Genomic DNA, 144,179 nt, shown 5'->3' with positions numbered 1-144,179 from the left:
CAATTTTGGATCCAATTTGCCAAATTGCCCTGGATCCCATGGGCTCTTACCTTCTTAACCAATCTCCCATGTGGGACCTTATCAAAAGCCTTACTAAAGTCCATGTAGACTACATCAACTGCTTTACCCTCATCTACACATCTCGTCACCACCTCGAAAAATTAAATCAAGTTAGTTAGACACGATCTCCCTCTGACAAAGCCATGCTGACTGTCCCTGATTAATCCCTGCCTCTCCAAGTGGAGATTAATCCTGTCCCTCAGAATTTTTCCAATATTTTCCCTACCACTGATGTTAGACTCACCGACCTGTAATTACTTGGTTTATCCCTGCTCCCCTTCTGAATAATGGTACCACATTCGCTGTCCTCCAACCCTCTGGTACCTCTCCTGTGGCTGGAGAGGATTTGAAAATTTGTGTCAGAGCCCGTGCTATCTCCTCCCTTGCCTCACACAACAGCCTGGGATACATTTCATCTGGGCCTGGGGATTTATCCACTCTTAAGCCCACTAAAACAGCTAATACGTCCTCCCTTTCAATGCTAATATGTTCAAGTATATCACAATTCCCTCCCTGATCTCTACACCTACATGGTCCTTCTCACCCTCGCCTCGCCGTTAGAAGCTTGTAGGTTCAAGTTCCCCTCCAGAGACTTGAGCACAAAATGTAAGCTAACACTCTAATGCAGTAATGAGGGAGTGCTGCACTGTTGGAGGTGCTGCCTTTCAGATGAGATGTTAAAACGGAGAAGGTCCCATGGCACTATGTCAAAGAGGAGTTCTACCTGGTGTCCTGGTTAATATTTAATCGTCAAACAACATCACTACAGCAGATCATCTGGTCACAATCTCATTGTTGATTGTGTGCAAATTAGCTGCTCCATTTCCCTGCAGTACAACAGTGACGACACTTCAATTGTACTTCATTGGCTGTAAAGTGCTTTGAGAGGTCTTGAGGTTATGAAAGGTGCGATAGAAATAACAGTCTTTCTTATATACTAATCCATGAAGTGTGTAGACTCCAGGATTTTGCCCAGATCATTCTAAAACAGGTCTCGACTCCACCCACAGAGCCGCATTTGCACCTCAGAGGTTAACCTAATTCATCACTGCCAAGTGACATCACGTTTGGCCTGGTTTCGCGAGAAAGTTCACGTTCCTGCTTTGAGATAGAAGACTTTTCCACAGTCCGGGAGAAAAAGGAATCTAATTTAAGATCCTAAATGGACTAGGTGATCATGACAAACTATTTCACCTTGTGCAGAACAGAAACAACAAAGGAGTTTGCCCTGTGTTTGAAGGAGAGAAACTTAAACCTAATCAGAAAAACAGTATTTCAGTGAATTCAAGCAACTGGCTCCCTAATGTGAGATAGATACATTTATTTCAGAAAATAACAGTTTGGATACAGTATATGAGGAAATTGAGATATGACATGTAGTAAGTGTAGAGTGGCTTGAGAGGAATAGGTTACCTTGGTCCTATGGTTCCCAACGGTCTCCACCACTGCCATTTTCTTTGCTTAGTGCCTGGATCTATTGTTGACTAATTGATAGAGATTGATTCGTCAACAGCTCCAGTATCATTGTATCATGTAACTACAAGGAAGGTAGCATGATATTTGTAAAGCAGTTGAGTTTTTACAGCTTTCATTGTCATTGTTTCAGTACTGGCTTGTGTTTAAAGCAAATTCCAAGCATAAGGAAGGACAGAATCATAAAAATATCCAAAACACTCTTTTACAGAGTTTCATGGACAAACGCAGGTTAATTATGGAAAGCCAGCTTGAATTTCTTAAGGGAAAATCATGTTTAACTAACTTGCTGGAGTTTTTTTAGGAGGTAACAGAGAGGGTTGATGAAGGCAATGCTGTTGATGTGGTGTACATGGACTTTCAAAAGGCGTTTAATACAGTGCCACACAACAAACTTGTGAGCAAACTTATAGCTCACGGAATAAAAGGGATGGGAGCAACATGGATACGGAATTGGCTGAGTGACATGAAACAGAGAGTAATGGTTAATGGATGTTTCTCGGACTGGATGAGGGTTTGTAGTGGAGTTCCCCAGGGGTCAGTGTTGGGACCCTTGCATTTCCTGATATATTAATGACCTAGACCTTGGTGTACGGGGCACAATTTCAAAGTTTGCAGATGATACGAAACTTGGAAGCATTGTGAACTGTGAGGAGGATAGTGTAGAACTCCAAAAGGACATAGACAAGTCGGTGGAATGGGCAGACGGGTGGCAGATGAAATTCAATGCAGAGAAATGTGAAGTGACTCATTTGGTAGGAAGAACATGGAGAGATAATATAGAATAAAGGGTACAATTCTAAAGGGGGCGCAGGCGCAGAGGGACCTGGGCCTGGGTGTATATGTGCATAAGTCATTGAAGGTGGCAGGACAGGTTGAGAGAGTGGTCAATAAAGCATACAGTATCCTGGGCTTTACTAATAGGGACGTAGAGTACAAGCGCAAGGAAGTTATGTTGAACTTGTATAAGACACTAGTTCGGCCTCAGCTGAAGTATTGTGTCCAGTTCTGAGTGCCACACTTTAGGAAAGATGTGAGGACATTGGAGAGAGTGCAGAAAAGATTCACGAGAATGGTTCCAGGGATGAGGAATTTCAGTTATGAAGATAGATTGGAGAAGTTAGGACTATTTTCCTTGGAGAAGAGAAGGCTCAGAGGTAATTTGATAGAGGTATTCAAAATCATGAGAGGTCTGGACAGAGTAGATAGAGAGAAACTGTTCCCACTCATGAAAGGATTGAGAACGAGAGGGCACAGATTTAAAGTATTTGGTAAGAGAAGCAAAAGTGACATGAGGGAAAAACTTTTTCACGTAGCGAGTGGTTAAGGTCTGGAATGCGCTGCCTGAGAACATGGTGGAGGCAGGTTCAATTGAAGCATTCCAAAGGGAATTAGACAGATATATAAAAAGGAAGAATGTGCAGAGTTATGGGGAGAAGGCAGGAGAATGGAACTGAGTGAATTGCTTTTTTTGGAGAGCTGGTGCAGACAGGATGGGCCGAATGGCCTCCTTCTGCACTGTAATAATTCTGTGATTCTGTGAAACTCCCTGTGCTCTGCTCTGCCCTGGAAATCTGCACCAATCCCCAACTTCAGAACAACATCCCATTTGACACTTATGTGGCATTCTCATTTCCAACACTTCAGCTAAACTTCTGTTGGTGTGGAGTCAGAAGGTGGGCATCATGGAAGGAAGCAGGAAAGAATGGAGGATGAAACTGAGATCGCCAGATCCATCATCAGGAAAGGTTGTTAGAAACAAGTAAAAATTATGTAGCTTTAATCCCTCCACCTCTTCAAATAGAGAGTGAAATTTATAGTGATAGAGTTTACGGTCGCTATGCAAAATTGTCCCATTTGAAATAAAACACTTGGTCAGCTATGCATCATGTTTTGTGGAAATATTCCAAGCTACGCTTTAAACTAATTTGGCACACACGTTCTACTAAACCTTATATACACACGAATATGTTTGTGTTAATGAGCTTAAGCCAAAATAAATTAGTCCATTTTAAACTTGCCTCACATTTTAAAAAGTAATTGTTTTGTGGTGGCCATTTAGGCATCACTGTCCATTGACACAGACTAATGTTAGAGATACAGCACTGAAACAGGCCCTCCGGCCCACCGAGTCTGTGCCGACCATCAACCACCCATTTTATACTAATCCTACACTAATCCCATATTCCTACCACATCCCCACCTATCCCTATATTTCCCTACCAACTACCTATACTAGGGGCAATTTATAATGGCCAATTTGCCTACCAACCTGCAAGTCTTTCGGCTTGTGGGAGGAAACCGGAGCACCCAGAGAAAACCCACGCAGACACAGGGAGAACTTGCAAACTCCACACAGGCAGTACCCAGAATTGAACCCGGGTCGCTGGAGCTGTGAGGCTGCGGTGCTAACCACTGCGCCACTGTGCTACAAACACTGAGTCACACCCCAGCTCTCTCCTGAATTCCCAGTTTCACGGCATAGAGAGGTACAGAAAGAGCAGATAAGATGTCCCCACCAAGCTGCTGCTGAGTGGCTCTCATCATTCAGCTAAAGGCATCAGTGGTTCAGGTCCAGTCTGTCTACTCTGCCCTCTTAGTTGCTGAGGTACAACAGAAGGAAGTGGGAAATCAAAATGGGATAAAGTGGGATGCTCTTCAGTGCAGCAATAAGGTACCATCAACATCGTGATGACATGTGTTAAATACTAATTTCTAATGGCAGAGAATGGCAGTGCCCACACACTGTAATATTTCTTGTTCCTTTGATATGTGAAGTATTGTAAGACACATAGGACTACAAGTAATATCCAAAGAAAACATGGGTTTTTATTATAAATTAACTAGAAGATATATATACAAACAGTTACTGCACGAGCCACATCTAAACACATCTCACTCTGTCCAGCTACCCCCACAAATCCCTGGTCATGTGTGGCGTGACATCACTTCCTCCAGTGACCTTCACTTACATTTTCTTAAGGTGGTCCTCTTAAGGTCGGCCCACAACATCTCCTCAGATTGTGTAATAGCATTGCATTGATACAAATTAACTATGTGAAATGTCTGCTCCCTGTTCACACACGTGTACTCTTCACCCATGTCCTCTTGATAATCTGTCTCTCTACTGACCTGTTCGGGCTTTTGTTGTGTGTTGGCATACCTTTTGCTGCGTTTGCCATCCTGTCTTGCAAACGTTCTCTCTGCATGTGATCTGCCACCATTCCTGTGTGCAGTATCTGAGCTCGGCCTTCTGCACTGCCTTGCCCAATGTCCTCACATACCACAAGCTTTGCACTGGTGCTGGTATGCCAGACAACTGCAAATTGGGTGAGTCAGGCCACATTCGCCACAAGGCTTAGCTGACTTCGGAGACTTGGATACCATCCCAATTGTCGTAGCCGCCCCCAACGCTTGTAGCTGATGGCTTCAAATTTCCTTCTATCATTAAGTAGTGCACCTATGGTGTGCCCTTTCTTCTTTTCCAGCAGCTCTTTTTGAAAGGTGGCTATCGGGGCAGATGCGATTACTGGCTCAATAACCCATTCCAATAATTCGATATCTGCGCAGTCGCATTCTTGGCACCTTGCAGCAAACTGGTCAATGCAGTCATCTTGCCTTTGCCGTTAGGTCATAAGCTCAAGCCTCTGCACTCAGAAATTTCCCTTCACCTTTAGTTGCTCCTCCAGGAATGTCCATAGCTTACTAAGGTCCTTCTGATCCTCAGCTGAGAATCCTGATGTGTTGATCCATTGCAGGCCTTCGTTGCCCAGTGCAATCTTGATTTTGATAGCTTGTTTCTCAGGTTTGCTCATTTCTTAATCCAAAAACACAGTTCCATTTGCTGTTGAAACAGTTTAAATTCATATATCTGATGCCTTCCAATCCATTACCGGATATCTGAAAGCCATTGTCTTAATGATCCTGCTTTTTTTATATCGATATAAATATAGGACTTTTTACAGGTTTACAGGCATCCTTCTTTTTTTTCTTGTTTAGACAGATTTGTTTTCCGCAGGCCTGCCCCTTTAAGAGCTTGTCCTTTTTTAAAAATGTGAGCTTTTTTTTGAACTAAGTAGTTTTTCTCTCTGCAGGCAGCTGCACCTTGCAGTGCCAGCAGCTGCCACAACCAGGCTTTCTCACTGTGCTGTGGACTTCCAGTGGCGTTGTTGAGTTCTTCCCTCTCTTAGGCCCGCCCATGAGGCAAAGAACCCCCCCAGGAAAACTAAAACAGAATGGCTTCAGCTACGGCTTTTCAAGTTTGTTGACCCACTGCCGCACCAGTTGAAGGCTCCGGTCCCCTGGCAAATTGTCGACTGCACTCATAGAGTTTCAACACCTTCCAGGGTCCTGTCTGTGGTCCTAGCTCACTGCACTGTGTGGGGTCTCCTGCCAGCTACTCTTCAGGATCTTCAGCCACTCCAGATAATTAACCTGCTGTTCTTTGTTCTCTCTTGGTGTGTTCTTCAGAAAAAAATTGCACGTTGCCACAATATAATATTTGGTGGTCTTCAGAAAAATACATCCCACCGCTGCCACCGTATAATATTACTTGTTACTTTGATATGTGAACTATTGCAAGACTCACAGGACTATAAGTAATATCCAAAGAAAACATGGGTTTATTATAACTTAACTAGAACAGATAGATACAAGTAGTTACTGCATGAGCCACATCTAAACACATCTCGCTCTGTCGGGCTGCACCCACAACTCCTGGAGCATGTGTCACATGACATCACTTCCTCTGGTGACCTTCACTTACAGTTTCTTAAAGTGGTCCTCTTAAGGCCGTCCCACAACACCCACCACTACTGAGATCTCAGGTATAATGCTGCAATAAAGAGTTTTCAAAATCATGAAGGGTGATAATAGATTCACCTTATTTACTCTGTTTCCAGTGGCAGAAGAGGCGTTACCAAAGGAGACAGATTTGAGGTGATTGGCAAAAGAGCCAGAGGAGACATGAGGAAAGTTTTGTTCTTTTAAAGAGTGACTTGTTACGATCTGGAAAGTGTTACTTGAAAGAGTGATGGAAGCAGATTCAATAGTGACTTTCAAAAGGGAATTGGATAAATACTTGGAAAGGAAAAGCATTGCAGGGCGATAGGGAAGGAGCAGGCGTGCCGGATTCACTGGATAGCTCTACCAAAGAGCCAGCATGGACACATTGACCGAATGGCCTCCTTCCGTGCTGTAAGATTCTATGATTATATGAACACTTGAAACTCATCGGGCCTTTGAGAAGTTAGAAATTTGACCAAAAATGTTGCCATGCCAACCCTCGGTATGCACTGGGAGCACATAGCGCAAGATGGTGCAGTCTCAAGCCTGTGACTTGCTTTCTGTCAAAAGGTAGTTCTCAATTGTAATATATTCTGTGGGCTCATCAGACAAGACAAACTCTTGTAGGGTCCTCACTGACCAGTGCCCTCACGCTGGTAAGTGTGTACTTGGGTGTGTGTATACGTGTGTATGTGTTCATGTGTATATGGGTGGCTGTGTGAGTGTGTGGGTGTGTTTATGTATGTGATGTGTGTGTGTGTATGGTGCGTGTGTGTCAGTATGCATATATGTGTGTCTGTGCTGTATGTGTCTATGTGTCTGACTGTAGTGTTTGTGTGTCCATCTGTGGTGTAGCCGTGTGTGTTGTGTGTGTGACTGTCTGGTGTGTGTGCGTGTGTGTTTGTGATGTTTGTCTGTCTGTCTGGTGTGTGAATCTCTCTGTCATAGAGTCAGACAGTCATAACATTGTACAGCACAGAAACAGGCCCTTCGGCCCACCGTGTCCGCACCAGCCATCAAGCCTATCTATTCTAATATGATTTTCCAGCACTTGGCCCATAGCCTTGGATGCTATGGCATTTCAACTGCTCATCTAAATACTTCTTAAATGTTGTGAGGGCTCCTGCCTCTACCACCCCTTCAGGCAGTGCGTTCCAGATTCCAACCACCTTCTCGGTGAAAGATTTTTTCCTCAAATCCCCTCTAAACCTCCTGCCCCTTTCCTTAAATATATGCCCCCTGGTTATTGACACCTCTGCTAAGGGGAAAAGTTTTTTCCTATCTACCCTATCAATGCCCCTCATAATTTTGTATACCTTAATCAGGTATGCCCTCAGCCTTCTCTGCTCTAAGGAAAACAACCCTAGCTTATTCAGTCTCTCTTCATAGCTGAAATGCTCCAGCCCAGGCAACATTCTGGTGAATCTCCTCTGCACCCTCTCCAGTGCAATCACATCATTCCTATAGTGTGTGATTGTGTGTGTGTCTGTGATGTACATATTTGTGTTTCTTTTTTATACATTAATGGGATGTGGGCATCGCTGACAAGGCCAGCATTTATTGCCCATCCCTAATTGTCCTTGAGAAGGCGATGGTGAGCTGCCTTCTTTAAACCCCTGCAATCCTTGTGAGGTAGGTACACCCACAGTGCTGTTAGGAAGGGAGTTCCAGGATTTTGACCCAGCGACAATGAAGGAACGGTGATATAGTTCCAAGTCAGGATGATGTGTGACTTGGAAGGGAACTTGCAGGTGGTGATGTTCTCATGCATCTGCTGCCCTTGTCCTTCTAGGTGGTTGAGGTCACAGGTTTGGAAGGTGCTGTCGAAGGAGCCGTAGTGAGTTGCTGCAGTGCATCTTGTAGATGGTACACATTGCTGCCACTGTGTGTCAGTGGTGAAGGGAGTGAATGTTGAAGATGGTGGATGGGGTGCCAATCAAGCGGGCTGCTTTGTCCTGGATGATGTCGAGCTTCTTGAGTGTTGTTGGTGCTGCACCCATCCAGGCAAGTGGAGAGTATTACTTCACACTCCTGACTTGGAGACAGGAGGTGAGTTACTCGCTGCAGAATTTTCAGCCTCTGATCTGCTCTTGCAGCCATATCATTTTGTGTCTGGTCCAGTTCAGTTTCTGGTGAATGGTATCCCCTAGGATGTTGATAGTGGAGGATTCAGCGATGGTAATGCTGTTGAATGTCAAGGGGAGATGGTTAGATTCTCTCCTGTTTGAGATGGTCATTGTCTGGCACTTTTGTGGCGCGAATGTTACTTGCCATTTACCAGCCCAAACCTGGATGTTGTCCAGGTCTTGTTGCATATGGACACGGGCTGCTTCTGTATCGGAGGAGTCGCAAATGATGCTGAACATTGTGCAATCATCAGCAAACAATACCACTTCTGACCTTATGATGGAGAGAAGGTCATTGATGAAGCTGCTGAAGGTGGTTGGGCCTTGGACATTACCCTGAGGAACACCTGCAGTAAGGTCCTGGGACTGAGATGACTGACCTCCAACAACCATAATCATCTTTCTTTGTGCTAGGTATGACACCAACCAGCGGAGAGTTTTCCCCCTGGTTCCCATTGACTTCATTTTTGTTAGGGCTCCTTGATGCCATATTTGATCAAATACTGCCTTGATGTCAAGGGCAGTCACTCTCATCTCACCTCTGGAGTTCAGTTCTTTTGTCCATGTTTGGACCACGGCTGTAATGAGGTCAGGAGCTGACTGGCCCTGGCCCTGAGCGTCAGTGAGCAGGTTGAGCAAATGCCACTTTATAGCACTGTCGACAACCCCTTCCGTCACTTTACTGATGATTGAGAGTCGACTGATCAGCGGTAATTGGCCGGTTTGGACTTGTCCTGCTTTTTGTGGACAAGACTTACCTGGGCAATTTTTCCACATTGCAGGGTAGATGCCGATGTTTTAGCTGTACTGTACCAGCTTGGCTAGGGGCGTGGCTAGTTCTGCAGCACAAGTCTTCAGTACATAAGAACATAAGAATATAAGAACTAGGAGCAGGAGTAGGCAATTCAGCCCCTCAACCCTGCTCCGCCATTCAATACGATCATGGCTGATCTCATCTCGGCCTCAACTCCACTTTCCTGCCCATTCTCCATAACCCTTCAACCCATTTCTAATTAAAAATCTGTCTATCTCCTCCTTAAATTTACCCAATGTCCTGACATTCACCGCACTCTGGGGTAGTGAATTCCACAGATTCATGACCCTTTGAGAGAAGTAATTTCTCCTGATCTCTGTTTTAAATATGCTACCCCTTATCCTAAAACTATGACCTCTCATTCTAGATTGCCCCACCAAGAGGAAATATCCTCTCAATGTCTACTTTGTCAATCCCCTTAATCATCTTGTATACCTCAATTAGATCTCCTCTCATTCTTCTAAACTCCAGAGAGTAAAGGCCTAAACTGCTCAATCTCTCATCATAAGACAAGCCCCTCATCTCTGGAATCAATCTAGTGAACCTCCTCTGAACTGCCTCCAATGCAACTACATCCTTTCTCAAGTAAGGGGGCCAAAACTGTCCGCAATACTCCAGGTGCAGTCTCACTAATGCCTTGTACAGTTGCAGCAACACTTCCCTACTTTTATACTCTATTCCTTTAGCAATAAATGTCAAAATTCCATTTGCCTTCCTTATCACCTGCTGTATCTGCAAACTAGTTTTCTGCGATTCATGCACGAGGACACCCAGATCCCTCTGCACCGAAGCACTCTGAAGTTTCTCTCCATTTGGATAATAATTTGCCTTTCTAGTCTTCTGACCAAAATGGATAACCTCACACTTATCCACGTTAAAATCCATCTGCCAAATTTTGGCCCATTTATCTAATCTATTCATATCCATTTGTAAATTTCTTATTTCTTTATTGGAACTTACTATCCCACCTATTTTAGGGTCATCTGCAAATTTGGCTATAGTACCTTCTATCCCTGCATCCAAGTCATTTATATAGATTGTAAATAGTTGGGGCCCGAGGACCGAACCCTGTGGCACACCACTAGTTACATCTTGCCAACCAGAAAAAGACCCATCTATCCCGACTCTCTGTTTTCTGTTGGTTAGCCAATCCTCTATCCAAGAGAATAAATTGCCCCTAACCTAATAAATGGGTGGTTGATGTTCGGCACAGACTCGGTGGGCCGAAGGGCCTGTTTCAGTGCTGTATCTCTAATCTAACCCCATGTGATCTTACCTTGTGTATTAACCTTTTGTGTGGCACCTTATCAAATGTCTTCTGGAAGTCCAGATAAACTACATCTACAGGATCCCCATTATCCATTATCAGTATTATTGCCAGAATGTTGTCAGGGCCTGTAGCCTTCAGCTGTTTCTTGATATCACATGGAGTGAATCAGATTGCCTGAAGACTGTTATCTGTGATGCTGAGAACCTCAGGAGGAGGCCGAGATGGATCATCCATTTGGCACTTCTGACTGAAGATGGATGTAAATGCTTCAAAGTTGTCCTTTGCTCTGATGTGTTAAGTTCCCCCATCATTGAAGATGGGGATATTTGTGGACCCTCCTTCTCCTGTCATTTGTTTAATTGTCCACCGCCATTCACGACTGGATGTGGCAGGACTTCAGAGCTTAGATCTGATCTGTTGGTTGTGGGATTGCTTAGCCCTCTCTATTGCATGCTGCCTCTGCTGTCTGGCATGCTAGTAGTCCTGTGTTGTAGCCTCATCGGGCTTTTATTTTTACCTAATTTTTAGGTATGCCCTCCTGACTGAACCAGGGTTGGTCCCCAGCTTGATGGTAATGGTAGAGTGGGGGATATGCCGGGCCATGAGGTTACAGATTGTGGTTGAGCACAATTCTGCTGCTGATGGCCCACAGCACCTCACGGATGCCCAGTTTTGAGTTGCTAGATCTGTTTGAAATTGATCCCATTTAGCACAGTGGTAGTGCCACACATCATGATAATGGGTATCCTCAATGTCACGATGGGACTTCGGCTCTGCGAGGACTGTGCAGTGGTCACTCCTACCATACTGTCATGGACAGATGCACCTGTGACAGGTAGATTGCTCAGGATGAGGTCAAGTGGGTTTTTCTCCTCATCACCTGCTGCAGGCCCAGTCATGCAGCTCTGTCCTTTAGGGGTCAGCCGGTAGGGGTGCTACTGAGCCACTCTTAGTGATGGGCATTGAAGTCTCCCATCCAGAGTACATTTTGAGCCCATGTGCTTCCTAGCATGGAGGAGAACAGATTCATCAGCTGAGTGGGGGGGGGGGGGGGGCATGGTAGGTGGTAATCAGCAGGAGGTTTCCTAGTCCATGTTTGGCCTGATGCCATGAGACTTCATGGGGTCTGAAGTCAATGTTGAGGAGTCCCAGGATAACTCCTTCCTGATTGTATACCACTGTGCCACCATCTCTGGTGGGTCTGTCCTGCCAGTAGGACAGGACATACCCAAGGATGGTGGTGGTGGTGTCTGGGATATTGTCTGTAACATGTGTTTCTGTAAATATGACTATGTCAGTCTGCTGCTTGACTAGTCTGTGGGACAGCTCTCCTAATTTTGGCAGAAGTCCCCAGATGTAAGTAAGGAGGACTTTGTAGGGTCAACAGGGCTGGGTTTGCTGTTGTCATTTCCAGTGCCTAGGTCAATGCCACATGGTCTATCTGGTTTTATTCCTTTTCTTTGATATAAACTGAGTGGCTTATTAGGCCATTTCAGAGGACATTTAAGAGTCAACCACATTGCTGTGGATCTGGAGTCATATGTAGGCCAGACCAGGTAAGGCCTTCCCTAAAGGGCATTAGTGAACCAGATGTTTTTTTTTTAAACAACAATGTTTTCACAGTCATTACCAGAATAGCTTTTAATTCCAGATTTATTAATTGAATTTAGATTTTATTATCTGCCATGGTGGGATTTAAACCCATGAGTATTAGTCTGGGGCCCTGCTTTACTATTTACCATTACGTCACCACTTCCACATGTCTGTGTGCTTCTTTGCTATGTATGTCTGTCTTAGATTTTATTTTTGTGCATGTGCATGCATCTGTCTGTTTGGTGTGTGCCTGTCTGTTGTGTGTGTGTGTATCTGTTGTGTGTGTCTGTCTGTTGTGTGTGTGTGTGTGTGTGTCTGTCTGTTTGGTGTGTGTGTGTCTGTTTGCGTGAGTGTGTCTGTTGTGTATGTCTGTCTGTGTATTTGGTGTGTGCCTGTTTGTCTGTGTCTGCTGTGTGTGTCTGTCTGTCTGTTTGGTGTGTGTTTATTTGTGTGTCTGTCTGTCTGTTTGGTGCATGTCTGTCTGATATCTGTCTGGGTATGTGTTTCTCTGTTTGGTGTGTTTGTCTGTGTATGTGCCTGTCTGTCTGTTTGGTGTGTGTGTGTCTCTTTGGTGTTTGTCTGTCTGTTTGTGTGTGTGTCTGTCTGTTTGATATCTGTCTGTCTGTTTGATGTCTGTCTGTTTGGTGTGTGTCTGTCTGTTTGATGTCTGTCTGTCTGTTTGATGTGCGTGTCTCTTTGGTGTTTGTGTGTCTGTTTTTGTGTGTGCCTGTGTGTGTCTGTCTGGTTTGTGTTTGGCTGTTTGATGTGTTTATGTGTCAGTTTGTTCGGTCTGTGTGTGTGAGTGCAGAGGACAGGCTGGTAAGGACGAGGTCGATCATGCTAGAGGTGCCACCGATGGTCGAGCAGCCTGCCAGCACTCACTCGCTCAGGCTCACGGAAATGACCAGGCACTTGGTTGTGGCACAGCCGGGCAGCCGGTGCCGGTGAAACAGTAGCCGAGTAAGGGTAAGGACAGCAAGGAGAAGAGTGGAAACCCCCCAAAAAACAAGCGTCCCTCGGGCTATTTCTTACTGCGGTTCCAGAAACTGATTTCTGAATTTTATATATTTATTGAAACAAATTGTGTTGAGCAGCACATGGATCTGTGAAGCTAGAAAGGTGCTAATAATTCACAGATGTGAAATTTTGTTTTATTGCAGTGAGGTTGAATAATTCATATAAACACTTGCATCACCAAGGTCTCTGTGTTGACAAGGCTGATAACAGCGATGTCAGAAATCATGAAATGGGACAATCTGTGTGTCTGTCCTGTAACAGAGCACTGAGATAAACCAGACTTTCAAATAAACACAATTATTATGCTCTGGTGACGGAAACAGTGGCAAGGAAAGACATATTGGTTTTTATCTTAAATGGAGTTAAACATCCTTTCTGTTCCCTACTGTTATCAGAGCTTCTTAATACTCTGAGCTCCTCACTCTATTTGCGACTGAGACCTTCAGGCCTGTCACACACACACACACACACTGTGAATGCAGCAAACTTAACAGACCAACAACCCTCCATGACACAGATAAGCTGAAGGAATGAGGTCCCACTTTCTCTAAATCTTGGGATATTCTGACAGTGAAGTAATTAAAATGAATCAATGCACTGACGCTCGTAAAGGCCGAGCATCTTAGCTGGGGTAAAGAAATAATTTGAAGACTCATTCCTCGGGTTGCCAAACTCTGGTTGGGTGTATTCGTGGAGGTTTCATCGCAGGAACTGTCGCCGCCCACTGCCCCACGCCATTGGTTGCCCAACATGTCCGTCAACACGATGCTCCACTTTCCCGTGCCAATTGAGAAGCAGACACTGCATGACCCAATTGGATGGCTCTTAACTTCAGTACTTGATCCTCCATTGCCAATGTTTTTGTTTCTAACTAATAAGCTGAAGTGTACAAAGAATTTTTTTCAAAACACCTCACATTTTTAATTGCACTGGAGATTAATCTTCAAATGTTGGAGACTTCAGGACAATCCTGGAGGGTTGGCAACCCTTCTGAATCCACAGTTTGGTGCTCCTCGAGAAGGATGTTCAATTATACAAATGGGATGGACTCAGCTTACTATTCTCCACTGTAAAACAGTCATTAGCTTCACTAAAATTAACCTTACACTGAAGCCTGACCATTCATGCCCTGTGTCAAACTGTGGTCAATGCTGAAAACATCACTTTTTTTTCTTCTTGCAACTTTTTAAGATCAAATTTGCTGAACTGTGACAAAACAGCAAGAAACCAGACAGCATTGTCAGAAATAAACAAAGACCTTAGGGCTAAGGAAGGCATCTATCTAAAGTAATGAAAGCCTAGGCCTAGAGAGACCTTAGAGAAGTGTGATAACACTGAAAATAATGGTGTAAAATGTTTTAGTCTACTTATTCTGGTTCAGACATGAGAATTACAGGAAGAATGAAATACACTCAACAGACTGAGTCAGATCTCAAACTTTATTAAGTTACTCCAGATATCATGCAATACAATGCTCTACCCTACTATAGACTACTTAACACTTGTAATTATGTATTCCCGAAGTACGAAGTACGCAAAATACATCCAATTGGGTCATGCAGTGTCTGCTTCTCAATTGGCACGGGAAAGTGGAGCGTCGCGATGATGGACATGTTGGGCAACCAATGGCATGGGGCAGTGGGCAGCGACAGTTCCTGTGATGAAACCTCCACGAATACACCCAACCAGAGTTTGGCAACCCGAGGAATGAGTCTTCCAATTATTTCTTTACCCCAGCTACGATGCTCGGCCTTTACGAGAATATCCAAGATTTAGAGAAAGTGGGACCTCATTCCTTCAGCTCATCTGTGTCATGGAGGGTTCTTGGTCTGTTAAGTTTGCTGCATTCACAGTGTGTGTGTGTGACAGGCCTGAAGGTTACAGTCGCAAATAGAGTGAGGAGCTCAGCGTATTAAGAAGCTCTGATAACAGTAGGGAACACAAAGGATGTTTAACTCCATTTAAGATAAAAAAACAATATGTCTTTCCTTGCCACTGTTTCCATCACCAGAGCATCATAATTGTGTTTATTTGAAGTCTGGTTCATCTCAGTCCTCTGTTACAGGACAGACATGCAGATTGTCCCATTGTAAACATTCTTATCTGGAAGTTGGCCAGCTCAATCGATGAGTCTTACAACCAATCCACGACCGCCCCCACCCCCAACTCTTGCAGCTCTCCTAATTTTAACTTCTGCAATGTTACTGGTAACTTTGGAAGAATTTGGAAAATTACGGGAAGGCGGCCCAAACAGGATGGACAGCACCGAGGCAGACTTTCTCAAACAAAGGGGTCAGCATGTGGTTGGACATTTTGGCCTCAGACAAATATTAATTGGACAATGAGCCACTGTCAATATGATGTCTTGTCCCTCCATTAAAATTAATGGATAAAATAAACTGTTAGAGAAACTTCAATGTTGCAACTGGAGAGGAAGGGCTGACTTGGTCAGTTACTAGGAGACTACAGTCAATGTGAAGTGACTGATCTCGGGTGATTTTGTGTACTTCATATTTCGGGAATACATAATTACAAGTGTTAAGTAGTCCATAGTAGGGCAGAGCATTGTATTGCATGATATCTGGAGTAACTTAATAAAGTTTAACATCTGACTCAGTCTGTTGAGTGTATTCCATTATTCCTGTAATTCTCACGTTTGAACCAGAATAATAGACTAAAACATTTTACACCACCCCATTTATTGTCACACCGGTAGTGAGCGGAGCAAAGTACATTGGATTTTCTTTGTAGAGCAGGGATTTTGACAGAAGAAAAACTCTTGATAATATCTATTTATTCACAAGATAATAGGGCTTGCGTGCCCACATGCTTTTGAAATGTTAGGTAACACCATTATAAATCACTGGCTAAGCCTCAACTGGAGGACAGCTCCCCATTCTGGGCACCGCATTTTAGGAAGGATGTCAACTCCTTGGAGAGGGCACAGAGGGGATTTACTAGAGCAGATTTGATGATGGTGTTCAAAATTATGAGGTGTTTTGATGGAGTAAATAAAGAGCAACTGTTTCCAGTGGCAGCAGGGTTAGTAATCAGAGGACACAGATTTCAGGTGATTCGCAAAAGAACGAGGGGGGAGATGCAAAGTACATTTTAGTGCAGTGAGCTGTTATGATCTAGAACGCACCAGAATGAAAGGGTGGTGGCAACAGATTCAAAAGGGAATTGGATAAATTCTTGTCAAGGAAACATTTGCAGGGCTATGGGGAAAGAAAAAAGGAGGAGAATAGTTCTGTCAAAGAGCTGACACAGACATGAAGGGCAGAACGGCTTCCTCCTGTGCAGTACGATTCAATGATTCTACAAACCAAACTATCAAACAAATCAAACTGTCACCCACACCAAACCATTACAAACCAAACCATCAGACACACCAAACCAGGGGCAGGAACCTCATGAAGAAGTTCAAACATGGGGTTGCGGAAAGACTACTTTCAACTGGAGAGGAAAAAGAGGTTGGAGATGAGCTGGTACGTGGCAAGGAGAGATGGGGCAAGAGTCATTTTTTTCAGCAGACAGGCAATGTTAGCACATTTAAAAGCGAGGGGACATTGCCTGGTCAGAGGGAATTACAATATCAGGTAGCACGGGGACGAGGAATGGAAGCTGGGAGGTCGGCAGTTTAGTGGGAAAAGTGTTGGGAGAAAAGGAGGAGGGTCTCATGGATAAGGTGAGCTCAGAGAGGATATGAGGTGAATTAAGAAAGGAAATAGAGAAAGATACGAGCATTGAATTGTCACACTTTTTTTTTATTCTTTCATGGGATTTAGGCATCACTGGCAAAGCCAGCATTTGTTGCCCATCCTAAATTGCCCTTGACAACTGAATGGCTTGCTAGGCCATTTCAGAGCACATTTAAGAGTCAACCACATTGCTGTGGGTCTGGAGTCACATGTAGGTCAGACCAGGTAAGGATGACAGATTTCCTTCCCGAAAGAAAGTTTGTGAACCAGATGGGTTTTTAATGACAATCGACAATGGTTTCATGGTCACCACTAGAATAGTTTTTAATTCCAGACTTTTTTTAATTAATTGAACTCAAATTCCACCAGCTGCCCTGATGGGATGTGAACCCATGTCCCCAGAGGATTAGCTTTGGGCTCTGGGTTACTAGTCTAGTGACATTGCCACTGCCTCCCCATCAAACCATCACACTCAACAAACCATCACACTCAACAAACCATCACACTGTAAATTATCACGCTCAACAAACCATCACACTCAACAAACCATCACACTGTAAATTATCACACTCAACAAACCATCACACTCAACAAACCATCACACTCAACAAACCATCACACTCAACAAACCATCACACTGTAAATTATCACACTCAACAAACCATCACACTCAACAAACCATCACACTCAACAAACCATCACACTGTAAATTATCACACTCAACAAACCATCACACTCAACAAACCATCACACTGTAAAATATCACACTCAACAAACCATCACGCTCAACAAACCATCACACACTAAACCATCACACAGTAAATTATCACGCTCAACAAACCATCACACTCAACAAACCATCACACTAAACAAACTATCACACTCAACAAACCATCACACTCAACAAACTATCACACTCAACAAACCATCACACACAACAAACCATCACACTCAACAAACTATCACACTCAACAAACCATCACACTCAACAAACCATCACACTCAACAAACTATCACACTCAACAAACCATCACACTCAACAAACCATCACACTCAACAAACCATCACACTCAACAAACCATCACACTCAACAAACCATCACACAGTAAATTATCACACTCAACAAACCATCACACTCAACAAACCATCACACTCAACAAACCATCACACTCAACAAACTATCACACTCAACAAACCATCACACTCAACAAACTATCACACTCAACAAACCATCACACTGTAAATTATCACACTCAACAAACCATGACACTCAACAAACCATCACACTCAACAAACTATCACGCTCAACAAACCATCACACTCAACAAACCATCACACTGTAAATTATCACACTCAACAAACTATCACACTCAACAAACCATCACACACTAAACCATCACACAGTAAATTATCACGCTCAACAAACCATCACACACTAAACCATCACACAGTAAATTATCATGCTCAACAAACCATCACACTCAACAAACCATCACACTCAACAAACCATCACACTCAACAAACTATCACACTCAACAAACCATCACACTCAACAAACCATCACACTCAACAAACTATCACACTCAACAAACCATCACACTCAACAAACCATCACACTCAACAAACCATCACACAGTAAATTATCACACTCAACGAACCATCACACTCAACAAACCATCACACTCAACAAACCATCACACTCAACAAACTATCACACTCAACAAACCATCACACTCAACAAACCATCACACTCAACAAACTATCACACTCAACAAACCATCACACTCAACAAACCATCACACTCAACAAACTATCACACTCAACAAACCATCACACTCAACAAACCATCACACTCAACAAACTATCACTCAACAAACCATCACACTCAACAAACCATCACACTCAACAAACCATCACACTCAACAAACCATCACACTCAACAAACTATCACTCAACAAACTATCACACTCAACAAACCATCACACACTAAACCATCACAGAGTAAACTATCACGCTGAACAAACCATCACACACTAAACCATCACACAGTAAATTATCACACTCAACAAACTATCACACTCAACAAACCATCACACACTAAACCATCACACAGTAAATTATCACGTTCAACAAACCATCACACACTAAACCATCACACAGTAAATTATCACACTCAACAAACCATCACACTCAACAAACTATCACACTCAACAAACTATCACACTCAACAAACCATCACACTCAACAAACCATCACACTCAACAAACTATCACACAGTAAATTATCACGCTCAACAAACCATCACACACTAAACCATCACACAGTAAATTATCACACTCAACAAACCATCACACTCAACAAACTATCACACTCAACAAACTATCACACTCAACAAACCATCACACACAACAAACCATCACACTCAACAAACCATCACACAGTAAATTATCACGCTCAACAAACCATCACACACTAAACCATCACACAGTAAATTATCACGCTCAACAAACCATCACACTCAACAAACCATCACACTCAACAAACTATCACACTCAACAAACCATCACACTCAACAAACCATCACACTCAACAAACTATCACACTCAACAAACCATCACACTCAACAAACCATCACACTCAACAAACCATCACACAGTAAATTATCACACTCAACAAACCATCACACTCAACAAATCATCACACTAAACAAACTATCACACTCAACAAACCATCACACTCAACAAACCATCACACTCAACAAACTATCACACTCAACAAACCATCACGCTCAACAAACCATCACACTCAACAAACCATCACACTCAACAAACCATCACACTCAACAAACCATCACACTCAACAAACTATCACACTCAACAAACCATCACACTGTAAATTATCACACTCAACAAACCATCACACTCAACAAACTATCACACTCAACAAACCATCACACTGTAAATTATCACACTCAACAAACCATCACACTCAACAAACTATCACGCTCAACAAACCATCACACTCAACAAACTATCACACTCAACAAACCATCACACAGTAAATTATCACACTCAACAAACCATCACACTCAACAAACTATCACACTCAACAAACCATCACACTGTAAATTATCACACTCAACAAACCATGACACTCAACAAACCATCACACTCAACAAACTATCACGCTCAACAAACCATCACACTCAACAAACCATCACACTCAACAAACTATCACACTCAACAAACCATCACACACTAAACCATCACACAGTAAATTATCAGGCTCAACAAACCATCACACACTAAACCATCACACAGTAAATTATCACGCTCAACAAACCATCACACTCAACAAACCATCACACTCAACAAACCATCACACTCAACAAACTATCACACTCAACAAACCATCACACTCAACAAACCATCACACTCAACAAACCATCAAACTCAACAAACTATCACACTCAACAAACCATCACACTCAACAAACCATCACACTCAACAAACTATCACACTCAACAAACCATCACACTCAACAAACCATCACACTCAACAAACTATCACACTCAACAAACCATCACACTCAACAAACCATCACACTCAACAAACCATCACACAGTAAATTATCACACTCAACAAACCATCACACTCAACAAACCATCACACTCAACAAACCATCACACTCAACAAACTATCACACTCAACAAACCATCACACTCAACAAACCATCACACTCAACAAACCATCACACTCAACAAACCATCACACAGTAAATTATCACACTCAACAAACCATCACACTCAACAAACCATCACACTCAACAAACCATCACACTCAACAAACTATCACACTCAACAAACCATCACACTCAACAAACCATCACACTCAACAAACTATCACTCAACAAACCATCACACTCAACAAACCATCACACTCAACAAACTATCACACTCAACAAACCATCACACTCAACAAACCATCACACTCAACAAACCATCACACTCAACAAACCATCACACAGTAAATTATCACACTCAACAAACCATCACACTCAACAAACCATCACACTCAACAAACTATCACTCAACAAACCATCACACTCAACAAACCATCACACTCAACAAACTATCACACTCAACAAACCATCACACTCAACAAACCATCACACTCAACAAACCATCACACTCAACAAACTATCACACAGTAAATTATCACACTCAACAAACTATCACACTCAACAAACCATCACACTCAACAAACCATCACACTCAACAAACCATCACACTCAACAAACCATCACACTCAACAAACCATCACACAGTAAATTATCACACTCAACAAACCATCACACAGTAAATTATCACACTCAACAAACCATCACACTCAACAAACCATCACACTCAACAAACTATCACACTCAACAAACTATCACACTCAACAAACCATCACACTCAACAAACCATCACACTCAACAAACTATCACACTCAACAAACCATCACACTCAACAAACCATCACACTCAACAAACCATCACACAGTAAATTATCACACTCAACAAACCATCACACTCAACAAACCATCACACTCAACAAACCATCACACAGTAAATTATCACACTCAACAAACCATCACACTCAACAAACCATCACACTCAACAAACCATCACACTCAACAAACCATCACACTCAACAAACCATCACACAGTAAATTATCACACTCAACAAACCATCACACTCAACAAACCATCACACTCAACAAACCATCACACAGTAAATTATCACACTCAACAAACCATCACACTCAACAAACCATCACACTCAACAAACCATCACACAGTAAATTATCACACTCAACAAACCATCACACTCAACAAACCATCACACTCAACAAACCATCACACTCAACAAACTATCACACTCAACAAACCATCACACTCAACAAACCATCACACTCAACAAACTATCACACTCAACAAACCATCACACTCAACAAACCATCACACTCAACAAACTATCACACTCAACAAACCATCACACTCAACAAACCATCACACTCAACAAACCATCACACTCAACAAGCTATCACACTCAACATACCATCACACTCAACAAACCATCACACTCAACAAACTATCACTCAACAAACTATCACACTCAACAAACCATCACACACTAAACCATCACACAGTAAATTATCACGCTCAACAAACCATCACACACTAAACCATTACACAGTAAATTATCACGCTTAACAAACCATCACACACTAAACCATCACACAGTAAATTATCACGCTCAACAAACCATCACACACTAAACCATCACACAGTAAATTATCACGCTTAACAAACCATCACACTCAACAAACCATCACACTCAACAAACTATCACTCAACAAACTATCACACTCAACAAACCATCACACACTAAACCATCACACAGTAAATTATCACGCTTAACAAACCATCACACTCAACAAACCATCACACTCAACAAACCATCACACTCAACAAACTATCACACTCAACAAACTATCACTCAACAAACTATTACACTCAACAAACCATCACACACTGAACCATCACACAGTAAATTATCACGTTCAACAAACCATCACACACTAAACCATCACACAGTAAATTATCACGCTTAACAAACCATCACACTCAACAAACCATCACACTCAACAAACTATCACTCAACAAACTATCACACTCAACAAACCATCACACACTAAACCATCACACAGTAAATTATCACGCTTAACAAACCATCACACTCAACAAACCATCACACTCAACAAACCATCACACTCAACAAACTATCACACTCAACAAACTATCACACTCAACAAACCATCACACTCAACAAACCATCACACAGTAAATTATCACACTCAACAAACCATCACACTCAACAAGCTATCACACTCAACATACCATCACACTCAACAAACCATCACACTCAACAAACTATCACTCAACAAACTATCACACTCAACAAACCATCACACACTAAACCATCACACAGTAAATTATCACGCGCAACAAAATGTCACACACTAAACCATTGCACAGTAAATTATCACGCTTAACAAACCATCACACACTAAACCATCACACACTAAACCATCACACAGTAAATTATCACGCTTAACAAACCATCACACTCAACAAACTATCACTCAACAAACTATCACACTCAACAAACCATCACACACTAAACCATCACACAGTAAATTATCACGCTTAACAAACCATCACACTCAACAAACCATCACACTCAACAAACTATCACACTCAACAAACTATCACACTCAACAAACTATCACACTCAACAAACCATCACACTCAACAAACCATCACACAGTAAATTATCACACTCAACAAACCATCACACTCAACAAACCATAACACTCAACAAACTATCACACTCAACAAACCATCACACTCAACAAACCATCACACTCAACAAACTATCACACTCAATAAACCATCACACTCAACAAACTATCACACTCAACAAACCATCACACTCAACAAACCATCACACTCAACAAACCATCACACTCAACAAACTATCACACTCAACAAACTATCACACTCAACAAACCATCACACACTCAACAAACCATCACACATCAAACCATCACACTCAACAAACCATCACACACTAAACCATCACACAGTAAATTATCACACTCAACAAACTATCACACTCAACAAACCATCACACTCAACAAACCATCACACTCAACAAACCATCACACTCAACAAACTATCACACTCAACAAACCATCACACTCAACAAACTATCACACTCAACAAACCATCACACTCATGAAACCATCACAGATCAAACCATCACACTCAACAAACCATCACACTCATGAAACCATCGCACTCAACAAACCATCACTCAACAAACCATCACACTGTAAATTATCACACTCAACAAACCATCACACTCAACAAACCATCACACTCAATAAACCATCACACTCAACAAACCATCACACTCAACAAACTATCACTCAACAAACCATCACACTGTAAATTGTCACACTCAACAAACTATCACACTCAACAAACCATCACACTCAACAAACTATCACACTCAACAAACCATCACACTCAACAAACTATCACACTCAACAAACCATCACACTCATGAAACCATCACAGATCAAACCATCACACTCAACAAACCATCACACTCATGAAACCATCGCACTGTAAATTATCACACTCAACAAACCATCACACTCAACAAACCATCACACTCAATAAACCATCACACTCAACAAACCATCACTCAACAAACCATCACACTGTAAATTATCACACTCAACAAACCATCACACTCAACAAACCATCACACTCATGAAACCATCACACATCAAACTATCACACTCAACAAACCATCACACTCATGAAACCATCACACATCAAACTATCACACTCAACAAACCATCACACTCATGAAACCATCACACATCAAACTATCACACTCAACAAACCATCACACTCATGAAACCATCACTCAACAAACCATCACACTGTAAATTATCACACTCAACAAACTATCACAATCAACAAACCATCACACTCAACAAACCATCACACTCAACCAACCATCACACACTAAACCATCACACTCAACAAACTATCACACTCATGAAACCATCACACACTAAACCATCACACTCAACAAACTATCACAATCAACAAACCATCACACTCAACAAACCATCACACTCATGAAATCATCACACACTAAACCATCACACTCAACAAACTATCACACTCATGAAACCATCACACATCAAACCATCACACTCAACAAACTATCACACTCATGAAACCATCACACACTAAATCATCACACTCAACAAACTATCACAATCAACAAACCATCACACTCAACAAACCATCACACACTAAACCATCACACAGTAAATTATCACACTCAACAAACCATCACACACTAAACCATCACACAGTAAATTATCACACTCAACAAACTATCACACTCAACAAACCATCACACTCAACAAACCATCACTCAACAAACCATCACACACTAAACCATCACACAGTAAATTATCACACTCAACAAACCATCACACTCAACAAACCATCACACTCAACAAACCATCACACTCATGAAACCATCACACTCAACAAACCATCACACTCATGAAACCATCACACATCAAACCATCACACTCAACAAACCATCACACTCATGAAACCATCACACTCATGAAACCATCACACATCAAACCATCACACTCATGAAACCATCACACTCAACAAACTATCACACTCAACAAACCATCACACTCATGAAACCATCACAGATCAAACCATCACACTCATGAAACCATCACACTCAACAAACCATCACACTCATGAAACCATCACAGATCACACCATCACACTCAACAAACCATCACACTCAACAAACTATCACACTCAACAAACCATCACACTCATGAAACCATCACAGATCAAACCATCACACTCATGAAACCATCACACTCAACAAACCATCACACTCATGAAACCATCACAGATCAAACCATCACACTCAACAAACCATCACACTCAACAAACCATCACACTCAACAAACCATCACACTCAACAAACCATCACACTCATGAAACCATCACAGATCAAACCATCACACTCAACAAACCATCACACTCATGAAACCATCACACATCAAACCATCACACTCAACAAACTATCACACTCATGAAACCATCACACTCAACAAACTATCACACTCATGAAACCATCACACTCAACAAACCATCACGCTCATGAAACCATCACACTCAACAAACTATCACACTCAACAAACCATCACACTCATGAAACCATCACACATCAAACCATCACACTCAACAAACTATCACACTCAACAAACTATCACACTCAACAAACCATCACACTCATGAAACCATCACACATCAAACCATCACACTCAACAAACTAGCACACTCAACAAACTAACACACTCAACAAAGTATCACACTCAACAAACCATCACACTCATGAAACCATCACACATCAAACCATCACACTCAACAAACCATCACACTCATGAAACCATCACACTCAACAAACCATCACACTCATGAAACCATCACACATCAAACCATCACACTCAACAAACCATCACACTCATGAAACCATCACACTCAACAAACTATCACACTCAACAAACCATCACACTCATGAAACCATCACACTCATGAAACCATCACACATCAAACCATCACACTCAACAAACTATCACACTCAACAAACCATCACACTCATGAAACCATCACACTCATGAAACCATCACACATCAAACCATCACACTCAACAAACCATCACACTCAACAAACCATCACACTCATGAAACCATCACAGTCAACAAACTATCACACTCAACAAACCATCACACTCATGAAAACATCACACTCAACAAACTATCACACTCAACAAACCATCACACACTAAACCATCACACAGTAAATTATCACACTCAACAAACCATCACACTCAACAAACCATCACACTCAACAAACCATCACACTCAACAAACCATCACACTCATGAAACCATCACACTCAACAGACTATCACACTCAACAAACCATCACACACTAAACCATCACACAGTAAATTAAAAACACTCAACAAACCATCACACTCAACAAACCATCACACTCAACAAACCATCACACACTAAACCATCACACAGTAAATTATCACACTCAACAAACTATCACACTCAACAAACCATCACACTCAACAAACCATCACTCAACAAACCATCACACTCAACAAACCATCACACTCAACAAACTATCACACTCAACAAACCATCACACTCATGAAACCATCACACTCATGAAACCATCACACATCAAACCATCACACTCAACAAACCATCACACTTAACAAACCATCACACTCAACAAACCATCACACTCATGAAACCATCACACTCATGAAACCATCACACTCAACAAACTACACACTCAACAAACCATCACACTCAACAAACCATCACACTCAACAAAACATCACACTCATGAAACCATCACACTCATGAAACCATCACACATCAAACCATCACACTCAACAAACCATCACACTCATGAAACCATCACACTCAACAAACTATCACACTCAACAAACCATCACACTCATGAAACCATCACACTCATGAAACCATCACACATCAAACCATCACACTCAACAAACCATCACACTCATGAACCCATCACACTCAACAAACTATCACACTCAACAAACCATCACACTCATGAAACCATCACACTCATGAAACCATCACACATCAAACCATCACACTCAACAAACCATCACACTCATGAAACCATCACACTCAACAAACCATCACACTCATGAAACCATCACACTCAACAAACTATCACACTCAACAAACCATCACACTCAACAAACCATCACACAGTAAATTATCACACTCAACAAACCATCACACTCAACAAACCATCACACTCAATAAACCATCACACTCAACAAACCATCACACTCAACAAACCATCACACTCAACAAACCATCACACTCAATAAACCATCACACTCAACAAACCATCACACTCAACAAACCATCACACTCAACAAACCATCACACTCAACAAACCATCACACTCAACAAACCATCACACTCAACAAACCATCACTCTCAATAAACCATCACACTCAACAAACCATCACACTCAACAAACCATCACACTCAACAAACCATCACACTCAACAAACCATCACACTCAACAAACCATCACACTCAACAAACCATCACACTCAATAAACCATCACACTCAACAAACCATCACACTCAACAAACCATCACACTCAACAAACCATCACACTCAATAAACCATCACACTCAACAAACCATCACACTCAACAAACCATCACTCAACAAACCATCACACAGTAAATTATCACACTCAACAAACCATCACACTCAACAAACCATCACACTCAACAAACCATCACTCAACAAACCATCACACTGTAAATTATCACACTCAACAAACTATCACACTCAACAAACCATCACACTCATGAAACCATCACACTGTAAATTATCACACTCAACAAACCATCACACTGTAAATTATCACACTCAACACACCATCACACTCAACAAACCATCACACTTAACAAACCATCACACACTAAACCATCACACAGTAAATTATCACACTCAACAAACCATCACACTCAACAAACCATCACACTCAACAAACCATCACACTCAACAAACCATCACTCAACAAACCATCACACAGTAAATTATCACACTCACCAAACCATCACACTCAACAAACCATCACACTCAACCAACCATCACACTCATGAAACCATCACACACTAAACCATCACACAGTAAATTATCACACTCACCAAACCATCACACTCAACAAACCATCACACTCAACAAACCATCACACTCAACAAACTATCACACTCAACAAACTGTCACACTCATGAAACCATCACACATCAAACTGTCACACTCAACAAACCATCACACTCATGAAACCATCACACATCAAACCATCACACTCAACAAACCATCACACTCAACAAACCATCACACTCATGAAACCATCACACACTAAACCATCACACAGTAAATTATCACACTCAACAAACCATCACACTCAACAAACCATCACACTCAACAAACCATCACACACTAAACCATCACACAGTAAATTATCACACTCAACAAACCATCACACTCAACAAACCATCACACTCATGAAACCATCACACATCAAATCATCACACTCAACAAACCATCACACTGTAAATTATCACACTCAACAAACCATCACACTCAACAAACTATCACACTCAACAAACCATCACACTCAACAAACCATCACACAGTAAATTATCACACTCAACAAACCATCACACAGTAAATTATCACACTCAACAAACCATCACTCTCAACAAAGCATCACACTCAATAAACCATCACACTCAACAAACCATCACTCAACAAACCATCACACAGTAAATTATCACACTCAACAAACCATCACACTCAACAAACCATCACACTCAACAAACCATCACACTCAATAAACCATCACACTCAACAAACCATCACACTCAACAAACCATCACTCAACAAACCATCACACAGTAAATTATCACACTCAACAAACCATCACACTCAACAAACCATCACACTCAACAAACCATCACACACTAAACCATCACACAGTAAATTATCACACTCACCAAACCATCACACTCAACAAACCATCACACTCAACAAACCATCACACTCAACAAACCATCACACTCAACAAACCATCACACTCAACAAACCATCACACACTAAACCATCACACAGTAAATTATCACACTCAACAAACCATCACACTCAACAAACCATCACACTCAACAAACCATCACACTGTAAATTATCACACTCACCAAACCATCACACTCAACAAACCATCACACTCAACAAACCATCACACTCAACAAACCATCACACTCAACAAACCATCACACTGTAAATTATCACACTCAACAAACCATCACACTCAACAAACCATCACACTCATGAAACCATTACACATCAAACCATCACACTCAACAAACCATCACACTCAACAAACTATCACACATCAAACCATCACACTCAACAAACCATCACACTCAACAAACCAGCACACATCAAACCATCACACTCAACAAACCATCACACTCAACAAACCATCACACTCAACAAACCATCACACTCAACAAACCATCACACATCAAACCATCACACTCAACAAACCATCACACTCAACAAACCATCACACTCAACAAACCATCACACACTAAACCATCACACAGTAAATTATCACACTCAACAAACCATCACACTCAACAAACCATCACACTCAACAAACCATCACACTCAACAAACCATCACACACTAAACCATCACACAGTAAATTATCACACTCAACAAACCATCACACTCAACAAACCATCACACTCAACAAACCATCACACTTAACAAACCATCACACTCATGAAACCATCACACATCAAACCATCACACTCAACAAACCATCACACAGTAAATTATCACCCTCAACAAACCATCACACAGTAAATTATCACACTCAACAAACCATCACACAGTAAATTATCACACTCAACAAACCATCACACTCAACAAACCATCACACTCAACAAACCATCACACTCATGAAACCATCACACATCAAACCATCACACTCAACAAACTATCACACTGTAAATTATCACACTCAACAAACCATCACACACTAAACCATCACACAGTAAATTATCACACTCAACAAACTAACGCACTCAACAAACCATCACACACTAAACCATCACACAGTAAATTATCACACTCAACAAACCATCACACTCAACAAACCATCACACAGTAAATTATCACACTCAACAAACCATCACACTCAACAAACCATCACACTGTAAATTATCACACTCAACAAACCATCACACACTAAACCATCACACAGTAAATTATCACACTCAACAAACTAACACACTCAACAAACCATCACACACTAAACCATCACACAGTAAATTATCACACTCAACAAACCATCACACTCAACAAACCATCACACTCAACAAACCATCACACTCAACAAACCATCACACAGTAAATTATCACACTCAACAAACCATCACACAGTAAATTATCACACTCAACAAACCATCACACTCAACAAACCATCACACTCAACAAACCATCACACTCATGAAACCATCACACATCAAACCATCACACTCAACAAACCATCACACAGTAAATTATCACACTCAACAAACTAACACACTCAACAAACCATCACACACTAAACCATCACACAGTAAATTATCACACTCAACAAACCATCACACTCAACAAACCATCACACTCAACAAACCATCACACAGTAAATTATCACACTCAACAAACCATCACACAGTAAATTATCACACTCAACAAACCATCACACTCAACAAACCATCACACTCAACAAACCATCACACTCATGAAACCATCACACATCAAACCATCACACTCAACAAACCATCACACAGTAAATTATCACACTCAACAAACTAACACACTCAACAAACCATCACACTCAACAAACCATCACACTCAACAAACCATCACACTCAACAAACCATCACACTGTAAATTATCACACTCAACAAACCATCACACACTAAACCATCACACAGTAAATTATCACACTCAACAAACTAACACACTCAACAAACCATCACACTCAACAAACCATCACACTCATGAAACCATCACACATCAAACCATCACACTCAACAAACCATCACACTGTAAATTATCACACTCAACAAACCTTCACACACTAAACCATCACACAGTAAATTATCACACTCAACAAACTAACACACTCAACAAACCATCACACACTAAACCATCACACAGTAAATTATCACACTCAACAAACTAACACACTCAACAAACCATCACACATCAAACCATCACACTCAACAAACCATCACACTGTAAATTATCACACACATCAAACCATCACACACTAAACCATCACACAGTAAATTATCACACTCAACAAACCATCACACTCAACAAACCATCACACTCAACAAACCATCACACTCAACAAACCATCACACTCAACAAACCATCACACTCAACAAACCATCACAATCAACAAACCATCATACTCATGAAACCATCACACTCATGAAACCATCACACTAATGAAACCATCACACATCAAACCATCACACTCATCAAATCATCACAGGCACCAAACCATAACAAACACCAAATTGTCACTAAGACTAAACCATCACCCACGCCAAAGGAAGTGTCACTTAAGCTGAGCCATCACACACTTAACCAATGCATGACGGCTCTCATCCCTCACCTATGGGAACACAGAGAAACAGGAAAGATTGAAAACATGTAGAAAGCTGAGTGCTGATTTGTAAGTAAGCAACATTCTGAGTTCTCAGTTCGGTTAGTACATTGCATTATGTCCCCCCTTCTATCAGGAGGTTGTAATTCAGGTGTGCTGTCTCCCTCAGACACCATAAGGTGACTGTACATCATAGCTATCTCCAGTATTCTGCCTGCAATTTGAAAGTGTCATGCTAGGCCCCCACCTGCCAAGAATGAGGCACATTAATTTTGTCATGAACATTAATTTTTTAACTGTTATTGGAGTGAGGAAATGACTTGTTAAACAGATCAGCCGTGGCTGGAAATGACATTTGCATATTAACAGACAGTGCTTGGAAGGACAAAGGACCATTCCCTGACACATTCAACCCACAATGGACCTTGATCACCAGGTATTGTGTGTAAGAGGAGCATTCCAGTGATTGCTAATCCAGGACTGGGTATACCAGCTGGTCACATGACTAACTGGCTGTTCCAGGATTTTGAACTAGCCACAGAGAGTTTGAACTCAGAAAGACTGTTTGCTCCTGGACTGAGAAGACCTCTCCTGTCTGCTCCCATCTCTTTCTCACAAGCCTCTGAATCCACTGAAGACACATGAACGCAAAGAGAGAAAAGTCTCCTACAGTGAACAAGGTTTAAGAAGAATACTGGGCCCCAATGAAAAGCAAGATCTACCTACAATCAAAGACTCTACAGTGAGCTCGAAGAACCGTAACAAAAACTCTTCAGATATTGCCTCAAATTTTTCCACTTTATTGTCCTTCTGCTCTTTTCTGTCTCTATTCGCACGTGTGTATCACGTATGCATGCTAGCGTGAGCACATCGTGTATCCATAGGCATCAACAGAATTAGAGTTTAAGTATAAGTTCAATAAATTTCAACCTTCTTTTCTTTAAAAGTAAGAAAACCTGTTTGTGCTGGTTTTTTTGCCTTATAATTGGAAAGCGGTGAACAAGGATTCACCAAGGGGGAGCTAAAAACATGGTGTGTTTAAAATTAAGCCCTGTTACAGTAAGACCAGGTGAAGGCTGAGAGAGACCCCTAGACCCCTTTCTCACTAAGTCATAACAAAAGGTTGTCCTGATTCATCATCTCATTTAGTAAGTACACAGCCTTGCTATTGCTGGCCCAAGTTTGACGCTATCACTGAACTATGAAATGCTGGGCGTGTCATGAGTGTCCTTAAAAGAAAGAACTTGGATTTCTATAGAGCCTTTCACATCCTCAGGACATCCCAGTTCGCTTTACAGCTGATGAAGAACCTTTGAAGTGTTGTCATGTAATTTAGGAAACACAGCAGCTGATTTGAGCACAGCAAGATCCAACAAGCAGGAATGTAATGTCCGATCAGAGAATATGTTTTGTTTTGGAAGTGCTGGTTGAAATTGGCCCCTTTTCTTCCTTGACCAGGTGCCATGGGATATCTTTATGTTCACCTGAGCTAGCTGATCAGTATTGGCTTGTTGCACCATGGATATTTGACAAAATTATTGACTCAACCACTGACCTGGGGGCAATTGATCTGCCTATAAAGTATGTAGCCAATCTAATGCCATCAAAACACAGTCCTATTTAAAACACATTTCTCCCTGTAGATAAAGTAGCCAAGCACACAAACATCAATGGAGAGCAGTCCAACTGTATTAGCTAGCTAGCAAACAAAATAGTATGCAACGCCAATGCGAATGACTTTTGTTGACGGAATACAGCTAGCTACACCATGTCACAGGGTGTTAGATGGATCTTATCGGATGACCTCTGTGGATTCACACTGTGTCAGGTGTGCAAATTCATTCAATAAATCAGGAAACTCAAGGAGAGGATTGCTATTGTGGTTATTGAGGTGAGGCAGTAGAAAAATCAGCAATAGGAAGATGGACCATTTCTCACACTGCTGTTGTCACAAGACAAATTTAATCTATGGTCAATGTTTGCGCAACTTCTCCACCTGCTTGTAATATGTGTCTGAAGACAGCGCAGGCAACAAAAGGGCATTGATCTCCAAATCAGGAGAATTTTATAGGATGGAGCAGATAGTACTTCAGAAGTCATGTAAAACATAAAAACAGAGTAGGACAGGAAGGGACAGAGTGATTAATGGTAGGTAACGAAAACTAGTTTATTCTTCTTGCCACAGCCTCAGCACAACCCTATTGTGACCATCTCCAAAAAGAGAAACAAAAAACGTGGATTCTGTCCATCAAGAGTCACAGTGGATATGATCTTCACAGCAAGACAACTCCAAGGAAAATGTAGGGAGCAGCAGAAACATTTATACATGGCCTTCTCTGACCTCACAAAGGCCTTCAACTCTACCAATCGGGAGGGATTATAGAACATCCTCCTCAATTTTTGTCTGCCTGGAGAAACACGTCACCATCCTCTGCCTGCTGCACGATGACAGGCCAGCTGTAATCCTTCCAATGGATCTGCCACTGACCCAATCGAGTGCAAACTGGGGTCAAGCAAGACTGTGTCATCACACCAACGCTCTTTTCCATCTTCCTCACCACAACACTCCACCTCATCTCCATGAAGCTGCCTGCGGGAGTAGATCTGCACTACAGGATGAATGGGAAACTAGTTAATCTATGTCGCCTCCAGTCCAGAACCAAGGCCACTCCAACCTCTGTCATCGAGCTGCAGCATGCTGACGACTCTTGCGTAGGCGCACAGTCAGAGGCCGAGCTTCAAACCCTCGTCAATGCATTCACGGAGGCATATGAAAGAATGGGCCGTAGGCTAAATATCCTGTAGACAAAGGTCATCTACCAGCCTGTTCCCACAGCGCAACACTGCCCGCTGACTATCAAGATCCACGGCGAACCACTGGACAATGTGGATCACTTCTCATACTTTGGGAGTCTCCTCTCAACAAGTGCAGACATCGACGATGAAACTCAGCATCACCTCCAGTGTGCCAGTGCAGCTTTTGGTCGTCTGAGGAAAAAAGTGCTTTGTGACAAAGACCTCAAACCTGGCACCAAGCTCATGGTCTACAGGGCCACAGTGTTACCTGCCCTCCTGTATGCATCCGAAACATGGACACTGTACAGCAGACATCTCAAAGCCCTGAAGAGAGATCACCAGCGGTGCCTCTGCAAGATCCTGCAAATTCAGTGGCAGGACAGGTGCTCCAATATCAGTTTCCTCTCTCTCCAGTATCGAAACACTGGTCATGGCTAGTCAGTATGTTGGGTGGGCCACATCATTCGCAATCCTGACACAAGACCCCCAAAACAAGCTTTCTGCCTCGAGTTCCTTCATAAGATCATAAGATCATAAGAACTAGGAGTAGGAATAGGCCATCCGGCCCCTCGGGTCTGCTCCGCCATTCAATAAGATCATGGCTGATCTTTTCGTGGACTCAGATCCACTTACCCGTGCTCTCACCGTATCCCTTAATTCCCTTATTGTTCAAAAAGATATCTACCTTAGCTTTAAAAACGTTTACTGAAGAAGCGTCAACTACTTCACTGGGCAAGGAATTCCATAGATTAACAACCCTCTGGGTGAAGAAGTTCCTTCTTAATTCAGTCCTAAATCTGCTCCCTCTAATCTTGAGGCTATGCCCTCTTGTCCTAGCTTCACCTGCCAGTGGAAACATCCTCTCTACTTGTATCTTATCTATTCCCTTCATAATTTTATATGTTTCTATAAGGTCCCCCCTCATTCTTCTGAATTCCAATGAATATAATCCCAATCTATTCAGTCTCTCCTCATAAGACAACCCCCTCAACTCCGGAATCAACCTAGTGAACCTCCTCTGCACCCTCTCCAGTGCCAGTACATCCTTTCTCAAGTAAGGAGACCAAAACTGCACACAGTACTCCAGGTACGGCCTCACCAGTACCTTATACAGCTGCAACATAACCTCTCTGCTTTTAAACTCAATCCCTTTAGCAATGAAGGACAAAATTCCATTTGCATTCCTAATTACTTGCTGTACCTGCAGACCAACCTTCTGCGATTCATGCACAAGGACACCCAGGTCCCTCTGCATAGCAGCATGCTGCAACTTTTTACCATTCAAATAATAATCCTTTTTACTGTTACTCCTACCGAAATGAATGACTTCACATTTATTAACATTGTATTCATGGTAAGAGGCTACCAGGAGGGCAGAGGAAACGCTACAAGGATGTCCTTAAAGCCTCACTGAAAAAATTTGACATCTCCACTGATTCGTGAGAATCTCTTGCCCAAGACGGCCCAAAATGGAGAAGCAGCATCAGCAAAGGTACCAGCCAGTTTGAGCAACGGCAACATATCCAGGCAGTGATGAAGTGTAAACAGCAGAAGGAGCATTCAGTAATTTGAGCATCCCATTCACTCGCCTCACCAAACACCACGTGCCCACCTGTGGTAGAGCGTCTGGATCCGGAATTGGACTATTCAGTCACCTAAGGACCCACAACTCTGGAGTGAAAGAAAGCCATCCTCATTCACAAGGGACTGCCTAAGAAGATTCTTCTTGACATGTTGTTAAACTAGGTTCTGATTCTAAAATACGCTCATGGACAAAATGTCATTTGCTCACCAAAGCTAATGACAAAATTAGGTAAACACAATTACAAATAAAGAGCACCCTTCAGTTCCTCCAATAAAGCGAGTCTCTTAAACTCACTTATGTCTGTATGTCTATCACTGTCAATTCTGATTCAGCTCTGACAAGATAATTATTAACAAAAAGCTTTTCTGCATAAAGTTGAGCTGTTGATACTGGATGTATTAAAACAAAATCTTTAGTCATTATCTGTAAGATTGTACTCCAGACTAACCAATTTATGCCCAAGCCAAATCTCTTACCTGTTAGCAAAGGTGCACTTAGAATGTAATATAGACAACCTTCACATGACATTGGTCACTTAGGTTATCTGCCCTCAAGCTGGATAATATATTATGTACATTGCAATTACTGATCTTGACATACTTGTAAAACTTGTCCTTTAATCCAAATCACAACAAAACCAAAATCAGTTAATATCTGTTTCTATCTGTGGTCATTGAAACATAATAAATTTTTACTATGCCTTCCCCCACATTTTTTAAAACTACAAATGCAGCATGGATTTTGTTAAAGAATTGTAGATAGTTCATCATAGATTAAGGTTCATGAAAGCTATCCATTACATTGTATTTACTAACTATTGTATATGGGTCAGCAGCATTCTGTTTTTGCCAGTATGACTTGCCCCAATACTCCGTACTCTTGTATTCATGAGAAAATTATAGTAGTAACTTCTGGAGATTGCTTGTATTTTCTTGCCTGTTTTCCCCTTTATACAAATTCTGGAACAATGTGATTTCAAATGGATAGCGGTGGAATTGAGACATTTATATAGAAGTAAAAGTCCAATAACTTTCAACATATTACTGAGTTTGTGTCCCAAGTGAAAGAATGCATGCCAGAGCATAGAAATCGAGGCATTCTGCAAGTGACCTTTGCCATTTTAAAATGAGTTTACATTACACAAACCTTTAAACAAGTGTTTTAAAATAACCTAGCTGCTAGGTTATTTTAAGACACAAGATTAAAGGGCTGGAGCAGTGGTGTCCAACCATTTCACATGGGGGCCCACATTATAATTTTTGTCTTACATAGGGGGCTGATGAGACAATTTTGGAAAGATCTTACCATTAATCAAAACAACATCAAATATGCATTTTTGTGGTTAAGTTTTAAATAAGAAGACTAATTTATTGACTTACTTTCTGATCACTATGTTGAACACTGATTTAGTGAGATATCTGGCATTTTTTGCTTCCACAAATAGTTAATGTCTGCCCCACACTTGTGTAGCGAGTATTTCAGATAGATGTCTATCTGTCAGGAGTGATCTTGAGTGCTCTCTCTCCCTCCTCTCTGTCTGTCTGTCTCCCTCTGTCTCTCCCCCTCCCTCTCTGTGTTCCAACCTCTATGTTCCCCCCTATGTGTTCCCCACTCTGTGTTGTCCCCTCCTGTGTTGTTCTGCCCCCGTGTTACCCCTCTCTGTGTTGCTTCCCCCCTCGTGTCATTACCCCCCATGTCGCCCCTCCTCTCTGTGCTGCTACCCCCTGTGTCATTCTCCCCCACCGCATTGTCACGTGCTTTCCGTCACCCTCTCTCTCTCTCTCTCTCTCTCCCTCTGTCCCCCTTCTCTCTCTCTGTCCCCCACCTCTCTCTCTCTCTCTCCTCTTTTCTCTCCCCCACTATCTCTCTCCCCCACTCTCTCTCTTCCTCACTCCCTCTTTCACTCTCTCTCTCCCCCTCTCGCTTTCTCTCTGTGTTGCTGAAAGTAGGAACAGTGCTTACGAACTTCGGACAGATTTGTGGTTTTCCAGTGGACTCTTAAAAAAGATCGGAACGCGCCAGAAAACCATGAATTTGTCTGAAGTTCAGAAGCGCTCTTCTGATTCAGCGCCTGTCAGCTGTGAAACTGACACTGTGATTATATTTTAAAGCCAGTCTTAAGAAGCCAATGGGAAATTTCTGATCCCTGAAATTACCAGTCAGAGACCCCAAAATTGTTTACCACGGACACTGGTGTCTGTGTACCGACATGTTGCCGACCCCTGTACATATGAACATACGAATTAGGAGCAGGAGTAGGCCACTCGGCCCATCAAGCCTGTTCCGCCATTCAATAAGTTCATGGTTGAACCGATTACTCCACATTCCCACATACCCCCGGTAACGTTTCACCCCCTTGCTTATCAAAAATCTATTTACCTCCGCCTTAAGAATATTCAAAGGCGTTGCTTCCACCACCTTTTGAGGAAGAGAGTTCCAAAGATTCACGACCCACTGAGAGAGAAAAAATTCTCCTCATTTCTGTCTTAAATGGATGACCTCTTATTTTTAAACCGTAACCCCTAGTTCGAGAATCTTCCACAAGGGGAAATATCCTTTCCACATCCACCCTGTCAAAACTCCTCAGGATCACATATGTTTCAAATCAAGTCTTCTTTAACTCTTCTAAACTGCAGCGGATACAAGCCTAACCTGTTGAACCTTTCCTCATAAGACAACCCGCCCATTCCAGCTGTTAGTCTAGTAAATCTTCTTTGAACTGCAGTTCAGTTTGGAGCTGATACAACCACAGTTTAATCCTTCAATTACACGAGAATGTCTCTGACAGTGCAGCACTCCCTCAGTACTGCACCAAAGTGTCAGCCTAGGTTAGTTCTTTGAGTGGTGTGAGAATGCACAACCTTCTCACTGAGTCCCTCAGAGCTGTCCAAAGGCAAGCTATATATCCTAACACAGTTTTAGGATGGACTCAATGTAGCATGTCCAAACAAAACTCGGGCTATGCATCCAAGGGCACTATGACATATGACAGGTGACCACCAGTCAGCTTCTTCCGTCAAATACTGTTAAGTGTAGGTGTCAGTAGTGGCTCAGAAGGTGGCACTCTCACGCTGAGTCAGAATGTTGTGGGTTTAAGACCCACTCCAGAGACTTGAGCCGAGAATCTAGATAGACCGTCCCTGTGCGGAACTGAGGGAGTGCTGCACTGTCGGAGGTGCCGTCTTTACGAGATGTTAAATTAATGCACCACTGCCCTTTCAGGCAGATACCATGCCCCTATTTCGAAGCAAAACAGGAGAGTTCTCCCCGGTGTCCTGATTGATATTCATCCTCAACCAACATGATAAAACAAATCGTCTGGTCATTATCACATGGCTGTGCATGGGAGCTTGTTGTGCACAAATTGGGTGTAACATTTCTTGCATTACAACAATGACTACACTTCAAAGATACATCATTTGGTTGTAAAACGCTTTGTGAGACCATGAAAAGAATGTACAAATGGAAATCCTAACTTTCTCAGCAGCATGCTTTCCTTCTGGTTGGTGAAAAACTCAACAACCATCCCATGTTCTTAAAGAACATCAGAAGCCTATTGAAAAGCATCAAGATGTTGATTTGTAAGACTTCCCGTCTGCACAGTAGAGATGTGAGGTGTGCAAAAGGTGGACACGGACAAGCATTCCCTCTTCTCTCTGACTTGATACTTAACCTACCTGAGCGACGTGGCCAGAAGGCCATGTCCAAGCATGGACTACTGGTCAATCTATGGTTTTGTAGGCTGTGTAGATGGAAGCATGAAATTACAAAGAGATATTGATAGATTAGGTGAATGGGAAAAACTGTGAATGGCTTTCAATGTTGGCAAATGTGAGGTCATCCACTTTGGACTGAAAAAGGATAGAACAGGGTACTTTCTAAATGGTCAAAAGCTAGAATCGCTGGAGGGCCAAAGCGGCTTCGGTGTCTAGGTACATAGATCATTAAAATGTCATTAACAGGGTACAGAAAATAATCAAAAGGTTTGATGGAATGGTGGTATTTTTATTCAGAGAACCCAATTACAAGAGGCGGAAGGTCATGCTTCAGCTATACAAAGTCCTGGTTAGACCACACCTGGAGTACTGTGAGCAGTTCTGGGCACCACACCTTAGGAAGGATATATTAGCCCCGGAGGACTACAACGTAGATTTACAGATTGATACCTGGACTCCAAGGGTTAAATTATGAGGAGAGATTACACAAACTAAGGCTCTATTTGCTGGAATTCAGAAGGTTAATGGGTGATTTAAGCAAAGATTTTAAGATATCAAGGGGAACAGACAGACTTGATAGAGAGAACCTATTTCCGCTGGTTGGGGAAGTCTAAGACTAGGGGGCAGAGTCTAAACATTAGAGCCAGACCTTTCAGGAGTGAAATTAGGAAACACTTCTTAACACAAAGAATGGTAGAAGTTTGGAACTCTCTTCCACAAACAGCAATTGATGCTGGGTCAATTGTTAATTTTGAATCTGAGATTGAAAGGCTTTTGTGAATGAAAGGAATGAAGAAACATGGGACAAAGGCGGTTATATGGAGTTAGGTCACAGATCAGTCATGATCTCATTGAATAGTGGACCAGGCTTGAGGAGCTGAAGGGTCTGCTCCTGTTTCTTTATGTGCCTGAAGGTGGACCCCCCTAACCTTGTCCTGATTGTAAGTAATGAAACCATCTTCAGTCACATTCCCATTTCCCTGCAAAAGAAATCTCCACCGCCGTTGCTATGGTGCCTACTAACGAATTCTAATCTATTCATTAATATTCCCTCATCCACTAAACAGTCCACTACCCACAGGATAGTGCTTCAGTTCACAGAAAGGATAGATCTGAGTTTATTTGTTGAATGGGTTTAATTAACTGTGTCCGCACAAAAGTGAAATCAGGAAGTTTATCCGATTCGCATCTCGGAATTGCCGATGGCTCCTAATACTTTTCTTGAATCAGCCAAAATTAAAATGCACTGTTGCAAGGCAAGGTCTGCAGCTCGCCCCCGAGGGGATATATAAGCATCTTAGCCGCAGTTAATTGCAGACTTAAACTGGTGACTGCAGTGAGTCACATGGGAAGCACAATTTAGTGCTGTGTTCTCAATGTGTATTGTCCTAAAAATTCATCCCCACATTGCTTGTACATCATAGAATGATACAACACTGAAGAAGGCCATTTAGCATCTTTGAAAGAGTCACACTCCCCTGATCTTTCCCATGAGCTTGCTAATTTTTCCTTTTCAAGTTTATATCCAGTTCCCTTTTGAGAATTACTGTTGAATCTGCTTCCACCATCTTCACAGGCAGCGCATTCCACATCATAAACGCGTGCTGCGCAAAAAAGAATTCACCTCATCTCCCCCTCTGGTTCTTTTTGCCAATTATCTTAAATCCATGTCCCCTAGCTACCGATCCACCCACCAGTGGAAACAGTTTCTCCTTTTACTTTATCAAAACCTTTCATAATTTTGAACACCTCTATTAAATCTCCCCTTAACCGCGTCTGCTCTAAGGAGAAGAGCCCCAGTTTCTCTAGCATATAGATCAGTGTTGTGTTGCACAGCCCATGAGTTGATGATACCATTACAGTTGCCATGATGTTTTCCTAACATTAGTAGCTGTATAAAATGCTAGTTAGGCCACAGCTGGAGTACTGTGTACAGTTCTGGGCGCCACACTACAGGAAGGATGCGATTGGACTGGAGAGGGTGCAGAGGAGATTCACCAGGATGTTGCCTGGGCTGGAGCATTTCATATGAAGAGAGACTGGAAAGGCTAGGATTGTTTTCCTTAGAGCAGAGAAGACTGCGGGGGGTCCTGATTGAGGGATACAAAATTATGAGGGGCATTGATAGGTTAAATAGGAAGCAACTTTTTCCCTTAGCGGAGGGATCAATAACCAGGGGGCATAGATTTAAGGCAAGGGGCATGAGGTTTAGAGGGGATTTGAGGAAAATAAATTTCACCTAGCGGGTGGTTGGAATCTGGAACGCACTGCCTGAAGTGATGGTACAGGCAGGAACCCTCACAACATTTAAGAAGTATTTAGATGAGCACTTGAAACGTCATAGCATACAAGGCTACGGGCCAAGTGCTGGAAAATGGGATTAGAATAGTTAGGTGCTTGATGGCCGGCGCAGACACGATGGGCCGAAGGGCCTGTTTCTGTGCTGTATAACTCTATGACTCTATGACTCTAACAGTCTATATATTGAGCTTGGTCAAGTGGCAGTTTATTTGCCTTGGAGTAGGGTTGCCAACTCTCGTTGGAGGTATTGCCAGAAGTTTCATCCCATAACCTCCCACATCCAAATGCCCTGTCTGGTCAAATGGTCTCTTATTGCCATCTCCAATACCTATGCAACTAATAAATGAAAGTGTTCAAACAAAACAGGCAACACATGCGATTTTCAAATTACCTCCATGATTTATATCCCAGATGTTGCTTGCAGCAGTGACCAGGAGATTGAACGTTCATTCCTGGAGAATCCAGGACAATCCTGGGGGGTTGGCAACCCTACCTTGGAATCAGGTCAGGGGTTCAAGCCCCACGATTGACTTAAGCACCTAGTCTAGGACGTTAATTCAATGTGGAATTGAGATAATGCGACACATTTAGAGACATCGAAAGAAAGAAAGATTTGCATTTGTATAGTACCGTTCACGACCTCAGGACATCCCAAAGCATTCACAGCTAATGAAGCTGTTTTGAAGTGTAATCACCATTGGAAAAACATGGGGTCAAAATTTGCTGATAACTTGTGCTGTAGTCATGACGTGTCTACAATGTGCCAGTGCAGAAATTCCATGAAATTATGGAGCAAGTGAGTTATGCCATGAGGTGTGCTAGGCCATAATTTCCTGGGACTTCTGCTGCAGCTACACAGAAGTTCACCAAAAGAGTGCAATGGCTAATTATCATAGCCTCACCCTTCATTAAAATCAACGGCACGACTGAGTTTTCTGAGTAAACGACACTGTGATTGACGCAGACTCTGAGACCTTTGCAGAACTGACCAGGTGTGCTCAGTATATTTGGTGCGATCACAGGAATTGTAGTTTACTGTTTAAATGAAAAAAATAATTGTGTTCTCCTTATTAAATGCCCTGATCCTAACTCGCACTGTCTCATTCATTCATCACCCCTTGTGCTCGCTGACCTACGTTGGCTCCCGGTTGAGCAACTCCTCAATTTTAAAATTCTCCTCTTTGTTTTCAAATCACTTCATGATCTCACCCTGCCCTATCTCTGTAACTTCCTCCAGCCCGACAACCCTCTGTACATATCTGCGCTCTTCCAATTCTGGTTTCTTACGTAACCCCTATTTTAATCGCTCCACCATTGGCAGCTGTGCCTTCAGCTGCTGAGAACCTAGACTCTCAATTCCCTCCCTAAACCTCCCTCTCTCGCCCCTCCTTTAAGCCAGGCCTTAAAACCTACCGCTTCGACCAAGCCTTTGGTCAACTGCCCTTATAGCAACAGAGGAGCATAGGAACAGAAGTGTCCCCTTGAGCCTGTTTCGCCATTCAATGAGACCATGACTGATCTGCAATGTAACTCCATATACTATATACCTACGTTTGCTCCATCTCTCTTAATCCCTCTGCTTAACAGAAATATATCAATCTCAGATTTAAAATGAACAACTGACCCAACACCAACTGCCATTTGCAAAAGGTAATTCCAAACCTCTAGCACCCTTTGTGTGTAGTAGTGCCAGCTCTCCAAACCTCTCTGTCTCTCAACCTCTATATCCACCTTTAAGATACTCTTAAGAACGTACATCTTTGACCAAGCTTTTAGTCATCTGCCCTGATATCTGCTTATGCGGCTTGGTGTCAAACTTAGTTTGATAACAGTCCCGTGAAGCGCCTTGGGATATTTAACAATGTTACAGGTGCTATATTATTATATTTTATATTTATATTTTTCCTGTTTTGTCATTCCTCCTTGGTACAGTTCTGTTAGAGTCTTGGGCCATTGGTGCAATGTGTAAAACAGCAGCAATGATGTAGACCTGGGGACTGGGAGCAGTTTGCTGGTTCCTAATCTTCGACTTTCTCTATATGCAATTTGGGTTCATTAAATCCAATAGCTTGTGAATGTGGTCGTTAGTGAATACAATGTATCCATTTACACCTTATTACAATCCAAATAGTAAATCAAAAATAGCAACATGGATTAAAGACTGCTTTGAGCAACTAAAGATGTGTAAAGTGATGCAATTTAGAAGGAAGAATGGGGATAGGTAATATAAACTCAATAGTCCAATTTTAAAGTGGATGCAGAAACAGAGAGACTGGGGAGAGTGTATGTACACAAATATTTACAGGTGCCAGGATATTTTGAGAAGACTGTTAAAAAACACTTATGGGATCTTTGGTTTTATTAATAGAAGCATGGAGTACAAAAGCAAGGAAGTTGTGCCTAACCTTTATAAATCACTGCTTGATAGGGTGAGGGAAACTGATTCAATAGTGGTTTTCAGAAGGTGGTGGCATAGTGGTATTGTCACTGTACAAACAACCCAGAGACCCAGGGTATTGCTCTGGGGGCATGGGTTCGAATCCCACCACAGCAGAAGGTGGAATTTGAATTTAATTAATAAATCTGGAATTAAAAGCTAGTCTAATGATGGCCATGAAACAATTGTCGATTGTTATAGTTCACTAATGTCCTTTAGGGAGGGAATTCCGCTGTTCTTACCTGGTTTGGCCGACATGTTACTCCAGACCCACAACAATGTGGTTGACTCTTACATGCCCTCTGAAATGGCCTGGCAAGCCACTCAGTTGTATCTAACCACTACGAAGTCAATAAAAAGGAATGAAACCGGACGGACCAACTGGCATCGACCTAGGCACCGGAAACAACAATGGCAAACCCAGCCCTGTTGACCCTGCAAAGTCCTCCTTACTAACATCTGGGGGCTTGTGCCAAAGTTGGGAGAGCTGTCTCACAGACTAGTTAAGCAACAGCCTGACATAGTCATACTCACGGAATCATACCTAACAGACAATGTCCTAGACACTGCCGTCACTATCCCCGGGTATGTCCTGTCCCACCGGCAGGACAGACCCAGCAGAGGTGGTGGCACAGCCCAGCACACCAGTGTGAAAGATAAGGCAGAAGCATTTTCAACAATCTTCAGCCAGAAGTGCCAAGTTGATGATCCATCTCAGCCTCCTCCTGAAGTCCCGAGCATCACAGATGCCAGACCTCAGCCAGTTCGATTCACTCCGCGTGATGTCAAGTAACGACTGAAGGCACTGGATACTGCAAAGGCTATGGGCCCTGATAATATTCTGGCAATAGTACTGAAGACCTGTGCTCCAGAACTTGCCGTGCTCCTAGCCAAACTGTTCCAGTACAGCTTCTACCTGGCAATATGGAAAATTGCCCAGGTATGTCCTGTGCACAAAAAGCAGGACAAGTCCAACCAGGCCAATTTTCGCCCCATCTGTCTAGTGTCGATCATCAGTAAAGTGATGGAAGGTGTCATCAACAGTGCCATCAAGCAGCACTTGCTTAGCAATAACCTGCTCAGTGACGCTCAGTTTGGGTTCTGCCAGGGCCACTCAGTTCCTGACCTCATTACAGCCTTGGTTCAAACATGGACAAAAGAGCTGAACTCAAGGGATGAAGTGAGAGTGACTGCCCTTGACATCAAGGCAGCATTTGACCGAAAATGGCATCAAGGAGCCCTAGCAAAACTGGAATCAGAGGAAAAACTCTCTGCTGGTTGGCGTCATACCTAACGCAAAGGAAGGTGGTTGTTGGAGGTCAATCATCTCAGCTCCAGGACATCACTGCAAGAGCTCCTCAGGGTAGTGTCCTAGGTCCAACCATATTCAGCTGCTTCATCAATGACCTTCCTTCAATCATAAGGTCAGAAATGGGGGTGTTCGCTGATGATTGCACAATGTTCAGCACCATTCGCGACTCCTCAGATACTGAAGCAGTCTGTGTAGAAATGCAGCAAGACCTGGACAATATCCAGGCTTGGGCTGATAAGTGGCAAGTAACATTCGCGCCACACAAGTGCCAGGCAATGACCACTTCCAACAAGAGAGAATCTAACCAGCTTCCCTTGACATTCAATGGCATTACCATCGCTGAATCCCCCACTATCAACATCCTAGGGGCTACCATTGACCAGCAACTGAACTGGAGTAGCCATATAAATACTTGGCTACAAGAGCAGGTCAGAGGCTAGGAATCCTGTGGCGAGTAACTCATCTCCTGACTCCCCAAAGCCTGTCCACCATCTACAAGGCACAAGTCAGGAGTGTGATGGAATACTCTCCTGGGTGCAGCTGCAACAACACTCAAGAAGCTCAACACCATCCAGGACTAAGCAGCCCGCTTAATTGGCACCCCATCCACAAACATTCACTCCCTCCACCACTGATGCACAGTGGCAGCAATGTGTACCATCTACAAGACGCACTGCAGCAACACACCAAGGCTCCTTCGACAGTATCTTCCAAACCCGCGACCTCTACCAACTAGAAGGACAAGAGCAGCAGATGCATGGGAACACCACCACCTGCAAGTTCCCATCCAAGCCACACACCATCCTGACTTGGAACTATATCGCCGTTCCCTTCACTGTCGCTGGGTCAAAATCCTGGAACTCCCTTCCTAACAGCACTGTGGGTGTACCTACCCCACATGGACTGCAGCGGTTCAAGAAGGCAGCTCACCAGCACCTTCTCAAATGGCAATTGGGGATGGGCAATAAATGCTGGCCTCGCCAGTGATGCCCACATCCCATGAATGAATAGAAAAAAGTACTGAGGAAAAAAAACATTGCATTGGGGAAAGAGTGGGGGAGTGGGACTAACTGGATTGCCCTTCAAAAGAGCTGGCACAGACTTGATGGTCTGAATGGCCTCCTTCTGTGCTATACTATTCTAAGGTTCGATGATTCCATGATTATGTTCAAGTTTTAAACATTGATATTAAACAGGCCTGAGTCCCATCACTCCACAATGGGGTTTTACTTTGGTGTTTGGCCGTGCTGTTTCCAATCCATTGTTGCACTCACGCTGGCCTATTTGAATTATTTTTCCTGCAAGTAAATTCGCGACTGGAGGATCAGGGAGATGAAGGGTCTAACTCAAGGACCTTATTGCTAGTATCGCCATGGCAATGAATTGTCAGCCATGGCATCCATCGGATGAAATGTTAAACTGAGGGCCGACCTGCCAGTTCAGGTGGATGCAGTCGCTCCCGGGACTCTGCAAGAAAGAAAGGCCAAGAGTTCTCCTGGTTCCCTGGCTAACATTCTTCCCTTCAACCAAAGCTCTAAACCAAACCTGGTACTTGTATTAAATTGCTGTTTGTGATGTGTTACTGTGTGCTAACTGAGGCACTGGTACCTCTCAATCAGAGGTCGTACGGGTTCAAGCCACCCTCCCTAGGCTTGAGCATATCACTGAAGCTAATTATCTGGTCCTTAATTTCATTACTCGTTTTGGGAGGTTGCTGTGCACGAATGGGTTGCTGCGTTCACCTACTTCACAACAGTGACTGCTCTTCAAAAAGTACTTCATTGGCTGTGAAGTGCTTTGGGATGTGCTGAGGTTGTTGAAAGCACTGTAGAATTTCAAGCTTGTGATAACAACGCCCTTTTGCAAAGTTCTCCTCTGAATTCCAATTCCCTGAAACGTGCAGAGGAGCAATCGGGGCAGCGCGTGGTTCTGTGTCAGGTGCAACACTATTTTACATCACCGTCCCAGCTCCTCCCCTCCCCCATCACATCCTGGGCCTCGGCCTGGTCCACGGAACCATATTCAGTGGCTCAGTTCTCTTTGTACCATTGAATAATTCAAGAGGATTGGCACGACTTCAGCCTCCCGTGTTGACAAGGCTGATAACAATAATGCTGGAGCTTAGAAAGCAGGGACAATCTCGGTATCTCTCCTGTAAAGAGTCCGGAGATAAACTACCCTTTTAAAAAACAATTACTAGGCTGCGATTTAGAAAGTCTATCACGAAGAGACTTTCCGGTTTTATCTGAAATTAAGTTATTCAGCACTTCTAACAAAAATATCCTTTATCTTTTTTTTGTTCATATTTTCAACTCCTTGATTCAATGGAATGCTTCATAGGTTTGAACACATTGCAAAAGCCCCAAGCTTGACTGAATTTTTTTTTATTTTTGACACCGCCAGCATTTAATTTTTTCCACAGAGCCGTTGCATTCAAACAGCTGTTGCCTAGAGAGAGAATTGTAAAGAGATTTAAGGTGCTGGTGAATGTGTGCACCCACCACCACCCCCCCCCCCCCCACCCCCCCCAACCTCCAGAACGTCCATTCCATGCCATCAGTCTAGAGAAGGTCCCAATGAAATGCAGTGAGGTTGGAGAGCTTGATGTGGCATTAGGTAGTGTGTGCAAACTTTCACAATGCTCAACTGTGGTTCTGTTAAACTGTTAAACTGAGGCTCTGTCTGCCTGCTCAGGTGGAAGTAAAAGGGATGATTGTCACTGAATACTTAAGACACTAAAGATAAAGAGGTGACCAAGATGGGGACTTAAGTTACAATGCTGGTGCAGAGCACAATGCCATCTTGGTGAAGTGGTTAAAGCCAGCATGAGGAACAGCTGCCCAGAGGTTTTTTTACAACAGCTGATTGCCACTTAAAATGCCTGCTAGCACTCATTAAAGAAGCTGCATGGCTTTGTGATGTCTAGCCCTTCAACGAATGCCCTCTCCGAACAGCAACCCGTTACTTGAGAGTAAACATGACATTGATAGCGATTTCAAGTGTTGTTTAAAGGGATACTCAACATTTCATGCCCATTGGTCCTGAAGCTGTGACAAGGACCTCTGAGACACATCGGGAGACTTTCTAGGACACTTTGTCCAGACTTCACTGACACTCGAGCAACATTTATTCAGGGAATTCTCTGAGGATTTTATCTAAAAAGAGTAAGAGCTGTGCTACGACAACTTATAAGAGTTACCGGGAGAAAGGGAGTATTTGATCATGGGCATCTTGCTAGGGGGTCCCCCTTGGTCTGGATGAGGAATGAGAAAAGGATATGAGGCCAGGCTGCTGCAGGCGAGAGGCACAGGAGGGCAAGGTGGCATCCCTTCCCCCCTGTGGGTACAGGACATCCAACTTCCTCTGGACCTCCTCCACCAGGACCTCCAGTACCACATCCGAGAACCTGTATGGCCTCTCCCTTGGTCCCTGAACTATCCTGAAACCTGCCACTGTGTGCCAGCCAGCACACTCCACACCCTTCAGTGGAAGTGGGTGTGAGGCGCCCACACATACTGCTCCATGTAAGTTGCATTGAATCAGCACTTGAGTCTAAACCTGCAGGTTTCTGATTTAGCATCTCCAGGCAAGTTCAAATTATGGTCATCAGCAATTAGGACCAAAATTTCGAGCAATGTAGTCGTAATAGCACTGCACAAATTTGCTGCCTGTTTTTGTCACTGAGATGGAAAACTGTATCCACATCATTGTGGCTGGATGGATTCCTGGAGCTTTGATCACATGAGCTGTATCTGTTCCGCCCCCATGCTCCACCATTGGCCATCTGACACAACCATCATCATGGTGCCAATTGGTCAGGGAACATTGTGTGACCGGATTGGATGATTCTTGACTGTCAGTCAAACAGCCTTTTTCTCCCACTACAGAGACTTTTATGTTAATAAGCAAAAATGCTTCAAGGAAATGAAAAAACACTTTAATGCCGCAAAGATGTCCTTCCCAGGTGGTTTTGCAACAGTTTCCAGCAGGTTAATCTTGCAGACCCCAGGATAATCCTGGAGGGTTGGAACCTCTACATCTCATGGGAGCACCATTAGCTTCCAGTTCTTCTCCAAGTCACATATTATTCTGACTCATACATATATCAATGATACTGGGTCAAAATGTAGGAATTTGCTACCTAACATCGTCTTAGAAGCCCCATTGCAAGATGGAAATCCACCAAGCCTTTTTCAGGGCAATCAGGGATGGACAATGAATGTTACTTTGCCAGCTCTCACGTGTCCTGAGAATTTATTGTTTTAAGTTAAAAAGAGCACATTTTTAATTATCACTCAGCAGAGTATTGAGAAATACTTTCTGCTGTTCCGTGAGTTTATTTAGATCCCGGGGTGTGCGTTAATAAAAAGACTGTGCACCTCCAATGAGGGCACTATCCTTTGCTATAGTAACAGGTAGTAGATTGGAAAATGCTTGTCAGTGAAGTCACTTCCTGTTCTGGTCTTTCCTTGGGGTCAGTGCCTGAGAGACCAGCAGAATGAGATGGAAGAAAAGGAGCAGCAGAGCGAACATTAAGGGGTTGGGCATTTTTGGACAGAAATGAGAAGAAATTTCTTCACTCAGAAACTTTGGAATTTTCTACCCCAGAGAGCTGTGGATGCTCAGTCGTTGAATATTCAAGACTGAGATTGATAGAATATGGGAACTCAGGGAATTAAAGGATATGGTGATAGTGCAGGGAAGTGGGGTTGATGTACAAGATCAGCCATGATTGTATTAAATGGCGGAGCAGGCTCAAGGACCAATATGGCCTACTCCTGGGGAAAGACCAGCAGAGTGAGATGGGAGAGAAACCAGCAGAATGAGTTAGAGTCATACAGCACCGAAACAAGCCCTTCGGCCCACCGAGTCCACGCCGACCATCAACCACCCTTTTATACTAATCCTACATTAATCCCATTTTCCTTCTCACATCCCGACCTTCCCTCAATTCTCCTACCACCTACCTACACTAGGGGCAATTTTTTTTACAATGGCCAATTTACCTATCAACCCACAAGTCTTTGGCATGGGGGAGGAAACTGGAGCACCCGGAGGAAACCCACGCAGACACAGGAAGAACTTGCAAACTCCACACAAGCAGTACCCAGAACTGAACCCGGGTCACTGGAGCTGTGAGGCTGTGGTGCTGGCCACTGCGCCACTGGGAGAGAGAGAGAAACTGGAAAGATTGGATAGACCAGAGATGGAAGAGGAGCAAAGAGAATGTGATAGAAGAGAGAAAGACCAGCACAGAATGACAGAAAACATAAAGGACAGAGTAGGAACAGAGGTCATGTCATGTTTTCTATAATATTTAAGCTCATTGGGGTCTCATTGGAGCTGAGCAACACTTTGGGTCACTATCGGTAGAGTTTTGGCAGATTGAGTTCTGCACAGTGACACTTAAACAGAAAATTGTAACAGATGTGGTATTTGGAATGTGCCTGTGTAGTGCATCTGTACCATCCAACAGACTTTTCATTATGCGCAGTGATTTTCAGATTGATTTCTAACCTCTGGAGTAGAATGATGGAGCAACACAGTTTTCCAACATTTAAATAGAGACGTGCAGCTTCGTGAAGTCCTATTTTAAATTGAATCGTTTACACATATCAGGCAATGAGATAGGTTCTTCACAGTTGGAATATTCCTAGCTTGCGGTGTCCCTCATCTCTCATGAATGTTGGAAGCCCCATTGACGGCTGTAAGGCATCAAGACACTATCTATAGTATAGAGGATCATAACAGTGAATAGAGTGGGCAAAACTGTTTATGAGACTAGTGTGCATGAATATATGCGGATTTGTACGGAGAGGGCATGAGTGTGAATGTGCAAGTGCATGTATGCATGTGTGAATTTATATTGTGCGTGTGCATCTGTGTGCAAGCATGAACGGATATGTGGATGAGTGATGAGTGTGATTTCACCGATGAAGGAATTTAGGGATAGACTAATGCAGGTGCAAACCACGTATTTCCCATGCATATGTAGTAAACACTGGACAAGGAGCAAGGAAAGTCAGTGAGGTGAGCACAGCAGAGGAAGAGTTGTTGGAGGATGAATGAATTGCCTGAAGTCACAAGGCGTCCAGTAAACCCGGGGCTGTACGATCAGTGTTTAGCTGCACAAGTAGCCTTAAACAAATGAAAAGGAAGAACCAAAGGCGAATCAGCTTCTCTACAAATCTCAGCTAGAACAGAGGATTGCGATTCACCATCCCAAAATCCTTATCAACCCTCCACCCACACCCCTAAAATAATAAGGTAACGCACACCCGCTGAGCTCCTCAACATTTTTCCTGGCCTCAGGCAGTTGGCTGCTTGTGGAGACACTGCTATCTCTGGCCAGAGTGGAGATGAATGGATAATTCCCTCATCAGTCACGCCTGGAGACTTCACTGTGCAAGCGACCGAGTTTGATGTTATATGTCTAATTTCTATTTTGTAGCTGACCTCCACTCACTGCATTCTGCTGGAGAAATAATCCTGCACTTATTGGGAGAAGTTGCTGCTGTTTCAGCCATAAGTTCTGTTTTGCTGTAGTTTGTAAAGGTTCTTTTTAAATAGGTTCTGTAAATAGCCACTGTTTGCTATAAAATAGACTGTTTGCTATGAGTCCTGCCATAAGCTCTGCCCTGCCTTCAATTCATTGGTTAACACAGCTGTGTCAGCAGATGCTCCACAGGAAGTCAAACTATTCCTTGCACAAACCTATACCTGTCACATGGTGGCATTGCATATGACAGGTTGGATTTAATGGGCTCCCCTGGAGATGGGCTAGGAGGCAGGGGGAGGGGGGCCATAGTATTGCGACGAGAGGCGGCGAGAGAGGGTCCTTCATTTTCCCAGCACAATGTGATAAAGTCAAGGGCAGGGAAAGCTGATGATGTCCTTCTCGCCCGGAGGCCAAATGAGGCCTTCAAGTGGCAGGGGTTGGGGGGTGGCTCTCCCCCACACAGGGAGGTTGCTCACTCATCGGGGCCTGCTGGACTGGCTCTGGCGACCCCGACCCACTTATCTGAACTCCAGGTCTCCAGCATTGGGCCAGCAGCTCTTCGAGGCTGGATCCCGGTCTTTAAAGGAATGGGATCCCGGCACCGGGCACTTAAGTGCCTGAGCATCTTTGAATTATGCCAGGGGGCCTCTGAAAGGCTGAGGCAGGGTTCCTCTCACCTTTTTGGCCCAGCCTGGATATTGTCCAGTTCTTGCTGCATATGGACATGGGCCGCTTCAGTATCTGAGGAGTCGCGAATGGTGATGAACATTGTGCAATCATCTGCAAACATCCCCACTTCTGACCTTATGATGGAGAGAAGGTCATTGATGAAGCAGCTGAAGATAGTTAGTCCCAGGACACTACCCTGAGGAACTCTTGCAGTGATGTCCTGGGACTAAGATGATTGACCTTCAACAACCACAACCATCTTTCTTTGTGCTCAGTATGACTCCAACCAGTGGAGGGCTTTCCCCTGATTCCCATTGACTCCAGTTTTGTTAGGGCTCCTTGATGCCATACTCGATCAAATGCTGCCTTGATGTCAAGGGCAGTCACTCTCATCTCACTTCTGTCGTTCAGCCTTTTTTTTCCATTTTTGGACCAAGGCTGTAATGAGGTCAGAAGCTGACTGGCCCTGGGGGAACCCAAACTGAGCATCACTGAGCAGGTTAATGCTGAGCATGTGCCACTTGATAGCACTGTTGACAACCCCTTGCATCACTTTGCTGATGATAGGAAGTAGACTGAGAGGGTGGTAATTGGCTGGGTTGAATTTGTCCTGCTTTTTGTGCACGGGACATACACAGACAATTTTTCCACATTGCAGGGTGGATGGCACTATTGTAGCTATACTGGAACCGCTTGGCTAGGACTGCAGCTAGTTCTGGAGCACCAGTCTTGGGTACTATAGCCGGAATATTGTCAGGCCCATAGCCCTTGCGTATCCAGTGCCTTCAGCTGTTTCATGATATTACATGGAGTTAGTCGGATTGGCTGAAAACTAGTATATGTGATGCTGGGGACCTCAGGAGGAGGCCGAGATGGATCATCCATTTGGCACTTCTGGCTGAAGATGGATGCGAATGTTTCAGCTTTCTTTCGCACTGATGTGCTGGGCTCCCCAATCGTTGAGGATGGGGATACTTGTGGAGCCTCCTCCTGCTGTCAGTTGTTTAATTGTCCACCACCATTCACGACTGGTCGTGGCAGGACTGCAGAGCTTAGATCAGATCCGTTGGTTATGGGATCCTTTAGCTCTGTCTATCACATGCTGCTTCAGCTGTTTGGCATGCAAGTAGTCCTGGTTGTAGCTTCACCAAGCTGACACCTCATTTTGAGCTATGCCTGGTGCTGCTCCTGGCATGCCCTCCTGCACTCTTCATTGAACCAGGGTTGTTCCTCTAACTTGATGGTAGAGTGGGGGATATGCTGGGCCATGAGGTTACAGATTGTGGTTAAAAGCAATTCTGCTGCTGCTGATGGCCCACAGCACCTCATGGATGCCCAGTTTGAGTTGCTAGATCTGTTCGAAATCTATCCCATTTAGCATGGTGATAGTGCCACACAACACGATGGAGGGTATTCTCAATGTGAAGATGGGACTTCTTCTCCACAAGGACTGTGCGGTGGTCACTCCTACCAATACTGTCATGGACAGATGCATCTACAACAGGTAGATTGGTGAGGACGAGTTCAAGTAGGTTTTTCCCTCTTGTTGGTTTCCTCACCACCTGCCGCAGACCCAGTCTAGCAGCTATTTTCTTTAGAACTTGGCCTGCTCAGTAAGTAGTGGTGCTACCGAGCCACTCTTGGTGATGGGCGTTGAAGTCCCCCACCCAGAGTACATTTTGTGCCCTTGTTATCCTCAGTGCTTCTACCAATTGGTGATTACCATGGCGAAGCATTGATTCATCAGCCAAGCGGGGGAAGGCAGTAGGTTTCCTTGCCCATGTTTGATGCCATGAGACTTCATGGGGTCCAGCGTCAATGTTGAGAACTCCCAGGGAAACTCCCTCCCGACTGTATACCATTGTACTGCCACCTCTGCTGGGTCTGTCCTGTAGTGGGACAGGACATACCCCAGGGATGGCGATGTCTGGGACATTTTCTGCAAGGTATGATTCTGTGAGTATGACTATGTCAGGCTGTTGCTTGACAAGTCTGTGGAACAGCTCTCCCCCAGATGTTAATAACGAGGTCTTTGCGGGGTCAATAGGGCTGGGTTTGCCATTGTCAGTTCCGATGTCTAGGTTGATGCCAGGTGTTCCATCTGGTTTCATTCCTTTTCAGCAGTTTGATACAACTGAGTGGCTTGTTAGACTATTTCAAGAGGGCATTTTTTTAAGAGTCAACAACATTGGTGTGGGTCTGGAGTCACATGTAGGCCTGACCAGATAAGGATTCCTTCCCTAAAGGGCATTAGTAAACCAGATGGAGTTTTACAACAATTGATCATAGTCACTACTAGACGAGCTTTTAATTCCAGATTTATTAATTGAATTCAAACTCTACCATCTATCATGGTGGAATTCAAACCCATGTTCCCCAGAGCATAAGGCTGGGGCTCTAGGTTACTAGTCCAGTGACATTACCACTACGCCACCACCTCTCCTAAAGGCTAGGTGCCTGGGATTCCTTTGATGCGGGTCTGGTCTCTAAAGGGTTTTCCAATTTGCCATCCTCAGCTGTGGGTGCTGCCTTCAAGGCAAGGCCTCTACTTGTTCACTGAGAGTTTTATTAAAGGCAGTCTGGTGCATTACTCTTGGTTGGCTATTAAAACTCACTTACGTTAATATGATTCCTGCAATAAAAAGCCTGTTGTTGACTTTATTTCCGTATCAACTGGAATAAAACAGACCCCTGTGGAGTAAATATTGAATTACAGGATTCTAAAGTCGATGAATTACATTACCCTGATACTTCCACGAGGTGATTTTATTACATTTAATTATGCTATAATTGTGACACTTCCTCCTCAGCACTATATTATGAATCATATTTTTCTTAGCAAAATGATTGGTCGCTTACCCTGTTCAGTTGATCTTTTGAAGTTAAGTGTGGGGTAAACACCTCCTTTGAGCCATATTTAGCAATAGGCCGCAGGTTCGATCTTCAGCCTGTTTTGAGTTACTCAATCTCAGCCATGGCAATAACTGGGGCGCCAGAGTTCCTCTCAACAGTGGTGGGATATAGAAGTGGGGTGTGGAGGGCAAAATAATATTCAACATTGGCATTCCTCATCTTGATGCCTTTTAACAATTCAGCAAATAATCAAAACAAAACCCTCTTTTCCATAGAAGGCAGTTTGCAGAAAAGTACCACTTCCTGCACGGATTGCTGACAGATCTGGGCCGCGAGATTGAATCTGAATCAGTTTGGACGCAGTCCCTAAGTCCTTCCCAGGGCTACTTGGTGCAACATTTCCCCTCCTGCTCGGATACACGCTCAGGGGCTACTTCCAACTTCAGGGGCAGAACAGTGACAATTCAAAAATTGGGCATGTATCTGGGATGAGCAAATGGATGGCAAGGAATGAATGGGGACAGCCAAAGGTCAGGTGAGAAACTGAAATTTGCATTAGGATAGAAGTGAGTTTAGGATTAGCCTTATAACTAACTGGGTTAGAAACAGAGTAAAGGTCCCTCTACACTGTCTCTTGAACACATTAGAGTCATGTACAGCAGTTAAATACAAAACAAATCTTCCTCTATTTGGGGAAACACTGCCTCTGCTCCAGGCTCCAAAGAAAACCTGTGCTATCAGGACAATCCCCTGTTCTGGCCTCACAGTTACGAGGAATTTGATGGCTGCTCCTTTCTCTCAGAGCTCAAGACCAAGACATTGAGTGTGCCGTTTATAATGTGTACAGGTATTTTCCTTGGGTTGTTGCGGGGGTAGAGAGTACAGTATAAGCCCTTTCCACGTGTGGACAATATCCATGGTAATATAGCTGAACTATCAGAGTTAAGACAAAACAGACCTCACTGTAATATGTTCCGGCACCTTGCCCAAGTGTCATTCTTCACCTGTGGGCCTAGACCATGAGTGCTGGCAGACTATTTAACCATGGAAGGCATCATATCCAAGCCGAATCCTGTCCTCCCTCATCCTAACTTTTTTTTTCTGCCCTCACCCCAACTCCCATTACCCTAGGAATCATGAAGCTAACTGCAGCACACCTCATCTGACTGAGATTGGCACAGCCCAGCTATCAAATGGAAGATTGTTTTGGTCTATGTGGCTCATTGTCACCTCGGTGGAGTAACTTCCCCAATCAGACACAGAAGCAGCCTAGGGACAACTCATTGAAGCAAAAGTTAACTCTAGAAAATAGATCAGCCACTCAGAGATGAACAATTTCACCACCTGAGCAGAATGTAACAACTGGAACAAATTAAAATAGTTCCACGTTTAGCCAGAGAGGCCTCTTTGTTGCCAACCTTTCTTGGCCTTACTGCTAATTTTTAATTTCTATGGATAAAATGATCCCTTTAGGAAGGCATGGTGTGAGTGTCAAATGAGATTCTCTTTTCATTTTTTCATTCTTGCAAGACCAGCATTTATTGACCATCTTGAATTATCCTAATGGCCATTTCAGAGAGCTCTTAACAGTCAACCACATTGGCGTATGATTGGAGTCATGCATAGGTCATAGCAGGAAGGACGACAGGTTTCCTTCCCCAAAGGACACTTGTGTACTAGTTTCATTCAGAGATGGAAACCGCAGAGTGCGGGCTCAACACGTAGGGACTGGACAGACATAGATCGTTGCACAGGAATCAGATGGACAGATATGAAGTCACAGATCATGATGTGTGCATCAGGTATTGACGCCACCTCCATATATTAGATATTGCAAGAAGTCAACTCAGAAGATCTCAGAAGATCTCGGGAAGTAAGTTGTTTCAAGGGGCTAATTTCAATGGCCATTTCCAATGGAAGACAACAACATGAAAAACTTGCACTTAGCACCTTTAATGCACCTTTATAAAAACATTACAAAGCATTTCACAGGAGCGTTACCAACCAGCCACACAAGGAGATGCTAGGATGGGTTGACGAAAAGCTTGGTCAAAGAGGTAGGTTTCAAGGCACGTCTTAAAGGCGGAGAAAGAGATAGGAGGAGAGGGAGGAAATTCTTTCCTGGGAGGGCCTAGGCAGCTGAAGGAATGGCCTCCAATGGTGGAGCGATGAGAATTGGGGATGCAGAGAGATCTCAGAGGGTTTAGGGGCTGGAGGAGGTTACAGAGATAGGGAAGTGCTGAATGAAAAGTCTGTGCATAACCTGTATCTGACCATCGATAGTTGACGTCCTGGTACTCTATTTGACAAAGATGTCAAAACTATGGTTTGAAAGTAGCTGGACCTGTGCATCAACTGTGCATCAAGCACCTGGCATGAAGAGTTGCCAATACGAAGAGGTGTGAGGTTAGGGCTTTTATCATTACAGCTCACAAGATTAAGAGGACCTGCTCGAGGACATCAAGGCTGTCGTGACGTCGGAACAGGTAGAGGCCATTCAGCCCCTCGAGCCTGTTCCACCATTCAAGGAGATCATGGCTGGTCTGTGATCTAACTCCATATATCCACCTTTGCCCCATACCCCTTAATACCTTTGGCGTACAAAGGGATATAAAAAAGTGTGTAGTGACATATTTTTCCATTGGGTTGGGAGACCATAATGAGCACAGGTTTAAGATAACCATGCAATAAAGTTAAAGGGAATGTTAGAAAATATCTTTACACAGAGGAATTCTCTACCACCATCTGTTGTTGAAGCAAAATCCGTAGATTCTTTTAAAAGGAATATAATTGATTAAAAAGAGACATAAAGGTTATGAAGAAAGCACAGAAGGGAATTAAAGTAGAAAGAAAGAATGACTTGCATTTACAAAAAAGAAAAAAATAGATTTATATAGTGTTTTTCATGATATTCCAAAGCCCTTTACACCTGATGAAGCACTTCTGAAGTGCAGCCACTTTAATACAGGAAACACACAGCCAATTTATGCATAGCAAGCTCCCACAAACAACAATGTGATAACGACCAGATAATCAGTTTTGAGGATAACTCCCCTCCTCTTCTTTAAAACAGTGCCAGGCTCTTTTGCATCCACCTGAGAGGACAGATACTTAAACTTGTCCAAAGGACAGCACCTCTGACAGTTAAGCACTCCCTCAGTACTGCACTGGAATATCAACCTCGTTTTTTTTTGTACTCAAGTCCTGGAGTGGAATTTGAATCCATAATCAACTGAGCCACAGTTAACTGCCATATGTAATATCTTTCACAACCTCAGGGCAACCCAAAGCGTTTTACAGCCAATGAAGTGCTCTTGAAGTGTGTTCACTGTATAAGGTAGCAAACATAGCACAAGAGGTTTCCACAATCAGCAATGTGTTAATGATTAAATCATCTGTTTTATTGGTGAAAACCAATTGATAAATATTGACCAAGAGACCAGGGAAACCTTCCTTGTTTTTCTTTGAAATAGTGCCTTGGGATTTTTAAGTTCAGTTGAGAGGGCAGACCTTGCATTAACATCGCCCCAAAAATCCCACATTTCCAACAGTGCAGCACTCCCTGCATCCTGGATTGGGAGTTCCCTCCAACAAGACAGAATCTAACCATCTCCCTTTGACAATTCCACTGTCAACATCCTGGGGGTTACCATTCACCAGAAACTGAACCGGTGTAGCCATATAAATACCCTGGCTACAAGAGCAAGTCAGAGGCTAGGAAACCTGTGGTGGGTAATTCATCTTCTGACTCCCCAAAGCCTGTCCACCACCTACAAGGCACAAGTCAGGAGTGTGATGCAATACTCTCCACTTTCCTGGATGGGTGCAGCTCCAACAACACTCAAGAAGCTCAACACCATCCAGGATAAAGCAGTCTGCTTGATAGGCACCCCATCCATCACCTTCAACATTCACACCCTCCACTCCCTCGACACACAGTGGCAGCAGTGTGTGCCATCTACAAGATGCACTGCAGCAACTCACTACGGCTCCTTAGGCAGCACCTCCAAGCACATGACCTCTACCACCTAGAAGAGCAAGGGCAGCAGATGCATGGGAATACCACCACCTGCAAGTTCCCCTTCAAGCCACACACCATCCTGACTTGGAACTATATCGCCGTTCCTTCATTGTCGCTGGGTCAAAATCCTGGAACTCCCTTCCTAACAGCACTGTGGGTGTACCTACCTCACATGGACTGCAGCGGTTCAAGAAGGCAGCTCACCACCACCTTCTCAAGGGCAATTAGGGATGGGCAATAAATGCTGGCTTAGCCAGCGACACCCACATCCAAGGAACAAATAAAAAAAATCAGCCAAGATTATGTGCTTTAAGTCAATAGAGTTGGACTTGAACCCACCACCTTCAAACTAAGAGATGAAAACAATAACCACTGAGCCACAGCTGACATAAAATGCCAGTCACTGCACTCCAGAACAAATAGTTCACTCAATGAAGCACTCAGACATTTCAGCAGTATGATATGGCACTGTATAAATGCAAGTACCTCTTCATCTGTAACAATACCCATTCACATAGCTTAGCCCATTCGGTCCATTGGTTCAGGGTCTTTTGATGGCAGCTTTATAATACTGCAAGTGGTGTCTCCCTCAAGTTCATTGATGAAAATTGCAGAGAGCAGCAAACCCAGCCACTCAGATGGAACATCCTGGTTGCTGCTCCGACCCCTGCCCTGACAAATCCTTCCATTCACTACCAACTTCTTCTGCTAGTCCTGCTAGGCAAGGTTTCCATGACTATACAAAATTATGAGGGGCATTGATAGGTTAGATAGGAAGAAATTTTTTCCCTTAGCGGAGGGGTCAATAACCAGGGGGCATAGGTTTAAGGTAAGGGGTAGGAGGCTTAGAGGGGATTTGAAGAAAAAAAGTTTCACTCAGAGGGTGGTTGGAATCTGGAAGACACTGCCTGCAGAGGTGGTAGAGGCAGGAACCCTCAAAACATTTAAGAAGTATTTAGATGAGCACTTGAAACGTCATAGCATACTCGGCTGGAAAATGGGACTAGAATAGTTAATTGCTTGATGGCTGGCACAGGCACGATGGGCCGAAGGGCCTGTTTCTGTGCTGCATAACTCTATGACTTCCCTGTTTCTGCTTGTGTGAAACATCGAGGGGGTATTCTTCTGTGTTTGAGAGATTGCAAGTGGGAGAATGGGATTGCAGTGTCCTAGACTGATTCCCATGCCTGTTCGGGTCCTGACTGGAAGTATGGAACGTGGGAATCACCCCATTACTAAATAACATATGAAAACCCAAGCAAATAATATGAACTGGATATCCCCGGGTTTATTAAAACATCATAGTAGATTAGTGGGTATAGATGAATGCTTCTAAATCCATGACGACTACTAGTAGGGGGTCCCTGTGTTCATCAGATAAAGACCTGGTACATATAATGCTCCTGAGTTTCCAGTAATGCAAGTTCAGACTGACTGATCGAGAGCTTCTGGAATTCATGACTTGCTGCCTTTCTACCTGACAGGATAATGGCCTGGCATGTCCTCTCATCCGCCATTGTAACTTCACAGGAATTCCCACTCGAAAGCAGCCCAGCTCCAAAATCCTCAACCTCCGCTGAAGCCTCCCGTGGGGGATTGACATCTGCTCCTGCCATCCTTCCATCAGGAGTTCAGATCGGTCCTTGTGAGTTCAAGCCCAGCGTTACAAGTTAATAAATCCGGTAATTCGTCAGCTGACTGCAAAAATTCCTACTAGAGTTGCCGGGTTACCAGGAAAACTGAACTGTTTAACTAATGTCCTTCATGGAAGGGGAAATGCCACCCATTGCCCAGTCTGACCTACAAGTGACTTCAGTCCGATACTGGGTGCATGACTCCTAATGTCTTCTGAAATCATTCAAGTAAGCTTATAAAACCATTCACTGGAAGAAAGGCTATCACTTTATCAGGGCAACCAGGGATGGGCAATAAGAAGAGTTGTATTTACATAGCACCCTTCACAGCCTCTGGACATTCCAAAGTGCTTCACAGCCACTTAAGTGCTTTTTGGAGTGTAGCTGTTGTAATGTAGGAAACATGGCAGCCAATGAGGGCACAGCAAGCTCCCATGAAGAGCTAATGACCAGATAATCTTCTTCAGTGGTGTTGGTTGAGGGATAAATATTGCCCAGGACACTGGGGAGAACGCCTCTTCTTCAAAATAGTGCCATGTGATCTTTCCTTGCTGTAACGTCTCATTCGAAAGATGGGACCTCTGCTAGTGCAGCAGCACTGCACTGGGATTTTGTACTGGTCTCCGAGGGGAGGGAACGTAAACCTTCTGACCGAGAGGCGAGAATGCTACTATTGACCCAGGCTTCACAATGAACATGACCTTGCCAATATCACCCATACCCCAAGAACAATTAAGAAACCCAGGATAAACACCAGTGTCGAATGTAGTGTTCCAAGGTTCTCAACATGGAGTACATAGTGAGGCCCAGAGGATTCCTGGACATCTGGATCTTCGAAGCAGACTATTCCAGTTTGCCTTGGTAAGCAACCAAACATTGTGCTTGGCATTCTTTTCAAAGTACTAATGATAAGCTGCTTGGATGAGGACCAAGTAAGTGGGTTCAACTGAGACTCGAGTCCTTGCAGGTGTTGAGTGATCCCAATCCATGTCAGTACTAAGTAGGCATCAGCACTTCTACCGCAGAATCATTCACACTGTCAGAGAGAGTCCAGCCAGTGTCAGGATCTTTTGATTGCTGGTCACATCTTAATGTCGCAACGAAAATCATCGAACAGAAATAAGGACTCAATCCTGCCAATGATGTATAAACAATCAGGTGAACCACCAGCAGATGGTATATGGTAAACTGCTGCCAAAATCATTTTCTTGTTCTTGATGAGCCGCTCTGTCTCAAATACTTGGAAGGTGCGGCTTCTAAAACTTGGCCATGAACAATTTTCTTCTCTGTTTGGAATGTTGGACAGTCCCATTTCCATTCACATCCAGGTCCTGCCTGGGGAGCTAATTACAAGATAGCTATCTTGTTCAATGCCTGTCCCAAGAAGAGCTGTTGACAGTTAGCTGGCTTACCAAGCTGTCAGAGACTGTGGAGTAGAGTGAGAGGGGAAATATTAGCCAATAAATCAGGTGTGATCCAATGTTAATTTAATGTGATTGTGCGACAGGTGACTGAGACTTTCAGCAGTGACTGTGAGTAAAGGCTGGACACGTGTGCTTGGAAGGAATGATAGACCTAGATTATCCTACTGGATTAATACCAACAGTAAAACTACACTGAATGGGAAAACCAGGTCGCAGTATCATTGAATATTCCAGCATTTGGCCTTTCCAATCTGCACTGGTGCTTTACAGCAGCTGCCCCTCATGCTCTGCTGTGGCTCAGTGGGAGCCCTCTTTCACTTGAAGTGGGTTCAAATTCCACTCCAGTGCCTTGAACACAAACTCTAGGCTTGCATTCCGGTGCAGTACTGAGGGAGTGCCGCAAATCCCAGGCCACCATATTAAGGAACAGTAGTGGAGTTCTCCCCAGTGATGTAGTCAAGATTTATCCCTCAATCAACATAGCTCAAACAGATCATCACATTGAGATGGGCAGCAGTATAAAAGAGCAGGTCTGAGAGAGAGAGCACAGTGAGAACGGAGGCAGTATAAAGGAGCAGGTTTGAGAGAGAGCACAGTGAGACCAGCGGCAGTAGAAAGGAGTGGGTCTGAGAAAGAGAGCTCAGTGAGAACGGAGGCAGTATAAAGGAGTGGGTTTGAGAGAGAGCACAGTGAGACTGGCAGCAGTATAAAGCAGCAGGTCTGAGAGAGAGCACAGTGAGAACGGAGGCAGTATAAAGGAGTGGGTTTGAGAGAGAGCACAGTGAGACTGTCGGCAGTATAAAGGAGCAGGTCTGAGAGAGGGCACAGTGAGACTGACGGCAGTATAAAGGAGCAGGACTGAGAGAGAGCACAGTGAGACTGGCGGCAGTATAAAGGAGCGGGTCTGAGAGAGAGAGCACAGTGAGATGGCAGCAGTATAAAGGAGCAGGACTGAGAGCACAGTGAGACAATAGGCAGTTTAAAGGAGCGGATCTGAGAGAGAGCACAGTGAGACTGGCAGCAGTATAAAGGAGCGGGTCTGAGAGAGAGCACAGTGAGACTGGCGACAGTATAAAGGAGCGGGTCTGAGAGAGAGCACAGTGAGACTGGCAGCAGTATAAAGGAGCGAGTCTGAGCGAGAGAGCACAATGAGACTGGCAGCAGTATAAAGGAGCAGGACTGAGATAGAGCACAGTGAAACTGGCGGCAGTATAAAGGAGCGGGTCTGAGAGAGAGCACAGTGAGACAATAGGCAGTAAAAAGGAGCGGGTCTGAGAGAGAGCACAGTGAGACTGGCAGCAGTATAAAGGAGCAGGACTGAGAGAGAGCACAGTGAGACTGGCAGCAGTATAAAGGAGCGAGTCTGAGAGAGAGAGCACAGTGAGACTGGCAGCAGTATAAAGGAGCAGGACTGAGATAGAGCACAGTGAAACTGGCGGCAGTATAAAGGAGCGGGTCTGAGAGAGAGCACAGTGAGACTGGCAGCAGTATAAAGGAGCAGGACTGAGAGAGAGCACAGTGAGACTGGCGGCAGTATAAAGGAGCGGGTCTGAGAGAGAGCACAGTGAGACAATAGGTAGTAAAAAGGAGTGGGTCTGAGAGAGAGCACAGTGAGACTGGCAGCAGTATAAAGGAGCGGGTCTGAGACAGAGCACAGTGAGACAATAGGTAGTAAAAAGGAGTGGGTCTGAGAGAGAGCACAGTGAGACTGGTGGCAGTATAAAGGAGCAGGACTGAGAGAGAGCACAGTGAGACTGGCGGCAGTATAAAGGAGTGGGTCTGAGAGAGAGCACAGTGAGACTGGCAGCAGTATAAAGGAGCAGGACTGAGAGAGAGCACAGTGAGACTGGCGGCAGTATAAAGGAGCGGGTCTGAGACAGAGCACAGTGAGACTGGCAGCAGTATAAAGGAGCAGGACTGAGAGAGAGCACAGTGAGACAATAGGTAGTAAAAAGGAGTGGGTCTGAGAGAGAGCACAGTGAGACAATAGGTAGTAAAAAGGAGTGGGTCTGAGAGAGAGCACAGTGAGACAATAGGTAGTAAAAAGGAGTGGGTCTGAGAGAGAGCACAGTGAGACTGGTGGCAGTATAAAGGAGGTGGGTCTGAGAGGGTGATGCTGACCGTCTGCATTCTAAAGTAAGTCAAATGTGATGTCACAGGGAAGAAGTTAAGTGATTAGTTGGTGAGTATTTCTCTCTTTTCTCTCTCTAAATTAGGGTATTCTTTCAAATTAGTAGCTGGGGAATTAAAAATATTCAATCAGGATTAATATGACCTTAAATGCTGTCATAAGAGTTTCAGCACAGAGCGGTCTAATTAAAATTGATAGTTTAAACAGGGTACTGAATAGATTCTTGCAAAAGTGAATTGAGGGTTTGTTTTCGATCATGGATGGGCAGTTGGGAGATCGTTGCTTGCAATTCCGGTGCCACGTGGGATCTTCAGGAAACTTCACGTGCTTTGACCGGCCACACGTGTAGGAAATATCTGCAGCTGCTGTAGCTCGAGCTCAGGATTTCCGAGGAGTAGCTGGAGTCATTGAGGAGCATCAGGGAGCAGGAGAGTTTCCTGGATCATACATTCCTGGAAGTTGTCACCCTACAGGCAGTCGGAGTTCAGGATAGTAGGTGGGTGGCCACACAGAAGAGTTGGAAGAGGCCGGGAGTGCAGGGGTCTTTGGGTCTCTGCTGCTCTCAAGCCGGTACTCAACTTTGGAGACTTCTAAGAGTGACAACACCTTGAAGGAGTGCAGTCTAGACCTTGGCACAAATGGGCAAGGGACTGTACAGGAGGAAACAGCAAAGTACACAAATGATGTTGCTATAGGTGATTCCATAGGCAGGGGACAGATAGGCATTTTTGTAACCGTTATCATGAGTCCCACATGGTGTGTTTCCTCCCTGGTGCCAGGGTAAAGGACATCTCCGACTTGGTGCAAGATTTTCTGCAGGGGGAAGGGAGTGAGCCAGAAGTTGTGCTACATATTGATAGCAATGACATGGCATGGGCTAATCATCTCTCGTATTCCCAATGCTACGTGCTAGCAAGAGTAGCAATCGGAAGATAGTGAGAATCAATGTGTGGCTTGAAGCATGAGGCAGGAGGGAGGGCTTCCGATCCTTGGGGCATTGGGACCAGTTCTGGGGTGGGAGGCACCTATTCAAAAGGGATGGGTCGCACCTCAACAGGACTGGGACCAATATCCTCACAGGGAGATTCACTAGTGTGGCTGGGGAGGGTTTAAACTAAATTGGAAGGAGGATGAGCACCAGCATATAGAAGTAGAAAAGAGGAATAAGGTGCAGAATATGAGAGTGCTGGACAGTACTCGAGAGGGAAGTAGTTCTGTATTAGATGGGAGTGAACTGAGAAGAACTACGAGGAGTGCAAAGACAGGATTACAATGCATGTGTGTAAGTGCACAAAGTGTGGTGAATAAGGTTGGTGAGCTACAAGCACAAATAGCAGAATGAGAATATGATGTAGTAGTACTAATGGAAACATGGCTTAAAATGACAAAGACTGGGCACTTAATAGACAAGGATATAAATTGTTCAGAAAAGATAGGGAAGGAATAAAGGGAGGTAGGGTGCCAGTACGGATTAAGGAAGACATTGTAGTGTTGGAAAGGTAGGATGTCATTGAGGGGGCAAGGACAGAATCCATTTGGTTCAAGTTGAGAAGTAAAAAGGGTATGATCTTGCTACTAGGGGTATTCAATAGACCTCCAAATCATGAGAAATAGAAGAGCAAATCTGCAGGGAAATCACAGAATTGTGCAAGAACTATACAGTGGTGATATTGGGGCACTTTAATTACCCTAATATTGATTGTATAATGTTAGAGGAAAGGGAAAGGAGGGGGAGAAATTTCTGAAATGTGTTCAGTAGAACTTCCTTGATCAAAATGTTCTCAACCCAACTAGAAAGGAGGCATTGCTGGATCTGGTGCTGGGAAATGAGCTGGGCCAAGGGTACCAAGTGTCTGTGGACGAGCACTTGGGTAAGAGTGACCATCATATCTTAAGGTTCAGACTAGTAATGCTGAAAAGCAAGGAACAAAATAAGATTGGAAGAGGGTTAATTTCAATGTCATGAACAAAGAACAAAGCACAGTACAGCACAGGAACAGACCATTCGGCCCTCCAAGCCTGCGCCGATCTTGATGCCTGCCGAAACTAACACCCTCTGCACTTCCGGGGCCCATATCCCTCTATTCCCTTCCTATTCATATATTTGTCAAGATGTCTCTTAAACGTTGCTATCGTATCTGCTTCCACCACCTCCCCTGGCAGCGAGTTCCAGGCACTCACCACCCTCTGTGGAAAAAAACTTGCCTCGCACATCCCCTCTAAACTTTGCCCCTCGCACCTTAAACCTATGTCCCCTAGTAACTGACTATTCCACCCCGGGAAAAAGCTTCTGACTATCCACTCTGTCCATGCCGCTCATAACTTTGTAAACCTCTATCACGTCGCCCCTCCACCTCCGTCGTTCCAGTGAAAACAATCCGAGTTTTTCCAACCTCTCCTCATAGCTAATGCCCTCCAGACCAGGCAACATCCTGGTAAGGAATCTAGCCAGGGTAAAATGGAACCAAAGACTGACAGGAAAAGCTGTATTGGAACAATGGGAATTTTTGGGAAGAAATGCTTTAAGGTGCAGGCTAGTTACATTCCAACCAGGGCAATAAGGGAAGGGAAACAAAAGCAAGGCTCCTTGGATGATGAGGGCGATAGAGATTATGATGAAACAGAAAAGAAGGTGGATGATGTATGTCAGGTGAATTCTTCAAGTGAGAACCAGGCTATATGCAATAAGGTGAGAGGGGAGGTAAAGAGGAAATTAAGACTGGCAAAGAGAGAACATAAGTATAGAATGGTAGTCAACATAAAAGAGAACCCAAAAACCTTCTCCTGGCAGGTAAATAGTAAGCGGAGGAAGTGGTGTGGGGCTTATTTGGGACAAGGAGGGTAATATATGCTTCGAGGTGTAGGGCAAGGCTAATATACTTAATGAGTACTTTGTATCATTGTTCACTAAGAAAGAGGAATCTGCCAAAATATCGGTAGAAGCGGAGAGACTAGAGGCAATGGACAGAATAAAAATTGAGAGTGAGGAGGTACTGGAAGGGCTGTCTATGCTTACAGTAGATAAGATTTGATAGAGGTGTGCAAGATTATGACAGGATAGATAAGATAGATAAAGAAAAACTGTTCCCATTAACTAATGGTACAAGGACTCGGGGACACAGATTGAAGGTTTTGGGCAAGAGATGCAGGGGGAATGTGAGGAAGAACTTTTTTACACAGCAGGTGGTGACGACTTGGAGCTTGCTGCCCACAAGGGTGGTGGAAGCAGAGACAATCAATGATTTCAAAAGGAAATTAGATGGATATTTGAGGGAAATAGATTTGCAGGGCTATGGGGATCAAGCGGGGGACTGGGACTGACTGGATTGCTCCGTGGAGAGCCGGCATGGACTCGATGGGCCGAATGGCCTCCTTCTGTGCCATAAATGACACACTTGAGTCTATGACTGTCTCCAACACCCCCTCAAAATCACTTCTCCTTTGTCCTTCTACCCACCAGTGACACTGTTGACCCTTGCCTATGCTTTCAATATAGTGCACTCCTCGGCACTGCCAATTCATGGTACCTGACACAGGATACAGCAGCGGGAGGGGCATCACTTCAAGCCTGATTCTGATGTTGACTGGCTGCCTGGCTTGTTTCCAAATCAGAAGAGTGATGGATTTAAGTCTCCCTCCAGGGACTTGAGTACAAAACTGCAGCTGACACTCCAGTGCAGTACTGAAAAGAGTACTGCATTGTTGGAAGCTTTATTGGTTGGAGGAGATGTTCAAAACTGAGTCCCCATTTGCCCTCTCCGGTGAATGTAAAAGATCCCATGGCACTAACTTGAAGAAGATCAGGGGAGTTCTGCCTGGTGTCCTGGCCAATATTATATATTCCTCAATCAACATCACTGAGAAAACAGACAGTTTGGACAATATCACATGACTGTCTGCGGGATCTTGCTGTGCCCAAATTGTCTGCTGCATTTCCTATATTGCAACAGTGATTACACTTCAAAAGTACTTCATTAACTTACAAAGTGTTTTGGGATGTGTTGTGAAAGGCTCTATATAAATGCAAATTTTTGCTTTTCCCTCAGCAATCTCTGGTCAGAAGGATTCCCTCCCTGGCTCATGCAACTGGGAGCTGAACTGCAGTATCGCTATGCTGCCAAACTCAACACAGATCAGGAACCAGCTCTGACACCTTCAAGTCTCCTATGACTTAGTTACGTGTCAGTTGATCCACTGGGGGATCTTGCCCCTCCGTAACCTGGCATAAGATAAGCGCAAATGTGTTGCATGCCAAATTCAAACCCAACATAAGGGCAGTGCCAATCGAACACAAGCAGAATCTGCCAACTCATTGCGAATTCATTACAAGAATAAATTCAGTTAAAATCATTGGACACCCAATATAAAATGGGAGAAAAAATCCATTGCAAGCCAGACATAACCGGCCCGATTTTAACTTATCCTCCCTTGGCGGAAAGCAGGCCGGCGGGGCAGTTAAAATGAGGCCAATCACTTACCTCCTCTGATCCCGCTGGCACCGCATCCTGTCCTGATTTTAGCCTGCTCTTTTGAGCCAGTGAGTGGGACCCCCCCCCCCCCACCACAGGAAGTTATTGGGACCCTTCTTTAAATATGCAGATTGGGTCCCCGATGATGTAATCTGAGTGGGGGAGGCGAGTGGCACTGACCCCTTCCCCATCAGGCTCGACCTGTCGGGAGGGGGGAGTCGATGGGCCAGGCAGGTTGTAGTCTGTTGTGGTCCAATTGATAGAGTTTGAGCTGAGATGATCCAACTCCACCAGGATGTTACAAAGGAGAGCGAGGTGGACCTAGGTTTTTTTTGGTTTAGAAGTTCCTGTGACCACTGCAATCTACTTTTTTTTTATTTCCAAAATATACTTTATTCATAAAAATCTGTACAAAAATACACGACAAAGCAGTTCCAAACAGCACCAAGTCAAAAATTACAAACAGTGCATAGGAGGTCAGTTTCCTTCAATACAATCATGAGTTTCCCCACAACCCTTCCATTTCATTTCTCATGCCATATACATTTTACAGCAAACGAAAATTTTCCCGATACAGTTCGAGAGGTTTCCCATGGATCCAGCCCCTCCGTTCAGCTTGATGGGGGGACCTTACACAGTGGTCTTTCCCCATTGAGCCTTTGCTGCGGCTGCCCCAAGCTTTAGTGCGTCCCTCAGCACGTAGTCCTGGACCTTGGAATGTGCCAGTCTGCAATATTCGTGCGTGGACAACTCTTTGCGCTGGAAGACCAGCAAGTTTCGGGCAGACCAAAGGGCGTCTTTCACCGAATTGATAGTCCTCCAGCAGCAGTTGATGTTTGTCTCGGTGTGCGTCCCTGGGAACAGCCCGTAGAGCACAGACTCCTGTGTTACAGAGCTGCTTGGGATGAACCTTGACAAAAACCACTGCATCTCTTTCCACCACTGCAATATACTTTTTTTTTTAATTTCCAAAATATACTTTATTCATAAAAATCTGTAAAAATTACATTGCCAAACAGTTTCCAAACAGCACCAAAAAATACAAACATTGCAAGGGAGATCAGTTTCCTTCAATACTGTCATGAGTTTCTTCCCAACCCTTCCGTTTCACAATTGTCATGTCAATTACAGTTTTACATTTACAGCAATTGAGAATATTAACGATACAGTTCGAGGGGTTTCCCATTGATCCAGCCCCTCAGTCCAGCTTGGTGGGGGAACCTTACACTGTGGTCTTTCCCCATTGAGCCTTTGCTGCGGCTGCCCCAAGCTTTAGTGCGTCCCTCAGCACGTAGTCCTGGACCTTGGAATGTGCCAGTCTGCAACATTCGGTGGTGGACAACTCTTTGCGCTGGAAGACCAGCAAGTTTCGGGCAGACCAAAGGGCGTCTTTCACCAAATTGATAGTCCTCCAGCAGCAGTTGATGTTTGTCTCGGTGAGCGTCCCTGGGAACAGCCCGTAGAGCACAGACTCCTGTGTTACAGAGCTGCTTGGGATGAACCTTGACAAAAACCACTGCATCTCTTTCCACACCTGCTTTGCAAAGGCACATTCCAGGAGGAGGTGGGCGACCGTCTCTTCCCCACCACAGCCAACGCGGGGGCATTGTGCGGAGGGGGCGAGACTTCGGGTGTGCATGAAGGATCTGACGGGGAGGGCCCTTCTCACCACCAGCCAAGCTACATCTTGGTGCTTGTTTGAAAGTTCTGGTGATGAGGCATTCCGCCAAATGACTTTGACGGTCTGCTCGGGGAACCATCCGACAGGATCCACCGTTTCCTTTTCCCGTAGGGCCTTGAGGACATTCCGTGCAGACCACTGCCTGATGGACCGGTAGTCAAAGGTGTTTTTCCGCAGAAACTGCTCCACGAAGGATAGGTGGTACGGCACGTCCCAACTGCATGGAGCGTTCCGCGGCAATGTGACCAGGCCCATCCTTCGCAACACCGGGGACAGATAGAACCTCAGCACGTAGTGACACTTGGAGTTTGCGTACTGGGGATCTACACATAGCTTGATGCAGCCGCACACGAAGGTGGTCATCAGGATGAGGGCCACGTTGGGTACATTTTTCCCGCCCATGTCCAGAGATTTGAACATCGTGTCCCTCCGGACCCGGTCTATTTTAGATCCCCAGACGAAGCGGAAAATGGCTCGGGTGACTGCCACGGCGCAGGAGTGGGGTATGGGCCAGACCTGCGCCACGTAGAGCAACAACGTGAGCGCCTCGCACCTGATGACCAGGTTCTTACCCACAATGGAGAGAGATCGCTGCCCCCACATGCCCAACTTTTGTCGTACCTTGGCTACTCGCTCCTCCCATGTTTTGGTGCACGCCCCGGCACTTCCGAACAATATCCCCAGCACCTTCAGGTAATCTGACCTGACGGTGAAGGGGACAAAGGATCGGTCAGCCCAGTTGCCAAAGAACATGGCCTCGCTCTTGCCGTGGTTAACTTTGGCTCCCGAGGCCAGTTCGAACTGGTCGCAGATGCTCATCAGTCTGCGCACGGACAGCGGATCCGAGCAGAAGACGGCGACGTCATCCATGTACAGGGAGGTTTTGACCTGAGTGCCTCCGCTGCCTGGGATTGTCACCCCTCTTATGCTCGCATCCTTCCTAATAGACTCAGCAAAGGGTTCAATACAGCAAACAAACAAGACCGGGGAAAGAGGACAGCCCTGTCTGACTCCAGATTTGATCGGGAAACTTTCAGATTCCCACCCGTTGATTGAGACTGCGCTACTGATGTTTGTGTAGAGCAGTTGGATCCAATTGCAGATTCCCTCCCCAAACCCCATTTTGGAAAGCACGTCCATCATGTAGGTGTGCGATATCCTGTCAAAAGCCTTCTCCTGGTCCAGGCTGATGAGGCAGGTGTCCACCCTCCTGTCCCGTACATAGGCGATCGTATCCCTGAGTAGCGCGAGGCTATCAGAGATCTTCCTGCCGGGTACAGTACAGGTCTGATCGGGGTGAATCACCAGCTCCAGAGCAGACTTGACTCGACTGGCTATGACTTTGGACAGAATCTTGTAATCAACATTAAGCAGTGAGATGGGCCGCCAATTTCTGATTTCTACCCTCTCCCCCTTCTGCTTGTAAATGAGGGTGATGATGTCTTTTCTCATGGATTCTGACATGCTACCGGCCAGGAGCATACATCCACCACTGCAATATACAACTCACTTGTACAGCACCATTCAAAGCAGCTCACTTTCCTCTCAACTTGCACTACAGCTGCTGTACGCTCCTCTCATCCTCACTGTGAGACCGGCAGCTTTCTTTGACTCTAATATGATTTCTCACCTTCGAATTGTTTCCCATTTGTGGTGTTCTTTAATTTGCTGACATTAATTTGCAGCTTGCTGGATGATTACAACCATTCTGCCTCGCCGTCTCGCATTATTATTCCTTTTCCTCCAAGATGGAATTATGGTGGAAGTGTAATATTCCCAATTATTAGACCTGCTTTCTCAAATTACAATCACAGCATGTTGCCGGGGGCTGAGAGAATGGGAGGGATGAAATGAGCTACTTCGAGGCCTGACAGCAGACTTTAGCTTCATAAATATGTAGCTGCCGCCTCTCCTGATAGCACTGGGTTTGAAATGGAAATTTTATCAAGTGCATCTAACAGTTTTCCTTTGTAGACGATTTGTTCTCTCTGCGTCTTTTTATTCAGCCACAGATCATTTACCGTGTTTGCCCTGGGATGCATATTCTGCCAAAATTAACAGCGTCAGCTGTGGTTCAGTGGGTAGCACATGTGCCTCTGAGTCACTAAGCACTGTGGGCTCAAGTCCTACTCCTGAGACGTAAGCATAAAGTCAGTGCAACGCTGAGGGAGTGCTGCAATGTCAGCGGTGCTGTCTTTCAGATAAGATGTTCAATTGGTGTCCAGTCTGCCCCATCTAATGGATATAAACAATCACTGACTGAAAACAAGCAGGGGAGTTCTCCCAGTGTCCTGGTTATCTTTATCCCTCAATCCATATCACTAAAACAGATTATCTGATCATTAATCAAACCGCGGTTTGTGGGAGCTTGCTGTGCACAAATTGGCTGCCATGTTTTCTACATTACAACAGTGACTGCACTTCATTGGCTGTAAAGCGCTTGGGGACACCATGAAATCCAATTAAATGGCCAATTGACAGCCATTTTACGATCCTGCTGGCATTTTAGCGCTGTCAGGATGGCGCACCCGCCCCCCCACCGACCCCCCCGCCGACACATGGGGAGACCGGCAGGTATATCGAGACGGCCTCCCAGCAGCTTCTGGGGGCAGGGTGGGGCCTTCCTTTCTGGCTGTCCATGGCCCACGGAAGGGCCGATGTGGCCGCTGAGGGGTCACCCCTCCGATCACTGGGACCTGCCTGTGTGACGCAGAAAAGAAAGTTGCTACTTACCTCCGAGGGCACCTCAAGATGGAGGCTGCCTCTCTTTCCCCTTGCAGCCTCAGCAGCAACCACCTCTATCGGTGGTGCAGCCAAGGCTGCAGAGCTGGCAGCCCTCTGATCAGGCCAGTAGCTTGGAGAGGCAGGACGCCATCCTTAATTGGATGGTGGTCCCAGTGGCGGCCTCTTAATTGGCCACCGCTGGTAAAATAGTCTCCACGGTCCCATTGCCTGCGGGCACAGCCTCGGGACCTGTGTTTGATCTAGACCAGGAAGTATAAATTAGAATATTTAATTCAATGTAAAATTATGTACAAAAAATGAAATAAAGAGAGGGAAAGAAAGATGTGATGATTAAGAGATAGAGAGAAAGATAAAACACACCGAAAGAAAAAGTAAAAAAAAATTGTTTTTGTTTAAATAATTAAATAATTAAATTCTGAAGGAATGCAACTCCATGCTCATAACATTAAATTTTCAGTGCCAGGGAGGTTGTTTGGCAGTAATTAAGACATATTATGGCGTTAAAATCTTTACTTACACTTGAATGCACCAGCCCTAAATCTTTCTGGTGTGTTTAATGGGTAATTAGTAAGTAACTAATGGTTAACTGCAGCAACGTCACGCCTTTAACATGGAATGCAATGCCAAATCTGATCAGTGAGGTACCGATATAGCAAAGCTTCTGGAGGAGCAGGCAAACAGTAACTTCCTGATTTCCTTGTTTAATTGCATATGTCCTTACTCCAAAAGTTTCTATCTGATTTACCCCATAATAATGGTGAGTGCAAATAGTCTCACCATTAGTCTTAAATATAATCCAGGCCGATATACTGACCTTGGAAGGGGTGAATCGCAGAATGTTTTTATCTCCTCTCTCCTCACCGTCCAAGGCCCCAAACCTTCCTTCCAGGTGAAACAGCAATTTACGTGTACTTCTTTCAGTTTAGGATACTTTATTCGCTGCTCACAATGTGGTCTGCTGTATATTGGCGAGACCAAATGCAGATTGGGTGACCGCTTTGCAGAGCACCTCCGTTCAGTGTGCAAGCATGACCCCGAGCTTCCGGTGGCTTGCCATTTTAATCCTCCACCTTACTCTCACGCTGACATCTCTGTCCTCGGCCTACTGCAGTCTTCCAATGAAGCTCATCGCAAGCTCGAGGAACAGTATCTCATCTTTGAATTAGGCATTTTACAGCCTTCTGCATTGAGTTCAACAATTTCAGATTGTAACCCCTGCCCCCATTTTGTTTCCTTTCTTTTGCATGTTGTGGTTTTTTATTCTGTTTTTCTCTTGTTTTTGCTTTTGGACAGCAGCAGTTCATCATTGTGCCACTCGCACCTCCTCCGGACACGTCTTTTGTTTCTTTACCTGTCCCATTACCACTCCCATTGGATCTGCCCCACCAAACCCTCTCGTCACCGATTCTCTCCCGTCTTCCGCCTGATCACAGACCTTCCCTTTTGTTCTTTTTCCCACCCTCCCCTATGAGACCTAATTAAAACCTATGACCTTTCTAACTTTTCCCAGTTCTGATGAAAGGTCATTGACCTGAAACTGTAACTGTTTGTCTCTCCACCAGTGCTGCCCGGCCTGTTAACTGCTTCCAGCATTTTCAGTTTTCATTTCCGGTTTCCAAGCATCCACATATTTTGCTTTTGGATTAAATTATGAGGCCAGGTTGCACAGACGAGGCTTTTAGTCCCTTAAGTATAAAAGATCAAAGCGTGGCATAATTGAGGTGTTCAAAATGATTGAGGAATTGATAGTTTCTCTCCATCTACCCTATTTCCTCTGGTAGGGGGAGTCCAGAACAAGGGAACATAACTTCAAAGTTTGAGCTAGGCTGTTCACGACCGATGTCAAGAAGCAGTTCTCCACATAAAGTAGAAATTGGAACTCTCTCCCCCAAATATCTGTTGAGGCTGGGGGTCAATTGAAAATTTCAAAACTCCACCCCTGCCACCCATTGAACTTCCACTCTATGGAACCCCCTGCCTCTGACCCTGCCTCAGGAGGGGCCCATAAAATCCAGCCCGACGTTTGCAACAGAAAAATTAATCACCAAATTCAGAAGATGTCGAGGAGATGCTGGTTCACCTGATTGAGGATTGGAGAGTGGCATGACTATCTTCACCCTCTCCACGGGCTATCCTTGCCCACTGATGGATACTTAAGCCTTATATAATGCAGTTTATACATGAGTTGCATGAGTGTCATTATCTCTGCTTCCTACACTGTGCACAATCCATGGAATAATCTACTATTACCTTTTAACTTTTGACAATTTTGTGCCAAGTAAAGTGAGTGATGAATTGGATATGAAGTAAAGCAACACTGTCTCATCAAACACTCCCAGAGTAGGTACAGCACGGGTTAGTTACAGAGTAAAGCTCCCTCCACTGTCCCCATCAAACACTCCCAGGGCAGGTACAGCCAACGGGTTGGCTGTTGCCTAATTGGAGGTGCTGAGTGCATCAACGAGGCGCAGCTGACTGTTGCTGTGCACAGAGGCTGGAGGCTGTGTGACTGCTGCAACAGGGAGAGACTGAGACTGACATTAAGGATTTCCATCTGTCTTTTCGTAAGAAGAAAGCAGGAGGCGAGAAGAACTGACAGCACTTGTGAGTTTGGGTTTTGTAGCCCTTTCATTGATTGTTGTGGGGAGGGGGAAAGGAAGGGATCGGAAGACTTTGGGTGGGGTTGTTTGTTTGAACAGGGAGCTCCTGTGTTTTAACAGTATTGAATATGAGCTCCTTCCCCACCCCAACGAGCTAGCCTGGGATAGCTGGAGCTGCCCAGGTGAAGAGACTTTCTCTTAACTGTATAAAGCACATCGGAAGCAGAGTGTGCCTGGGCAGCTACAGCTGTCCCAGGTGAAGACATCGCACCACCTCCCACCACCAACTGGAAGACCAGCAAAAGGATTGCCTAATTTAACACTGATTCCTCCTGACCCTCCTCTCATTCTGCCTCTCTCCCTAGCCATACCCTCCAGTCTGTGCTTTTTTGCGATAATTTGTTATTTGTTATTCCTTTCTCTCGATTTCAATTTTTTTTTCCCTCAACGGTGGGCGTGACTCTTCTACCCCATGGCTTCACTGTCTTGTTCGGTGGCGGGGCCTTCCTATGATGCAGCAGATGCTCCTGTAGTCCCATCACCATTTAGAATATTGACAACAAAGCATGGGGTGAAGAGGTACACCCACCCTACCATGACAATTGAGACTTGCGTTAAGGCAATGGCCGAGGTTGTCGGCCCCTCGGCCATTGTGGCAGTCTCAAAGATGTATGGGAAGGCTGTGTTCTTCCTGAAGACTGAGCGGGCGGTGTCCCTGGCCCTAAGTACGGGGCTCACAGTGGGTGGGACATTCCCGCCAGCGGACCCTCTGGGGGCCACTGCGCTGCACATAATGTTGTCAAACGTCCCACCCTTCATTCCTGATGAGCTCCTACTCCCCCACCTGCACCATCTGGGGGAGGTGAGGTCAGGGATCACCCCAGTCCCGCTCAGTCTTCGGGAGCACAGCCTCCGACATGCTATTTATGCAGCTGGCACGGGAGGAGGTCTTGGGGGGGGCCACTTCAGTGTGGAGTTCCAGGGGTTGGCCTACTGCGTCTTTTGGACCTCGGACGGGGTGCAGTGCCACGTCTGCAAGGGGGTTGGGCATGTACGTAAGAACTGCCCCAACCTCCCGGCTGCCAGCTCCACCTCGGCGGCCCAGAGTGGTTCCACAGCACCTCCTCCCACTCCCCCCACACATCCAACAGACACCGCTCAGTCGGTTCCGGAGCCTGTGGTTTTCACAGCCTCCGGCGGGGAGGGGAGTGTCCATCCGAGTGGAAGGACGATGCGGAGGAAAAGTAAACACCGAGAGGCTCGTTCCCTGGATGTCCGTGACACAACCCGAGCTTGGGCTCAGCCCAAGACCCACTCCCAGGGAATCCACTTGTCCCAGGGCTGGGCTCAGGCCCAGAGTAACTAAAAAAAAAAGGAGGGTGCGGAGGTGGAGGCCTCTGATGACATGGAGGTCTTTGAGCCTCTGCGCCCAACTGGGAAAAAGAGGAGAAGGCATCCCTCCACAGAGGTAACACAGGGCCCTGAGGTGCAGGGCCCATCTGTTGGAGGGGAGCCGTCTCCTGTTTCGGGTCCCCAGGTTCCCCCTGCCACCACCATCGTCAAGGCTGCAAAGTCTTGGCAGGAGCTCCCTACCCCTCAGGATGGAGGGGAGCGGGAGGCCCCTGCACATGAGACCACTCCTGGAGGAGTAAGTGGAGGCCTGTTTGTGGTGGGGGAGCCTGGGGACGCTGCCCATTCTGCCACTGGGTCGGGTGCCGTGAGTGGAGGGCAGGGCGAGGCCCCAAAGGGTTGACCCTCCCAGCCAGAATCCACTCACACCCAACCCGGTTATAACCGAAAATGCTGCCCCATCTGCTGGGCCTGTGGGTGCTGGCGGAGCCGGAGATGACCTCCTCTCTCCGCCTCCGGTCTCGGCTCTGGCTGGATTTCTGGAGTCGGGAACTTCCGTCTCCCCTGAGCCGCTCATTGGCCTGGGGACGGAGGTGGAGGGGGGTCCTGAACCGCTGGTACCCACAGGCTCTAGTTTCACAGTAGAACTCAGAGAGGACTCCTCCGCCATCGATCCTGGGGGTGGGATCGTGACGGAGGTGGGACCAGCTGGCGCGGCCGGGACATCCGCCCCACAGTGTGTGGTGGGTGTGTCGGCCGCTGGCGGTGATGACCCGGAGGAGGATGGGAACTCGGTGTGGGGCACGGAGGATGACCTTGATTCCATCGCCAGTGAGGTGGTGGAGTCCCTCGTGCCCCACAGCGGAACTCCGGGATTTCCTCGCGGCTTGCAGGGGTTGCCGCGATAAAGTTCAGCTGGCCCTCGGCCGTTGGTCGAGTCTGGCGCTGATCATTCAGTCCGTCTGTGCTGCCCTCAAGAAAGCGGGCAAGGGCACGGGTGTGAAACTGGTTGAGAGGCGCCATTTTAAGGTGTTTCTCAATAGGTTGCTGGGGGAGAGGAAGGCCAGGTGCACTTCCGCTCCCTCCTCACAGTGAGGTGTTGGTGACGGGTTTTAAGTACCTTTGAAATGAAGATAACCATAGCCAGCCTCAACATCAACGGCAGCAGGGGGTCTCACCACAGATGTCACAATCTCTCAGTCCTCAGGGAAGGGAGATACGCGGTGAGCTTTCTGCAGGAAACCCACACCGTTCCGGGAGACGAAGCCACCTGGCTCCTGGAGTGGCAGGGTGGGGTCTACATGAGTCACCTCACCCCTATTTCTAGTGGGGTGGCTATCTTGTTGGCTCTCTTGTTCGCTTTCTTGAGCTCCATCGATAGCGGCGAGTGCATCATCCTCGGTGGGGGGAGGGGGGGGATTTTAACTGTACCCTCGAACTGATCAGCTCCCTCAACTTGGTGGACATCTGGCGGAATCTCCAACCCGACTCCAGCGCCTTCACATGGAGGTCTGGAGGAGGAGGGTCCCGAATCGACCGCCTCTATTTTCGCAGGCATACATTTCCCGTGTCTCGGCAGCCTCAATGCGGCTGGTGCCGTGCTTGGACCACAACCTGGTGTGGGTGGAGTTCTCTCTGCTCCGCACGCGGGCAGGGTCCACGTACTGGCACTTTAACAACCGGCTGCTGGAGGGCGAGCGATTCCGGGATTCGTTCCGTCGATTCTGTTCCGACTGGAGAAGGAAGCAGGGGGGCTTCCCCTCCTTGAGGCTATAGTGGGATGTGGGCAAGACTCACAACCGCGTCTTCTGTCAGGAGTACGCGAAGGGGTCGACCAAGAGGTGGGAAGCCGAGAGGGAGGTGCTCAACTTGGAGTCCCGCCTCGGTCATTCCGTCGCCGACCCGTCCTTGTGGCAGGCGTACAAAGAGAAGAAGGGCGCGCTGAGGGACCTGCAGCTCATAGGATCACAAGGCGCATATGTGAGGATGCGGATCCAGATCCTGGAAGATTTGGACTGTGCCTCACCCTTCTTCTACTCGCTGGAAAAATGGTGGGGGGTCCATAAGCAGCTCATTGAGCTGATGGCCAACGACGGATCCTCCATCACGGATCCGGAGGGAATGGCCTTCCTGCTCCGTACTTATTACAATGTGTTGTTCTCTCCAGATCCGTCCAGCGAGGACGCGCGCAGAGTTTTGTGGGAGAACTGCCGCAGGTCAGCCCGGAGGGCGCCGAAGGATTGGAGGCTCTGCTCACGTTGGTGGAGCTGACTAGCGCCCTCCACCAGCTCTCGATGGGAAAATCCCCAGGACTGGATGGGTTGACCGTGGAGTTCCTCAGGGCGTTCTGGGACATCCTGGGGAACGATTACGCGCGGGTCCGGGGGGAAAGCCTGGCGACTGGGGAGATGCCCCTCTCGTGGCGCAGGGCAGTCATCGTCCTGCTGCCGAAGAGGGGCGATCTCCGCCTGCTGAAAAACTGACGTCCGGTGTCCCTCCTCAGCACGGATTATAAGATCTTTGCCCGGGCTATGTCTACCTGCCTGGGCTCCGTGCTGGCCCATATGATCCACCCCGACCTGTCCCACAAGGTCCCGGGCCGGTCCATCCAGGACAACATCCACCTGGTCCGGGACCTGATCCATCTTTCCCAGAGAACTGGTCAGTCGGTCGCCTTTCTCTCCCTCGATCAGGAGAAGGCGTTCGACAGGGTGGATCACGAATACCTTTTCGGGACTCTGCCGCTTTCGGACTCAGGCCGCATTTTGTGGCCTGGGTCCAACTTTTATACGCCGCCGCAGAGTGTCTAGTCAAGGTTAACGGGTCCTTGATGGCGCCCCTTCGCTTTGGGAGAGGAGTGCGTCAGGGATGCCCCATGTCCGGCCAATTGTATACCATCTGCGTGGAGCCCTTCCTGTGCCTGCTTCACAGGAGGTTGACGGGATTGGCTCTGTGCGAGCCGGCCATGCAGGTCGTCCTCTCGGCTTACGCCGATGACGTGCTCCTTGCGGTCACAGATCCCGTTGACTTACGGAGGATGCGCAACTGCCAGCAGACCTTTTCTGCCGCGTCCTCCGCGAGGATCAATTGGGAGAAATGTTCCGGACTCCTGGTGGGTCCTCCTGCCGGAGGAGTTGACATCTTTTGCGTGGAGCACCACGCACCTCCTCTATCTGGAAGTTCACCTTAGCCCCACTGAGGAAGCCTGGCCGGCAAACTGGCAGGAGGTGGAGGCGAAAGTCACCGCTTGGCTGGGGCGCTGGACAGGACTGCTCCGAGTGCTTTCCTGCAGGGGCCGAGCGCTGGTCATAAGCCAACTGGTGGCCTCCATGCTGTGGTACCGGTTGGTCACTTTGGCCCCGCCCCCTGCATTTGCCACCATGATCCAGAAGAAACTTGTCGATTTCTTCTGGGGCAGGAGGAAACACTGGGTCTCTGCCGCGGTCCTGAGTCTCCCGATCGAGGAGGGCGGTCAGTCGCTGGTGTACGGCCGCACCCAGGCTGCGACTCTCCGCCTTCGGACCCTGCAGAGATACCTGTACATCGAGCGTCCTCCCAGATGGTGTGCGCTGGCGACGTATTTGTTCCACCAGTGTCACTGCCTTCAAGACGACAAGTAGCTCCCGGTGGAGTCCGTTAGCCGCGCCTCTCTGAGGGAGTTGCCTGTCTTTTACCGGGATCTTTTCCGAGTCTGGAACATGGTCGCCTCCAGTCAGGGCGCTCCCCCGCCGGCGGAGGAGAGCGCCTCGGCTGTTCGGGCACCCGACTCCGGGGACGGTCCGGCGGGCGGAGGAGTAGCCAAAACCCCCGGACGCCCCTCACTGCGGGTAGCGAGGGAGCTCGGGAGAGCGGAACGCTCCCAGCCAAGCTGACCCCCTGCTCGGCCAGAACTGCTCATCGGACCCAGGCCCCGAAACCCTCCTCGGGAGCCGGTCCCGCACAACCCGAGCCGCCTCTCGGAAATGCCCTCCGTGCCATTCCAATTGGCGCGGAGGGGTTTCCTGTACGGGCTGCTCCTGCACACTCTCCACTTCCTCGCCCTCGTCAGCCGGCTGGACATGCCCTGGCGGACCGCGTTGCTATCTGGCGGCGAGGGGAAACCCCGATGGAGGTCTCTCTACGCGGGAGTCTTCCCCCTTTACATCGGGGACCTGGGGTGGAGGGTGTTGCACAGGGCAGTCCCGTGCAATCGACTTTTAAGAGGTTCACGGACTCCCAGGTCGCCTGTACTTTCTGCGGCCTGGACGAGTCCGTGTTTCACATATATACGGAGTGTGCGAGGTTGCAGCCCCTCTTTGAGTATCTGAAGGGGCTGCTCCTCAAGTTCTGGCTGCACTTCAGTCCCACGCTCCTGATCTTTGGGCACCCGGTGCGGAGGGGCGTGGGCCGGGAGGAAGGTCTCCTCGTCGGTCTGCTCCTGGGCCTGGCCAAGGTGGCAATTCACAGGTCCAGGCTGCGGCCCGTCGGGGGGTCCGTCCTCCCCGATTGCCTGCCCCTTTTCCGCGGTTACGTTCGCGCCCGGGTGTCACTGGAGAGGGAGCATGCGGTGTCCCACGGCACGTTTGAGGCCTTCCGCGACCGGTGGGCACCGCAGGGACTGGAGTGCATCATCGATGCCGAGAATGGCATTTTAATTTGAGTTTCGCTTTATTTTTCTGTTTTAATAAAGTTATTTTTGTAAATATGTCTATAAAGGGGGCCTGAGGAATCAAGGCCCCCTCGACATGAAAAATATAAAAGGGGCCTGGGGTTTCAAGGCCACCTTTAAAAAAAAAAGGGGGGGTTAGATACAGAGTAAAGCTCCTTCTACACTGTCCCCCATCAAAAAAAAACGGGGGTTCGATACAGAGTAAAGCTCCCTCTACACTGTCCCCCATCAAAAAAAAAACGGAGTAGATACAGAGGGCTGAATTTTCAGGCCATGTTGGGGGCGGGAACAGAGGTGGATGAGGCTTGAAAATACTGGTATCAGCAGACATGCTGGTTTCCCGATGCTGTCCTGCCCAATCCCCAATTGAAGGCAATTAATGGGTGGAGTTGAAATTTTCATGAAGCCCTATGGGCTACTCGCGCTATCTGGGGCAGACCAGGTGAAGGGAGACGGGTACAGAGTGGGGAGCCAGTCGTGGCTGCCCCAGGGAATTAGCCTGGAGCCATAATGGGCGGCGCAGTGGTTAGCACCGCAGCCTCACAGCTCCAGCGACCCGGGTTCAATTCTGGGTACTGCCTGTGTGGAGTTTGTAAGTTCTCCCTGCGTCTGTGTGGGTTTTTGCCGGGTGCTCCAGTTTCCTCCCACCACCAAAAGACTTGCAGATTGATAGGTAAACTGGCCATTGTAAATTGCCCCTAGTGTAGGTCGGTGGTAGAAGAATATAGGGACAGGTGGGGATGTGGTAGGAATATGGGGTTAGTGTAGGATTAGTATAAATGTTTGGTTTATGGTTGGCACAGACTCAGTGGGCCGAAGGGCCTGTTTCAGTGCTGTATCTCTAAATAAAATAAAATCATATTTTCAACAGCTCAGGGGGGGACTCAGCCATTGGGAGACAGGTGTCCTTGGTCCTGCGCAGGTGGCAGGGATAGTGGGCAGTCAGCACTCCAGCAGTGCAGGGTATTATTGCCCTCCTGGCATTGCAGGGGATGAAGAGCAGGGGCCAAGGCAGTCAAGGGCAACTGGCAACCAGCTGAGCACAAGGAAGGTAGCACCTGGCAATGGGGGCAAATCTGCTCCTAAGTAATGATCTGGCGGGGGTGAAGGTGGTAGCAACCCCACCCCTCCACCAGTAGTGAAAGAAAGACCACAGGAGGTCAGAGAGACAGGGCCCTGGCAGGAGACGGTCCCCTGCAATTTCCCTGAATGTGTCGTGGATCAGGCCATGATCGTACCAGCTCCCCCAGAGGAGACAGCATTGGCACTGCAGGCAAATGACCATGAGGTCTGTCTGTCTGAGACTATCTTTGGAAAGTTAGGAGGCCCAGGGAATTAATTCAATGGATTTTCCCTAGCTGAGGCTCAGCGAGCCGACCCAGTGATGTGAGAGTTAGCACAGGCTGCCCAATCTGAAATTGAAGCAGAGGGAGTCCCTGATTGCTACTATTTAAGGAGTGAGGTACTGATGAGAAAATGGAGTTCTCCTCACAAACCTGAGAGCAAGGAGTGTACAGTACTTCACCAGTTAGTGGTGCTGCAGAGGTACCAGGGAGAAATATTAAGAAGGGCCCACGAGACTACAGTGGCTGTACATGTCGGTATACGAAAGGTCAAAGCCCGCATAAGACAGCATTTTGACTGACCAAGATGTGGTGGAGTACTGCAGGAGTTGCCACTTGTGCCAGGTTGAAGGGAAACCCTAACCTACAGTGAAACCTGCACCCCTAAGTCCTGTACCAGTGTTAGGAGGACCCTCCAGCAGAGGGCTGGTGAACTGTAAGGAACCCCCACCAAGAACCAAAGGGGACAGGCAGGCACAAGGCTGGCAAAAGTTTAGAAAGAAAAGGGGAAAAAGGGACCAAGTGGGCAGGTTAAAGGAAGTCCGAGAAGAATCCTGGATGAAAATCCCTACTGTCTGGTCAACCAACCCCGTAAAATGTGAAAAGTTAGCCCCCACATCTTCGTATGTAAATACAGACTCTAGAAGCACCCCACCAGAGTTGCTAACAACATTTACAGGAACCTGCAGAGACAAAGAAAGACCTCTAGGGGGCAGAGAATCTGTGAGGGTGATGCCTCACCTGGTCGAAGTGTCATAGGGGAATGCAGTTAAGTCTGCACAAATACCTGCAGGTAGGAGTGTCCCAGAGAACAAAGAAAGGGTAACAAAGAATCCTCCCCCACATTCAGAGGAAAAGGGCCCATCCCCTGAAGACAAAATTCTTTGCATGACTCAGAGTTCAGGATAGACCCGCCCCCTACTAACTATCCTGAGAAAAAAAGAGAAAGTTAAAACAGCCCTGGCTCCCACAACAGACCAGTTTTAAGGAGCTTTAAGATCAGTCAATGGATGGACCTTATATTTCTCTCAAACTCTGTAATGAAATGTGCTGTTTTTCTTCAAATCGCATTTCATTCCCTTGGGTGTGAAGGTGTCAGGCAAATCCCCCCCTCACCTGCCAAGACTGAGGCACACATGATTTCGCCACATGAACATTAAAACTTAAAATTGCAAGCCCCTGACTGGAAGGACATTTGCATAGTAACAGACAGTGTTGGAACAAAGGAACCAGTCTCCGCCTCAGTACACAGAGGAGACCTGGTCAAACCAGTTGGTCACGTGACCACCTGCTGGCCAACTAGGGGAGTTTTAAACTGGAAAAACTGAATTTGAAACTCAGAACGCCGTGTGCTCCTGGAACTGAAGCAGGAATGACCTCCTCTCCTTTCTGCCTGCTCATCTCTCAGGGAACTGAATCTTGTGAAGACATGTGAACCTCAAAGAGAGAAAAGTTTCCGATGTGAACAAGGTCGTTGAGTATGTTTAAAGCAGAGATTGACAGATTTCTAAATACCAATGACATAAGGGGATATGAGAATAGTGTGGGAAAAAGACATTGATGTGGATGATCAGCCATGATCGTATTGAATGGTGGAGCAAGCTTGATGGGCTGAATGGCCTACTCCTGCTCCTATGTTCCTACAAGCCCCGATATCCAGCATCCCTATTCTCGCCCGCTGTAATTTTTTCTAAAGATTTCATTAGCATTGATCTATTTGTCTTGATTTTAAACTCCCTGGCCCAGCAAGAATGGTGAGTGGGATGGGGTTAAAATTAGGCGCGTTCTCATTTGGTGTCATTTCAACTACAAGTGGGCTGAGGCTCCCACTGCAGGCATGGTGGTGGCCTCCTTTACAATTAAAAACCTCTGCCCAATGACACCATCAGTGCCACAATGTGGTCTTAAGTAAACATCAGGGGGAATCATGCACTGCCTGACAGCTAAGCTCGAGAGGAAGCAACCAACTGGCTGGAGAGTAATTCTCGAGAAATTACTTCTGTCAGACCTCATTGTGGGCCAAGAGGAGAGGAGTGCATCTCCCAGATACCATTCGGAGACCTTGCCCCCCACCCCGCCCCCCACCCCCCACAGCACCGGCTCCCCGAACCCCAAATCTCCAGAGAATTCTCAAGCCCAACCTCCTCCCCCCAGCAATCTCAAGGGAATCCCCAGCCCTCTCCCAGATTCCCTCAAACTGTAAGGGAATTCACCTCTTTCCAATCCTTTCTGGAACCTGCACCCCTATCCCCCACCTCCCCATCACCTCCGGACCCTGTCTGCCATTGACTGTCAGAGACCATTACCACAGGTTCCAGACTTGGGTCACCTGCTGTCAAATTCCTGCCCACGGGACAGTCCATGTTCAGGCAGGACTCCGAGGATATTTGTGGAAATAAGGGCTGACCCTGAAGATCGACAGGGGTTCACACCCCCAGATTCACTGCATTGGGGCTCACATGAACTGTTCCTTTCCCCCCACCACCCCCCCCCCCCCCCCCCAGCCGCTATTCTGTTAAAAATCAAGGCCTCTCCTTCATATTAATTTCCCTCCTTTAGAAGGTTAGATCGCCCTTTGTTTATTCTGTCTTGTTACAGCGGCAGAGGCTGGGAAAATAGCTTATGGTATTCAAAACTTTAATAAAGGTCAGAAGCATAATCCAGGGAATTACAGGCTGCTTAACTTGACAGCTATAGTGGGAAAAGTATTGGAGTCTATTATTGGAAGCAATTCAAGAGAATCTCAGAGACTAAAGGCAATAACTGCAAAGCATTGGATTATCAGAGGCAGGTCATATCTAAATTTATTGGAATTCTTTGTGTATGTAACAGAATTTGTGTTGAAGGGTAATATGGTGGATTTTAGATATCTCGGCTTTTATAAAGCATTTAATAAGGCCCTTTACTACAGGCATGTGACTAAAGGCAAAGGCTAGTGATGGAAGGAGAGGCTGTAAACTGAATAATGACTAAATTGGATAATGGAAGCAGACTGCCGAAATCAATGTTGGGAGTTCTAATTGAACACTGTGGATTTTGTTGGGAATTGTCAATTCATGCATCAAATCTGGGAAGTTCCAAACTCATATGGTATATGTACTTAGTCACCCATGCCTCACCATCTTTTTTAAGGTCACTCCGTCACTATGGTAACACAAAAAACTCTTTGTTTTAGGCCTCTCCATTTCAAACTCTAGGCTGGAAACCTGCATTTGAAAGGACCGCTGATCATTCATGCTCTGGGAGGTACAGCACAGGTTAGATACAGAGTAAAGCCCCACCTACACTGTCCATTCAAACACTCCCAGTACAGCTATAGCCTGGGTTAGATACCAAGTAAAGCTCCATCCACACTGTCCATTCAAACATTTCCAATACAGCACTTCTACCTCCTTCCCAAAATCCACAAACAGGATTGTGCTGGTGGACCCATTGTTTCAGCCTGTTCCTGCCCCACTGAAATTATTTCTTCCTATCTTGACTATCTTTTCTCCGCTGGTCCAGTCTCTTCCCAACGACAGCCGTGACTCTTCTAACGCTCTACATCATTTCGACCATTTCCAGTTTCCTGGCACTAACTGCCTCCTCTTCACTATGGACGTCCAATCGCTCTACCCCTCCATCTCCCACCAGGATGGTCTGAGGGCTCTCCGCTTCTTCCTTGAACAGAGGCCCAACCAGTCCCCATCCACCACCACCCTCCTCCGCCTGACTGAACTTGTTCTCACATCGAACAACTTCTCCTTCAACTCCACTCACTTCCTTCAAATAAAAGGTGTTGCTATGGGTACCCGCATGGTCCTTAGTTATGCCTGTATTTTTGTGAAATAATTTGAACATTCCTTGTTCCATTCTTACTCAGGCCCCCTCCCTCACCTCCTTTTCTGGTACATTAATGACTGTATTGGTACTGCTTCCTGCTCTCGCCCAAACTGATAAACTTCATCAATTTTGCTTCCAATTTCCACCCTTTTCTCACCTTTACATGGTCTATCTCTGACATTTCCCTTCCCTTCCTCGACTTCTCTGCCTCCATCTCTGGGGATAGGCTGTCCACTGATATTCATTATCAGCCCACCGACTTCCTCAGCTACCTTGACTACATCTCCTCACACCCTATTTCCTGTAAGGACTCCATTCCATTCTCCCAGTTTCTCCATCTGCAACACATCTGCTCTGATGATGCAACCTTCCACAACAGTGCTTCTGACATGTCTTCCTTTTTCCTCAACTGAGGATTCCCTCCCACTGTGGTTGACAGGACCCTAAACGTGTCCGGCCCATTTCCCTCACTTCTATCCCAGCCCCTTCCCCTCCCTCCCAGAACTGCAACAGGGTTCCCTTTGTCCTCACTTTCCACCCACCAGGCTCCACATCCAAAGGATCATCCTCCACCATTTCAGACACCTCCAGTGTGAAGCCACCATCAAACACATCTTCCCTTCCCCTTCCCTGTCAGCATTCCTCCGAGACACCCTGGTCCACTCCTCCATTACCTTATCCCCTTCCCACAGCACCTTCCCATGCTATCGCAGGAGGTGTAATATCTGCCCTTTTACTTCCTCTCTACTCACCATCCAAGGCCCCAAACACTGCTTCCAGGTGAAGCAGTGATTTACTTGTACTTCTTTCAATTTAGTATACTGTATTCGCTGCTCACAATGCGGTCTCCTCGACGTTGGGGAGATCAAACGTAGACTGGGTGACCAATTTGCGGAACACCTCCACTCAGTCCGAAAGCATGACCCCGAGCTTCCGGTTGCTTGCCATTTTAACACTCCCCCCTGCTCTCATGCCCACATTTCTGTGATTGGCCTACTGCAGTGTTCCAGTGAACATCAACGCAAGCTCGAGGAGCAACACCTGATCTTTCAATTAGGCACTCTAAAGCTTTGCCGACTCAGCATTGAGTTCAACAATTTCAGAGCATGACTGGCCTTTTTTAATTTTTAAAATTATTTTATTTTATTTTTTTAACCATGTGCCTGTTTTTCATGTTATGCTTTTGGATAGAGCTGCTCATTACTCTGCCACTAACACTCTCTCTGGACTAATGCTTTCTCTTTCACCACAAGCTCTTTGCCTTTGTCCCATGACATCTTTGTTATTTAATCTCTCCTGCCCTCTGCCCTATCAGACACCTTCCGTTTTGTTCTCTTCCCCACCACCACACCTCCATTCACTTGCTTAAAACCTAATACTTTTCTAACCTTTGCCAGTTCTGGTGAAAGGTCACAGACCTGAAATGTTAACTCTGCTTCTCTCTCCACAGATGCTGCCTAACCTGCTGAGTATTTCCAGCACTTTCTGTTTTTATGTCAGGTACAATATCCCATCCCAAGACAGGTTTCGTGTTTGGGAGATGCTGTTGAAGAAACCTTGGCAAGATGCTGCAGTGCATCTTGTAGACGGTGCACATCACAGCCACTGTGTACCAGTAGTGGAGAGAGTGAACGTTTTATTAAATGGTGGATGGGGTGCTGATTAAGCAGACTGCTTTGTGCTGGACAGCATCAAGTTTCTTGAGTGTTGTTAGAGCTGCGCTCATCCAGGCAAGTTAGGAGTATTCCATCACACTCCCGGTTTGTGCCTTGTAGATGTTGTCAGGCTTTGAGGAGTCGGGAAGTGAGTTACTCACCACAGAATTCCCAGCCTCTGACCTGTTCTTGTAGCCATGGTGTTTATTTCCTGGTCCAGTTCAGATTCTGATCAATGGTGACCCCCAGAATGTTGGTGAGGGATTTGATGATGGTAATGCCGTTGAATGTCTAAGGTTCTTAGACTCTCTCTTGCCGGAGATAGTTATTGCCTGGCACTTGTGTGGCATGAATGTTACTTGGCACTTATCAACCCAGGCATGAATATTGTCCAGGTCTTGCTGAATCTGGGCATGGACTGCTTCATTATCTGAGGAATTATGAATGGTTCTGAACACTGTGAAATCAGCAAATATCCCCACTTTTGTTCATATAATAGAGATGAAGGTTATTGATGGAGCAGCTGAAGACTGTTGGGCCCAGGACATTGCCTAAGGAATTCCTACAGCAATGTCTAGGTCCTGAGGTAATTGGTTCCTTGATGCCTTACTCAGTCAAATGCTGCCTTAATGTCAAGGGCATTACTCTCACCTCACCTCTGGAATTCAGCACAGGAGTGTCAGCCTTGAATTTTGTGCTTAAATCCTGGAGTCGGACTTGAACCCAGAACCTTGTGACTCAGAATGCTACCACCTGACACCAAATAATTCCAATAACTGGTGGTCACATAAGCCAATTACCCTACTAGCCAGTGATTACACTAACTGAATCACTGCACTAAGCAATGATCAGAGGGAAATGGCTCCACTAAACAACAACAACTTGCATTTATACAGTGCCTTTAATGTAGCAAAACATCCCAAAGCTTTAACAAGCATCAATAAAAATATTGACGCTGAACCACGGAAACGGTTATCACGTAGGTGGATTATTTCATTAACCACTGTCCTGAAAAATTAACTCTGATAACTGGCAATCACATGAACCAATAGAGATGACATTTATAGGATAAGGTTTGGACCTTGTGCTTTCATTAGGGAGGGTTGGCCGCTGACGAGGCCTATCTGAAAACACACGCAGTGCCCACACAGATTTCTGATCTCCACCAACGGGTGAGCATTCCCAGCGAAAGCAGGAAGACAGATCATTGCCACTCCAGTCTGTAGGGGAGAGCTGTTGTGTCCTCTTGACCATTCACACTGACACGTGTCCAGTGTCTTTGCAGGATTCCTCAGATCCTTCCTTCTGCAGTGCAATAACGCTACTTTGCACTCTCAGCTTGGGATCATGGATGTACTGGTCATGGAGTGGGTGCAGTGCAGAAACACCAGAATGATACTGGGGTTAAAAGGGTTAAATTGTGAAGGGCGCATAGCCTCAGCTTACATTAATTCCACTGAGTAGAGAAGATTCAGGGGTGATCTCATTGAGGTGTTTAAGATGATTAAAGGAGTGGATAGGGAAGATAGAGAGAAACTATTTCCTCTGGTGTCTGAGTCCAGAACAAGGGGACATAACCTTAAAATTAGAGCCATGCCAGATAGGGTTGATATTAGGAAGCACTTCTTCACACCAAGTGTAGTGGAAATTTGGAACTCTCCCGCAAAAAAGCTGGTGCAGCTAGGGTCCAGTTGAAAACTTCAGAACTGAGATTGAGAATTATATGTTACACAAGGATTGTAAGGAATGCAGAACCAAGGCAGGCAGATGGAGTTGAGATACAGATCAGCCGTGATCTTAACTGAATGACGGAACAGGCTCAAGGGGCTGAATGGCCTCCTTCTGTTCCTACGGTTGGACCACATCCAATGAAGGTGCTTGGTTCACGCTACACAATTGGCCATCCGTGAAACCCCAGGGTATTTCCTCAGGAACTCCACGTGGAAGAACAGAATCTTTTCCTTGCTGCAGGCACGTTCATATCCAGACATTTCTCTGGTGTAGTCAGGGATTCCCCATGGTGACACCTCAAGGGGAGTTCAAGTCAGGCAACTGATGTATAAAACCCTTGGGAGGCAGGGTGGGAAAAACACACCTGCCCACTCAAACAAACATCAGCTTCAGGCAATCAAACATGTCACCTCTGTCTTCATTCTCAACATCTGACAAATGGCACTGCTAACCACGTCTTTAAATCAATTAGTTAAGGTTCTAGAAGCACAGTTGAAATGCTCAGTGACCCACATGTGTAATTTTGGAGCAGCTGCCATCATTACAACACATTCAAATAATAGGGCTCAGAATGGATTGGAAAACATTACATCGTGGCTGCCTAAGCTTTTCACAAGGGGCCTCAAATCCAGACTGGGTCAGCTCCAGGAAGACTGAGCAAGCTCGACTGGATTCCAATCCAATTCTAATCCAACCAGGTCACCAGAGCTCGCCTGCTTCCATTCTTACCTATCTAATTGTAGCCAGACTATAACCTGCAATGGCTTCTCTTTCTGCTCCTGCATCGTCACCTCTGGTATTCCAAAAGGATCTGTCCTTGGCCTCACTCAAGTTCTCACCTACATGCTGCCCCTCAGCGACACGAGCTGAAAACACAGCGTCAGGTTCCACATACGTCCTGAGGACGCCCAGCTCGACCTCACCACCAGCTCTCTCAACCCCTCCACTATCTCTAAATTGTCGGACCGTTTGTCCGAAATCCAGTAAGGGGTTAGCAGAAATTTCCTCCAATTAACTGTTGAGAAGACCAGAGCCATTGTCTTCGGTCCCCACTACAAACTGCGCCTAAACCTAGAAAATAATGTGGGTCAGTTGTGGATCAGTTGGTAGCACGCTTACCTCGGAGTCAAAAGGTTGTGCGTTTAAGTCTGGCTCGAGAGACTGGAGCACATAATGCAGGCTGGCACTCCAGTGCAGCGCTGAGGGAGGGCTGCACTGTCCGCGTACTTTCAGATGAAATACTGAACTGAGGCAGCATCTACTCTCTCAGGTGGATGTAAAAGATCTCAAGGCACTATTTCGAAGAAGAGCAGGCGAGTCCTCTCCCCCGGTGTCCTGGCCAATATTCATCCCTCGACCAACGTCACTAAAACAGACGATCTGCTCTTTATCTCATTGCTGTTTGTGGAATCTTGCTGTGCGCAAACTGGCTGCTGTGTTTTCTACCTTACAACAGTGACTATACTTCAAAAGTGCTTCGTTGGCACTCTGGGTGGGGGCGGGGGGTGGGGGTCCTGGGGCGTTATATAAATGCAAGTCTTTCTTGCTACTCAAGGAGCCATTGAGGGTGTGGTCACATAATTTGCTGTAAATTCTTGTGATGTCTCGAATAGGGGCAGTGGACTGTGGGGAGTGTCCCTCACTGATGACATTGTTCCACAGTGGACCCATTGTTCGGGGAATGGGGGTTGGGTGAGGAGATGCCTCATTCTGACCAATTCAGCTTCTGACTGCTCCATAGCTCAGTGGAGCCAAAGGCAATATGTAAAATGCTTTCTAAATGAAATCTGAAAACTGAAGTCCATTATCCTTCAGATCCCCTGTCCCCTGGGTGCTGGCCTGCCCTGCCTCATATTCTCTCTGCCACTGAAGCAATAAAAAGCATTTCCCTAGTAACCTGAACCTTGATAATTGTGAATTATCCTGAAGATTACAATCAATTGGAAGCTTGCCAATTCCAGGGAATACTAAATAGCAAAGATTATTCAATAACAGATATTAAAAATATTCTACATTGGCTGATATCTGCATATCCATTCCTTATATCAATTATTTTGCAATTTTTACCTCTATCTCTCATCCCACAATCCCCAGGAATGTATGACCTTTGACACCATTTTCCTCTTTGGAACAGCATACTGAATTATAATAATCTATCAATTAGAGCTCATATAGACTCACTGTCTCACCCACTCTGCTGTTGAAGAAAAAATCGAGAGACTTTCATTTATATAGCGCCTTTCATAACCTCAGGATATTCCAAAGCACGTTACAGCTTTTGAGCCTTTGTCACTGTTGCAATGTAGGAAATGTGGCAGACAATTTGTGCACAGCAGGATCCCACAAACAGCAATGTGATATTACCAAGATCATCTGTTATAGCGATATTGGATGAGGGACAAATATTGGCCAGGGCACTGAGGAGAAATCCCTGCTCTTTCTCGAAATAGAGCCATGGGATCTTTCACATTTACCTAAGAGGACAGATCTGAAAGAGGGCACCTCCGACAGAGCAGGGCTGCCTCAGTACTGCACTGGGAGCATTAGCCTGGTTTATGTATTCAAGACTCTATAGTAAGATTTAAGTACGAGCTACCTAAGTGTATTTGATGCATGTGGCAACATCTTGGGGTTCTATTAGCATAGCTGCATTTGTTGACATTAGCATACCCAACTCCTCGATGTTCTTCCCCCAACATCCTGCACCTCCTAAGCAAAGGAGCAGACCATACCCACTCCTGCTTTTCATGGTAATACCAGCACTATTGACCCAAAATGCCTCCTCCACAAATTAGATAGGCCACATGACATTGGCAGAGGCGAAAAGGATGCCAAGGGCCAGGGGGCAGAATCCGTGGCAAAGGAATTGGAAGGGCGAAAATGCAAGAGGAGGGGTTATAATACAAAGGGAGCGGGCAAGGAGAAGATTGCGGGACAAGGGGACAAATCGTTGGGCAGGGGCGAGAGGCTTGGGTGGAGAAAGAGAGGAATGAGTGCTATTGAGGGGGAGAGAGAAGAGGGAAATGAAATGGGAGGGAAAGGGGCAGGAGCTGGGAACAACACTCTGGGCTGGGGGAGGAAGAGTGCCAACATTAACTAAGAGGGAGTTTGGAGGGGAGGAGAACCAGCATGAATGTGAGCTTTGGAGAGGACAGAAGTGTGTCAGTGACGCCAAAATGGTGAATAGTGGGGGGAAAAAGAAGAAAATGGAGCCAATCCATTTTAACAACTTTGCTGCTCCTTTCCCACCAATGCAAGAGAATTAACATTTTCCGTAGTGTCCTATGAAATCGGTCTAGAGCGGGTACATTGACCCTGTGAATGGGGTCTATTTGAGCAGGGTGTCCAGGAGAGCTGGGTCAATGAGGGAGTGTGACCTGTGAACTTGAGTTGGGGGCATGTTAGATATGGAGAGTGACTGTTGGGGAAGAGGGACTGGTTAATGCCACATTGATTTTATAGATTCAAAATCTTTAAATGGTGAAGCTTAAACATATTTCAAATGTAAGAGAGTGCTTAATTTTATGTAGAAACGGAAATGGATGCCCTTTGACCTCCCTGCAGAAACTGAGCGGAAATTGACCTGGAAGAGGAGGGGCAGTGTACACATTTAGAATTATATCTCTGGCTCTGACTGGGATGATCCAAGAGTCAACAAGCTCAGGCTTGAACTTTTTTTTTAGGTAATGTTCTTTTAAAGTAAAGAACTTAAAACTTTTGTTTCTGCCTGTAATAGATTATCTCCTGTGACAGGTAGGAAGCTTTAAAATATAAAAGCAAATAATTCATTCCCAAATGGGAACCAGAAAGCAGCTTTTTAATAAAATTCAGTAAGTGTTCCTTCCTTAAAGAAAAAAACACATTGTCTGTTTTCATTATAGATTCCACAACACTGGAGATTGCACCAAATAAAATATTAAAACTCTACGTTTTCTGTGCCAGGGCATCTCCCACAGACTTCATAGAAAATAAATCTTGTATCTTCAAACTTGGTGTTCCCCCTCAAATACATCTGATTTTCTTTGCTCTGAAATAAGAAAAAGAATATTGGGCATAACTATAACTGAGGTTACAAGCGCTTGTCCTGCTGCGCTTTCAGTGTACTTCCTTGTCTTCACATGTCATGGGCTTATAATAAGGGCTATTGGTGGCTGTATTTGCAGCTGAAGATCAGATGGCTCCTAGGTTCCTGGATTGGCATGTAATAAGCATCCTTACTGAGGGGAGAAACTGAGTGAAGCAACTCCCCTCAAAGGTCTGAGCATAAGCACAACTAGTGTTCATATGTGGTGTGAGAGGGTCAGGAAATGAAAGGAATTTGGGCTCCAAATTTTGCTATGAGTTACACTCTCCCTTTTGGCCCCATTTTAAATCCAAGTATTGCCCCTCATATCCAACTCCTTACATATGGTTGTGATCTGGTATGCACTGCCTGAAAGAGTGGTCGAAGCAGATTCAGTCGTGGCTTTCAAAAGGGAATTGTATAAATATTTGATAATGAAACATTTTCTGGGCTATGGGCAAAGAACAGGAGGAGTGGGACTAATGGGATAGTTCTTTTAAAGAGCCAGCACAATCCTGATGGGCCAAATGGCCTCCATGTACACTGTAAGATTCCATGACACTCTTGAGCATGAATTCACATTGAGTGTAACGGGATAACATTCTTTGTCTCTGTACTAGGTTAAGAATCCCATTGTCCTACAGGTATGGGAAACTATTCTGATAGAGGTTACACGTAACACCTTTCAGTTTTTTCCCTATTCACCACCTAAGATGTAATTAACGTGGAGACAAAGGTGTACTGGGACTTCAGGCAGGAAATATTCTCTATGATAGACTTTACAATGTTCCAAGAAAGCACCTGGGTCTCCACCTTGTGTGTACCACAATTTTCCAAGAAGGAGTTAGATATAGCTCTTGGGTCTAAAGGGATCAAAGGGTATGGGGCGAAAGCGGGAACAGGTTACTGGGTTGGATGATCAGCCATGATCATAATGAATGGCGGAGCAGGCTCGAAGGGCCGAATGGCCCACTCTTGCTCCTATTTTCTATGTTTATACATATTCATAAAATATTACGGCACAGCAAGTGTCCATTCGGCCCATCGTGCCAGTGCTGTCTCTTCGAAAGAGTTATCCAGTTAGTCCCACACCTCCCTGCTCTTTCCCCATAGCCCTGCATTTCTTTACCCTTTTCAACTATTTATCCAATTCCCTTTCAAAGTTACTATTGAATCTGCTTCCAGCATCCATTCAGTGCATTTTCTGTTTAACCATAATAGGAAACAGACTGTGACACCCCTCCCCACAGCCACCCGCAGCAGCCCCCCCACCCCCCCCAATCCATTTCATATTATATACCAGCCTTGAAAACCACATTTCAATCGTCAAAAGCTCCCTGTTCAAGCAGCAATTGGACTTGGGTTGAGCTGAGCTATTCGTTACTGAATGCTTGGTGTGCAGAAGAAGTCCATTGCAATATCCTGATGAAACATTGTATCATCTAACTTAATAAATACGAGCAATGTCACGGAAAGTCGACTGCAGATGAAAGTATACAATCTCTCATGCTGCAAACTGTTTTTATCCCAAAGGGACCCAGTCTCGTCCTTGTCCTCATTTACTGCCTTTACCAGCTGACCAGCCGAGTGACCTTCATGCTGATTCTGGTCACGACATGACTGTGAATAATTGTAGGAGTTGGCCAGGAGCGGTCACTGGGCCTGATGGCGGAGGAGGTAGCAATAGTTCCAGTGCAGTGGCTGTTTGTTAATGAGTGAGATGATATGCTGTGCTGATTCAGTATCAGCCTAGGGAGACTCAGCACCCTTAGCCTTCCCAGATGATGTAATCAGCGATCAGTTTCCAAACACATTATACTTGTCTTCGAAAATAGACCGAAAGTAAAGCATCACTGATAATTGTTCCATATAGTCTCATTTCTAAATAGGTAGAATATTGAGAAATGGCCCCAACTAGGGAGATTCCATCTTGCGAAGAGGTCTGGGTCCGAACAAGGTTATACCCCTTTTGAGTGGGATCTTCCTCTTCTTTAGAAAGGAGTCTGAAGCGAGACTTCCTTTTTAGATGCTGTCTTTGATGGTTCAATTATTTTCTAATTGTCTTAATGGAAAGATTCCTTTTACAACTTTATCCCACTTATTCCTCCTGCATTTCCCTCTAATTGCACATTGCACTGTGAGTACTTGTGCTGCATCAATCAGGTTTTAGATAATCCCCGATCTCCCTTTGGCAAATATTTAGCCTTACAGACCATATCGAGGTCCACAGCAATCTGCGGCAAATTGCTCACAATACAGAAGGTTGTCAGCAAAAGGAAAGGACGACAGAGTTTTTCGATCAAAGCATGTTGTGCAATGCAGACCAATGTCCATTACTAAAGGACTCAGTCAGAACTGTTATACACACAGTCAGTGCTGGGACACTCAGTCCTGTTATACACACACAGTCCGTGCTGGGACCCTCAGTCCTGTTATATACACACAGTCAGTGCTGGGACACTCAGTCCTGTTATACACACACAGTCAGTGCTGGGACACTCAGTCCTGTTATACACACACAGTCCGTGCTGGGACCCTCAGTCCTGTTATATACACACAGTCAGTGCTGGGACACTCAGTCCTGTTATACACACACAGTCAGTGCTGGGACACTCAGTCCTGTTATACACACACAGTCAGTGCTGGGACTCTCAGTCCTGTTATACACACACAGTCAGTGCTGGGACACTCAGTCCTGTTATATACACACAGTCAGTGCTGGGACACTCAGTCCTGTTATATACACACAGTCAGTGCTGGGACTCTCAGTCCTGTTATATACACACAGTCAGTGCTGGGACACTCAGTCCTGTTATATACACACAGTCAGTACTGCGACACTCAGTCCTGTTATACACACACATTCAGTGCTGTGACACTCAACCATGTTATACACACACAGTCAGTGCTGGGACACTCAGTCCTGTTATACACACACAGTCCGTGCTGGGACCCTCAGTCCTGTTATATACACACAGTCAGTGCTGGGACACTCAGTCCTGTTATACACACACAGTCAGTGCTGGGACACTCAGTCCTGTTATACACACACAGTCCGTGCTGGGACCCTCAGTCCTGTTATATACACAGTCAGTGCTGGGACACTCAGTCCTGTTATATACACACAGTCAGTGCTGGGACACTCAGTCCTGTTATATACACACAGTCAGTGCTGGGACACTCAGTCCTGTTATATACACACAGTCAGTGCTGGGACTCTCAGTCCTGTTATACACACACATTCAGTGCTGTGACCCTCAGTCCTGATATACACACACATACACACAGTCAGTACTGCGACACTCAGTCCTGTTATACACACACATTCAGTGCTGTGACACTCAACCATGTTATACACACACCGTCAGTGCTGGGACCCTCAGTCCTGTTTTCCACACGCACACAGTCAGTGCTGGGACAGTCAGTCCTTTTATACTCAATCATTGCTGGGACACAGTCCTGTTATCCACACACACAGTCAGTGCTGGGACACTCAGTCCTGTTACACACACAGTCAGTACTGGGACACTCAGTCCTGGTATACACACACAGTCAGTGCTGGGACACTCAGTCCTGTTACACACGCAGTCAGTGCTGGGACACTCAGTCCTGTTATACACACACAGTCAGAGCTGGGACATTCAGTCCTGTTATACACACACAGTCAGTGCTGGAACACTCAGTCCTGTTATACACACACACAGTCAGTGCTGGGACGCTCAGTCCTGTTACACACACACAGTCAGTGCTGGGACACTCAGTCCTGTTACACACACACAGTCAGTGCTGGGACACTCAGTCCTGTTACACACACAGTCAGTGCTGGGACACTCAGTCCTGTTACACACACAGTCAGTGCTGGGACGGTCAGTCCTGTTACACACACACAGTCAGTGCTGGGTCACTCAGTCCTGTTACACACACAGTCAGTGCTGGGACACTCAGTCCTGTTACACACACAGTCAGTGCTGGGACACTCAGTCCTGTTACACACACACAGTCAGTGCTGGGACACTCAGTCCTGTTACACACACAGCCAGTGCTGGGACACTCAGTCCTGTTACACACACAGCCAGTGCTGGGACACTCAGTCCTGTTGTACACTCAGTCAGTGCTGGGACACTCAGTCCTGTTACACACACACAGTCAGTGCTGGGACAGTCAGTCCTGTTACACACACACAGTCAGTGCTGGGACACTCAGTCCTGTTACACACACAGAGTCAGTGCTGGGACAGTCAGTCCTGTTACACACACACAGTCAGTGCTGGGACACTCAGTCCTGTTACACACACAGAGTCAGTGCTGGGACAGTCAGTCCTGTTACACACACACAGTCAGTGCTGGGACACTCAGTCCTGTTACACACACACAGTCAGTGCTGGGACACTCAGTCCTGTTACACACATACAATTAATCGGGAAACATGGTGCTGGCCAATATGAAGCCGATTTACATCCTTTTCCTGTAGACGTTTTTATTTATTAATTTAATATGCATGGTCTTAGATAAATAGATGGTATTCTGTACCACTCATGTGCCTGACTGACACTAATGATAATCTGGGGAGTTATTTATCGGCTGCAGTGTGAGGTTATTGATTGGTAAAAAAAAAAGAAAGGCTTGTACCTTTTATGACCCCAGGATGTCCCAAAACATTTTACAGCCAATGAGCTACTCTTGAAGTGTGTTCAATGTTCTAACATAAGAAATATTGGAACAAATGTTCACACAGCAAGGTCCCACAAACGACGCAATAATGACCAGATAATTCTTTTTTTTTTCGTGATGTTGGGTTGAGGTGTAAATATCATCCAGGACACCAGGGAGAACTCCTCTGCTCTTCTTCAAAGTCTGCCACAGGATCTTTTGCGTCCATTCGGGAGGTTAGACAGGGCCTCAGTTTAACCTCATCCAAAAGATACTTCCAGCTGTGCAGCATTCTTTCAGTACTGCATTAGAGAGTTAGTCTGGATTATGTGCTTAACTCTCTCGACATTAAACCCACAACCTTCTGGCTCAGCAGCAAGGGCCACAGCTGCAGGACCAGGAGGGGAATAAGATAAACGTGGGAGCTAACATGTTTGGGAGTGTGACAGGGTTAACGTGTGCTGTCTTCACTCTCCATTGCTCCACTAATGTCTATTTTCTTTAGTTAATTCAACCTACTGCTTTTTCTGGATTACACAGGAGATCGACCCAGTCGCCCTGGGCACAACCTAATGAAGCTGAAAGATGCATTAGAAAAAGTTCATCTGTGTTGATAAGCTATATTTAATCCTTTTCTCCAGTTTCTTCCATTGAGTGTTTAACCATCTGACAGCCTGATTCTAGCAGAGATCACGAACCCTATCAGCCACCTCTTTCCACTTACCCGAAAGCAATATACTGCAGGCACTGGAAATCTTCAATAAAAAGAGAAAATGCTGGAAATACTCAGCAGGTCAGGCAGCATGAAGAGAGGAACAGAGTTAATGTTTCAGGTCGACGACCTTTCATCGAAAATGGAAAATGATGAAGATTCTGAGCATATACAGTGTCAGGGAAAAGAACCAAAGCTAAGGTCTGTGATAGAGTGGAGGGCAGAAGTGTGAAACAATGGAAAAGATAATGGTGCAAGATAACAGGTGATGACAATAGTGAGACAAGTATGAAAACAAAACATAGGTCGGGAGGAGGTGCAAATGGTTATCGAACGTCCAAGAGAAAATGGGAGCGTGGTTAAGATCGAAAGTTCTTTTCAAGTGGATGTTTTAGCCAGTACACAGTCTCTTATCAATGGGTAATAGATGATAGAATTACTTTGGTTAGATAGAAACTTCTGACCCAGCTTGTTCCATTATCTTTGCTGCTCACTGCAACCTGTGCTATTGGTTGACTTTGATGCTGGTTGGCAAGTTTGTATGAAAGGAATAGTAATACTGGGACCCATAGCCTAAAGGCCAGGTTCCTGGGTTAAGTTATTCTCGCAGGTCTGGATTAGTCATAGAGTCATAGAGCGATACAGCACTGAAACAAGCCCTTCGGCCCACCAAGTCTGTGCCGACCAACAATCACCCATTTATACTAATCCTAAATTTAATCCCAAATTCCCTACCACATCCCCACCTTCCCTCAATTCTCCTACCACCTACCTGCACTCGGGGCAATTTACGATGGCCAATTTACCTATCAACCTGCAAGTCTTTGGCTGGTCTTTCGTGATCTGGGAATATGAGTTAAAATGCCCCCACAGCAGCCAGGAAGATTAAATTCAGTTAATTAAATGAAGCATGAATCAAAAGCTAATATCAGCAATGGTGACCATGTAATTACCACATCATTGTTTTTCTAAAAAAAAAACAATCTTGTTCACTAATGTCCCATGAAGAAGGCAACCTGCTGTCCTTACCTGGCGTATATGTGACTCCAAGCCCACAGCAATCTGGCTGACTCTGAAATGGCCTTGTAAACCACTCAGGTGGCAAGATGATGCCCACCTTAGGCAATAAATGGTGGCTTTGCCAGTGGTGCCCACTGCCTGTGAATACTAAAAAAAAATAATTTTTGGGGGGAGGATCCCAAAGATCTCCAGAGAATGAAGAATTGTTCCTCAGGAAGGCATTTATATCATGCCTTTCCCATCCTCAGGAAGTTGCAAAGTGCTTCACAGTCAGTTGAAACTACTTTCATCATGCAATGTTGTTTTGTCGGCAATCATGGCAGCCAATTTGTGCATAGCAAGATCCTGGAAACATCGATGAGAAGAACAAGCAGTTCACCTCTTGTTGGTAAAGCTTGAGGGTTAAATATTGGCCAGGACGTCAGGGAGGACTTCCCTGCTCTTCTTCAAAATGTCAGCATGAGATCTTTTATGACCAATGGGGAGTATAGATAGTTTATGATTTATTGCATCACCTGAAAGGCCACACCTGACGTTGTAGCACTTCCTCCATACGGCACTGAAGTGTCAGCCGAGATATGTGTTGAAGCCCTAGAGTGGGCTAAGAACACTCAACCTTCTGACTCAGAGGCAAGAGTGCTACCCATTGAGCTACAGGAAGAAAGGGAACGATATTGCAGAAAAAGGAGGGAAAGAAAAATGGCTTGCACAACACTTTTTTTCCTGAAGCCAGTGTCCCTTGATATGGCAGGCCTCACTGATTTTACTGAGGGTTATCCAGGAGCTAAGTGATATGAATTGCAATTATCATATTCCCGTATTATCGGGCTTACTACAGTAGAAGAAAACAAGAAAACCTAACTAGAACACTAGTCTCTTGGTCTTGAGGTAATTGGGAATGCTCATAGATTCAGAAATGCATCACTGCCTGAAACTCAATGTTTGTTCCGAGGCCCTTACATTAGCTCTGACCTTTTCCTCTGCTCTTCTCTGTACTAACTACACACTGCATTAGAAAATAATTGTCCTCGCTCTTCCCAGTAGTTTTCCAAGCCACTTTCTCTCTGTAAATGTCTTTGTCCTTTGTCTCTCGGATACAGGCTGTTATCTCCTCAATGAATCACGTAGTAAGCATCATTTCAACCTGATATCAAAAAATAGACCTGCGTCAATCCAATATTATAACACAACACATTGCCCAAAGCTTTCTGGATGACTGAATGCCTTTGCTGCTACAGATATAGACTTGGTATTGACTTTGCAACTGTAAGACACTCCCAACCACTTCCTGGGACAATAATTTACTGAGTGATGGACCAAGTTGGATCCTTGTGTCCAAATCCCTCCATGGCTTTCCCTCTCTGACTCTCTGTAACCTTTTCCAACCCTTTGAGAGCTCTGCATTCCTCCAATTCTGTCCACTTGCGCATCCTCAATTTTGTTCGCCCCATCATTGGTTGCCCTGCCTTTAGCTGCCGAGACCCTCAGCTCTAGAATTTCCCTTGTAAACATCTCCACTTCTCCAGCTCTCTCTCCTCCTTGAAGATGTTTCTTAAAACCTCCCTCTTTAACCAAACATTTGGTCATTCATTCTAATATCTCATGTGTCAGTGTCAATTTTTGCCTGATTACGTTCTTGTGAAGTGCTTTGGTATATCTTACTACATTAAAGGGGCTATGTGAATGCAAGTTGTTGTTGGCCAACAAATTATTTGTTACTTCTTCCACACAGCTGAGCAAAGCCGATTGCCCGAGAAGATGATGACATTCTTCGTCAGCTGTTGCTTCACAACTGAGTAACTCACTAGGCTGCCTCAGAGAGAGTTAAGCATGCAGTGAGGGACGAAAGTCAAGTGTAGGCCAGATCCCTCAGGCTCTCTTTGCTGAAGGCTATTAATGAAGCAGTTGAGTTTCTGTAACAATTGAGCAGCTTTCTTGAGGCTTTTTTTATGGTGCCAGCCCACTAATTACCAAATTTCCCAAATTTAATTTCATAATTTGAACTCCTAACCACGAGTCCAATACCACACAACTGCTAAAATACAGTATCCAAGAGGGACTTGGTCATCCATCTCGAGCTGTGTACTACAGATAGTGATAGGGTTGGGTTAGGACTAGGGTTGGGGATTGGGCTAGTGTTAGCTTTAGGAATATTGTTGAGATTTGGGTTAGCATTAGGATTATGGTTAGGAGTAGGGTTTGGGACAATTTTAGGATGAATGATAGAGTCAGGATTACAATTAGTTAAAGTGAGACTTAGGTTTAGATTTACGTTTCAGGTCATGGTATTCCAGGTTCGTGCTCCAGATGGCTAACCACTGACCCTTCCTGAAAGGTGCATGTTCCTGGATTTTAGCTGCAGTAGTTCCACACAGGTGAACAGCCTGTTAAAACTTGCTGTCAAGCTGATAGATGAAGATGAGCTTCTCAGACGAGAGTCTGGAACATATCTGGCACCCATGGAACCAAGCCCCAGCATGGAGTCAATGCCTGCAAGAGGGAAGATCAGTGGGAGAAAACAACTGGCAAGCAAAAAAAAAAGTAAATATCCTCCTGCATGCTTTCTAAAAAAGATTGAACTGTAGTGGCAAAATAAAATAAGGACCATTGTTAAATTTTCACATCTCTGTTTTAATCATCTTTCTCTTCAAAATATTCCAATGGATCTTTTCTGGACACTGTAACTTCCCTAAGTGGCGGTTCTGTTCTTGGCCAAACTCCAGTCCATTACTGGTCTTTTTTATGGTTCAGTCCTCAACTCCTCCTCTTGTAGTCTTTGTTACAAAAATGGCAAGTGATCATGTACAGAGAAACTAAAGTGCCTTTCAGGTTCAATAAGGGGAAGAGAAGAGGAGGGCCTGGGTCAAAGGGAGAGCCCGGGGCAAGGGGAGAGACCAGGGCAAAAGAAGAACGTGGCAAAAGAAGCAGATGAAAGTAGTATCTGCATCGTGGTATTTATCTTCCCCCCTGTGTCAAATTTTGCTTAAGCACTAACTAGGGTCAGATCATATTTCATCTGGCAAGTTATTGGAGGCAGCTGCTTGCACAATAAGCATTCCTGAGAGAGAGGTGCTTGTTGAAGCACTTTGAATGCCAGATCAGGTGAAGGAACATGAAGACCCTCTGTTGTAGCCTCTGATATCCCTCAACCATATTTCCCATTGAGTTAAAGGAAGGGACATTGCACGTGACATTATACTCAACACCTCGAGACCACGCGCCGACCTTTATTCCAGTAACGATTTGTAGATTTCCTTCCTTTAACTCCCCCTGACCTAGTGTTGAGTTCAAACAGTGCATGTGTGGGCATCATAGGGCTTGGCCTTTGTTGATATCCTCAAGCATGCCTTTTCCAGCTGGGATTATAATACAAGAATGATTCCTTGGTGATTGTCCTCTGGCTGGGAAAACCAAGGCCAATTGTAGTCACCCTCCCACCTTCACTGCAATCAACCAGCGTAACACAGACTATATATTCAATCAAGGACCTTTCCTCTCCTGTTAGGAAGATAGGAACAGGAATAGGCCATTCAGCCCTTCAAATGTGTACCACCATTCAATTAGATCAAAGCTGATCTGATTTAGCCATCTTTGCACTATATCCCCTCTACCCTTACTTAGTAAAAATCTATTGATTGAAATTTTCAATTGACACCTCCCCCCTACACCCCCCAGCCTCAGCAGCTTTTTGGGAGAGAAAGTTCCAGATGTTCACTACCCTGTGTGCGAAGATGTGCTTCCCACATCCCCTGAACAGCCTATTAAAATAATTGTAAGATTATTGCCCCCCTTCTTCTGGACTCCTTCACCAGAGGAAATAGTTGCTCTCTTATCGATTCCTTTACTCAGCTTAAATACCTCAATTCAATCACCCGTTAATCTTCTATATTCAAGGGAATATAAGCCTAGTCTGTGTAACCGTCCCTCATGATTTAACCCTTTTAGTCCCGGTGTCATTCTGATGAAACTGCCATGCACCCCCTCCAACGCTAATATATCATCGAATCATAGAATGATTACAGCATAGGAGCAGGCCATTCAGCCCGTCGTAGCCGTGCCGAGTTGCAAGAGCAACTCACCTAGACCCTCTCCCCTGCATTTTCCCCGTAGCCCTGCAATTTGTTTCCCTTCAGATAATTATCCAATTCCCTTTTGTAATCCACAATTGAAACTGCCTCCACCACACTCTCAGGCAGTGTGTTCCAGATCTGAAACACTCTCTGTGTAAAAAAAGGTTTCTCCTCATTTCGCCATTACTTCTTTTGCCAATCACCTTCAATCGGTCTTCTGCTTCTTGATCCTTCCCTCACAGGGACAGTTTCTTCCTATCTACTCTGTCTAGTCCCCTCACAATTTTGAACACCTCTATCAAATCTCAGGATGAACTTTACAGCCCCTCCCCCCCCCGACGTCAAGGGTTGTGGCGGGAGGGGCCGGAAAATGCCTTTGGCAGAGGCCCACCATGGGCCTCGACGCTGGGCAGGCCCGGCCCGATATTGCCAGCGGCGATGAGAGCTCGTGACGGCTACCCCCGCAACTCGGCGACAGGAGCAAAATTGACATATGCAAGTAAATTTAAAAATCTGAATTAATGAGTGTCGCGCTCCCGCCGTCCGTGCCAGAGCAGTGTTGGTGCTGGTGGCCGACACTCCCGCGCTTTTTAATCGGGGATCCAAGGCGGAAAACTGGTGGGTAGCGGGGAGCAGTTAAGTTTTCCAGTGTGGTGGGTTGGGGGTGGGGGGGGGGTGGGTAGTGGTGTCAAAGACATTTCATTGGTGTAGGGGATGGTGGGAAGGGGTAAAGTTTAAAGTTGGTGAACATTGAGGGGAGAGAAGGTCAGGAACACAAGGTGCTGGGTGGGACTGGACAAGTAATTAATTCTGTAGTTACTGGGGGGATGGTGGGAGAGGGTCAGGATACATTTATTTAATTTTTTAAAAGCAATACTTCTTTAAATTTTTTTATTGAAACGTAGGGCTCGAAGTCCTTTAAAAATGCACCTGTGCAAGGTGGCTGAAATCATTGCCGGGAATGGTCCACCCTGGCCATTTAATGAGCCGCCATGTTTAATATAGCGGCGGGTCTGCATGCACGAGCCGCCATTGTTTACGTCCGCCGCCAGTTGAAATTTTAGCCTCTCCTCTGAATCTTCTCTTCTCCAAGGAAAGCAATCGGCTTCTCCAACTATCCACGTAACTGAAGTTCCTCGTCTCTGGAACCATTCTCGAGAATCTTTTCTACACCCTCTCTAATGCCGTCACATCCTTCTTAAAATGTGGTGCCCAGAACTGGACCCAATATTCCAGCTGAGGTCTGACCAGTTTTTTTTATAAAGATATATCATAACTTCCTTGCTTTTGTACTCTATGCCCCAATTTATGAAGCCCATAATCCCATATGCTTTATTAATGCTTTCTCAACCTGCCCGGTAACCTTCAATGATTTGTGCACATATACCCCAAGGTGCCTCTGTTCCTGCACCCCCTTTAAAATTGTACGCTTTGTTTTACATTGTCTCTCCTTGTTCTTCCTACCAAAATGAATCACTTCACACTCCTCTGCATTAAATTGCATCTGCCACTTGTCTGCCCATTCCACCAGCCTGTCTATGTCCTCTTGAAGGTTACCACTATCTGCTTCACAGTTCACAATACTTGCAGGTTTTGCGTCATTGTCAAATTTTGGAACTGTGCCCTGTACACCCAAGTCTAAGTCGTTAATATATAAGAAGAAAAGCAGGGGTCCCAACACTGACCCCTTGTGAACCTTCCTCCAGTCTGAAAAACAACTGTTCACCACTACTCTCTGTTTCAATCCTTGCTGGGGTGCAGTGCCCAGCACTGAACGCTGTACTTGAGATGCGTTCCAACTACAGCCTTATACAATTGTAGTTAACTTCCACCCCTTTGTGTTGTTTGGCTCAGTACCATGTTAGACTGGGCACTTAAGCACTGAGCCATGTGCCATTTTCTTTTGTCCTTGATGAAGCAATCCAACCATCTGCTGTCGACTCCAAAAGACTTCACAATGTAGCAAACTACCTTATATCACTCATGTTGGGCACAGACTTTTGAATAAATTTGTGTTACTTAACAGGCCCTCATTTGCATAATTTATTCAGCGGTGGGGACTGGGCCTAATTTCCTGTTCTGTTGAGTCCTCATAATGCTTGTTAAAAAAAACTACATTTTAATAATTAGTCAAGGGACTGGTCTAAAGTTTTGCAACTGTGACTCACCGACCCTGTCAAGATATAAATATATTTTCAACTTGGCTTTTTTTGAAAGCTCCTTGAAAGGAGCCCATTATAAGTTTCCCGCTGCAAGGCTGCAGAACCAAACATAGGGGAATTTATCTGTTTAATTTCTTCCCTGTACTCGTGATTTGTGCCACTGTTCTGTGGATGACAGCAACATGTCAGGACTCGGACTTATCTCGCACATGAACCTGAGCAAGGAGTGTCACTGGGCTATTTGACTACAGATGGACTATTTGCTGATGTGACACTCGTTGCATTTCAAAGAGGACTCATAAGATATGAAACTCTTTTGAGAGGTTTTGTTGTGTGAATGTGAGCATTACTCTCAGAGAAGCCTTTCCCCAAGACTTGGAGGATTGACAGCACGGAAAGAAGCTGTTTAGCCCACTGTACCTGCGTTGCCCGTAAGCTAACTCGAACCAAGTCGCGTTCACCCGTCGCGCCTGTGCTCGCTGACCAACAGTGGCTCCCGGACTGGCAACACTTCAATTTTAAAACTCTCATCCTTGTTTTCCGATCCCACCATGTCCTCGCAGCTCCCTTGCCCCATAGTCTCCTCGAGCCCTACAAACCTCAGAGAACTCCACACTCCTCTAATTCTGCCCTCTTGCGCATCCCCGATTTTAATCGCTCCACCATTGGCGGCCGTGCCTTCAGCTGCCTGGGGCCCTAAGCTCTGGAATTCCCTCCCTAAACCTCTCCGCGTCTCTACCTCTCTCTCTTCCATTAAGATGTTCCTTAAAATTTACATTTTTGGCCAAATTTTACGTGGCTGGGTCTCATATTTTGCTTGCACCTAGGGACATTTTACCACCTTAACTGTGCTATATAAATGCAAGTTATTGTTTTTTATTGTGCTGATGCAGACTCTTCAATTCAGTATTAATCCACTCTAATCCCATTTTCCTGCCTTACCCCGCATCCTTTTACCTTCTTCTTTTTCAAATGCTTATCTAATTTTCTTTTAAATGATGTTACAGTCAATGCTTCAATAGACCCTTGTGATAACTCTCTCTGTGGAAATATTTATTCCAACTTAACCTCTTCATTTTTAAAGTGAAAATCCTCAGTCTACCCGTAAGTGTTAGCTTGCTTCTATTGGTGAGCATTCTAGCTACTAAATAAAAACAGTTGTATATTCATGTTCCTACTGTTTGCAATCTCCAGTTCAAAACTGATGGAGTGCTGCATTGTCAGAGGTGAAATTTTTCAGGTGGAATCATTAAACCAGGACTCCGTTTATTTTGATGCGAGAAAAGGATCCCATGGGACTATTTAATGAATAGGGAGTTCTCCTGGTGTTCCGGTCAGCATTCCTCACCCAAGCAACACAGGCTACCTGGTTGCTCATTTGTTTGCTGTTTATGAGGCCTTGTCCGTGCAAATTGGCTGCGTGTTCATCTACATAACCGCAGTGGAAGCAATCTCACCTCTGTGTTAATGGCTTGTGGGTTCAAGACCGAATGCAGAGACTAGAGCACAAAATCTACGCCGGGACTTCCAGTGCAGTGCAGGAGTGCTGCATTGTTGGAGGTGCCAGCTTTTGGACGAAATGTTAAAACGTCTTCCCTCTCATATCCCGCAGCACTATTTTGAAGAAGGTCAGGGGAGTTCTCCCTGGAGTCCCGGATAATATTTAACCCTCAACCACCATCGTCACTAAAACGGATTATCTGGTCATTATCACATTACTGTTGGTGGGAGCTGTCAGTGTGCAAATTGGCTGCCACATTTCCCACAATGCAACAGTGGGCCATCGGGACAAGGTAAGTTCTTTTACATGTATTTAAATTCATTTTAATATTTAAATGAAGGCTCCGCCATGAAGCAGCGGAGAGGCTGCACCGAGGCCTCGTCACTGCCGGTAAAACGCAGCGGGGCCTCTCCTGGAAGTATTTACCAGGCCCCCCCCCCCCCACCCCTGCCAGGACCCCGACGTCGGAGGGCTGGTAAAATTCAGCCCAGTGGCTACACTTTAAAAGTAATCCATTGGCTGTAAAGCGCTTTAGAATGTCCTCAGGTTGTGAAAGGTGCTATAGAAATGCAAGTTCTGTCTTTCCTTCATTCTGTAGCGACTCATGTTTTCTCATAGAACAAAGAAAATGCCAAGTGACAATTCACTATGTGAGCAACTTTAATTTCAAATCTGTGAATAACATCACTGGGAGTACAGAGTTATCAGCAATATCTATTGAATAAGCTATAATTATATACACATTTGCCGTTATAGTAATAATGATGGAATAATTACCATATAATTACATTAGAGAGTTATTGGCTTTGTGGTGCCCAGCAGTGGGTACAGACTGGGGGCTTGATAATCCCCTGTTCTGGTTTTATTGCTGACTTTGGCATGAAGTCAAAATTGCACAGAATTAACTCTGATTCAATGCCAATAGAACTGATAGATTGTTGTGCAAACCAATCGTCACGCACACCATACACACACACATGCATCTCAGAGAAATGAGCCCCCTGGGCTAATTATAGTATCCAAGTAGTCATTGCTACAGAGGGAATGTTGCAAAATGCTTTCGTCCCCAGGCATAAATGCATCACAAGCCAACAGGTTAACTTACTGAACTCTGCAGCACCAAGAAAAGTTCCTTGATATGATCCACCATCCTCAGGTAGAGAAGAACCAGCGGAACTGAGGGCATCGCTACACAGTGGGATCAATGGATAGAAGATCTTGAGCAATGCCCATGAGTGCGTCAAAGAGAAGGTAGCTCCCATGAGCTTTTCCAGCAGCCCACTTGGAAGCAGAGCAAGCTTTATGAAGCATCTTCACAAACACACAAACCTATCTAGTTATAGAAGGATATCGGCCAAAGCACACTTCAATAGCTTTAAAACACTGGTTTGGTTGTCTTTTGGCTTTTCGGTTGGTTTAAATCAATGAGAAGCAAGGAGATCCACCTAAGGGGATTATGATGTATCTGGTATCATTATCATTTCCATGGGGGAAGGGTAATGAGCTTGCACAAGAGATCCATCTCATCATTGTTTGACTGGAGAGGCTGATTGCTTCCCCTTCCAGATCCAGGTTGTCCAGAAGGAAGACTTCGGTTGCCGTACTGCCAAGTGTTTGAGTTGCATTTGGCTCCATTTTGACTACGTTGGCAGACTCAAGCAGGGCGCGGGCAGATTGAGTCAGCGTGGTGTCTGTCTAGTGGACCTGCTATCCCAGATCCAGGCCGTATGTTCTGCCAAATCTTCCTCTGCCCTTGATACAACTACATTTTACCTGAGGATAAGCAGCGAGCTACAGGAGATGAAGGAACCATCCTTGCAGCATTGGGGGTGATTCACATCTCCCTGCTGTGCCAAGCTGCTAGTCAGGGAGTGCCATCAGCTTTCAATCTTCATGCCAGTTCACAATGCCAACTCTTAGCATTGCAACGAGCTGGGAGCTGTCACATTAGCGACTGAAAGAACCACATTTATCCATTCTGTGCCCCTCCCCCACCCCCGCCTGTCACAGTCACAGGAAGCTAAAGATAAATTTGTCAGAATCTCTGTGAGGAAACATTCTTGCTCAAATCCTTGAGTCAATAAATGCATTGCAACATAAAACTCACCACTCCAAAATAACAGCAAAATCCAAACGGTTCAACTCTTATTTTGCAATCTGACAGCAACATCTTGCATTTACATAGTGCCTTTAATATAGCTTCACGGGCAAAGATTGACCCCGAGCCATATAAGGAGACATTAGGACCGGTGGCCAAGAGTTTGGTTAAGCAGCACGGTTTTCAGGAGCTTCTTCAGGGAGGAGAAAGAGGTAGAGAGGCTGAGAGGGTTCGGGATGGAATTCCAGGGCTTCGGCAGCTCGAGGCATGGCTGCCAATGGTGGGGTGAAGGATATCCGAGAAGCAGAAGAAGCCAGAATTTGAGGAACACAGAGTTCTTTGTGTTTATGGCTGAATGAGGATAGAGAATAGGGTTGACAAGGTCAATAACCATCAAATTGACATCGTTAAGATTAGTATCAATTGGAGCACAGTTTGAATAACTAACTTGCGTAAATCTTTTGTCCTGCTCTATTTTTAAAGGTATGTCCTGCCATAAACTCTAAGTATGTTTTGAGAACCAGGAAAGGATCACCTGATTTGTGTTCCACTACGTGACTGAAAAAGATTAGATTGATTGCTAGTTTCTGGTTCCTGGCACCTAGCCTGGATGCCGGGTGCGAAAGTAACAAGAAAACTACCTTGTGACACAAAGGCACCCTAACATTCCCAGCATCATGCCCTTGGTGACTCAGTGAGAACATTGCGTCATTTGTTGGCAAGTTGCTGTGTTACAGTCCTTTGGATGAGGAACTTTTTACTGTAAGAATATAAGAAATAGGAGCAGGACTAGACCATTCAGCCCCTGAAGCCTGCTCCACAATTCAATAAGATCATGGCGGATCTTCTACCTCAGCTGCACCTACCCGCACTATCCCCATATCCCTTGATTCCCTCAGTATCCAAAAATCTGCCCATCTCTGACTTGAATATATTCAATGACTGAGCATCCACAGCCCTCTGCAGTAGAGAATTCCAAAGGCTCACAGCCATTTGTGTGAAGCAATTTCTCCTCATCTCAAACTTTTTAAAACAAGAAATAAACTCATCGAATGATTCGAGATGGAGGGAGAGGTGCATTGAAGGATAGGCGATGGAGGGATAAACGATTAAGGATTGGAGATGGATCGATGGAGATACAGCAGGATTGGTGATAGAGGGACGGGGACAATGAAGAGTTGGCGATGGAGGGAGAGACTGACTGAAGAGTTGGGGATAGAGGGATAGCAACTCTTAAGGATTGAAGATGGGGGAAAGCACTAAAAGACCAGATGAAAGGCAAGGCTAATGGACACCCTGATGTTACTCACCAGCTGACAAGCAACTCTTCCAGATAAGGCAGTTAAGGGGATCTTAACTCCCTGATCAGTTGCCTCAGAAATGAGGGCTTTCTTTTCTGGAGTTTTGACCTCACCCTCTGACTGCACATAACTCAGCTGAGAACAAAGGAGGTGGCTGAACACCAGGAGAGTCTGGAATGGGAAGTTGTGACCATAATGCTGCAGACCCTCCATAGTCACATCAGCGCTCTCCACTACTCTCCATTGCCTGTGATTATTTCAAACTGTCCAGTGTTTGTAAATACAGATCTTTTGGTTCGCAGCCCAGAAGCTTGGGATGGCAGTTTGCCTTTAAAAGGAGATTGGAGGACTGATTGCTGCTTTGCTCGCTCTGAATGTGGTCTGATTGCAGATTGCCACAAGACGACCGTTCCACCAAAAGGCTCACAAAACAACCGCAATTAACAGGAAGCTAATGAAGAGATACATTGCACCAGGTGCAGCACCACTGGTAGAGGTCAACATTAGCGTTCGGGAGGGTTCGAGCAAACAGCGGCTCGATCGAGCTCAGGCTTCTGACCTCAAGCGCGCTTGCTGCCCTCGATTATGCAGCGGCGGCTGCAAGCCACATTATCTGTTTCACATCTGTCTCCACTATTCCCTGCTCTTCCCTCGGTGCTGACAGCTTACATGGCAGTAAGGTGCTGTGATATATATTTTTTAATTATCATAATTCTTCAAACACAATCAGCAGCTGTGCCTGGCCTCGCGCAACACTAACTGCAGGATTCACACACACGCACATACACACAGAAAAAAAATCACTGCGCCTCAGCTTTTAAAGGCACAGCGGCTAAAAAGAATACTGAAAGGGAGACTTGCAGTTATACAGCAGCCTTCACATCCTCAGGACATTGCAAAGTGCTTTCGCCAATGAAGTACTTATGAAGTGTAGGCATTGATGTACAGTAAGAAACACAGCAGTCAATTTGCAGAGAGCACGATCCCACAAACAGCAATGGGATCATGACTAGCTAATCTGTTTTCAGTGATTTTGATTGAGGGATAAATATTGGTTAGGAGACCAGGGTGAATTGCCTTGTTCTTCTTCAAACGGGATCTTTTATGTCCCACCTGAGAGACCAAACACAGCCTCCGCTTAACATCTGATTGGCAGCACTTTCAACAATGCAGCACTCCATCAGTACTGGACTGGAGTGGAGTAGGTACTCAAGTCTCAGGAGTGGGGCTTGTACCTACAGCCTTCTCACTTAGAAGCTCAAAACAGACTGATGTAAAATGAGACAAACACTTTTTGGCTTGTTAAGGCTTTGTTAAAAATCCTTTGTGACAGCCGGCTGCAGCATCCTGCAAATGTGCATTTCTGTTGAAAGGTAAGTACTTCACTCCAGGTCACATAGGGTGGGCTGCCCTTTTTGTCCAATTTTTGGCTGGTATTATGCTTCTGTGAAGTATGTTGGGATGTGTTTTTGAGTTCAAGGTGCTATATAAATGCAAGTTGTTGTTTTGGACTGCAATAATTTGATCAGGTGATATGCTGGGGAGCCATTTCACTCATTGTTGGATGTCCATTACTTCTCTGGGCATAACTCTCATAAGTACCCTCAAATTGGTTGAGACCTATTCAAATGATAATTTAATGATGAGAATACATTAGGTGATATATTTCCTTAGCAGTGCTGGATGTCAAGAATGTCATCTGGTTCCTGACATTCAGCATCACTAATCTAGGGACTGGAGGGGAGGGGGAGAGGGGTTAAAAGTTAAGGAATGGCCTTGGCTACAATAATTGATCTCTGACCAATAGCATTCACTGGACGTTTCTTAAATGTTTCCAGTCCCAGGAACTGCCAACCAAGTGACATCATGCCTGATCTTGCAGTCATTTCCTTCCCCCTACCTCCATCACCTGAGGCATTGTTGATGGAGATGAGTGGCCACAGAGCTCTCCTTAGCTGATATTGTGTTGATACAGGCACTCGATTTGAAATACCAGGCCATCCATCGTACCTGTGCCAGCTCTCTGAAAGCAAAGCAGCCTGAGGGGCTTGTTATGTTTACGCTGAGTTGCTGGATTTAGTATGTATATCAGATTTATCTCAGAACAATGCAGATATCACACTTGCATTAAATCACCAACTGGTGTATGTACAGCAGTTTAAACTATAGCAATTCTTACACGATCTCAGTACGTCTCCTCATAGCAGGCAGTGTGTGTTCTGTAGAAGATCCAAACTGCATTTTTTAGTTTCACTTTTCACTGTTAAGCTTCGCCTGTAGGCTTAAGCAATCAAACACAGTGAACACAGATAGGTGGACAGACTGATACAATCAAACCCTGATCAATCAAACACTACAGGGCTGAATGTTACTCCTGTTCCTATGTTTCAGAAGTTTAACATTAGTATTCTATGTTCTGTTCCCCATCCAAAGGAGCCTAACTGCCCAATTTTGGTGCTTAACTAATCCTCAGGACCTTCGAGTCCAATCTGCACTTTTATCGTCTTTTTCTTCTTGACAGTGGTGCAGTGTTTAGCACTGCAGCCTCACAGCTCCAGCGACCCGGGTTCAGTTCTGGGTACTGCCTGTGCGGAGTTTGCACGTTCTCCCTGTGGCCGTGTGGGTTTCCGCCGGGTGCTCCGGTTTCCTCCCACTGCCAAAGACTTGCAGGTTGATAGGTAAATTGGCCATTGTAAATTGTCCCTAGTGTAGGTAGGTGGTAGGAGAACGGTAGGGAATATGGGATTAATGTAGGAGGGGAAGTGGTAGGGAATATGGGATTAATGTAGAATTAGTATAAATGGGTGGTTGATGGTCGGCACAGACTTGGTGGGCCGAAGGGCCTGTTTCAGTGCTGTATCTCTCTATGACTCTATGACTATTCCAGGTCAGCAGGATGTGTGTATGTCACCCTATGTGAGAGATTTGAGGCTCACTGAGTGGCACCATTAGAATCATGGAATCATTCAGCACAGAAGGAGATAATTTGGCCCATCATGGTAATGCCAGCTCTTTGAAAGAGCAATCTAATTAGTCCCACTGCCACCCCCTCCCTCCACCGCACCCGTTCCCCAGCTCTTTTCCCATAGCCCAGCTAATGTTTCCTTTCCAAGTAGAGATCCAATTCCCTTTTGAAAGTTACTACTGAATCTGCTTGTACTGCCTTTTCAGACAGTGCGTTCCATAGAATCATAGTGTCATAAATAACTCGCTGTGTAAAAATTTTCATCTCCCCCCCATCCCTGGTTCTTTTCGCCAGTCATCTTAGATCTGTGTCCTCTGGTTACTAACCCTTCTGCCAGTGGAAACAGTCTATTGAAACCACTCATAATTTTGAACGCCTCTTAAGTTTCTCTGCTTTAAGGAGAGTAATCCAGAGAAATGCATCACATGAGAGAAGAGGAACAGCAGGTACAGGCACTGGGGCAGGACAGGAGGGTGACCCCGGAGATATGGTAGGTGTTACCTCACATGGCTCCTCCTGGTTGTTGAGTATCTGTTACCCTACAGGTGAGTAGTAGGAGGTTGCAAGTATGTGCCTGTGACTACCTCTCATGGACTGGCATTAGCCTCAAGGCTAGAAGATGTTCGGAAGAAACTCATTGCTAACCTATGTTCCAATGACTCCCGGTGAGATTGCCCAGTTTGAATCCTCCTTGTGAGCTGCCCATCCTCCATTTTCCATAAATTTCAACTTTATTCTGGGGATATGGGTGTCACGGGCAAGGCTGGCATTTATTGTCCATTCCTTGTTGCCCTTGAGAAGGTGGTGCGGAGCCTTCTGTTTGACCCTCTGGAGTCTGTGTGGCAAAGGTGCTCCCACAGTGCTGTTAGGAAGGGAGCTTCAGGATTCTGACCCAGCAACCATGAAGGAATGGCGATATATGGCGAAAGAGGGATGGCATTTGACTCGGAAGGGAACTTGGAGGTGATGATGTTCCCGTGCACTTGTCGCCCTTGTCCTTCTAGATGGTGGATGGGGGGGGTCACAGGTTTGAGAGGTCTTGTCAAAGAAGCCTTGGTGAGTTGCTGCTGCTCCATAGCATGTCCCATCACACCATCACACATCCTGCTTGTGCATCCCCATTGTCCTCACTGACCCACATCAGCTCCCTGTCCCACAATACATTCAATTTGAAATATTTGTCCTTGTTTTCAAATCCTTCCATGGCCTTGCACCATCAACCTCCTACAGACTTGCATCCCTCCTCACACCTTTCAATGACCTTTCCTATACCAGTGTCAGTGTCAAATGTGAATCAGTTGAATTTTCTTTTATTTATCCTTGGGATGTGGGTGTCACTGGCAAGACCAGCATTTGTTGCCCATCCCTAATTGCCCTTGAGAAGGTGGTGGTGAGCTGCCTTCCTGAACCGCTGCAGTCCATGCGGTGTAGGTACACCCACAGTGCTGTTAGGGGAGGAGTTCCAGGTTTTTGACCCAGTGACTGTGAAGGAACAGTGATATATTTCCAAATCAGGATGGTGTGTGGCTTGGAGGAGAACTTACAGGTGGTGGTGTTCCCATGCATCTGCTGCCCTTGTCCTTCTAGGTGGTAGAGGTCGCAAGTTTGGAAGGTGCTGTCGAAGGAGCCTTGGTGAGTTGCCGCAGTGCATCTTGTAGATGGTACACACTGCTGCCACTGTGCGCCGGTGGTGGAGGGAGTGAATGTTGAAGGTGGTGGATGGGGTGCCGATCAAACGGGCTGCTTTATTGTGGATGGTGTTGGGTGCTGTGGGAGCTGTATTCATTCAGGCAAGTGGAGAGTATTCCATCACACTCCTGATTTGTGCCTTGTAGTTACTGGGCAGGCTTTAGGAATTCAGGAGGTGAGTTACTCGCTGCAGAATTCCCAGCCTCTGACCTGCTCTTGTGGCCGCATTATTTATATGGCTGGTCTCTTGTCTCTGAAACAGAAGCCTATGGATTCACATCCCATTCAGAAGCTTGTGCACAAAACTCCCGGCTAACACTCCAATGCAGGCTTTCAGATGAGACATTAAGCCAAGGTTCTGTCTGCCCTCTCAGGTTGGATGCAAAAGATCCCATGGCCCTATTTAAAAGGAGAGCTGGTGAGTTCTCCCAATGTTCTGGCAAGTATTTGTCCCTCAATCAACATTACTGATAAAACAATGCTGTTTGCGGGATCCTGATACTGTGAGTGTGCAACATACGGACAAGTCTTTCTTTTTCTCTCCAGTTCACCCTATCAGTGGCGGCAGTCCCTTTCGATGCCTCGGCCCTCTTCTCTGGAACTGACTCCTTAAACTTCTTCACATTTCTCTCCACTTTTGATAAAATAAAACTCTTTTCAAGACCCATCCTTTAAGCAAGATTCCGGTTGCCTTTCTTAATTCTCCCAGTATAGTTTAGCAGCCATTCTCTCTTTTCCGCATCTCTGTGAAGTACCTTGGGATTCTTTTTATATATCACACCACTAAATAATGGCAGGCTGTTGTTGTTGTTAATGCTAATTAATACTGAGTTATGGGCAGTTTTCTGCTCCGCAGTCAAATCAACTGGGAGCTGGACTGAGACTGTCCAAGCCCATATCACTCAGCACCTTAAACAGCTGTCAGCAAAGGAGGCTTCCATCATGTCAGTCTGGGCTGGTTTCTTGGCCCAACTCTCTTGAGGGAAACGCATTGGGTTTTTTGCTTAACATATTGTGACACACAGTTCCCAGAGAGGCATGTCTTTGTTAGCAGCAGCAATCAATATTAAGACAAACTGACACAGATACCATGGGCAGGCTCCATCTGTGATTTGCATTAAACCATCCATTCTTCCTAATTGCCTACTGTTGGCCTAGAAGTGCTATTTATCTTTATCATTAACACTTACATTAGATTAACTCTGTCAGTGCTTAAATACTGAGATCTGCAGAAATGTTGGTTTAGCTTTGCCTTACTCGGGAGCTACTGCCCAGGATATTATGCAATCGCTGAAGAAAAAGACTTGCATTTATATTGCACCTTATCCCGTCTCTCAAAAGCAAAGGAGAAAAATCAGACTGCTCCAAGTACCATGGATCACCCTCCTTTCTATTGCTGGGAAGATCCTGGCTAGAATACTTCTGAACAGGCTTGTACCTACCATTGCGGAAGAAAACCTCCCAGAGAGCCAGTGTGGTTTCAGAGCAAACAGAGGCACCGCAGACTTTGGAAAATCCTTGAAAAACTTGGATGTCCACCCAGGTTCCCGGCCATGGTGAAGCAGTTTCATGAAAATCAGTACGGACAAGTCAAGAACAACAGCGACCTCTCAAGTCCCTTCCGTATCTCCAATGGGGTGAAGCAGGGATGTGTGCTGGCCCCAACCCTATTCACCATCTTTTTCAGCATGATGCTGCAGCAGGCAACGGAAGACCTTAAGGAGGGAGTTTACGTTTGCTTCCGGACTGAGGGAGACCTTTTCAACCTCAGGCCTCTTCAGGCTCACACAAAGACACAAGAAAAACTCATCAGTAAACTTCTTTTCGCCAATGACTGTGTTCTCCTGGCCCACAGTCAGTCACACCCGCAACGTATAACAACGCATTTTTCTGAGGCAGCACAACTCTTCAGACTAAAAATCAGTTTAAAGAAAACTGAAGTCTTGCATCAGCCTGCACCCCAAGAAGAATATAGACCACCAAGCATTGTCATCGAGGGAACTGAGCTGAATGCCGTCAAGCAATTCATTTATTTGGGGAGCGTCATCACGTTTGATGCCACCATCGACAAAGAAGTGAAGAATAGGCTCTCAAGAGCAAACAGTACATTTGGCAGACTGGACGAACATGTGTGGAGCAACCACAGCCTCAGAGCACAGACCAAACTCAAAGTGTACAAAGCCATAGTCCTCACCACCCTTCTGTATGGTACCAAGTCATGGGTCCTAGACCACTGTCATGTAGGCCTTCTAGAACACTTCCATCAGCACTGCCTCCGCAGCATCTTCAAGATCGACTGGCAGGACCGCATCTCAAACATTGAAGTCCTGGAAGCAGCCAACATCATCAGCATTGAGGCCATCCTCCTGCAAAGCCAACTGTGTTGGGCGGGTCTCGTTGCCCAGATGGACGACAGTCGCTTGCCCAAGATTGTGTTGTATGGAGAGCTGACCACGGGTAAAAGAGAGGGGCCCCATGCAAACGTGCCACATCGACCATCGCCAGTGGGAAGCGCAGGCCATAGATGGTGATGCCTGGAGATGCTACATCAGGAGTGCTACAGCCACTTTTGAGACTGAGCGAAGAACCAGCATGAAAGAGAAAAAGAGGAGAAGGATAAATCCAATTGCCCCCAGCAGCAACTACACCTTCACTTGTACCCGCTGTGGGAGAATCTGTCGGACACAGACAGGTCTGACTAGCCACCAGCAGGCCTGCAACCGATGAGTACAACCTTCCCAAAATCTTCATCCGTAAAGAAATGCCAAGAAGATCCCGTCTCTCAGAAACATCCCAACGCAATCCACTCACAAGTCGCCATTGTTATGTCGGTCAACACCGCAGCCATTCGGAGGAGCTCAGGAAGATCCCGCAAACAACGGTGTATTGAGCTGCCTGCTTTTGGATGGTGCTGGTTGAGGGACAAATGTTGGTCGGGGCACTGGAAGAACATCCTGCTCTTTTTCACAGAGCTATGGGCCAGGCCAAATACAATGGCTGTCATTGGACTTGCTTCTGATAATGTAGTACCTTTACTATAGCCAGTAGTAGGGACGTTTTGATCAGCATTGCGGGAACACTAGCATTTGGGGTGGGTGAGGTGGGAGGTGGGGTGCCATGTTTTCTGCTGATGTGCTAATCTGGGACTATCTGCCTTTTCCAGTGATCCCTAGACTGTGTGAGTTGGTAAGAACAGCTTAGCAAGTGTGTGGATTGGCTCAGTGCCATTTCACTTCTTTCAGTTCGAATCGAATCATCACTGATGAAATTAAAGTCTGCTCAATACGGCGTGAAATAAATTTGGGGAGCTTTGAGGCAATCTGCCACAGGTGTCGGCCCACAGTTTAAATTAAAATCGCTCATAATTGGCCACTAATTCACAGTAAGTTGGGGGTAAATTCAAAACTAATCTGCGGAAACATTATTTCAGAGAGCGGGTGATCCATCTATGGAGCAGACTCCCTCGGGTAAAGGTGGAAGCTGTTAATATTGATTCATTCAAATGCAATTTAGATAGATTTGTTTCAGAAAATTACATTTTGAGGTATGGTATATGAGTAATTTGAGACATGACGTGTGGTGAGTGTGACATGCTTGGGGGGAACAGATGACTTTGATTCTATGGCTTCCAAAGCTCGGTTTGAGAACCACTGAACCAGATGGGCCTTCGTTTCTTTCTGTCCAACAATTCTTATATTCCTAAGTTTTTAATCTCACTCATACAGGGCCAGTGTGGAATATGGAAAAACGTTACGTTATGCTGGTACAGTGGGGTTGGAGTGGAGGCCCATCTCACACTTCCTGCTACAAAATAGGACCCCTTCACATTGTAAGCACATTCAATGTTATCTCTTTCTCGAGAATCCTGTTGAAAATTCTTAACCATTTTTCCTACTATGGATGTTAGTTTGATCAGTTTGACAATGATAGGTTTGTACTCTTAATTGTTTGTCTTTGTTCCTGGGATGTGGGTGACATTTGACATCCAGTATATATTGCCCATCCCCCTAGTGACCCTGCTGTCAATCATATAAGCCCAGATTTTACCTCCCAGCGAGAGCCCTGTCCGCCTTGGCTGAAGGCGAATGGAAAACCATCTGGCCTTCCACAGCATTGAAGCCTGAGAAATTTTAACTCTCGGGCCTCACCTTCATGGGCTCTGTTCAGCTCTTGCCCAGGGCCAATCTGCATATTTAAAGCAGGACCCTGCTACCTTCCTGAGGGGATCTTGCTCGTCGTATACGAACAGCAGGTCAAGATCGCAACCAGACGAAAGGGAACAGGATCAATGACATGCGGCCATTTTAACTGCCCCGACTGGTTTCTGCTGGTTGGACAGGGTTAAAATTGGTCTCTGTGATGTGTGCCTGGAGTCAGATCAGGCAGCAGTAGCGGAATCCCCTCTCTGAAGGATCTTAGTGAATCAGTTGGGTTTCACAACAGTTCAGCAGCACTTCCTGGTCATTTCCCAATACCATTCCACAAATTGCCGTGCCAGATTTATTGGATCCATCTTCACAACTTGCTAGTGTGGGAGTTGAACTCACAGCCACCAGCGTCTGGAGTCCAGGGTCACAACCACTGGACTATCATATCTGTCCCTCATAGGTCACACCAACTTCTCTGCTATCTCTTGACCTCAAGAAACTGAACAAAAGCTAATGACTATTGTCCTCCTTTAATTCCTTGAGGATTTGGCCATTTGGCCAAGAAGTCCTTCAGTTCCTGCCTTACACATCCTTCACTAACATCTATAAGTACTACGGATCCTTTAGCCTCATTTACTGAGCCTAGAATTTGTCTATACTCCTCCCTTGTGAAGAACCCATTTAACTTATTGACCACATCCTCACCATCTGTAATCGTTTCACCCAGTGCAACCAACGCTCTGCTGCCTGAATCCTGCCCTACACTAAGCCCCACTCATCCATCACCCATCCTCATTGACTTACATTGGCTCCTGGATCCCCAAACCCCTGCACCCAACGCCTCCAATTGTAAATTCCTATGCTTTTGTTTAAATCCCTTCATCACCTCACCCCTCCCTATCTCTGTTATCTCCTTCAGCCTCTCAGCTTCCCCACCAACTGTGGCCTTTTGTGCATCCTCCCCCTCCCTTCACCCCACCATTGCTGGCCGTGCCTTCAGTCATTCGGCTTTGGAATTCTCCACCTCCTTGTCCTTCCATAAGACCCTCATTCACCGAGCAATTAGTCAGCTCGATTAATATTTCCTTCTTTAACTTGATATCCATTTTTACAAACATGTGAACATATATTCATACGTTTGATATCCATTTTTGTCCAACTGCACCTCTGTGAAGCTGCTTGGAACATTTTCTCTGCATTAAAGGCACAATCTGATGCAAATTATTGTTGTTGCTAATGGATCCAATTGATATTTGACCTTCCTTCTAGTAATACCATAGTTATAACTGCTTTTTGGGATCTCCCCTGCCCTCCGGAATCTGTCTCTCTATTTATTCACAAGTTGCCTTGTGTAAATCCCAAGGTTCTATCACTTTTCTTTCCTTGAGTTTCAAGCACTCCTGCATGGCTCTTAGATTCACTTTCAACTCCTTACTAATCCCTGTGCAGCAATTTTTCTTTTCTTTTGTTTTAAATAAGAGAGCTGCTAATATACGTTACTTTAAATATTTATCAGAGGAGAGTTTCACCATAAATAGTTCTCTGGGGATGGATGAAATCTTATCCAGAGTTGGTGAGGGAGTCACTGAATGTCAGGGAGATCTCACCGTACCCATTTTTAGAAAAGAGGATGAACCTGTACTGATCAACTCAAGACCCATCAGAGCTACTCCAAAATTTGGTGCACTAATGGAACTGATTCACAGGAGCAAATATCAGAACTACCCAGATGAGGTCAGTCTGTAAGTAACAGCCAACAAGGCTTCAGTGGTCTCAGAAGATGCTGCTTGACCTACCTCATTGGCCTTTTTATGAGAAGTGGCATCTGCAGTGATTGCATTAGTCTGTTCAATGATCAGTGTTCACCGTGCTTGATTGTTTAAGCCTATGGGCGGAGGTGAAGCGTTTATGAAACTGAAGCAAAAGAAACAGGTTGGAAGGTTCTAGTCAACACAAGAGTGTTTTCTGAAAGACATTATACTGAAATCTTGTAAGTGCTGAGATATTTTTGATTACTGTAAATAAACTAGTTGTTGATATAGAACTCGCTCATATCTGCATTGCTCTAAGATAAATCAGATATATAAAATATCCAGCAAACCGGCGAATACTTAACAACATCCCAAGTGGAAAGTGGGAATACATCAGATGTGAAGTAAGATTTCGAAAAAATCTTTGGATATAAGTCAGTTATTACTGATACTGAGAGCAGTGGGAATATGTGACGAAAACTGGATGTGCCAAAGTGATTTGGAACTGACACAGGGATGGTACTAAGGGCAGGGTCTTAAAAATGACGTGCAGAAACCCAGTGCCAACCGGTGAATCTCATAGACCATAGTAAGCTGATGACAAAGGGACAATCAAGGAGTTAGATAAGTCCCATATATAGGAAAAACAAGGAAAAAAGAATTGCATTTATATAGCACCTTTCTTGACCTCAGGTCATCCCAAAGCGATTTACAGCCAATGAAGTACCTTTGAAGTGTATTCACTGTTGTAATATAGGAAATGCAGCAGTCAATTTAAACACAGCAAGCTCCCACAAACAGCAATGCAATAATGGCCAGATAATCTGTTTTAGTGATGTTGGTTGAGGGATAAATATTGGCCAGGTCACTGGGGAGAACTCCGCTGCTCTTGTTCAAAATAGCGCCATGGGATCTTTTACATCCACTTGAGAAGGCAGACTGGGCCTTTGTTTAACTTAGGAGCAGGAGGAGGCCATTCAGCCCTTCGAGCCTTCGAGTAAATTGGCTGCCATGCTTCCTGCATTACAACAGTGACTTCACTTCATTGGCTGTAAGATGCTTTGTGATCTCCTGAGATTGTGAAAGGCACTATGTAAATGTAAGTCTTCCTTTTTCCTAGTAGGGAGTTGAGAGTAAGGCTGGTGGCCTGTTCACGCCGAGAGGCACTTTGTTACTGAAGCAACCCAGAGCATAATCTGATGGGTGTAAAGTAGTGGAAGATATGGGTTCCTCTTATTCCACAATGCACGAGAGACACAGAGAGAGAGAGAGAGAGAGGGAGAGTCCAGAACAATGTCACCAGAGTCCCTGAAATGTCTGGAAACGAGAGGAGCCAGTCTGGCTGTTTCGACTTGATCTCAGGAAGCACATCTTCACACAAGGGGGAGTAGAAATCTGGAACCCTCTTTCCCAAAAAGTTACTGAGGCTGGAGGTCAATTGAAAATTTCAAGACTGATCAATTTTGTTAGGCAAGTATATCAAGGTGGTTTGATGGAGTTAAGCTATAGATTAACTGTGATCTAATTGAATTACAGCAAGCTCCCACAAACATCAATGTGATAATGACCAGATAACCTATTTTTTCCCAAGTGATGTTGGTTGAGGAATAAACATTGGCCAGATCACCAGGGAGAACTCCCTTGCTTTTCTTCAAAGTAGCACCATGGCATCCTATGCAACCACCAGAGAGGGCAGATGGGGCCTCAGTTTAATATCTCATCCAAAAGGCAGCACTTCAGACAGTCAGCCTATGTTTTGTGCTCAAGTTGCTGGAGTGGCTCTTGAACCCATAACTATTGTGACTCTGAGGTGAGAGCACTACCACAGGGTTCAGGGTGGCTCAGGGAACCCAGCCCACTTGCAGCAAATGTGAGCACTTCACTGGTTGGAAATCCAGTGCAGAGGCAGAAGCTCTGGCTGCCTATTCATCAGTGCCATGATCAGGGGAGATAACCTTTGACTTCTAGCGAGGCACTGAGAACCTCACTCAATGTCCACCTACCATCCAGAGACCAAAACTCTAGCCCCTACTTGCTGGAGTTATCTGGAGTGGGGCATGAACCCACAACCTCACAATTTAGAGGTGGAAGTGTCATCACTGAGCCAACACCTACCACAGTCTGAGCATGTCTCGCCCACTGATTTTCCTACTCTCCGTGGCAGTATGAGACTTCAGCTTTCCCCTGTGGTGCCACAACTTCGATTGGGCAGTTGGCACATGGCAGGTTGGGATCACAGTAGTCACCCATACATGTGCCAACATCCAGAGGAACCTGCCGTGCCAACCCATCATTACTGGGAGAGTGCTGCACTGTCAGGCATGCCATCTGCTCTCTGAGATTCTGCCCCAATTCCCGTGCCTCTCATTTCTGTCTCTTTATCTCCTCCCCATCCCTCACCCCTATACTCCCAGAGCATGTGGGAGGAAGCAATGAGCCAACGTTTTTGGAGACTGAATGTACTTCAAAGAAGGATGTTGTATTTATAGAGCACCTTTCATGCCCTCAGGAGGTCCCAAAGGGCATTGCATCAACCTGAGAGGACAGAGAGGGCCTTGGTTTAACGTCTCATCCAAATGATGGCACCTCTGACAGTGCAGCACACCCTCAGTACTGCAATGGGATGCCAGCCTAGACCATATGCTGTACCCACAACATTCTTACCGAGAGGCGTGAGTTTTAATAAACTTCATTGGCTGTAAAGCGCTTTGTGATGGCTTGTGAGGAAATGAAAAGCAAATGAATGCAAATTTGTTCTTTCCGTATTAAAATGGGCTTGGCTTGAGTTTCAATTGCTATTAATATATAACAGGTCACGTGGATTTCACCACCTCACAAATATAAATTTTGCCCGCACATTAAATCTCTGTGTCAATGTTGGTTTTCTAAGAAGCAGCCGATACAATTTTACTCACAAGATTTACACTATGAAATGTAAGCAGTCGACAAGAAATAAAAGAGTTATTGCTGTGATGCAGCCATTGGAAAAAATTATAGAATAAAATATACTATTCCATAAATCTATTGCAAAGAAAAAAAAAGGTCTTAACTTGTGTGGATTTGAATTGAGTTTTGCTAAGCTTTCGTTTTTTGAAAACTCCCAAGTGGCTGCTTTTCCGCCATTTTCAACTGCCGGACGGACATCTCGTAAATGAAGGGGGCAGTATTTGAAAACCGTTTCTTTTGGCAGACTGTGCGTGACCACGGGAGGCTTACTGCTGCAGGTCATAAGTCCGAACATTAAGGAGCTCCACCCAGTTCGGGTGGAGCCAGCTGATTCGAGCTGGGCTAGCAGTGCACTTCAATGGGTTAGGGTGAGGGAGTGGCCACATCAGCCAGACTTTATGCTTGCCTTCCCCTTAGACTCAGGGAAATGGGGCAGCCCCCCGGGGCTGTGTAAGACACTATCTTTCTTTGGTGATATGTGTGGAGGACAGCCAGCAGGGTTGGGGGAAAGCGGGGAGTCAGACAAAAATGGCCACAAACATTCTGTGCTGTTGGAGTTCACCACAAATGAGTCAGTGACGCTGACTGACACATTTTCAGCTTCCATAAAATTGCAGGGCTACGGGGAAAGGATGGACGAGTAGACCAGATAGATTGCACTTGCAGAGAGCCAGCACAGGTTAGATGGGATGAATGGCCTCTTTCTGTGTTGTAACCATTCTATGACTCTGTATGTCAAACTATCAATTCAGCTCAGTTGTTACCACCCCATGCACTTGAGCACGGAATCTCAGCTGACTCCAGCACAGTACTGAAAGAGTATGCACTATTGGAGGAGATGGTTTACCTATTCATGCGGATGTAAAAGATCCCACGACACAATTCATAGAAAAGCTTGGATCTGTTTTGGCCAACATTTATATTTCCTCCAACAGTGATTATCTGGTCCTTCATCTCTTTTGCTGTTTGTGGCATCTTGCTGTACACAAGTTGGTGAGGTGAGGTGAGAGTGACTGCCCTTGAAATCAAGGCAGCATTTGACAGTGTATGGCATCAAGGAGCCCTAGCAAAATTGGAGTCAATGGGAATGGGGGGGAAAACTCACCGTTGGTTGGAGTCATACCTCGCGCAAGGGAAAATGGTTGTGGTTGTTGGAGGTCAATCATCTGAGCTCCAGGACATCACTGCAGGAGTTTCTCAGGGTAGTGTCCTAGGCCCAACCATCTTCAGCTGCTTCATCAATGACCTTCCTTCAATCATAAGGTCAGAAGTGGGGATGTTCGCTGATGATTGCACAATGTTCAGCACCATTCGTGACTCCTCAGATACTGAAGCAGTCCGTGTAGAAATGCAGCAAGACCTGGACAATATCCAGGCTTGGGCTGATAAGTCGCAAGTAGCATTCGTGCCACACAAGTGCCAGGCAATGACCTTCTCAAACAAGAGAGAATCTAACCATCTCCCCTTGACATTCAATGGCAATACGATGGCTGAATCCCCCACTGTCAACATCCTCGGGGTTACCATTGGCCAGAAACTGAACTGGAGTAGCCATATAAATACCGTGGCGACAAGAGCAGGTCAGAGGCTAGGAATCTTGCGGCGAGTAACTCACCTCCTGACTCCCCAAAGCCTGTCCGCCATCTACAAGGCACAAGTCCAGGAGTGTGATGGAATACTCTCCACTTGCCTGGATGGGTGCAGCTCCAACAACACTCAAGAAGCTCGACACCATCCAGGACAAAGCAGCCCGCTTTATTGCCACCCCATCCACAAACATTCACTCCCTCCACCACCGACGCACAGTGGCAGCAGTGTGTGCCATCTGTAAGATGCACTGCAGCAACGCACCAAGGCTCCTTCGACAGCACCTTCCAAACCCACGGCCTCTACCACCTCGAAGGACAAGGGCAGCAGATGCATGGTAACACGACCACCTGCAAGTTCCCCTCCAAGTCACACACCATCCTGACTTGGAACTATATCGCCGTTCCTTCTCTGTCGCTGGGTCAAAATCCTGGAACTCCCTTCCTAACAGCACTGTGGGTCTACCTACCTCACATAGACTGCAGCGGTTCAAGAAGGCAGCTCACCACCACCTTCTCAAGGGCAATTAGGGATGGGCAACAAATGCTGGCCTAGACAGCGACGCCCACATCCCATGAACGAGTAATAGATAAAAGATCCTATGGCACTATTTTGAAGAGCAGAGCAGTTCTCCTCGGTATCCTGGCCAACATTTATCCAACATTAATCAACACCAGTAAAACAGACAATCTGGCAATTATCTCAGTGTTCTGACGAAAGGTCACAGAACTGAAACATTAACCCTCTCTCTCTCCACAGATGCTGCCAGACCTGCTGAGTATTTCCAGCATTTTCTGTTGTTATTTCTGATTTCCAGCAGCTGCAGTATTTTGCTTGTGTATTATATCATGGCTGTATGTGTGAGACCTTGCTTTGTGCTAATGAGTTTGTCTGATTGTCTGAATGTTTGACTGGTTGTGAAGCACTTGTGAATGACATGAAATGTGCTTGAATAATGTAAGGTTTTCTTTCTTGCACTGGAGAGGGACTGACTCGAGTTGCAGTCAGAACTATTCTGATGATTCCGACTAAAGCTGAGGCAAGGTGCTAAAACCTGGAAGACATATTGTGTCAGACTAGGGTACACCGCAGAGCACCTGCTGTTTCCTATTTACATAAAGAACCTAGAATTCGGAACCGGTTGTAACCTTGTTAAATTTGCAGACAACACTAAAACAGGGAGTGCTGTAGAGTCAGAGGATTCAGCTAAAGTTTTTTTGGAGCTGGCAGATCTTTATTTTATTTAAAGATACAGCACTGAAACAGGCCCTTTGGCCCACCGAGTCTGTGCCGACCAACAACCACCCATTTATACTAACCCCATATTCTCTACCACATCCCCACCATTCTCCTAAAACCTACCTACACTAGGGGCAATTTACAATGGCCAATTTACCTATCAACTTGCAAGTCTTTTGGCTGTGAGAGGAAACCGGAGCACCCGGCAGAAACCCAAGCAGACACAGGGAGAACCTGCAAACTCCGCACAGGCAGTACCCAGAATCGAACCCGGGTCGCTGGAGCTGCGAGGCTGCGGTGCTAACCACTGCGCCGCTGTGCTGCCCATGTTCGATTATGGGTTGAGAGGATGTAATGATAAATGTTGCCAGGAACACCAACAAGCTGGACAGTTGGAGTTTTTACCCCGTTGGTTGTATGTAAATAAACAAAAAAAAAGATGCATTTATTTAGTGCCTTTCACAACCAATCCCAAAGCAACTCAAAGCCAATGAAATACTTTTGATGTATAATGAGTGCTATGACATAGGAAACATGGCAGTCGATTTGCACACAAGGTTCGACAAGTAGCAATGAGATAAATGACTAAATATGTTTTAGCGATGTTGTTTGAGGGTTATATATTACCAACCTTTGCCCTTCTTCGAAATGATGTCACGGGATCTTTAGGTCCACAGAGAGGTCAAACAGTGCCTCAGTTTAACATTTCATCCGGATGACAGCACCTCCAATAAGTGCAGCAATCCCTCCGTACTGCACTGGGAGTGCCAGCCTAGACCAGGAGTCCGTAATCTGTGGCTCCAGAGCTGCCTGCGGTTCTTTAACATCTCATTTGCGGCTCCCAACCTTTTCCAGTTGGCTCGTATTATCATGAAAAAAGGCTAAAAAAAAAAAATTATGTCAAGAAAATTAAGAGCCATGTTTTTATTGTGGGGAAAGAAAGCTAAATCATAATGCTACACTTTGTGGGTTCAAATGACAATTGTAATGAAAAACATCATTGTGCTCTAAATAAACCTGTTTGAGTGGTATAGCTAGACCATGTTATAGATAATGCCTTTGGTTTGAGGAACAGGGTTTATGAGTGCAACCATTATTGTTTCTCATCTAGTTGAGATAATAAATTATTCTGAATGTGCCATTAGAAACTTTTTTTTATCACAAGAATCAATAGCTAAAAAAATGGTCTTAATTCTACGCATCTGAAATTATAGTTTGTTTTAAAGATGACTTTACTGACAAAATGATCGTAAAAAATGACATCAAAAACATCATACTTCAGAGTTAAGTCTGTCTTAATTTTGATTATATTTTTATTGATACATAAATTTAATACATGTATTTTATGTACAAGTTGTGCATTCTACCGGAAATATTTGGCAATTTGCCAAGTATTTGGTTTAGAAATACTGAAATGTCATCTTGCGGCTCCCGGTAGTTTTTATCCCCAGCAATTTTTTTTTTTTAAAAAGGCTCTTCACGTAAAAAAAGGTTGTAAACCCCCGGCCTGGACATTGTGCTTGATTCTCTGGCATAGGACTTCAACCCATCACCTCCAACTCAGAGGCAAGGAGTGCTGCACAGTGGGCAATGACTGACACACATTTCACAGCAAACAACAGACACCGTTAGCTGCCTGTGCTGATGTGATTATTATAGTACTGGATAGAGCCTGGATTATGTTCTCCTCCGTCTATGCCAACTGCCTCTCTCCAGCCAGTAACCTCTATAATAGAGTCTTCGGAATGGGCAAAACCAATACTGTGTCCCTCCAACTGCTTCTGTTAAAAGCCCTATAAGGGCAAGATCAGCTTGCATTGAACTAATGAATATTTTGCAGACTGTTTTACAGACTTCTGAATAGCTTAACTGAATATAAAGTAGCTTGCCTGCAGAAAGTTTGAGAGTGTTTAAGAGCTGAGTGCATTGTAATTGTCAGCTGTGTGTATAATTATAGTAAACCCTCAGTCGTAGCTGCATCAATCAATGTTCTTTCTTTGAATCCTGCTGGGCTTGTTCTTGACCATGTTCATTATTTCTCTTTACGCAGCTTTTGCAGAAGGTAACAATTTGGGCAAAATGCGCTCAGGTACTTTGCAATCGTGTCTAACATCGCTACCTTAGATTATTGGCATTTGTGGCCAGATCCTTCAATGGCAACGACCATATATGGCCGACTCTATTCTCATTCATTGGGCTGGATTTTTATTATCCTGTCGCTGTGGGCCACAACGGGTCCGTAAAATGGCGGCAGTCCTGCCTATGAGGTTAGCGGACACGCCACCACAATTACGCAGCGGGCGGCCATTTAGAATAGTGACAGCAGCCATCCCCCTCCAATCATGTGGTGGTGGCGGCCTTGGTGACACCGCTAACGGCATCTCCTGATGTTGGATTGCAGAGTTCCCTCCTTCCCCCGCAACAGTATCCATATACAGAGTTACCTCCTTCCCTTACATCTGCAGATTGAGCTCAGTAGCAACGTCCAATGTGAAAAATAATTCCACAAGATAACAATGGATAACTTACCTAACCTCTGCAGGCACCGATGACCCTCGCTTTGGTGGTGCCAACTTTTCAAAGATGGGAAAGTGAAGGCACGTGAGTGCCGCACATCATACATAAATTACCAACGCCTGGTAGGATCGCGGCAAATTACATACAGCTGACAATTACAATGCACTCAGCTTTTAAACACTCTCAAACTTTCTGCAGGCAAGATACTTTATATTCAGTTAAGCTATTCATAAGCCTGTAAAACAGTCTGCAAAATATTCATTAGTTCAATACAAGCTCATCTTGCCCTTAGAATCATAGTCATAGAGTTATACAGCACAGAAACAGGCCCTTCGGCCCAGCGTGTCAGTGCCGGCCATCAAGCACCTGTCTATTCTAACCAAAACAAGAAGAGTTAACGTTTCAGGTCAGTGACCCTTCTTCAGAACAGTTCTGAAGAAGGGACACTGACCTGAAACGTTAACTCTGCTTCTCTCTCCATGGATGTTGCCAGATCTGCTGATTTCCTGCATCCGCAGTATTTTGCTTTTATCCTATCTATTCTAATCCCATTTTCCAGCACTTGGCCTTGTATGCTATGGTGTTTCAAGTACTCATCTAAATACTTCTTAAATGTTGTGAGGGTTCCTGCCTCTACCACCCCTTCAGGCAGTGTGCTCCAGATTTCAACCACTCTCTGGGTGAATTTTTTTTTCCTCAATCCCCTCTAAACCTCCTCCCCTTACCTAAAATCAATCCCCCCTGGTTATTGACCCCTCCGCTAAGGGAAAAAGTTTCTTCCTATCTATGCTATCAATGCCCCTCATAATTTTGTACACCTCAATCAGGTCCCCCTCAGCCTTCTCTGCTCAAAGGATAACAGTCCTAGCCTATCCAGTCTCTCTTCATAGCTGAAATGCTCCAGCCCAGGCAACATCCTGGTGAATCTCCTCTGCACCCTCTCCAGTGCAATCACATCCTTCCTATAGTGTGGCGACCAGAACTGTACACAAGACTCCAGCTGTGGCCTAACTAGCATTTTATACAGCTCCATCATAACCTCCCTGCTCTTATATTCTATGCCTCTTCTAATAAAGGCAAGTATCCCATATGCCTTCCTAACCACCTTATCTACCTGTGCTGCTGCCTTCACTGATCTATGGACAAGTACACCAAGGTGCCTCTGACCCTCTGTACTTCCTAGAGTCCTACCATCCATTGTATATTCCCTTGCCTTGTTTGTCCTCCTAAAATACATCACCTCACACTTCTCAAGATTAAATTCCCATTTGCCACAGCTCCGCCTATCTTACCAGCCCATCTATATCGTCCTGTAATCTAAGGCTTTCCTCCTCACTATTTACAACAACACCAATTTGCATGTCATCTGTGAACTTATTGATCATACCTCCTATATTCACGTCTAAAGCATTAATGTACACTACAAACAGCAAGGGTCCCCACACCAATCCCTGCGGTACACCACTGGTCACAGGCTTCCAATCGCAACAACAAACCTCGACAATCACCCTCTGCCTCCTGCCACTAAGCCAGTTTTGGATCCAAATTGCCCTGGATCCCATGGGCTCTTACCTTCTTAACCAATCTCCCATGCAGGGTCTTATCAAAAACCTTATAGGGCTTTTAACAGAAGCAGTTGGAGGGACACAGTATTCGTTAAAGCTTTTGCCCATTCCGAAGACTGTATTATAGAGGCGGTCGTCATAGATGGAGGAGAACATAATCCAGGCTCTATCCAGTACTATAATAATCACATCAGCACAGGCAGCTAACGGTGTCTGTTGTTTGCTGTGAAATGTGTGTCAGTCATTGCCCACTGTGCAGCACTCCTTGCCTCTGAGTTGGAGGTGATGGGTTGAAGTCCTATGCCAGAGAATCAAGCACAATATCTAGGCCGGGGGTTTACAACCTTTTTTTACCTGAAGAGCCTTTGTGAAAAAAAAATTGCCGAAGATAAAAATCACCGGGAGCCGCAAGACGAAATTTCAGCATTTCTAAACCAAACACTTGGCAAATTGCCAAGTATCTCTGGTTGAATGCACAACATGTATATATAAACGCATGCAAAAACAGTACGTAACAGAATTAAATTTCTATCCCATTGTGTCGCGGCGAAGGTGGCACCACAGAACTTCACCGCCTCTGAGAAAATCGGAAACCGGCATGATGACGACTCCGTCCCGATTCTCTGGCCCGGCCAAAAAAACCCGCCTTCAAATGGAGCATAAAGTGCAGCCCGTTCTCATGTCTTGACGATTCTCTGCAAGTTTGACGCCTTCTCCCAGATGTCCTTCCAGGTTCCACTGGTGTGGACCAATCCCGTTCTGTGTTCAGTTCTGGGCACCACACCTCAGGAAGGTGATGTTGACCTTGGAGTGCTTGAAGGGCAAAATTACCAGAATGGCACCAAGGCTAAAAGGATTAAATTAAGAGGACAAGTTGCATGGACTAGGCTTGTATTCCCTTGAGTATAGAAGATTAAGGGGTGATCTAACTGAGGTGTTTCTAATGATTAAAGGAGTTGATAGGGTAGATAGAGAGAAACTATTTCCTCTGGTGGAAGAGTTCAGAACAAGGGGACATAATCTTAAAATTCGAGCTGTTGTCAGGAAGCAGTCCTTCACACAGAGGACAGTGGAAATCTGGAACTCCCTCCTCCAAAGAGTTGCTGAGGCTGGGGGTCAATTGAAAATTTCTAAACTGCGGTTAATAGATTTCCTTTTAGGTAGGGATACTAAGGGTCACAGAACAAATGGAGTTAAGGTATGGATCAGTCACGATCTCAGTGAATAGTAGATGAGGCTTGAGAGGTTGAATAGCCTCCTCTGGTCCATCTATTCCGGTGTTACCTTGGCTCAGTTTTTAGCACTTTGACCTCTCTATCTGGAAGTCAAGGGTTTGAGCCACACTCCGGGGACCTGGGGCGTGACCTAGGTTGACACTTCACACTGGAGGTGCCATCATTCAGGCGTGGGTCACCTTTAGCGTGCTTGAATCGACAAAGCATTTAACCGCCATTTAGCGCACGAGGTGCAGCTTCACTCTGAGTTTCACAGTGGATGGCAAAATGTTGGAATGCGAGGGAGAGAATCCAGCTGGAAATTCAGGAATGCAGAATTTTGTTTGCCTTCTTTCATGCTGTGGATGATATCTCAGCACCTTTGAGCCTTTGGCAAACAATTCACACATTGTCTCCTGCTATCTATCTGTACATCTGTCTGTGTTATTTATTCATCCTCAGGATGACCCAAAGCAATTTGCAGCCAAAGAAATACTTTTGAAGTGCAGTCACCGTTGTAATGTAGGATACGTGGCAGTCAATCTGCGCACAGCAAGATCCCACAAACAGCCATGTGATAATGATCAGGTAATCTCTTTTTAGCAATCCTAGTTGAGGGATACACATTGGCTAGGATACCAGGGAGAACTCCCCTGCTCTTCCTCGTAATATTGCCATGGAATCTTTTACGTCCATCTGAGAGGGCATCTCATCCAAATGGCAGTACCTCCAACAGTGCAGCACTCCCTTAGGACGGCACTGGAGTGCCAGCTTTGGAGCGGGACCCCTGAACCCACTACCTCTCAGAGACGAGAGTGCTACCACTGAGCCACGGATGACACATCGAGGTGAGGAATGCAGTAGAGCAGGCTAGAAAGAGATGGAGCAGGCACGGGCAGGGTAAGAAAGAGTGGATGGGGAAAAGGGAAGTTCAGTCGCGAGAGAGAGAGAGATAGGAATGAGATAATAAAAAACAACAAAGCAAAACAGTGAAAATGAAAAATAGCAAATAAAGGTACACAGGAGATCACAGAATAAAGAAAATAAAGATTAAAGGAAATGAAAGGATGAGTTCAGGAAGGAAAAAGGGAAGGTGAAAATGGAGAGAGCAGAACAGAGGTGACATAAAATTAATAATGAATTAATTAATAAGATTAATGTGGTCTCTGCAGAAGCTGACCTTTCAAGGTTGGTGAGACAGGGTGCCCAAGGTGCAGGTGCCCTCTTTGCAACTTCTTCAAATTTAAAATGAAAAAAGCTCTTTGGAACTGGACGGCCATTGTGGAGGGGGAGCCCCTCAATCCCGTCTCTGGGAAAATGGTCCGGGAATGGGATGGAGCTGGGGAACTGGCACACCAGCCAGCAGCGGGAATTTTCACACCCGCCAGCTTCCGTACCCACCCCCATCAGGATCTAAAACTTCAGCCCCGTGTCTCTGGATCCTTAGTCTAGGCCTCTGGATTACTGGTCCAGTAACATAACCGCACCCAGCATAAGGTCTATGAGCCACATTTGGAGACCATCAGGTAAGCGCTGGCAGCATCCCTGCAGATTCCAGGGGTTCAGGTGCCACTGCTGGATTAAGCCCTTCCTGACCCCGATCACCAGGCCCCGTCCCGGCTTGCTTAACAAAACATACCCCTCTTCAAGGGCACTTCGGGGTTTGAGGTGCCGTCTCTTTCGTGCTGCAGCCTCAGCAGTGGTCACCTGTAATGGTGGCATTGCCGAGGCTTATGAGCTGCCAGCTTTCAGACAGGGCTGGCAGCTCTGGGAGGCGGACCGCCGTCCTCTATTGCATGATGGTCCTGGAAGTGGTCTCTTAGTTGGCCGCCACCAGCAAAATACAGCCTCAGGGTCCCGCCACCCGCCGGAGCAGGGGAAGCTCCCACATTCGGTTCCGGCCCCAGCACTTCATCCCTCCTTGTGTGGGATGCGGTTTTGTGTGGAACATCCTGTGATGTCACACTTACTTCCTGGAACACTTTAGTTGTCACACTTTAAGATGTCGCACTTTAGCATCTCCTCTAACTCACTATAGAATCAGTTAGTGTGCATAAGTTTTGAGACACATTTCAAACAATTGCATTAAACACCACTGACCACCTTTAAACTTCAGGACACAATCAGATCAGCCATAATCTTATCAAATGGCGGAGCAGGCTTGAGGGTCCGAATGGCCTACTCCTGCTCCTAATTTGTATGTTCGTACGTGCGTACGTAGGATGTGCCTAAATTTGTGGCCCATTATTAGCCTCAGGATGTGACATTCACCTCAGAATGTGCCTATTTGCAGCAAGTTAGACCTTTCGCGCTAAAGGAACAAGCCACATAAATGTATCATTCTATCTTTGCAGTGGAATAACACATGATGCAACACATGGTGGAATAGCAATCATCCGTACCTGCCCATCCTGAAACCTGCCATACAGTCCACCTGTTCTGCACAATATAAAAGCCTTGCATCGAGTGGGGTCTATCATGTTCAGAAGTTACCCTTCAAAAATAGTCTTTAAAAATGATAAAGAATTAACCATAATTTCCTGCTGCCCTCCAGTGAGGGGTAAAAGTTGGAAGATTTATAAGCACAGGTCAATCAACAGGAACTTCCACCAGCCATTAGCCTCGCGATCACCTCATGCAGCACCGAATTAGACTCAATCTCCACAGCAGCACCTGAGCAGTGGCCTGAAAGGCATCGGCCATTTATAATTCATTGCGTAACCATCAAAACCATGACATACCACAGGCTAATCCATTCATTCACTGCGATAACTCACTGTACACAGTAATAGACAGACTGCGAAATCTGGGGTAACTCACTGTGCATTGTAACACACACAGGGTAACCTGGGGTAACTCACAGTATACAGTAACTCACTGTACACAGTGACACACACAGGGGTAATCTGGGGTAACTCACTGAACACAGTGACACACACAGGGTAATCTGGGGTAACTCACTGAACACAGTGACACACACAGGGTAATCTGGGGTAACTCACTGAACACAGTGACACACACAGGGTAATCTGGGGTAACTCACAGTATACAGTGACACACACAGGGTAATCTGGGGTAACTCACAGTATACAGTAACTCTCTGTACACAGTGACACACACAGGGTAATCTGGGATAACTCACTGTACACAGTGACACACACAGGGTAATCTGGGGTAACTCACTGAACACAATGACACACACAGGGTAATCTGGGGTAACTCACTGTACACAGTGACACACACAGGGTAATCTGGGGTAACTCACTGAACACAGTGACACACACAGGGTAATCTGGGGTAACTCACTGTACACAGTGACACACACAGGGTAATCTGGGGTAACTCTCTGTACACAGTGACACACACAGGGTAATCTGGGGTAACTCACTGAACACAGTGACACACACAGGGTAATCTGGGGTAACTCACTGTGCACAGTGACATACACAGGGCAATCTGGGGTAACTCGCTGTACACAGTGACACACACAGGGTAATCTGGGATAACTCACTGTACACAGTGACACACACAGGGTAATCTGGGGTAACTCACTGTACACAGTGACACACACAGGGTAATCTGGGATAACTCACTGTACACAGTGACACACACAGGGTAATCTGGGGTAACTCACTGTACACAGTGACACACACAGGGTAATCTGGGATAACTCACTGTACACAGTGACACACACAGGGTAATCTGGGGTAACTCACTGTACACAGTGACACACACAGGGTAATCTGGGGTAACTCACTGTACACAGTGACACACACAGGGTAATCTGGGATAACTCACTGTGCACAGTGACACACACAGGGTAATCTGGGATAACTCACTGTACACAGTGACACACACAGGGTAATCTGGGGTAACTCACTGTACACAGTGACACACACAGGGTAATCTGGGGTAACTCACTGTACACAGTGACACACACAGGGTAATCTGGGGTAACTCACTGTACACAGTGACACACACAGGGTAATCTGGGATAACTCACTGTACACAGTGACACACACAGGGTAATCTGGGATAACACACTGTGCATAGTAACACACACAGGGGTAATCAGGGGTAACTGACTGTACACAGTGACACACACAGTGGAAATCTGGGTAACTCACTGTACACAGTGACACACACAGGGGTAATCTGGGATAACTCACTGTGCATAGTAACATACACAGGGGTAATCAGGGGTAACTGACTGTACACAGTGACACACACAGTGGAAATCTGGGTAACTCACTGTACACAGTGACACACACAGGATAATCTGGGATAACTCACTGTACACAGTGACACACACAGGGTAATCTGGGATAACACACTGTGCATAGTAACACACACAGGGGTAATCAGGGGTAACTGACTGTACACAGTGACACACACAGTGGAAATCTGGGTAACTCACTGTACACAGTGACACACACAGGGTAATCTGGGGTAACTCACTGTGCATAGTAACATACACAGGGGTAATCTGGGGTAACACACTGTGCATAGTAAGACACACAGGGGTAATCAGGGGTAACTGACTGTACACAGTGACACACACAGTGGAAATCTGGGTAACTCACAGTATACAGTGACACACACAGGGTAATCTGGGGTAACTCACTGTGCATAGTAACATACACAGGGGTAATCTGGGGTAACACACTGTGCATAGTAACACACACAGGGGTAATCAGGGGTAACTGACTGTACACAGTGACACACACAGTGGAAATCTGGGTAACTCACTGTACACAGTGACACACACAGGGTAATCTGGGGTAACTCACTGTACACAGTGACACACACAGGGGTAATCTGGGGTAACGCACAGTATATAGTGACACACACAGGGGTAATCTGGGGTAACTCACTGTATATAGTGACACACACAGGGGTAATCTGGGGTAACGCACAGTATACAGTGACACACACAGGGTAATCTGGGGTAACTCACTGTATATAGTGACACACACAGGGGTAATCTGGGGTAACGCACAGTACACAGTGACACACACAGGGTAATCTGGGGTAACACACTGTGCATAGTAACACACACAGGGGTAATCTGGGGTAACGCACAGTATACAGTGACACACACAGGGTAATCTGGGGTAACGCACAGTATACAGTGACACACACAGGGGTAATCTGGGGTAACGCACAGTACACAGTGACACACACAGGGTAATCTGGGGTAACACACTGTGCATAGTAACACACACAGGGGTAATCTGGGGTAACGCACAGTATACAGTGACACACACAGGGTAATCTGGGGTAACGCACAGTACACAGTGACACACACAGGGTAATCTGGGGTAACACACTGTGCATAGTAACACACACAGGGGTAATCTGGGGTAACGCACAGTATACAGTGACACACACAGGGTAATCTGGGGTAACGCACAGTACACAGTGACACACACAGGGTAATCTGGGGTAACTCACTGTGCATAGTAACACACACAGGGTAATCTGGGATAACTCACTACGCATAGTAACACACACAGGGTAATCTGGGGTAACTCACTGTGCATAGTAACACACACAGGGGTAATCTGGGGTAACTCACTGTGCATAGTAACATACACAGGGGTAATCTGGGGTAACTCACTGTGCATAGTAACATACACAGGGGTAATCTGGGGTAACTCACTGTGCATAGTAACATACACAGGGGTAATCTGGGGTAACACACTGTACACAGTGACACACACAGGGGTAATCTGGGGTAACACACTGTGCATAGTAACACACACAGGGGTAATCTGGGGTAACTCACTGTGCATAGTAACACACACAGGGGTAATCTGGGGTAACACACTGTGCATAGTAACACACACAGGGGTAATCTGGGGTAACTCACTGTGCATAGTAACATACACAGGGGTAATCTGGGGTAACTCACTGTGCATAGTAACATACACAGGGGTAATCTGGGGTAACTCACTGTGCAAAGTAACATACACAGGGGTAATCTGGGGTAACACACTGTGCATAGTAACACACACAGGGGTAATCTGGGGTAACTCACTGTGCATAGTAACATACACAGGGGTAATCTGGGGTAACAAACTGTGCATAGTAACACACACAGGGGTAATCTGGGGTAACTCACTGTGCATAGTAACATACACAGGGGTAATCTGGGGTAACTCACTGTGCATAGTAACATACACAGGGGTAATCTGGGGTAACACACTGTGCATAGTAACACACACAGGGGTAATCTGGGGTAACTCACTGTGCATAGTAACATACACAGGGGTAATCTGGGGTAACACACTGTGCATAGTAACATACACAGGGGTAATCTGGGGTAACTCACTGTGCATAGTAACACACACAGGGGTAATCTGGGGTAACTCACTGTGCATAGTAACATACACAGGGGTAATCTGGGGTAACTCACTGTGCATAGTAATATACACAGGGGTAATCTGGGGTAACTCACTGTGCATAGTAACATACACAGGGGTAATCTGGGGTAACTCACTGTGCATAGTAACATTCACAGGGGTAATCTGGGGTAACTCACTGTGCATAGTAACACACACAGGGGTAATCTGGGGTAACTCACTGTGCATAGTAACATACACAGGGGTAATCTGGGGTAACTCACTGTGCATAGTAACACACACAGGGGTAATCTGCAGTAACTCACTGTGCATAGTAACACACACAGGGGTAATCTGGGGTAACTCACTGTGCATAGTAACACACACAGGGGTAATCTGGGGTAACTCACTGTGCATAGTAACATACACAGGGGTAATCTGGGGTAACACACTGTGCATAGTAACACACACAGGGGTAATCTGGGGTAACTCACTGTGCATAGTAACACACACAGGGGTAATCTGGGGTAACTCACTGTGCATAGTAACACACACAGGGTAATCTGGGATAACTCACTGTGCATAGTAACACACACAGGGGTAATCTGGGGTAACTCACTGTGCATAGTAACATACACAGGGGTAATCTGGGGTAACTCACTGTGCATAGTAACACACACAGGGGTAATCTGAGGTAACTCACTGTGCATAGTAACACACACAGGGGTAATCTGCAGTAACTCACTGTGCATAGTAACACACACAGGGGTAATCTGCAGTAACTCACTGTGCATAGTAACAAACACAGGGTAATCTGGGGTAACTCACTGTGCATAGTAACACACACGGGGGTAATCTGGGGTAACTCACTGTGCATAGTAACATACACAGGGGTAATCTGGGGTAACTCACTGTGCATAGTAACAAACACAGGGTAATCTGGGGTAACTCACTGTGCATAGTAACATTCACAGGGGTAATCTGGGATAACTCACTGTGCATAGTAACACACACAGGGGTAATCTGGGGTAACTCACTGTGCATAGTAACACACACAGGGGTAATCTGGGGTAACTCACTGTGCATAGTAACAAACACAGGGAAATCTGGGGTAACTCACTGTGCATAGTAACATACACAGGGGTAATCTGGGATAACTCACTGTGCATAGTAACACACAGGGTAATCTGGGGTAACTCACTGTGCATAGTAACACACACAGGGGTAATCTGGGGTAACTCACTGTGCATAGTAACACACACAGGGGTAATCTGGGGTAACTCACTGTGCATAGTAACATACACAGGGGTAATCTGGGGTAACTCACTGTGCATAGTAACACACACAGGGGTAATCTGGGGTAACTCACTGTGCATAGTAACAAACACAGGGGTAATCTGGGGTAACTCACTGTGCATAGTAACATACACAGGGGTAATCTGGGGTAACTCACTGTGCATAGTAACACACACAGGGGTAATCTGGGGTAACTCACTGCGCATAGTAACATACACAGGGGTAATCTGGGGTAACTCACTGTGCATAGTAACACACACAGGGGTAATCTGGGGTAACTCACTGTGCATAGTAACAAACACAGGGAAATCTGGGGTAACTCACTGTGCATAGTAACATACACAGGGGTAATCTGGGATAACTCACTGTGCATAGTAACACACAGGGTAATCTGGGGTAACTCACTGTGCATAGTAACACACACAGGGGTAATCTGGGGTAACTCACTGTGCATAGTAACAAACACAGGGTAATCTGGGATAACTCACTGTGCATAGTAACATCCACAGGGGTAATCTGGGGTAACTCACTGTGCATAGTAACACACACAGGGGTAATCTGGGGTAACTCACTGTGCATAGTAACAAACACAGGGTAATCTGGGATAACTCACTGTGCATAGTAACATCCACAGGGGTAATCTGGGGTAACTCACTGTGCATAGTAACACACACAGGGGTAATCTGCAGTAACTCACTGTGCATAGTAACAAACACAGGGGTAATCTGGGGTAACTCACTGTGCATAGTAACACACACAGGGGTAATCTGGGGTAACTCACTGTGCATAGTAACATACACAGGGGTAATCTGAGGTAACTCACTGTGCATAGTAACACACACAGGGGTAATCTGCAGTAACTCACTGTGCATAGTAACAAACACAGGGTAATCTGGGGTAACTCACTGTGCATAGTAACACACACAGGGGTAATCTGGGGTAACTCACTGTGCATAGTAACACACACAGGGTAATCTGGGGTAACTCACTGTGCATAGTAACACACACAGGGGTAATCTGGGGTAACTCACTGTGCATAGTAACACACACAGGGTAATCTGGGGTAACTCACTGTGCATAGTAACACACACAGGGGTAATCTGGGGTAACTCACTGTGCATAGTAACACACACAGGGTAATCTGGGAAAACTCACTGTGCATAGTAACACACACAGGGTAATCTGGGGTAACTCACTGTGCGTAGTAACACACACAGGGGTAATCTGGGGTAACTCACTGTGCATAGTAACACACACAGGGTAATCTGGGGTAACTCACTGTGCATAGTAACACACACAGGGTAATCTGGGAAAACTCACTGTGCATAGTAACACACACAGGGTAATCTGGGGTAACTCACTGAGCATAGTAACACACACAGGGTAATCTGGGAAAACTCACTGTGCATAGTAACACACACTGGGTAATCTGGGGTAACTCACTGTGCATAGTAACACACACTGGGTAATCTGGGGTAACTCACTGTGCATAGTAACACACACAGGGTAATCTGGGAAAACTCACTGTGCATAGTAACACACACAGGGTAATCTGGGGTAACTCACTGAGCATAGTAACACACACAGGGTAATCTGGGAAAACTCACTGTGCATAGTAACACACACAGGGTAATCTGGAGTAACTCACTGTGCATAGTAACACACACAGGGTAATCTGGGGTAACTCACTGAGCATAGTAACACACACAGGGTAATCTGGGAAAACTCACTGTGCATAGTAACACACACAGGGTAATCTGGAGTAACTCACTGTGCATAGTAACACACACTGGGTAATCTGGGGTAACTCACTGTACACAGTGACACACACAGGGTAATCTGGGATAACTCACTGTACACAGTGACACACACAGGGGTAATCTGGGGTAACTCACTGTGCATAGTAACATACACAGGGGTAATCTGGGGTAACACACTGTGCATAGTAACACACACGGGTAATCTGGGGTAACTTACTGTGCATAGTAACACACACAGGGGTAATCTGGGGTAACTCACTGTTGATAGTAATATACACAGGGGTAATCTGGGGTAACTCACTGTGCATAGTAACACACACAGGGGTAATCTGGG

Source organism: Heterodontus francisci, chromosome 43, assembly GCF_036365525.1.
Source record: "Heterodontus francisci isolate sHetFra1 chromosome 43, sHetFra1.hap1, whole genome shotgun sequence".
NCBI classification, from domain to species: Eukaryota; Metazoa; Chordata; class Chondrichthyes; order Heterodontiformes; family Heterodontidae; genus Heterodontus; species Heterodontus francisci.
Note: the sequence above shows the minus strand (reverse complement) of the source record.